At 38.5% G+C, this 144,179-nt stretch overlaps 1 protein-coding gene across 1 annotated transcript; it reads right to left on the minus strand.

Moving 5' to 3' along the window:
• Positions 1 to 37,474: 37,474 nt before the first annotated feature.
• CTH (cystathionine gamma-lyase) lies at positions 37,475 to 87,505 on the minus strand. Its single transcript, XM_053693357.1, has 12 exons — positions 87,247 to 87,505; positions 85,663 to 85,744; positions 82,051 to 82,146; positions 80,463 to 80,572; positions 75,785 to 75,916; positions 72,686 to 72,743; positions 67,663 to 67,740; positions 66,212 to 66,364; positions 58,844 to 58,965; positions 51,808 to 51,860; positions 39,475 to 39,613; positions 37,475 to 39,374 (listed from the first exon to the last, which is right to left on the minus strand). The coding sequence occupies exons 1-12, from the start codon at positions 87,421 to 87,423 to the stop codon at positions 39,348 to 39,350; spliced, it is 1,227 nt and encodes a 408-aa protein (XP_053549332.1). The 5' UTR covers positions 87,424 to 87,505; the 3' UTR covers positions 37,475 to 39,347.
• Between the last annotated feature and the right edge of the window lie 56,674 nt (positions 87,506 to 144,179).

A 144,179-nucleotide genomic window follows, 5' to 3' on the forward strand; every position in this document is an offset into this window, starting at 1 on the left:
TAAAGTTATTCATTTTCCCTGATTAGATATGAGCTTTTAATTATTATAATGTAAATGGATAGTCTAACAGAATGCTAAAAGCACAGATTTGTTAAGAGCATTTTATTATTGCAAAAATGCTCATTAGTAATTATGGGGCAGATCACATTTTCATACACAAATGGAAAGTATTATGGAATCTTAATACCATATGCATTAAAGTGCCATAAAACATGGTTAGATCTGTGCATATCGTAAAAGGGCTAATTAAAGGACCAGTCAACACAGTAGATTTGCATAATCAACAAATGCAAGATAACAAGACAATGCAATGGCACTTAGTCTGAACTTCAAATGAGTAGTAGATTTTTTTCTGACAATTTTAAAAGTTATGTCTTTTTCCACTCCCCCTGTACCATGTCACAGCCATCAGCCAATCACAAATGCATACACATACCATGTGACAGCCATCAGCCATTCACAAATGCATACACACTTATTCTTGCACATGCTCAGTAAGACCTGGTTACTCAAAAAGTTTAAATATAAAAACACTGTGTACATTTTTTTAATGGAAGTAAATTGGAAAGTTTTATAAAATGGCATGCTCTATCTGAATAATGAAAGTTTAATTTTGATTGAGTGTCCCTTTAAGTAAAAAATAGTTTGCATTAAAAAAATTGTTTAAAAATTGCTGGCAAGTATTTTAAAATTATTTTCAAAAATAAGCAAAATTAGTTACATAGCCACGCTGTCTGGAGTAGTCTGATCCACCCCCCTTATCAGAAACACAGGCATTGTATTTTACAGCTGCTTATTTGCTTTTAGGCATGCTCAACCAGATAATGAGTGTGCAGGTCTGTATTCTACCAAATCAAAGGTAGATATATATACAGGCATAGAAGGAAATGTGTGGGGGAGAGTTAGAGCTGTACAATTTGGAAACTTAAAAGAAAGGGTTAATGGTGAGGCACTGCAGTAAAAATTTGCAGGTAAAGTAATAAAATTACATCAAAAAATGAGGGGGCGCCCTACTGGTTCAGTGAATGTAATACTGGTGGCAAGCTGATCACAGGAGACAGGATGTCTTCCAAAGTGTCAAAAACAATTATTGTAAGTGAAAGTAGTATGGTGTATAAATGTGAATATAAACAATAATCCGCAATAGTGAAGTGTCAATTATAAGTAACCCTTGTGGTCACAATATTGCAATATACTAGTGATCACAATATTGCAATATACTAATGGTAACAGTGGTCACATATTAATCCATAAAAAATTATAAAAATCAAACAAGTGTAAAACTACAATACAATTAGTGAAACAATTATAATGTGAAAAATGTTCAAACAATTAATAATAATATACATCACAATGCCTATAGAGAATAAACATGGAGGGCAATAATATTAATAAAGAAATTGCACTTGTAGCAATAAAATATTGTGTAAAGTCTCTTTAGAGGAGAGGAGGCAGCTATCTGTGAAGATCCAGGCCAGGACCCAGGAACAACAATCTAAAGGAACAAAAAAGAACAGAAGCGCCACATGGCCCAATATTGTTTGGTCCAGAACTTGTAGGTCTTAAAATAAGAAAAGAACTTACATTTAGAAAAGCACCTCAATCAGTGCTATAGAGGCAGTCTGGGATCTAATAGGTCACCCAGAGGACCAACTTCCCGCACAGGATGTGATGTCTGTATGGACAGAGAAGGGACACAGGTGCCTATATGGCCTAGTATTGTTGGTGCAAGGTGACAGGATCAGCAAGTAATAAGAATGGTACTCACAATATGGATAGCACCTCCTTTGATGCTATAGGAGCGGGAAGGGATCAATTCAGTCACCCAACAGACTTGTGGCAAGGCATCCAGTGAAGGTAGTAGTACAGAGGGTCCCACAGCTATCCGGATGGTGATTACCTCAGAAAAAAGGCAAAAAATCCCAAAGAAAGAGCAGCAAGTGTTCAAATGCTAAAAATTACTTTTAATAAAAGAATAAAATTACAGGCATGCGTTTCTCAGCCAATGGCTGTTTCATCAGGCTTCATAAAATGTTTACTGAACACTTGCTAAATATACCCTAAATACAAATAAACCAATGAGAAACAGATGGTAATGGGAGGGGTGGCTTAATTGATAGTGCCCTCATAGCCAATCAAATTGCTTAAAATAATACAAAATACAACATAAAATATACAGTTAAAGTTCTCATAGATATCTGTAAATACCAGTTAATGTTATTCATATCAAATCTCATATACCCCAATGCTCAATATCATTATCATTGAAGATTGAAATTAAGAAACTCATAGTATCATACATTGTTTCAAAACATGAATGTCATATTTAACCCAGCCGTTTAAGTTACATACATGAGTAGTTTATACAGACCGAATAAATCCCAATGTTCGTTAATTGATGTAAGTGTAAAATGAATGTTGCAAAGGATCTGCTAAATTATTGCTATGTAACTAAAATTTAGCAACATCGTAGTCAGCGTCCTAAGAATCCTAGTGCGCATGACTGGCCATAGTTTGTCAATCAAATGAAAAGTTGTTCAATGACAGGCTAGGCTGCCGTGTATAGTGTAAACTGATAGGTATACAATAATACAGAGGTGTGGTTATCTAAGCGTCTCAGAACAGGACTATTTCAGTTATGTATCTACCCAATATCAAAGCAAGATTTGAGCAGTGAACATATTCATATTAGAATAGCAGCAGAATTACAAGAGCTGGAAAGAAATACAAATAAATATAAACCATCGTAGCACAAATAATCCTGGTGCAGCTCGGTATTTGTTATATATGTCTTAATAACATCAATAAATGTGATCAGTCGGAGTCTGTTTAATAACTGTTTCATATAACTATAATGTGGCATGAACGTAATAGGCGTCATTAACGCACAGGACTGGCCACGGGTTGTGGATCAGAAAGAGAGCTGTCTGATGATAGGTCAATGTGTCGTAAGTCAATCAAATATAGAGCTGTGTAATGATAGGTTAGAGTACCGAGTGTAGTGGGCTCTGATAGGTATGTGATAATACAGTGGTGTAATTATCTAAGTGTCTTAAGACAGAGATATTTGAGAGATGCCCAATATCGTAACGGGATTAAACAGTAAGAATATTTATGTTAAAATAGCAACAGGTCCATCAGAACTAATAGATAGATTCATACAAGCCATCGCAGTACGAAAAAGCCCAATAAAGATCAGTATTTTATTAAAGTGTTCCTTTAATAAAATTACATATTATTATATTTTGTCTCTATCCCAACTTGTTTTATGTCTCTTTAAATGGACATTAAATACATTTCATGGACCTCTCTCGTATCATGGGTGCTGCCATTATGGAACCTAGGTTACATTGTATCTGAAGGAAAGTTACGGCACATGCGCAAATAGGTAATCACTGGGATGTAGTGAGATAGCTTTGAATATGGCCGCCCCCATGTTTAGAGAGAGCCAGGGAATGACCTCAATGCTATCCTTATAAAATGTATTTAGTTTTTTTATGTCCCTTAAATGTCAAACCACTTAACTTTTTGTGCTTAAATTCATTTAACACAAACAAGCATACAAAAGCACTGATTCTTATGCATGTTTTAGTAATAGCTAAACCCATTTTTTTCTTTAACCCCTTAAGGACCAAGGACATTTTTCAATTTCTTTCCCTTAAGGACCAGGGCTATTTTTACATTTCTGCAGTGTTTGTGTTTAGCTGTAATTTTCCTCTTACTCATTTACTGTACCCACACATATTATATACCGTTTTTCTCGCCACTAAATGGACTTCCTAAAGATACCATTATTTTCATCATATCTTATAATTTATTATTAAAAATATTATAAAATATGTGGAAAAAATGGAAAAAACGCACTTCTTTGACCCCCAAAATCTGTTACACATCTACAACCACCAAAAAACACCCATGCTAAATAGTTTCTAAATTTTGTCCTGAGTTTAGAAATACCCAATGTTAACATGTTCTTTGCTTTTTTTGTAAGTTATAGGGCAATAAGTACAAGTAGCACTTTGCTATTTCCAAACCATTTTTCTTCAAAATTAGTGCTAGTTACATTGGAACACTGATATCTGTCAGGAATCCCTGAATATCCCTTGACATGTATATATTTTTTTTTTTTTTAGAAGACATCCCAAACTCTGTCCATTACCTGTCTGGGTGTTTATACTCATTTGTTGAAAACCTTGATATGGATTGGGAGATAATTCTATATTCAATAATGTTAGTGGCATAGGTGGAGATATAGCTTCACTGGGAAACACACGAAGTAGCAGGCACTGCTCAGTTAGAGTAAAAATAAAAAAAATATTTATTGAAAATGTTAAAAAAGGTGATAATCCAGAGTACAAACATAGGACTGTCTTACGCGTTTCGCGCCCCCTGGTGGCGCTTAATCATAGACTGCAGGTGGATGGAAGAGGAGACCAATTTATGCTATAAGTAGTAATTGATTAACTCCTTGAGACCCACACAAAATGTTAAAAAAAAAACACATATAGTGCAAGTTAAAAGAGCAATGTTGCTCAAAAAATTATGAACACAGTGATGTGATAATGTACAAAATAACAAATATATATATATTCATATACATATTTTGAACTCATACAAATAAACATGGCAAAGAAGACAAAAGTAAATACTTGCAATAATAATGATAATAATTGCAGCAATAAAATAATAACAGCAGAAATAGTATTGAGGAAAATCTGCAGTGAATGCATGCACCATGATGTTAAATAAACAAATTAGTGCATGGAGTATCCGCTATATGAAATATTCTCTGCAAAAATTAATATGTAACAAAATACATCATAAGGGACAAAAAGTGTTTTTAAACACATGAGCCATAAAATATAAAGCGTAAATCTATTTGATAGAAGAGAATAGAGATACAACTTCACTCCTGGGTGTTTCCACCAACATTTATTTATTTATTTATTTATTTATTTATTTATTTATTTATTTATTTATAAAATATTTTACCAGGAAGGATACATTGAGATTTCTCTCGTTTTCAAGTATGTCCTGGGATCACAAAACATTGCCATGCTACAATTAGGGTACAATAAAATACAAAAACAACAATAATAATACACAATATAAGCAAACATTTAACATAGAGCAGGTACAAAATATTTAATCAACCATGACAGGAGCATTCTGTTTTGAGATATGTATAGAGGGATCTCTTAAAGGATTTTAGGCTTGGGGAAGTTTTTAAAGTGTGAGGGAGGTCATTCCATAATTCTGGCGCTCTGTAGGAAAAGGAGGATTGAGCTGCTTTATTTTTGTATTGAGGCAAGTTAAATAATGTGCTGGTACTGGATCAGAGGTAATAGGAGGTGGGAATAGCAGGGGAGAGCATTCTGCTCAGGTAGGGTGGGAGCTTCCAAGAAAGGCTCTTAAAGACAAGGCAGGAAAGATGGAGGGTGCGTCTGGATTCCAGCGACAGCCAGTTAAGTTATTTTAGCATGTCACAATGGTGGGTCCTGTAGTTACATTGTAGCACAAAGCGGCAGAACGAGTTATATAACGTATTTAGTTTATTAAGGTGAGTTTGCGGAGCAGGTGCATATACTATGTCCCCATAATCCAAGATAGGCATCAGCATTTGCTGTACAATCTTTTACTTTACTGTGGGGCTGAGGCAGGATTTGTTTCTGTACAGGGCACCTAGTTTTTGATAGAGTTTAGAGGCAAGTTTTTCTATGTGGAGTCCAAAAGATAGATTGGGGTCTAACAACATACCTAAGTATTTAAAAGAAAATAGAGGAGGACCACCAGAGAGGAGAGGACCACTGCATTGACCGAAGGTAGCGTGGTGGCTGTTTACCCTTTATTTTTTACTTCGCTTATCTATAAACATATAAAAAAAATCAAAGTTATGCATGCTACTCCAATTGGAATATTAGGATTTTTTTAAAAGCAACAATTTATTCTAATAACACAGTTCTGCATGCTTATTTTTCTAAAAATTATGTAAAAAGGGTTTGCATTAAAAAAAATTGTTTAAAAATTGCTGGCAAGTATTTTAAAATATTTTTAAAAATAAGCAAAATTAGTTACATAGCCATGCTGCCTGGAGTAATCTGATCACCCCCCCTTATCAGTGTTTAGTGTTATACACAGGCATTGTATAGATGCAGCCATAGAAGGAATTGTGTGGGAGCGTTAGAGCTGTACAATTCTGAAACTTAAAATAAACGGTTAATGGCGAGGCACTGCAGTATAAATTTGCAGGTTAAGTAATTAAAGTACATATTATTATATTTTGTCTTTATCCCAACTTGTTTTATGTCCCTTTAAGGGTAGCGGTGGGTCCCTGGCAGTGGTCCTCTCCTCTCTGACGGTCCTCCTCTTCTTTCTTCCAATGCGTCTTTATGCTGTCCCTGCGGCACACTAAGCTTTGGATGCCAGTTTCCACTTTATAGGGGTGTCCTGTTATTCTACTGACTGATTTCAAATTCAAATCAGCCAATAGGAGAAAAGCTCCTTCAATTGGTTGATTTGAATTTTATAATAGCCAATCGAATATCAGGACACCCCTATAAAAGAGGGATGACAGTATGAGGACCGCCTAGGTACTTTTTTTATTTTTGAAGTGCTGAAGATTGTAGTGGTTTAGGGGTAATAGTGTATGTTTATTGCACTACGGGTTGTGGTGGTTTAGGGTTTAAGTAGTGTAGTGGGTTTTTTGCGATGGGGGCTGTGGCGGTTCAGTGTAGCCAGTGTTTGCGATGGTGGTTGCTGCAATTTAGGGGTTAATAGAGTAGGGCTGTGCAGGTTAGCGATAGCAGTTCTTTTTTAATTTAACAGAATAATGACTGAACGAATATTAAAGCATTTCATTAATACGTTCATTACTTCTTCTTTAATTACTTCTTCTTTACATTACTTCTTTTAATTCATGCAGGCTGCTGTTGGTGTATTTGTTCTATGTCGAATTAACAAATTAGGAAGCAATACAAATACGAATGCAAAGTCTGAATATGAATGCTCATCTCTAGAAAGCAGGATAAATGTTTCCCATCCAATCATAAGTATGGAACATGCAATCTTTGTAGCGCTAGCGGTAAATTGTTCTTTTTTTTCACTTTCCTAATATGTTCTCAAGCCATGGATTATTGAATAACACAAAGTCCCACCTTACCTTATCAATAATGCATCAAATGTAATCTAGTCATATGTGATTAAACCTCTACAAAAGAGTTATAGTTAATCTTGAGCACCAGGGAATTAAAGGGACACTAAACCCACATTTTTTCCTTCATGATTCAGATATAGAATACAATTTTAAACAACATTCCAATTTACTTCTATTAAACCACTAAGCCTATCTAGATATGCTTTTCAGCAAATGATATCAAGAGAATGAAGCAAAATAGATAATAGAAGTTAATTAGAAAGTTGTTTAAAATTGCATGCTCTTTCTAAATCATGATAGAAAAAAAATGGGGTTTTATGTCCCTTTAAGTTCTTACCATAATCTAAGTTTAGGTTAGTAGGACATAAAAGTTACTTACTGTAAAGCCAGGATTTAAAAAATAATAATTTTGAGCATAAAATATTACTTACCCGTACACAAAGACCACTATTGTTCCACCATTGTTTTCTATTGGCCTTAAATAGCGTGCTTCTTTGCATCATTCCTGTATAGCTTCCGGATTGGCTGTAGGCACATGCCCCGCCCACCAGGGCGTGTACAAAAGTAATGAATAGGAGTGAACATTCAGAGGGCAGGGGAAAGCACCAGAATAAAATTGTTTTTTGTCTCTTTTGAAAGGAACAATGCTGGACATTCTTGGGGGAAAGTATTTTTTTTAAGCATAAAGGGACACTAAACCCAAATATTTTCTTTAATGGTTCAGCTAGAGCATGCAATTTTAAGCAACTTTCTAATTTACTCCTATTATCAATTTTTCTTCTTCTCTCGCTATCTAAAAATGTAAAGCTTAGAAGACGGCCCATTTTTGGTTCAGAACCTGGGTTATGCTTGCTTATTGGTGGCTAAATGTAGCCACCAATAAGCCAGCGCTATCCACGGTACTGAAACTAAAATGGGCAGGCTCGTAAGCTTACATTACAGGTTTATCAAATAAAGATACCAAGAGAACAAAGAAAAATTGATAATAGGAGTAACTTAGAAAGTTGTTTAAAATTGAATGCTCTATCTGAATCACAAAAATGTGGATTAATTATCCCTTTAACTTAAAGGGACACTGAACCCAAATGTTTTCTTTTGTGATTCAGATAGAGCGTGCAATTTTAAGCAACTTTATAATTTACTCCTATTATCAATTTTTCTTCAATCTCTTGCTATCTGTATTTGAAAAAGAAGGCATCTAAGCTTTTTTCTTGGTTCAAAACTCTGGACAGCACTTTTTATTGGTGGATGAATTTATCCACCAATCAGCAAGGACAACCCAGGCTGTTCACCAAAAATGGCCTGGCATCTAAACTTACATTCTTGCATTTCAAATAAAGATACCAAGAGAATGAAGAAAATGTGACAATATGAGTACATTAGAAACTTGCTTAAAATTGCATGCTCTATCTGAATCACACACAAAAAAAATTGGGTTCAGTGTACCTTTAAAGAAAAAAATGTTTCAATGTACTTTTATTATTTTTTTTCTGCATTTCCTGTAGTTTAATCCTGGAAACTTTCCCTAGAGAGACTGAAGTGTATTCTGTGGACACTCCTACATGCTGCACAGTGCTGAGCTGATATGTGCAGGAGCTTGCTAATATCTGTCTCTGATTGGCCACAGGAAATAAAGTAAGATAAACAACATTGAAGCAGCTTGTCAAGAGGCAGGTACAGAGTCTGAAACAAATGAATAGTTTTCTAACAAAATGACCGTTTTAAATGTTTTCAAACCATTTATTTTTTAATCCAGAGCTTTTGTAATGCAGTGAATAATTCCTGATGTATAAACAAAAACTTGAATTAAACGTCCCTTTAATTGCCTAATAAAAAGAGTGGGGCTGCTTTTTTGGCAACAATTTACTGATGGCTGTTTTCTGCTCAGTGTCGTCGGGGGCAACACAAACATGTTTGGAGGGCAGGATTTGACCCTTGGGCTGTAATTTGGGCAGCCTTAATTTAACTTAAAAACATATTTGTCCAGCTCTTTTCCTTAAAAGGACACTCCTAAACTTATGTTTCTTCTCTTCAAAAAAGTAACAAGAGAAACAACGTATCAGCGCTACTGTTATGGATGAATAATAATACTAATGAATTAGGATAATCACAGTGTGATTGTCGGTCTCCCAAAGCTAGAAAATTAAAGAGATAAATCCTTAAAATATATGGTACACTATATCTTAAAGAATCTATGTAGTCCTAAGAATCAATTGGGCTAAGGTGCTATAATGTATAGAATATAACACATTTAAAACATATGAAACCAATAAAAACCAAACTACAGATAAATAAAAAACGAATAAAAACTGTGATTAACAAATGGAGATGAATATTTCTTCAATATATTAGTTCAAAGTCAATTTCCAAATGGCTGAGTCTTTATGGTAAAAAAAGAGATAGATCTTACAATGTGTAGACGGTCCTCACCAAACAATATGGTGTCTGCTGCTCTTCTAAAGGTGTATCATAAAGGAATCCTTCAAGTGGGGCAAAAACTGAAAAACAGGAACAGAAGAGCGCAACCGGACTCAAGTGAAGATAGATTTTAATAGTGCAACACGTTAAAACAATAAAACAGGTATTGTGCGTACCAGATGTGTATAAAGCATAAGCATATAAGACACAGAGCCTTAGAAATATGTCGGTTACCGCTCCACAGGGTCTTTGTCAGTAAAGCCGGGTATTGGGTCCAGTCCTCTGCAAATCCTTCTGTGTGGCGTGTATGCGGCTAATCAGCTGTGAACTGCTGCAGAAGCCGGTTCCGGTTTGTACCGGAAGTCTGTAACTGTCACTGCCGATGCAGTGTCTCAGTGAAAGGAATCCTCGACAGCCGTTTCGCTCCTTGCCGTAGGAGCTTTGTCAAGAGGTTGCTATCCATTACCAGCAAGCTCCACATTATATACACAAGGCTAAAATATCATAGGCTAACAGTGGATATAATTTAGATCCTATGTTGAAGCACAAATTGATTGCTATTTGAAATAATGTAAAATTACAGAGACTTATAATATGCATATTTAAAATACATGATAAAACACGGTTTTAATAAACTTGTTAAAAAAGTATAACAAGAAACCAAGAAAATTTGATAATAGAAGTAAATTGGAAAGTTGTTTAAAATTGTATGTTCTGTCTGAATCATGAAATAAACTTTGGGGTTTTTATATCCCTTTAAGCTAGCAGATCCCAGACCCACCTTGATGCACTTTCCTTTATGTTAAACTAGTTCTCAGGCTTAACTTCTAACTATATTCATCATGAGCCCACAATGAAGATTGGCCCTGGCTTGAGACTTAGCACTTAGACTTGTTTCAGGTATATAACTGCCCTTTATTATATCATGTAGGTCCAAATTCTGTGAACTTGGTTCCTAAAAATCTTTATCTATGTGAACATTCTACATTCATGGCTATAAAAAGACACTTCTCATTAATTTTGTTGATTTATTGCCCACATGCAATAGTTAACAACTTCCACTTTTTTTTGTCCTTTTATTCATGATTTTAGTAATTCACTGCTCCTTTATTTCAGCATAGTGTGTCATTTTCAGTTTAATATTAGCCGAGGCACAGATAAATCTGCCATCTTCATCAGCCTCCTACCCTTGGCAAGCACAGAAATCATGATTATTAACTAATTCTGTTTGCCAGAGAGACAGAGGTCACCAAAAAAAACAAAAAAAAACAGAAGAGATTAAAATGCAAAGTAAAAGAATATTTTCTGCAAATCATTTATGTCATAATTTTGATGGGCTGTAAATGTTAGTAAATAACATTGCTGTGCAGAAATTTCACCACTAGCATTAAGGCAATGATTTATTTGTAGAACCTGTGCACTCTTCAGTATGACAGGGTTTAGTTGTTATTGACAAGTAAGAATTGATACCCTTGCTGGCTGCCATAGTGCCACTTCACTTGTGCCTATTAAGCTTGTTTTTATCAATATTTAATAAAGCAGCAGCGAGCTTGGATCTGATCCTTAAACTTCTGGCAGTAAACTGTGTAGTACAGCAAATATTAAACTAGATTAAGCTGCAATATATTGGAAAAGGCAACAAGAAAATATTTCATGTAATGGGTAGTGATTAATATAAAAAGCATAGAAAATGAAAGAATACAAATCCCAATTAATCTGAAAGTACTGAAGTCAAGGCTGTAAAGGGAAATTTGATTTCATGGGCATAATTCGCTCCTGCTCCTTTGCATTAGTCTCAACTGATGCTCAGAGACATTTTATGTATAGAATCTGGGGTTGGAGCTGGTTGGTCCATAGCTGGAGATGAAGCAACTTGGGGTATAATTAGGGTGGGGCAGTCAGGTATTCCACTGATGGGCTTTAGAGGACATTGGGTTTGGTTGGTAAGTTAGGTGGTACAAGGTTTTATCTTGTGCGGAGTGGAAACAGCAGACAGCGTAAATTTTAGCCGGACGAGTCCGGGGCCCTGTAGTGTACAGTACTAGCCAAAGGTTTTGAGAATGACACAAATATTAATTGTTACAAAGTCTGCTGCCCCCGTTTTTATGATGGCAATTTGCATATACTCCAGAATGTTATGAAGAGTGATTAGATAAATTGCAATTAAATGCAGAGTCCCTCTTTGCCATCAAAATTAACTTTATCACCCTAAAAACATTTCCACTGCATTTCAGCGCTGCCACAAAAAGACCAGCTCACATCATATCAGTGATTCTATTGTTAACACAGGTGCCAGTGTTGACGAGGACAAGGCTGGAGACCATTCTGTCATGCTGATTGAGCTATAATAACAGACTGGAAGCTTTAAAAGGAGGGTGGTGCTTGAAATAATTGCTCTTCCTTTGTTAACCATGGTTACCTGCAAGGAAACGTGCAGTCATCATTGATTTTCACGAAAAGGGATTCACAGGCAAGGATATTGCTGCTATTAAGATTGCACCTAAAACAACCATTTATTGGATCATCAAGAACTTCAAGGTTTAATTGTTGTGAAGAAGGCTTCAGGGCACCCAAGAAAGTCCAGCAAGTGCCAGGACCATCTCCTAAAGTTGATTCAGCTGCAGGATTGGGGCACCACCAGTGCAGGGTGCATCTGCACGCACAGTGAGGCGAAGACTTTTGAAGGATGGCCTGGTGTCAAGTAGGGCAGCAAAGAAGCCACTTCTCTACAGGGAAAACATCAGGGACAGACTGATATTCTGCAAAAGGTACAGGGATTGGACTGTTGAGGACTGGGGTAAAGTAATTTTCTCTGATGAATCCCCTTTTTGATTGTTTCAGGCATCCGAAAAAACATTGTCTGGAGAAGAAAATGTGAGCGCTACCATCAGTCCTGTGTCATGCCAACAGAAAAGCATCCTTAGACCATTCATGTGTGGGGTTGCTTTTCAGCCAAGGGAGTGGGCTCACTCACAATTTTGTCTAAGAACACAGCCATGAATAAAGAATGGTACAAAACATCCTCCAAGAGCAACTTCTCCCAACCATCCAGGAACAGTTTGGTGATGAACAATGCCTTTTACAGCATGATGGAGCAGCTTTCCATAAGGCAAAAGTGATAACTAAGTGGCTTGGGGAACAAAACATCAACATTTTTGGTCCATGGCCAGGAAACTCCCCAGACCTTAATCCCATTGAAAACTTGTGGTCAATCCTCAAGAGGTGGGTGAACAAAAAAAAAACACACATTAAGACAAACTCCAAGCATTGATTATGCAAGAATGGGCTGCCATCAGTCAGGATGTGGTCCAGAAGTTGATTGACAGCATGTCATGGCAAATTGCAGAGGTCTTGAAAAAGAAGGGTTAACACTGCAAATATTGACTCTTTGCATAAACTTAATTGTCAATAAAAGCCTTTTACACTTCTAAAATGCTTGTAATTATACTTCAGTATACCATAGTAACATCTGACAAAAAGATCTAATAACGCTGAATCAGCAGACTTTGTGAACATTAATATTTGTTTAATTCTCAAAACTTTTGGCCAGGACTGTATATATATATATATATATATATATATATATATATATATATATATATATATATGTATGTGTATATATATATATGTGTATATATGTATGTGTATACAGTATATATAAAATGCATTGGCATAAGTGTGGGAAGAAAATACCGCAGTGCCCAGGTCCAGTCCAATCTGCTCCTTATCCCACGCTGTCCTCCGCTGAACTGCCGCTATATGTGCACACGCACATGTGCACTGGCAGTGACTGGCACTCTGACAGGCCTGTCTGGTATTTCTTATGTGTTGAGCGGCAGGCATGTCACAGCTTGCAGTGGGGGCATTTCAGGTCTTGGCCCACCAGGAGGTCTGTCAAGGCCCAGTACTGGTCTGTGGCCTGGCTGTTGAGAAACCAGGCGTTAGAGCATCTAACTTTAAGGCTATCAGCCCTAGACTACTGTGTGTTTAATAGATATGTGCCCTGCAGATTGCAGAAGAAGGTGGCCCCTTGTAGCTTTAGGTTCTTTTCAGAGCTAAAATTATTCTTATAAAAGTGCAACACACTAAATCCAGATCTTACTGTGTTGCACTTTCATAAAAATAATTTTCGTCTCTAAAAAGAGCCAAAAGCCACATGGGGCCACTTCTTCCGTATAGGGCAGTGAACGAACTACCAAATGCACATATCTAGTGTTTAACCCCGCAAAGGGTCCAATCAGTTCTAATTCCACATCGGAGTTGTATGACTAGTGCTGCTGCGTTTTCTGCAAGGAACCAGCAGTGCTTTGCGAGTCCCAAGCAGTATTTCTACTGTATATTTAACCCCTTTTGCTGGTTGCTGGGGTTAAACACACAGCTGTCTAGGGTCGATAGATTAGAATATTTACTTTTTTTTACTACAATGGCCCTTTAACTCATTTAAATTTAACAAATCTGAGTGCAGCTTTTTGTACATGGAAAAGAATAAAACTGCATTAAATTATAAACTAATTGTGTATTATGCACATAAAATGACATACAACCAATAGCAATAATGATCCTTGCAAGCAACGTCCAGCAGACTATATGAAGGATAACAATCATACGATTAGAAAGAGTCTGTAACTTGATATTGATATGTATAAGGTTTTTTTGCTGCAAAAGAGAGCTGACCTCTAACCTCTTTTTTGATAACATATTTACTATAGAACCCTCAATCAAATATGTTAAGTAGTAAGTGCTTTGGATAGGGAATCGTATCCCACCAGGAAAAGAGTAATGAAAACTCTGTAGTATAAATTCTGCAAGTACCACTTTATCCAAGTCATCAAATTCCTGCGCTTTACACCAATACAATTCTACAGTATCCAGTAGTAAGGTAAGGTATCTGTGTACTGGTTTACATAAGTGTAAAAACAAAAAGCTCATTGTGTTTTATTATTGGTTGCATATAACTATGTGTTTAACCTCTGCTCCTGAGCAGCAATACACTACTGGGAGCTAGATGAACACATCCCATGAGCCAATGACAAGAGGCATATGAATACAGCCACCAATCCCATTCTAGCTCCCAGTAATGCATTTCAGCAGGTTTGAAAGCAAATGCTCTATCGGAACCATCAAGGGTCAATTTTGACTTTCATGGTCTTTTAAAGAGAAGGAATAAATGGACATAGATGCAGTATCAATCAAAGTAATTCCACTGCCAGTGATGGAGTCTTCTTTGAAGAATTCACCACCTACTTCCAGTGGCACTGGCCTATAACGGTGGGTGGGATGAAATTTCCTCTCAATAGAGTGCAGTATTTAACAGGAAATTAAATATTATTTGATGTTGTGTTAAATCTATGCTTTGTCCTATGTTCTCTAGAGATGCCAAAAAGCAAATGCTGCAAATCAAATAGCTGGTTCAGGCAATTTGCAGCATTTTTAAAACATAAGTTACAGATTTAGTTTTTTTGGTCTCTCTAGGGAGTATGAGACAAACAAAAATGTAAAAAAAAAATGGTTATTTGGTCATCTATAAAACAGAATGTTTCAAACATATTTCAGTCATTTGTTTATTAGATGTTCCTGTGCTGAATAAAACCAAAGATCATTAGAGTCCAAGGACCCATGTGTAAACAATCACTTTGTATTAGCTTCACATTTTAACCCTTTGGCTGCTAAGCCATTTCCCACCTGTGTGCTAAGCTGGTTTTGAGCTTTTTTTTGCAGCTCACATTTAGAAGTAAAGTTTGTGTGAATAAACTATACAAACTATATATTGTTTTTTTCTCAGCAGACCTAGCAGATTCCAAATATACCATTATTATATGTGTATGTCTCAACAGGTTTTAAAAATAAAGCATAAAATATGAAAAAAAAGTGTATTTTTTTACTCCACACTCAATAGAAATTAGTTTGTAATTTTATTTTTCTAAACTCTATCATCAAAACCTGTGTTGCTAAATATTTGCAGTTGGTAACCTGTCTAAAATAAGCAAAAATTGAGAAGATTTCACTGTGTGTTTCTACTGTTTTATTGCCGACCTGTCAATTTGATAGACCTTAAAGGATTACTGTTTTTTACTTTTTTCGTTACTCAATAGTCCCATATTTTGTATAATTATCATCTATTAAAAGCTACTAACCTATATTTTGTATAAAACGAAGCTTACAAACCTTATATTTTAACTAAATATTACCCGGCCATGACGTCACCTTTCCCAGCCCATCGTTTTCGGCATAGTGTGTATATGAAATGATTGACCAATAACATTTCGCTCCTATGCATATCATTACCAGCATAACCCTTCCTAATAAGCCTGCGCGTCAATTCAGCTAAATCGCGCATGCGCATTTGTAATTGTAGAAGCCGAAGTTACCCACATCTCTGTTAGTTTTACGCTTGCGCATTGGAGGGAAAATCTATTGAATCGGTTATCCAGACTTTCTACGTATTAGATAACATTGACACGTCTTATATCTAGCTAAATATTGTACGGCTGTTTACAATTAAAAAGAACTAAAGCAGTAACTTTTTTTGTTCAGTTTATATGTAAACAAGCTGTCACTAAGCACCCACACTATACTACACTGTTCTACCCCCTATACCGGCGCCCCCGGAGCCAACCGCAACTAAATAAAGTTACTAACCCCTAAACCGCCGCTCCTAGACCCCGCCGCAACTCTTATAAATGTATTAACCCCTAAACCGCCGCTCCCGGAGCCCACCGCCACCTACATTATACCTAGTAACCCCTATCCTGCCCCCCCCCATACCGCTGCAACTAAATAAATGTATTACCCCCTATACCGCCGCTCCCGGAGCCCACCGCCACTATAATAAATATGTTAACCCCTATACCGCCGCTCCCGGAGCCCACCACCACTATAATAAATATGTTAACCCCTATACCGCCGCTCCCGGAGCCCACCGCCACTATAATAAATATGTTAACCCCTATACCGCCGCTCCCGGAGCCCACCGCAAGCTACATTATACATATTAACCCCTAATCTGCCCCCCCCTACACCGTCACCACCTATAATACATTTATTAACCCCTATCCTGCCCCCCCTACACCGCCGCCACTGTAATAAAATGATTAACCCCTAAACCTAAGTCTAACACTAACCCTAACACCCCCCTAACTTAAATATTAATTAAATAAATCTAAATAAATGTAACTCTTATTAGCTAAATGAATCCTATTTAAAACTAAATACTTACCTTTAAAATAAACCCTAATATAGCTACAATATAAATAATAATTATATTGTAGCTATCTTAGGATTTATTTTTATTTTACAGGCAAATTACAATTTATTTTAACTAGGTACAATAGCTATTAAATAGTTATTAACTATTTAATAGCTTACCTAGCTAAAATAAAGAAAAATTTACCTGTAAAATAAATCCTAACCTAAGTTACAATTACACCTAACACTACACTATCATTTAATAAATGAATCCTATTTAAAACTAAATACTTACCTGTAAAATAAACCCTAAGATAGCTACAATGTAATTAATAATTACATTGTAGCTATTTTAGGATTTATATTTATTTTACAGGTAACTTTGTATTTATTTTAGCTAGTTACAATAGTTATTAAATAGTTATTAACTATTTAATAACTACCTAGCTAAAAGAAATACAAAATTACCTGTAAAATAAATCCTAACCTAAGTTACAATTCAACCTAACACTACACTATCATTAAATTAATTAATTAAATTAATTACCTACAAATAAATACAATTAAATTCAATTAAATAAACTAACTAAAGTACAAAAAATAAAAAAAAGCTAAGTTACAAAAAATAAAAAAATAAGTTACAAACATTTAACAAATATTACAACAATTTTAAGCTACTTACACCTAATCTAAGCCCCCTAACCCCAGGGGGGTTTGGGTTAGATTAGGGGTATGTGGGTGGTGGGTTTTAATGTGTGGGGGGGGTTGTATTTTTCTTTTACAGGCAAAAGAGCTGAATTCTTTGGGGCATGCCCCCACAAAAGGCCCTTTTAAGGGCTGGTAAGGTAAAGGAGCTTTGAACTTTTTTAATGTAGAATAGGGTAGGGCATTTTTTTATTTTGGGGGGCTTTGTTATTTTATTAGGGGGCTTAGATTAGGTGTAAGTAGCTTAAAATTGTTGTAATATTTGTTAAATGTTTGTAACTTATTTTTTTATTTTTTGTAACTTAGCTTTTTTTATTTTTTGTACTTTAGTTAGTTTATTTAATTGAATTTAATTGTAGTTATTTGTAGGTAATTAATTTAATTAATTAATTTAATGATAGTGTAGTGTTAGGTTGAATTGTAACTTAGGTTAGGATTTATTTTACAGGTAATTTTGTATTTCTTTTAGCTAGGTAGTTATTAAATAGTTAATAACTATTTAATAACTATTCTAACTAGCTAAAATAAATACAAAGTTACCTGTAAAATAAATAGAAATTCTAAAATAGCTACAATGTAATTATTAATTACATTGTAGCTATCTTAGGGTTTATTTTACAGGTAAGCATTTAGTTTTAAATAGGATTCATTTATTAAATGATAGTGTAGTGTTAGGTGTAATTGTAACTTAGGTTAGGATTTATTTTACAGGTAAATTTCTCTTTATTTTAGCTAGGTAAGCTATTAAATAGTTAATAACTATTTAATAGCTATTGTACCTAGTTAAAATAAATTGAAATTTGCCTGTAAAATAAAAATAAATCCTAAGATAGCTACAATATAATTATTATTTATATTGTAGCTATATTAGGGTTTATTTTAAAGGTAAGTATTTAGTTTTAAATGGGATTCAATTAGCTAATAAGAGTTACATTTATTTAGATTTATTTAATTAATATTTAAGTTAGGGGGGTGTTAGGGTTAGTGTTAGACTTAGGTTTAGGGGTTAATCATTTTATTACAGTGGCGGCGGTGTAGGGGGGGCAGGATAGGGGTTAATACATTTATTATAGGTGGCGACGGTGTAGAGGGGGCAGATTAGGGGTTAATATGTATAATGTAGCTTGCGGTGGGCTCTGGGAGCGGTGGTATAGGGGTTAACATATTTATTATAGTGGCGGTGGACTCCGGGAGCGGCGGTTTAGGGGGTAATACATTTATTTAGTTGCGGCGGTGTAGGGGGGGGCAGATTAGGGGTTAATATGTATAATGTAGCTTGCGGTGGGCTCCGGGAGCGGCAGTATAGGGGTTAACATATTTATTATAGTGGCGGTGGGCTCCGGGAGCGGCGGTTTAGGGGTAATACATTTATTTAGTTGCGGCGGTGTAGGGGGGGCAGATTAGGGGTGTTTAGACTCGGGGTACATGTTAGGGTGTTAGGTGTAGACATTTCCCATAAGAATCAATGGGATGTCTGGCAACAGCGAACCTGAACTTTCGCTATGGTCAGACTCCCATTGATTCCTATGGGATCCGCTGCCTCCAGGGCGGCGGATTGAAAACCAGGTACGCTGGGCCGGAAAAGTGCTGAGCGTACCTGCTAGTTTTCATTTTAAGTATAGTTTGCTCGTTTACTCTAGGGCGATTCTGGAAGCGATCATAAGCTATGTATTTACGTGATGTGCGCAGCTCACTCGACTGCTGCTGATAGATTCTACTTGCCTTATTCTACTGCAGATGGTGACGTTTCCTGTGACGCTGCGGTAACTCGCGCATGCGCATTAGTTCAGAAAACCCGCCATCTTACAACTGCAGTTGTCAGCACGGATTGGTAATCCGTAACGGCTGACATACAAGTAGGTTGGGAAACAATTAATATTTCTAAGTAAATTATTGGCCAAAGGGTACATATTTAATAAATGAAGTACATTAGAAAATAAGAGTTTTAAAACTATACTACGATTTTATTTGCATATAATTTCTGACTACAGTGTCCCTTTAACAAAAAGCATCTTTAAATTTAATGTATTGTTGCCAGCAATTAGACAGCTCTAGCTGCCTGGGAAGTTAAGATATCACAAATCTGAAGTGTGCAACAAATAAGCGAATATCACACTTAAAAAAAAAAAAAAAAAAAATTAAACAAAGTGACAAGTTCATTTACTGTATGTCTTACGCACTCCAAATTTGTGCTAGCAATACATGCAGCCCCTCATTTGATGCACCAAGGGGTGTACTTTCCAAAACTGTGTACCTTGTATACTGTATCTTAAATTCCCAGGTGGCTACAGCTGTCTTATTGTAGATATCACCACTAAATGTTTAAAGACAATTTTTAAATAACATTTTCAAGGTTGCCATATTTGCAGTTAAACAGCTCTAGCCACCTGGAAAGTTACATTAGGGTACATAAAGTACCAATTTGTAGAAAGTACACCCCCTGATGCATCAAATGAGGGGCTATATTTACTTCTAGCACAAAAGTAAAGTGCTCAAATATTCATGGAACATGGTGCACTACTTTGCTTAGAAAATATTTTTTTCTAATCAAAGTGACATGTTCATTTATGTCTTATGCACTCCTAATTTGTGCTAGCAATACATGCATGATGCAGCCCCTCATTTGGTGCGTCAAGGGGTGTACTATCCATAACTGTGTACCTTGTATACTGTAACTTAAATTCCCTATAGCTGTTAAACTGCATGGCTACTTTTAAACACTTTAAATGTATAGGGGTTATATCTGCAATTAAACAGTTTTATCTACCTCATTAATTGACTAACCTAATTCTAAATTATTTTATTTTATGTTTAAAATACAACTCTTTTGCATTACCCACACAAGCATTACAGGCACTCGCACTGGTTGAATTAGCTCATGAATACCCATGTGAGCAGTATAGCCACGTCAAGGCTTCAACTCTTGCTACTGACCATTCACACACCTTTCATGTCTGATTCATTTACAGATGCACACAACATACTTCCCATACATCAAGACTTTCATCCCTACTACTGACCATACACACACCTTCCGTATCTTCATTCACTCACAGAAACAAACCCCTACCACTGGCCAGTCACACACCTTTCATATCTCCATTCATACACAAGTTTGCCCTTTTGCTAGGGGCAACTCAATCACTGGGCTGGTCAGGCGTAAGCCTCAACCAGGGCACTGGGATGGTCAGACGTAAGCCTCAACCAGGGCACTGGGATGGTCAGACGTAAGCCTCAACCAGGGCACTGGGATGGTCAGACGTAAGCCTCAACTAGGGCACTGGGTTGGTCAGGCCTAAGCCTCAACTAGGGCACTGGGTTGGTTAGGCGTAAGTCTCAACTAGGGCACTGGGTTGGTCAGGCATAAGCCTCAACTAGGGCACTGGGCTGGTCAGGGGTAAGCCTCAACCAGGGCACTGGGCTGGTCAGGCATAAGCCTCAACCAGGGCACTGGGTTGGTCAGGCATAAGCCCCAACCAGGGTAGTGGGCTGGTCAGGTGTAAGCCTCAACCAGGGCACTGGGCTGGTCAGGCGTAAGCCTCAACCAGGGCACTGGGCTGGTCAGGCGTAAGCCTCAACCAGGGCACTGGGCTGGTCAGGCGTAAGCCTCAACCAGGGCACTGGGCTGTTCAGGCGTAAGCCTCAACCAGGGCACTGGGCTGGTCAGGCGTAAGCCTCAACCAGGGCACTGGGCTGGTCAGGCGTAAGCCTCAACCAGGGCACTGGGCTGGTCAGGCGTAAGCCTCAACCAGGGCACTGGGCTGGTCAAGCGTAAGCCTCAACCAGGGCACTGGGCTGGTCAGGCGTAAGCCTCAACCAGGGCACTGGGCTAGTCAGGCGTAAGCCTCATCCAGGGCACTGGGCTGGTCAGGCGTAAGCCTCAACCAGGGCACTGGGTTGGTCAAGCGTAAGCCTCAACCAGGGCACTGAGCTGGTTAGGCGTAAGCCTCAACCAGGCCATGTATCTGCATTTGAGAATCTTGAGCCTCCTTGGGTTGTGAGGGTATGCAGCTGGTATGTTTCCATAGTATGATAAATACGGAAGCATTCTGGCATGCCTAGCCCTGGTTTAGAAGTGCAGTATGGACAGTAGTAACGTCCATGCTGACTGCACACTCTACACCTTCTACTAGGGAAAGTTTTTTTTCTCAGTAGCCGGTATATACAAAGCAAAGCAAAGTGACGGCCATGTAACCTTTCATTCTCCTCACTTGGCCCAGCTACTGGAATATCTTCTGATGATGAGAGAAGGCTTTTAATAACAGATTCCTGAAATTTCAGGAAACACAGCCCTCTTCCTTGGATAGCCTGATACAGGACAAACGCATTAAGCATTGACAATTGTATCAAGTGGACTGCCAGTTTCTCGTACCATGTATATGCTTTGCTAGAAGCAGCGTATGGTTCAAGCATCTGGTCAGTCTTATCTACCCCTCCCATATGCCGATTGTATTCCAGGACACATATGGGTTTTATAGTTGGCGTGTTCTGCCCCCTGACATAGACAGGTGATTTGCTCTCATTATGTATAGTTGTGAGAAGATGCACATCCTTTTTGTCTTTGAATTTCACAGCTAGCAGCTCATCAGAGTGCAAAGCTGTGCTCTCTCCTCTCTTTTTCTTTCTGAACATGTGAGTCAGAAAGTCTTTGGCAATTGGCATGGATTGTGCCACATGCAACAGTGCCCTTGCTATATAGCAATTTAAATAATGGCACAGCAGTGTAAAAGTTATCCACATATACATGGTATATTATTAAATATTGGGTGGAGTAAGTCCCACATTATTTTTTCACTGGCAGCAAGGGAGGAGGGACAGTCAGGGGGTGCTAGAGGGACAGTCAGGGGGTGCCAGTGTATACCCTTAAACGAATGGGGTATCCACTAGAGCTCTCGCACAGCTTATACAGCTTGATCCCATAGCGAGCTCTCTTAGAAGGAATGAATTGTTTAAAAACAATACGTCCCTTATATAAGATCAAGGATTCATCAACCAATATGTTCTGGCCTGGAGTATAGTACTCTTAAAATCTTGCCAAATGGTCAAGAACAGGTCTTATTTTAAACAATCGGTCATGTTCTGGGTTGTCCCGTGGCAGAGCATTTGCATTATTATTATAATGCAAAAACTTGAGCAGTAACATATACCTGTCCCTGCTCATCGTAGCAGGGAAGATATGGTCATCTGAGTAGATTGCTTTTACCAATATGAGGCTATGCTTGGCTTTTGCACAATCCCCATTAGCAGAGTGAGGCCCCAGAATTTCATCATCTCTTGCTATTGGTCGCAGTTCACTGATGTGCTCTGGCATGGCGGCTCAATTCTGCACCAGTATTTTTAAAAAATTGCTCAGCATTCAGATTTGTCTGCTGAACAATAAATTCTAAGAACTCCTCATCCATAAAAAACTGAAAGTAGTTGATGGGTTCAAAATTTGCAGTGCCCACCAAGAGGCCAGAATTGCCAGTAAATGGAGGCAACACTGGTTCGGCTGAACCATATTAGGGAAGGTCCAGTTGTAAGAGACACTAAACACCTGTTGAAGTTATTAAATGGTTATGTTTGGGAGAAAGGTACTTCATTTGTAACTATAGACGTTGTATCCCTTTACTCATGTATTCCACATGAGTTGGGGATCGCTGCGGTTAAAAATATGTTACTAAAATACTCAAAGTATGCTGATGAACTTGTCAATTTCATCTTAGAGGCCATAACCTTTCTGCTTAACCATAACTATTTTTTATTTAATGGAGAATTTTTTGTTCAAATGAGGGGGACCGCGATGGGGGCAAAATTTGCCCCATCGTATGCCAACCTCTATCTAGCAGATTTTAAAGAGAGGGCAATATTTGGCAATGCAAATACATATAGGCATAACATCAAATTCTACACACGTTATATTAATGATATGCTACACTTTTGGAAAGGTGATGACAACAGCTTTACATGACTTTGTAGGACAACTAAATGATAACAGAGGAAATTTAAAATTTATGTTCAGTTCCTCTGAAGTTTATACACCATATTTAGATGTCAAACTGAGTCATGACAAGGGTTTAGTTGTATTTATTATTGTTTATGTATTTATTGTATACCATATGAGTTTGACCTTCTATCATATATTACACTAGGTGTTTCAATGTACTAGGTGTAATACATATACTAGTAAAACTCTACTTTCAATTATCATTTTTATTTTCCCTAAGAACACCAAGTGTCCCTTAAACATCCCCCAGAGCCACACATATATATGATCTTTTTATATATTTTATCAATTTGCATCAATTTATTTATATCAAATAAAACAACTTTGTTCTAGAAACGTTCTGAGTCCTAGTGATATTTTTTTTTTTTTTTCAAAAAGTCCTTATATATTTTTAATCAAAAAGTCCTTTTTTTGTCTAAGGGGTATATATCTGAAATAAATAAATACAACACTACATATATATACATTCAATTATCTTTTATTTTTATAGGTTTAAGCATTAATTTGCGCCTCATACTCCGAACCTCTTTTTTCCACACAAACATACCAGATATTACTTGGGGATAATATCATAGGAGTTAAGGTTTACCAAAAACTAGGCAGCGCAGAAAGGTTTTTAAAACACCCTTTCCTTATCTATTACTACTCCCAAATCCCTTTCCTACTCTGTTTGGCTAAGTCTAGTCTCATTTAAATAATACATTGGGGGGAAGTTATCAAGCCGTCTACTTTTCTGCCTTCGCCGGCCCAATACGCCCGCCTAAGCTCGCCTACCTTCGCCGCCGCGGACCTTGAATACGTTCGCCTAAGTTATCAAATAAAGCTGTCAAAAAGCCGCGGGGCGATGAGCAGCAGACTGTGAGAGTTATCACTCATCCGATCTCGCTGCTCTTCGGCTTCTTCCCAGCTTTATTGCTAGCCTGTCACTAAGCACTCACACTAACTACACTGTTCTATCCCTATACCGGCGCCCCCGGAGCCTCCCGCAACTCAATAAAGTTACTAACCCCTAAACCGCCGCTCCTAGACCCTGCCGCAACTCTGATAAATGTATTAACCCCTAAACCGCCGCTCCCGGACACCGCTGCCACCTACATTATACCTAGTAACCCCTATCCTGCCCCCCCTACACCGTCGCCCTCTATAATAAAGTTATTAACCCCTATCCTGCTGATCCCGCACCTCGCCGCAACTAAATAAATAGTTTAACCCCTAAACCGCCGCTCCCTGAACCCGCCGCAACCTATATTAAACCTATTAACCCCTATCCTGCCCCCCCTACACCGTCGTCACCTATAATAAATTTATTAACCCCTATCCTGCCCCCCAATACACCGCCGCCACTGTAATAAAATTATTAACCCCTAAACCTAAGTCTAACCCTAACCCTAACGCCCCCCTAACTTAAATATTAATTAAATAAATCTAAATAATATTTCTATTATTAACTAAATTAATCCTATTTAAAACTAAATACTTACCTTTAAAATAAACCCTAATATAGCTACAATATAAATAATAATTATATTCTAGCTATCTTAGGATTTATTTTTATTTTACAGGCAACTTTCAATTTATTTTAACTAGGTACAATAGCTATTAAATAGTTATTAACTATTTAATAGCTTACCTAGCTAAAATAAACTGAAATTTACCTGTAAAATAAATCCTAACCTAAGTTATAATTACACCTAACACTACACTATACTTTAATAAATTATTACTATTTAAAACTAAATACTTACCTGTAAAATAAACCCTAATATAGCTACAATATAAATAATAATTATATTGTAGCTATTTTAGGATTTATATTTATTTTACAGGTAACTTTGTATTTATTTTAGCTAGTTAGAATAGTTATTAAATAGTTATTAACTATTTAATAACTACCTAGCTAAAAGAAATACAAAATTACCTGTAAAATAAATCCTAACCTAAGTTACAATTAAACCTAATACTACACTATCATTAAATTAATTAAATAAACTACCTACAAATAACTACAATTAAATACAATTACATAAACTAACTAAAGTACAAAAAATAAAAAAAGCTAAGTTACAAAAAATAAAAAAATAAGTTACAAACATTTTAAAAATATTACAACAATTTTAAGCTACTTACACCTAATCTAAGCCCCCTAATAAAATAACAACCCCCCCCCCAAAATAAAAAAATGCCCTACCCTATTCTAAATTAAATAAAGTTCAAAGCTCTTTTACCTTACCAGCCCTTAAAAGGGCCATTTGTGGGGGCATGCCCCAAAAAGTTCAGCTCTTTTGCCTGTAAAAGAAAAATACAACCCCCCCCAACATTAAAACCCACCACCCACATACCCCTAATCTAACCCAAACCCCCCTTACAAAAACCTAACACTAATCCCCTGAAGATCATCCTACCTTGAGTCGTCTTCACTCAGGAAAAATCTGATTGGCTGATGGAATCTGCCAATCAGATTGAGATCGCATTCTATTGGCTGTTCCGATCAGCCAATAGAATGCGAGCTCAATCTGATTGGCTGATTCCATCAGCCAATCAGATTTTTCCTACCTTAATTCCGATTGGCTGATAGAATCCTATCAGCCAATCGGAATTGAGGGGACGCCATCTTGGATGACGTCCCTTAAAGGAGCCTTCATTCGTCGTAGTCCGTCGGTGAAGAAGGAGGTTTCGCGTCGGCGGGAGGAAGATTCAAGACCCGGCTTGCAAGATGACATCGCCCGGATAGAAGACCTCTTCAGCGCCTCTTGGAAGATGACATCGCCCGGATCGAAGACTTCTTCAGCGCCGCCTGGATGATGACTTCATCGGATGGAAGATTTCTTCAGCGCCACTTGGAGGATTAACTTCTTCCGCTCCGGATGTCCACTTCGGTTCCATCGCTGCTCGGCTGAGAGAAGACGACTCAAAGTAGGATGATCTTCAGGGGATTAGTGTTAGGTTTTTGTAAGGGGGGTTTGGGTTAGATTAGGGGTATGTGGGTGGTGGGTTTTAATGTTGGGGGGGTTGTATTTTTCTTTTACAGGCAAAAGAGCTGAACTTTTTGGGGCATGCCCCCACAAATGGCCCTTTTAAGGGCTGGTAAGGTAAAAGAGCTTTGAACTTTATTTAATTTAGAATAGGGTAGGGCATTTTTTTATTTTGGGGGGGTTTGTTATTTTATTAGGGGGCTTAGATTAGGTGTAAGTAGCTTAAAATTGTTGTAATATTTTTAAAATGTTTGTAACTTATTTTTTTATTTTTTGTAACTTAGCTTTTTTTATTTTTTGTACTTTAGTTAGTTTATGTAATAGTATTTAATTGTAGTTATTTGTAGGTAGTTTATTTAATTAATTTAATGATAGTGTAGTATTAGGTTTAATTGTAACTTAGGTTAGGATTTATTTTACAGGTAATTTTGTATTTCTTTTAGCTAGGTAGTTATTAAATAGTTAATAACTTTTAATAACTATTCTAACTAGCTAAAATAAATACAAAGTTACCTGTAAAAGTATAGTGTAGTGTTAGGTGTAATTGTAACTTAGGTTAGGATTTATTTTACAGGTAAATTTCAGTTTATTTTAGCTAGGTAACTATTAAATAGTTAATAACTATTTAATAGCTATTGTACCTAGTTAAAATAAATTGAAAGTTGCCTGTAAAATAAAAATAAATCCTAAGATAGCTACAATATAATTATTATTTATATTGTAGCTATATTAGGGTTTATTTTAAAGGTAAGTATTTAGTTTTAAATAGGATTAATTTAGTTAATAATAAAAATATTATTTAGATTTATTTAATTAATATTTAAGTTAGGGGGGCGTTAGGGTTAGTGTTAGACTTAGGTTTAGGGGTTAATAATTTTATTACAGTGGCGGCGGCGTAGTGGGGGGCAGGATAGGGGTTAATAAATTTATTATAGGTGGCGACGGTGTAGGGGGGCAGATTAGGGGTTAATAAATGTATTATAGGTGGCGACGGTGTAGGGGGGGCAGATTAGGGGTTAATAAATTTATTATAGGTGGCGACGGTGTAGGGGGGGCAGATTAAGGGTTAATAAATTTATTATAGGTGGCGACGGTGTAGGGGGGCAGATTAGGGGTTAATACATTTATTATAGGTGGCGACGGTGTAAGGGGGGGCAGATTAGGGGTTAATAAATTTATTATAGGTGGCGACGGTGTAGGGGGGGCAGATTAGGGGTTAATACATTTATTATAGGTGGCGACGGTGTAGGGGGGGCAGGATAGGGGTTAATACATTTAATATAGGTTGCGGCGGGTTCAGGGAGCGGCGGTTTAGGGGTTAATACATTTATTATAGTTGCGGTGGGCTCCGGGAGCGGCGGTTTAGGGGTTAATATGTATAGAGTAGCTTGCGGTGGGCTCCGGGAGCGGCGGTTTAGGGGGTAATAACTTTATTTAGTTGCGGCGGTGTAGGGGGGGCAGATTAGTGGTGTTTAGACTCGGGGTACATGTTAGGGTGTTAGGTGCAGACAGCTCCCATAGAAATCAATGGGATGTCTGGCAGCAGCGAACTTGTACTTTCGCTATGGTCAGACTCCCATTGATTCCTATGGGATCCGCCGCCTCCAGGGGTGGCGGTTTGAAAACCAGGTACGCTGGGCCGTAAAAGTGCTGAGCGTACCTGCTAGTCATTTGATAACTAGCAAAAGTAGTGAGATTGTGCCGCACTTGTGTGCGGAACATCTGGAGTGATGTAAGAATCGATCTGTGTCGGACTGAGTCCGGCGGATCGAAGTTTACGTCACAAAATTCTACTTTTGCCGGTCTCGAGCCTTTGATAACTAAGGCGAATCAGCCTCGCCACAAATACGCTGCGGAATTCCAGCGTATTTGAGGTTGACGGCTTGATAACTAGGCCCCAATGTCTGCTTAATTTTACTTCCAAAATGTAGAACCTTGCATTTTCCAGTATTAAATTTCATTTTCCATTTACCTGCCCATTCTTCTAATTTGTGTAGATACCCTTGTAAAGCAAGTTCATCCTGCCCTGACCTAATGATCTTACACAACTTTGTAATATCTGCAAAAATAGAGAGGTTGCTATTTAATCCTTGCTCCGAGTCATTAATAAAAATATTTAAAAGAACAGGGCTCAGTACTGATCCCTGGGGATTACACTGATTACCTTTGTCCAATTTGAATATGATCCGTTTAGTACTACTTACTGCTCCCTATCTTTTATCCAGTTATTTATTCATGAGCTAACACTTTCAGTTATTAATTTTGTACATTAATCTCTCATGTGGCACATCAGCTTTATGCCAGTCTTGGGGTACTATGCCTGAGGATGAGTCTTGAAAAATGAAGAGTAAAGGTTTGTCTATAACAGTGCTTAGTTCCCATAAATCCCTTAGGTGTATATATATATATATATATATATATATATATTCACTCATATATACACACAGCAAAGCAGAGCAATAATGACAAGGTGGAAATCAAAGCGATCAGAATGCAACTAGCACAATCATATGCATAAAGTCACAGTAGGGGGGTTTAATACTCCACCAAGACACTTAGGGAAACGGTGATAAGTCCTGTTCATGTATAACTCTTGGTTTCCTGGTGTGCAAGTCTCTTTAAAAGTAGGTACTGCCCCTGTTCTGAAGAGTTGCTGGTAGCACTTTCCACTAAAACTCAAATCTACAAAATAAAATACGAACAGGGCACAACCCTGTCTAGTTTGTAGATCCACTTTGTTTCCCTCTTCCTTAGTTCTTTTAACCTCTGGTGAGGATTATTTCCCCGGGGAACCCAATCTACAATGCAAATTTTCAAATAAGTAGGGTCCTGTTTATATTCAGATATAAATTGATCAAAAGCACTATGAGTTGTAAGGCCATTCTTAATAGTCTCAAGGTGATCATAAAAACGCATCTTGATTTTTCTTATAGTCCTACCAAAGATCAATACATAGACTACAAAAGTGGTGTTGTATGCACCCCTACTGTGGAAACATTTTGTTTTATTCCAATTAGAGATAGTGTCCCCTTTCAGGATATGATTACACAATCAACAATTGGACCAACTACTTCTGTGGGTTCCCGTTTCAGGGATAGCCATTTCCCCAATGTTCCATCCCTCTTTTCTCTAGATTCTAATGGCCTACGTTTCGTAAGGGCAAGGATATTTTTTAAGTTTCTATTTCTTTCATGTAATTGGCAAGAGTCCATGAGCTAGTGACGTATGGGATATACATTCCTACCAGGAGGGGCAAAGTTTCCCAAACCTCAAAATGCCTATAAATACACCCCCCACCACACCCACAATTCAGTTTTACAAACTTTGCCTCCTATGGAGGTGGTGAAGTAAGTTTGTTCTAGATTTCTACGTTGATATGCGCTTCGCAGCATGCTGAAGCCTGGTTTTCCTCTCAGAGTGCAGTGAATGACAGAGGGATGTGAAGGGAGTATTGCCTATTGAATGCTATGGTCATCCTATCGGGGATCTATTTCATAGGTTCTCTGTTATCGGTCGTAGAGATTCTTCTCCTACCTCCCTTTTTAGATCAACGATATACTCTTATATACCATTACCTCTGCTGATTCTCGTTTCAGTACTGGTTTGGCTATCTACTATATGTAGATGAGTGTCTTTTGGTAAGTAAGTCTTATTTTATTTATGACACTCTCAGCTATGGTTTGGCACTTTATATGTAAAGCTCTAAATATATGTTTTATACTTATATTTTCCATGATTCAGGTTAATCAGTATATTTCCTTCTTACAGACTGTCAGCTTAATTTTTGGGAAATGCATTTAAATAAAAAAAATTCTTACCTGAAAATTTTTTCATTTTACTTTTTTTCTAAATTGCGGGCTGTTAGGCTCGCGGGTGCAAAAAATGCTAGAATTTATTGCGTCATTTTTGTTGCAAGACTTTTTTGGCGCGAAAATTACGTTTGTTTGACGTCGATGACGTTATTTCCAGCGTCGTAGTTGACGCCGAGAGTTTTCACGTAGTTGCGTCATCTATGACTCTCGTGTCTGTTACAGACGTTCTTGGCGCCAAAAAAAAAATTTTGTCAGTTGTGGGCGTCATACTTGGAGCCAGATTCTGACATTATATAAGTCTTTATTTCATTCTGCTTCTGGTTTTCAGAGGCTTATTTTGTTTGCATTTTTTTCTCATTCCTGAAACTGTCATTTAAGGAAATTGATATTTTGCTTTATATGTTGTTTTTTTCTCTTACATTTGCAAGATATCTCAAAACTGTTCCTGTATCAGAAAATACTGTTAGATTCCTGATGACTGATATCAGTCCTACCAAAGTAAGGTTCATTTATTTTAGCTATGGTTTGTAATAAGTTATCATGATAAACTTTTTACATGCAGAGTCCATTAGTAGTAATGCATTATCTATTGCTATTCCTTTTACATCTGATGTATAAGATATACCTAGGAATTTATAAGAATATTTTTCTGATTCTATCCTAAAGGCTTTGTCTGCCATCCCGCCTTCTAATAAAATGTATAGGTCTTTTTTAAACTTCTCATTTAGTTGATGAATTTTCAAATGACCGACAACATACTGAATTATCCTTCTCTGATGATGTTTTATCTCATTCAGACTATCCTTCATCAGATATTGACACTAACAAATCTAATTTTTTACTTTTAAATAGAGTACATTTGTTCTTTGTTGAAAAGGTGTTGATTATATTGGATATTGAGAAGACTAGTTCTTTTGATTTTAAAACTAGCTAACATTTTCTGCTTATTAACCTCCTGTGGTTTCTTCAGAGGTTTTTTCCAGTTCCTGATACTAGGGAATGGAATAGGCCTGGGACTTCTTTTATTCCTTCTTTAAGGTTTTTAAATTGTATCCTTTGCCAGCAGTTAGTTTAGAGTTTAGGGAAAGATCCCCAAAGTTAATGGGGCTATCTCTACTCTTGCTAGGCATACTACCATTCCTATATAAAATAGTATTTATTTTTTTTAAATTCCTTCAGATGGGAAACTTGTATCTTATCTAAGGAAAATTATTTTATTTTCAGGTCCTTTTCTTAGGCCTGCAATTTATTTGGCTGATGTTGCAACTGCTTCAACTTTCTGGTTGGATACTTTAGTGCAACAAGTATCGGATTATGATTTGTTTAGCATTGTTAAGTTGATCAACATGCTAATAATTTCATTTGTGTCTTAATTTTTTGATATTTTCACAATTGAGGTTAAATCTATGTCTTTAGCTATTTTAGCTAGAAGAACTTTGTGACTTAAATCTTGGAATGCTATTTTGATTTCTAAGATCCATATTTCTTTTTTTCCAAGGTAATCAATTATTTGGTCCACAATTGGATTCGATTCTTTCAACTGTTACTCTGGGGAAGGGAGTTTTTTTGCTTCAAGATTAAGTTCTAAGAGTAAATCTTAAGCTTATATTAGTTTTTGTTCTTAATAAGGAACGGAATCCTAATTCTTCCTCAAGTATCATGTTTATAATTAGAAGCTTTCTTCAACATGGAATGAATTCAAGCCATTTAAAAGGACAAAGCCAGCTCCCAAATTTGCATGTAGGTGCGGCTCTTATTCCAGCTTAGCTGGTAAGGGGCAGGTTAAGTCTTTTTTAAATTTGTTTGGTTCAATTCGGTCCAAACTTCTTAGATTGGGGTACAGAATAGGATTCAGAGTAAAACCGCCTTTGAGAAGTCTTTTTCTCTCTAGCATATTCCAGCTATTCCAGTAAGGCTCACACTTTCCTGAAGTGTGTTTCAGACCTATATGTATTGGGTTCTAGTTTTTTTGTATTGGGTACTTGTGAAGTGCGGCTGGTCGCCCGTTGGGGTCTCAAGGCGCTGCTCAGACCTGTTGTTTTCTGGGGTATTCATACCAGTTCCATTTCAGGAACCGGGTTTGGGGTTTTGTTCAAAACTATTCATTGTCCCAAAGATAGAAAATCTTTTTGAATTGTCATGTAAGAGTACCATCTTTTAGAATGGTGTTTATATGGTCTATTCTGCTTTTTGGTCAGCAAGGGCATTATTTGTTTACAATAGATACAATAGATGCATATCTTCATATTCTGTTTTCATTCAGATTATTTTCATTTTCTGAGATTCTCTTTTTTAGACAAGCATTACCAATTTGTTGCTTTTCCTTCTGGCCTAGCGACAGCTCTAAGAATCTTTTGAAGGTTCTCAGTGTTTCCTTATTTGGATGATCTTGTGGTACTTGCTCAGTCTTTTCATTCTGCAGAATCTCATATGATTCAACTTTTGTTGTTTCTTTAAAGACATGGTTGGAGGATCTTTTCATCAAAAGCTCCTTGATTCCTCAGACAAGGGTCACCTTTTTTAGGTTTCCAGATAGATTGTGTCAATGTCTTTGTCTCTAACAGACAAGAGATAATTATATTGGGTTCAGCTTGTCGGAACCTTTAGTCTCTATTATTTCCTTCAGTAGCTATATGCATGGAAGTGTTTAGGTCTCATGGCTGCAGCATTGGATTCGATTCCCTTTGCTCATTTTCATATGAAACCTTTCCAGTTTTTTATGCTGAATTAATGGTGCAGGGATTATTCTAGGATATCACTTTTAATATCTTTGAATCCCAATATTCAACTATCTTTGACTTGGTGGTTAGATCACCATCATATAGTTCTACGGGTCTCTTCGGTTCATCCAACCTGGACCATGATCACAACAGATGCGAGTCTTTTAGGTTGGGAAGCTGTCTGGGGATCTCTGTCAGCACAAGGGGTTTGGAAATTTCAAGAGGCGAGATTTCCATTCAATATTTTGGAACTCTGTGCGTTTTCTCAGAGTTCTTCAGTTTTGTCTTCTTTTTGAAGAGAGAGACGTTTATTGGTTTTCAGACAGACAATGTCACAACTGTGGCGTATGTCAATCATCAGGGTGGGACTCTCAGTCCTTAGGCTATGAAAGAAGTATCTCGGATACTTGCTTGGGCTAGATCCAGCTCCTGTCTAATTTCTGCGGTCCATATCCCAGGTATAGACAATTGGGAAGCGGATTATCTCTGTCAATCAAGCTTTACATCCGGGAGAATGGTCTCTTCACCCAGATGTGTTTTTTCAAATTGTTCAGATGTGGGGGCTTCCAAAAATAGATCTGATGGCATCTCATCTAAACAAGAAACTTCCCAGGTACCTATCCAGGTCCGGGGATCCTCAGGCGGAAGCAGTGTATGCTTTGACACTTCCTTGGAGTTATCAACCTGCCTATATTTTTCCGCCTCTGGTTCTTCTTTTAAGAGTGATTTTCAAAATCATCATGGAGCAATCGTTTGTGCTGCTGGTGGCTCCAGCTTGGCCGCTCAGGTTTTGGTATATGGTTCTTGTTCGGATGTCCAGTTGCCAACCTTGGTCACTTCCATTAAGGCCAGACCTTATATCTTAAGGTTCGTTTTTTCCATCAGGAACTCAAATTATTAAATTTGATGGTATGGAAATTAAACGCTTAGTGCTTAGTCATAGAGGTTTCTCTGACTCAGTGATTAATACTATGTTGCAGGCTCATAATTTTGTGTCTAGAAAGATTTATTATTGAGTTTGGAAGACTTACATCTCATGATGCTCTTCTCATAAATTCTCTTGGCATTCTTTTAGAATTCCTAGGATTTTACAGTTTCTTCAGGATGGTTTGGATAAGGGTTTGTCTGCAAGTTCCTTTAAAGGACAAATCTCTGCTCTTTCTGTGCTGTTTCACAGAAAAATTGCTAATCTTCCTGATATTCATTGTTTTGTTCAGGCTTTGGTTTGTATCAAGCCTGTCATTAAGCCAATTTCTCCTCCTTGGAGTCTTAATTTGGTTCTGAGGGCTTTACAGGCTCTTCCGTTTGTGCCTATGCATTATTTGGACTTTAAATTACTTTCATGGAAAGTATTGTTCCTTTTGGCCATCTCTTCTGCTAGAAGAGTTTCTGAATTATCTGCTCTTTCTTGTGAGTCTCCTTTTCTGATTTTTCATCAGGATAAGGCAGTTTTGCTGACTTCATTTAAATTTTTACCTAAAGTTGTGAATTCTAACAACATTAGTAGAGAAATTTTTGTCCCTTCCTTGTGTCCTAATCCTAAGAATTCTTTGGAAAGATCCTTACATTCTTTGGATGTGGTAAGAGCTTTGAAATATTATGTTGAAGCTACTAAGTTTTCAGAAAGACTTCTAGTCTATTTGTTATCTTTTCTGGTTTTAGGAAAGGTCAGAAGGCTTCTGCCATTTCTTTAGCATCTTGGTTAAAGCTTTTGATTCATCATGCTTATTTGGAGTCGGGTTAATCCCCGCCTCAGAGGATTATGGCTCATTCTACTAGGTCTGTTTCTACTTCCTGGGCTTTTAAGAATTAAGCTTCTGTTGATCAGATTTGCAAAGCAACGACTTGGTCTTCTTTGCATACTTTTACTAAATTCTACCATTTTGATGTTTTCTCTTCTTCAGAAGCAGTTTTTTGGTAGAAAAGTACTTCAAGCAGCTGTTTCAGTTTGATTCTTCTGATTATAATTTCAGTTTTTTTCATTATAAAGATTAAAACTTTTGATTTGGGTTGTGGATTAATTTTTCAGCAGAATTGGCTGTCTTTATTTTCACCCCTCCCTCTCTAGTGACTCTTTTGCGTGGAGTTCCACATCTTGGGTATTTGCTATCCCATACGTCACTAGCTCATGGACTCTTGCCAATTACATGAAAGAAAACATAATTTATGTAAGAACTTACCTGATAAATTCATTTCTTTCATATTGGCAAGAGCCCATGAGGCCCACCCTTTTTATGGTGGTTATGATTTTTTTGTAAAAAGCACAATTATTCCAATTCCTTGTTGATGCTTTCACTCCTTTCTTATTACCCCACTTCTTGGCTATTCATTAAACTGAATTGTGGGTGTGGTGGGGGGTGTATTTATAGGCATTTTGAGGTTTGGGAAACTTTGCCCCTCCTGGTAGGAATGTATATCCCATACGCCACTAGCTCATGGACTCTTGCCAATATGAAAGAAATGAATTTATCAGGTAAGTTCTTACATAAATTATGTTTTTTCTTGAAAATCACCTGGGGAGTATCCCCAAACCACCTCTTTTAAGATAGGGTCTGTTTGTAACACACCCCAATGTTTCTTTAAGACTCTTTTGATAAACCTAGCTCCTTCGCTATAGGTTGTTACCATAGTTGGCCTCAGTATTAGACATAACACCAGATCTATAGCCAGATATTTGTGTAGCTCCCTTAGGTACCAAAAGACTTTATCATGCACAATTCACTCCTATGTCTTTCTTTAACCACCCATTTATAATCATATCCTTTATCAATTAATTTTTGCTGTAATATATAAGCTTCTTCCATACAGGTTGCGACGAGCCCTCCAGAACTGCCCAAAGTGAATATTAGATTTCCATTCAGGAAAGTGACCACTCTGAGCAATCAGGAAACGATTCCTAACCGTAGGTTTCCTAAAATTCTTAGCTATAACTGACTGCTTTATCACAGAACAGCACCAAACCCAGAAATTCTTTAGCATCAACTTCAATTTTAATAGTAAAATGAAGGTTATATGTATTGTCATACATACGATTAATGAACTGTAGGTTTCCTTGTTCTTCCCCTTTCCAGATAATGATGATGTTATCCATATATCTGAAATATTTATTAGTTATCTTTAAAGGGGTTATTGTGCCAAACTTTTGATTCTTTAAAAAGGGCCATATAAATATTGGCATATGAGAGAGCCATGGTAGTACCAATGGCCGAACCCTGGATTTATTGATTGAATCTTCCTTCAAAACAAAATAATTATATTTTAAAATATATGTCAAGCTATCCATTAAACATTGAACAATGAATATCAGGTATGTTCCAGCTCTGCTTTATGTGAAATGCTTGTGTAAAGTGTTGTAACATTACAAGTCATCCATAAGTAATCATTGTCCCACTCAAAAATATTGATGACTTTCAATGTGTCTTTAATATAAGACCTTATCTTTTTAACCATGGGTTGTTAATACCAGCTGATAGAAACAAATACATTTCTTGAAATAGAATCAGTCCCTTAAATTATTGGTCTCCCTGGGGGGTTATTGTCAACTTATGTACCTTAGCAATATGATAACAAAAAAATTGTATCTTAGGGTATGGGGTATAAATAAAGTTAAACTCATCATTTAAAATATCCATGCCTCTTGCATTTCTGATCAGGACTAATAAGGTCTTATTGTACTCATTAGTGGGGTCCTTAGGTAGTCTAAAAAATGTATCTTGTGCTTCCCAATAATTCATTGGCCTCCCTCAGATAATCCTCCCAGTTCTGAATGACAATCTGCCTGTCTGATAACAATACTTCTATCTTGTTTGAGCCTTTTTAAATATTTCCTTTCTTCCACCTAGGGGTTATCCCAATAGTTAAATTTACGTTTCCCAGCAAAATGCCATCTGAATTCTTCCATTTCTAGGCGGTTGAAAACTGATAAATTATTTTCCCTACATGTGGACTGGATAAAAAGAATTAGGACGTTTAAGGTCACTATGTTGAATCACTCATCAAACTCTATATGTCCACCCGTAATAAGTATCTTCTGTTATATCCAACTCCCTGTGTGTTCTTAATGCATCTATATCCTCCTTATTTAACTCATATTCCTTTCCCAATGAGAGATCTACTTTTACCCAATTTTTTAGATAATACTGTTTTAATGTTAATTACCATATAAACATTTTGGAGGATGTTTGGGAGCAACCCTTTAATTAATTAGAGGATATCACTAGTGGTCAGGGTAATACTGGACAAATTGTATACACCTTGTTTAGCTTTTTTGCCAATCTCTACACCCTTGCTTGGATCCCACCCTCTATTCTCTCTTGGACGTTTCTTGTATTCTCGCTTTCTTCTACTGTTAGAAATCTCTGCAATTTCTGCCTTCAGTTTCTCTAATTTAAACACACTATTTAATGAAAATATTTATATGTGTGCATATATATATATATATATATATCTCAAACATGTAAGCTGTTGTTAGTGGTTTGTTTTTAAGTTAGAAGTGTTTTTTATTGTGTATTTAACAAGAGGCCTTTGAAGGGCATAGTATCATTTTATTTTTCTTTGTTAATTTTTCTTTTTCTGAACAGAGGAACAATACAAACTGTAACACACAGCTGCTCTAGGGTATATTCAGTGTGCACAATGCCACAACCTCGATATTATACCACGTAGTAATAGGATTTTCTTTAATGCTTTATGTACACCAAAAATCTTTTACAAACAAAATTATCAACTTCTGTTTTAATTTATTTTACAATACCCTCTTTTAGATGCAAAACATTACTTTATGTCCCTTTAAGCTCAGTGACAAATCCACTATGTGAGTACGGTATAAAATATACTGAAAACAGAATGTGTGTTCATGTTTTTAAAAGTAAAAACTTCATGAAATCAATAACCAACCATTCCTTATCACTCAGACATCTCCAGTAGCGATTGCCCATGTCCCACCTGTAAGATTCTAACAAATAAGAGATTTTGGATTTTAAGACACAGCTCTTGTTATTCTGTGGATAACCATTAAAACAACAATGCTAGATTCCCAAAACATAATAGTCAAGTCTTTAGCAAATTTGAGTTCAATTCTATTAGTTGGATTCCGTTTTTGTGCCATAATAATATCTGTACAATCCCTCAAGCTTAAAGTATGAATCCAAGACTTTTCTGCAGCCTTATAATAAATAAAAATATCACCCGGGGATGAAAACATTCTAAATACAGTACATTAACACATTGTTGTAATTCTATCCCTACCGCCACTTGCCTCATTTGGAGAAGCTAATTTGGAGTTACTGGACTAGACAAGGCTCGCCACTGTTATTTTGTTTAGCAAAACTTGCATTGGTTTGCAGTATTCTATCAACTCTCCCATAACCAGATAGGGACAGATATGAAGCACAGTTATGCTTGAGGAGCCTGCAGTGTGCACTCCAATTCTCATAATTTGTAAAGCAGAATTTTCAGAGTTACAAGAAAAGAGGGCAAAAATAATTATGTTTAGAAAAAAAATGCATTATATATTTCCATTATTTACCATTGTGCTTGACGTCCCTTTAACTTTTGAATCACAGTTTGGACCTTATTCTGTTTATGCTATTTTAAATACAAGCATTTTTGTACCCTCTTGAAGTGTGTAAAACACTATGGAAATTACGTACGTGACAATTCCCAACAAAAAAAACCCATAATATTGACGCATGTCAAAAACCTTTTAAGATGCTCAAACTGCTATTATTTTCAGTAGTTTTCTCTGTGTTATTTTGAAGTTGTATTATTTTTCCACCGTTCTGCTGTAGTGGTAAACATATTATTATAGAATAGGATCTTAAGACTAGTCCACTCCAACATAAAATTAAAAAGCAGTCTGAAAACAGTTAATGATGCTTGAAAATACAGATAAATATTGTTTGAAATTTTTAAAAATGTTCCAGAATTATTTTTAAAACTTCAAATATTCAGCAAGTCTTCAAAGGATGATAAAGGTCCCATAGGATTCCACGTATTGCAATTTAGCTCCGCCCACAAGGTTTTATTTTTCAGATTCTGAAGCTGTATTGATATAGGGAGATGGTGGCTTCAAGGCCAAACTGCTTTTCCTTGAAGATAAAGAGAGTCTTCTTCTAATATTGTTGTGTTATTTGGAGTTGAGATGGCTTCCAATTTAAACAGTACTGCCGCTTGTTTGTAAATCCTCATTTCAACCATTTTTAATGATCCGCTTGTGCTCAGGTAGGGATAAAAAACCTTCCAGCTATTGAACAGCTGAAACTGGATGTATACACCGCTGATTAAAAAATATATAATTCAAGGTTCTTAAAAAAAAATAATTAAACTATTCATTGTAAGAGATATCAGACACAGATTTGCTTGAGAGAAAAATTCCTTGATGTTATGTAACCATATTTAGTTGCGATTAATTATGTTCGGGTGCTGTGGAAAGAATTAAAAAAAAAATTTTATAAAGCAAACTACAACATACTGTAAAGTATACTGCAAATTCCAGGAGTATTTTAGAACCAATTTTACTTACTGCTGCTGATAAAGCTTGATCCAAGTCAGCAATTAAATCTTCAATGTCCTCTAGGCCTACAGATAATCGGATGAGGGTGTCACTGATATTTAGCACTGCTCTGTCTTTCTCTGGTACTGATGCATGAGTCATGATTGCTCTAGATAGAAGGGGATTTCAAAATATCAGTGATATGTATAAGGATAGGTAACATTCTTCAAATATGAACAATTCTAACAACCCTGAACGGACCATGGTTGGGCTGTATAAGTCAGCTGTAACAGATGACTTTACAATTAACTTTCTGTTTGGAGAATCTCTAACTATCCCCCCCCCCCCCCCCATGCTGGCTAATTCACTAAAATGTTGTTATTAAGCTGGAGCACTGCCCATAGACTCCAATGTAATTTTTTTATTTGATTCCTCTTGGTTCTTTTTCACATGTCAGTGGGGAGGGTTGTTCTGTATACAATACCTATTTACATTATAGCAGCTGATTCCTGTTCAGGCTGATATTTAGGGCTAGAGAGTGGAGCGCTATTTTGAGATTCGCTCCCGTGTTAACTTCCCTAGATGGAGGCTTTTTGCACTCGTCGGGTTGTGCTCGTATAATGAGTTAAATGTAAAAAAAGTTAGTGCACAATAAAAAACCGACCCATGCAAAAAGTGGAACGTTGAATGTCACAACCGCATTAACTTATTCTCCCACAGACTGCAACGGTGCGGGCAAACAGGAAAAAAAGAAAACATATTAATATACTTTTTACCTCTGTGATCAGCATGTATCTAAGCCACTGCAGCCTGCCCTCTTATCTCAGTTCTTTAGACAGACTTGCATTTTAGCCAATCAGTGCTGACTCAAACAACTCCATGGAAGTGAGGACAATGTTATCTAAATGGCACAAATGAACTAGCACTCTCTAGATGTAAAATAAAATGTAAAAATGCACTGAGATAAGAGGCGGCCTTCAAGGGCTTAGAAATTAGCATATGAGCCTATCTAGGTTTAGCTTTCAACAAAGCAAATTTGATGATAAAAGTAAATTGGAGAGTTTAAAATTGCATGGCCTATCTGAATCATGAGTTTAATTTTGACTAGACTGCCCCTTTAAATTCATATGTAACCATATAGAAAAAGAAAAGGTTTGCAAAAAGCTGCAAATGTGTTCATGACACCCGACACCTCATGACTTTAAACCCTTATAACTTTTTAATGCAATTATTTTTTAATACTTTTTTATCAGTGTTAATATGAGTGTTACTGTACTTTTAAAAGAATTTTTGATTCGTTTTGTGCAACTTTTTTGTCTCACATAACAGTTAACCAGAGTTTTGAGGTCATGCTAACCCCACATGCATTAAATTCGATTGCGCTCAAACTTTTTTACTTTCAACTCGTAATATGCACAATATTTCCGTCACTCTCAAAAAGCCTATAAATACACCTTATCGCTTGTACGCTACACTTAGTGCGCCACTCAATCTAGCCCTTAGTAAGAAATAAATTTAAGTCCCATAACTGTAAAAATCAATGTTATCACTAAAAGTTTATAAACTTCAGAGGGAAAATGAAACCTACTCGCCAGCTTGTAAAGTTTTAATTTTTAAAAAAATATGCTGGTCATGAGGCAAAAGTCGTTTTTCCCCCTCCAAAACAGGGATTTTTTTTAGACCATATATTTAACATAATTTATACTTATCCATTCAATTACTAGTGGGAATTCAACTCCTGGCCACTAGGTGGAGGCAAAGAACACCCCAGCAAAGCTTTAAGTATCCTCCCATTACCCACAATCCCAGTCATTCAGCCAAAGAATTATGGAAAAAGAAGAAGGCACAAAGGGTATAGAGGTGCCTGAGGTTTAGAAATATGACAAAAAGCTGTCTTAAAAATAAGGGCGGGTCGTGGACTCTCCATGCCAGGAACGAAAATAATTTATCAGGTAAGTATAAATTATCTTTTCTTTCCAATGGCATAGAGAGTCCGCGAATCCATTCAATTACTAGTAGGAACCAATACCAAAGCTAGAGTCCACAGAATGGAAGGGAGGGATACACAAGAAAGGTGAACCTAAACAGAAGGCACCACCGCTTGAAGAACTTTCCTCCCATAAGAAGCCTCAGCTGAGGCAAAAACATCAAAGTTAGGAAATTTGGAAAAAGTATGCAATGATGACCAAGTGGCTGCCTTGCAAATCTGTTCCATAGAAGCATAATTTTTAAAGGCCCAAGAGGAAGCGACAGTCCTAGTGGAGTGAGCAGTAATTTTCTCTGGAGGCAGCTGTCTAGCTGTCTCAAAAAGTGAATCAAATAACACTTCTCAACCAGAAGGAGAGAGTAGGAGAAGTGGCCTTTTGACCTCTCCGTTTAGCAGAAAAGACAACAAAAAGGGCAGAAGATTGATGAAAATCTTTCGTAGCCTGTAAATAGAACCTTAAAGCACGCACAACATCCAGACTGTGCAATAACCGCTCCTTCTAAGATGAAGGATTATAACAAAATGAAGGAACAACAATTTCTTGGCTAATATTGCGTTCCGAGACCACCTTAGGTAGAAATCCTAATTTAGTATGGAGAACCGCCTTATCCGCATGAAAAATAAGATAAGGAGAGATAAGGAGCCGAAAGCTCCAAAACTCTAAGGGCAGAGGAAATTGCCAGCAGAAACAAAACTTTCCAGGACAATAACTTGATATCAGCAGAATGCACAGGCTCAAATGGAGCCTGCTGCAGAATTTTAAGAACCAGATTAAGACTCCAAGGAGGAGCAATTGACCTAAACACAGACCTGATTCTAACCAAAGCATGGAAAAAAGATTGCACATCTGGCAAAATTGCCAGACGCTTCTGCAGAAAAATCAACAGAACCGAAATCTGACCCTTTAGGGTACTGACTGAAACCCTTCTCCAGGCCTTTCTGAAGAAAGAACAGCATACGGGGAATTCTCACCTGACTCCAAGAAAAAAAACCTAGATCCGCACCAATGAAAGCATTTACGCCATACCTTATAATAAATCTTGCAAGTAACAGGCTTACAAGCCTGAATCATAGTCTCAATAACTTTCACAGAAAAACTTTGTCTGGAAAAGACTATGGGGCCTAGTTATCAAGCCGTCAACCTTAAATACGCTGGAATTCCGCAGCGTATTTGTGGCGAGGCTGATACGCCTTAGTTATCAAAGGCTCGAGACCGGCAAAAGTAGAATTTTGTGACGTAAGCATCGATCCGCCGGACTCAGTCCGACACAGATCGATTCTTACGTCACTCCAGATGTTCCGCACACAAGTGCGGCACATTCTCACTACTTTTGCTAGTTATCAAAAAACTAGCAGGTACGCTCTGCACTTTTACGGCCCAGTGTACCTGGTTTTCAATCCGCCACCCCTGGAGGCGGCGGATCCCATAGGAATCAATAGGAGTCTGACCATAGCGAAAGTACAAGTTCGCTGCTGACAGACATCCCATTGATTTCTATGGGAGCTGTCTACAACCAACACCCTAACATGTACCCCGAGTCTAAACACCACTAATCTGTCCCCCCTACACCGCCGCAACTAAATAAAGTAATTACCCCCTAAACCGCCGCTCCCGGAGCCCACCGCAAACTACTCTATACATATTAACCCCTAAACCTAAGTCTAACCCGAACGCCCCCCTAACTTAAATATTAATTAAATAAATCTAAATAAATTAACTCTTATTAACTAAATGAATCCTATTTAAAACTAAATACTTACCTTTAAAATAAACCCTAATATAGCTACAATATAAATAATAATTATATTCTAGCTATCTTAGGATTTATATTTATTTTACAGGTACCTTTCAATTTATTTTAACCATGTACAATAACTATTAAATAGTTATTAACTATTTAATAGCTTACCTAGCTAAAATAAAGAGAAATGTACCTGTAACATAAATCCTAACCTAAGTTACAATTACACCTAACACTACACTATACTTTAATAAATTATTCCTATTTAAAACTAAATACTTACCTGTAAAATAAATCCTAAGATAGCTACAATATAATTAATAACTATAATATAATTAATAACTATTTAATAACTACCTAGCTAAAAGAAATACAAAATTACCTGTAAAATAAATCCTAACCTAAGTTACAATTAAACCTAATACTACACTATCATTAAATTAATTAAATAAACTACCTACAAATAACTACAATTAAATACTATTACATAAACTAACTAAAGTACAAAAAATAAAAAAAGCTAAGTTACAAAAAATTAAAAAATAAGTTACAAACATGTTAAAAATATTACAACAATTTTAAGCTACTTACACCTAATCTAAGCCCCCTAATAAAATAACAAACCCCCCCAAAATAAAAAATGCCCTACCCTATTCTAAATTAAATCCTACCTTGTCTTCACTCAGCCGAGCAGCGATGGAACCGAAGTGGACATCCGGAGCGGAAGAAGTTAATCCTCCAAGCGGCGCTGAAGAAATCTTCCATCCGATGAAGTCATCATCCAGGCGGCGCTGAAGAAAAGTCTTCGATCCGGCCGATGTCATCTTCAAAGAGGCGCTGAAGAGGTCTTCTATCCGGGCGAAGTCATCTTCCAAGCGGGGTCTTGAATCTTCCTTCCGCCGACGCGGAACCTCCATCTTCACCGACGGACTACGACGAATGACGGCTCCTTTAAGGGACGTCATCCAAGATGGCGTCCCCTCAATTCCGATTGGCTGATAGGATTCTATCAGCCAATCGGAATTAAGGTAGGAAAATTCTGATTGGCTGATGGAATCAGCCAATCAGATTCAAGTTCAATCCGATTGGCTGATCCAATCAGATTGAGCTCGCATTCTATTGGCTGATCGGAACAGCCAATAGAATGCAAGCTCAATCTGATTGGCTGATTCCATCAGCCAATCAGATTTTTCCTACCTTAATTCCGATTGGCTGATAGAATCCTATCAGCCAATCGGAATTGAGGGGACGCCATCTTGGATGACGTCCCTTAAAGGAGCCTTCATTCGTCGTAGTCCGTCGGTGAAGAAGGAGATTCCGCGTCGGCGGAAGGAAGATTCAAGACCCGGCTTGGAAGATGACATCGCCCGGATAGAAGACCTCTTCAGCGCCTCTTTGAAGATGACATCGGCCGGATCGAAGACTTCTTCAGCGCCGCCTGGATGATGACTTCATCGGATGGAAGATTTCTTCAGCGCCGCTTGGAGGATTAACTTCTTCCGCTCCGGATGTCCACTTCGGTTCCATCGCTGCTCGGCTGAGTGAAGACAAGGTAGGATTTAATTTAGAATAGGGTAGGGCATTTTTTTATTTTGGGGGGGTTTGTTATTTTATTAGGGGGCTTAGATTAGGTGTAAGTAGCTTAAAATTGTTGTAATATTTTTAACATGTTTGTAACTTATTTTTTTATTTTTTGTAACTTAGCTTTTTTTATACTTTAGTTAGTTTATGTAATAGTATTTAATTGTAGTTATTTGTAGGTAGTTTATTTAATTAATTTAATGATAGTGTAGTATTAGGTTTAATTGTAACTTAAGTTAGGATTTATTTTACAGGTAATTTTGTATTTCTTTTAGCTAGGTAGTTATTAAATAGTTAATAACTATTTAATAACTATTCTAACTAGCTAAAATAAATACAAAGTTACCTGTAAAATAAATATTAATCCTAAGATAGCTATAATATAATTATTAATTATATTGTAGCTATCTTAGGATTTATTTTACAGGTAAGTATTTAGTTTTAAATAGGAATAATTTATTAAAGTATAGTGTAGTGTTAGGTGTAATTGTAACTTAGGTTAGGATTTATGTTACAGGTACATTTCTCTTTATTTTAGCTAGGTAAGCTATTAAATAGTTAATAACTATTTAATAGCTATTGTACCTGGTTAAAATAAATTGAAAGGTACCTGTAAAATAAAAATAAATCCTAAGATAGCTAGAATATAATTATTATTTATATTGTAGCTATAATAGGGTTTATTTTAAAGGTAAGTATTTAGTTTTAAATAGGATTCATTTAGTTAATAAGAGTTAATTTATTTAGATTTATTTAATTAATATTTAAGTTAGGGGGGCGTTAGGGTTAGACTTAGGTTTAGGGGTTAATAATTTTATTACAGTGGCGGCGGTGTAGTGGGGGGCAGATTAGGGGTTAATAAATATATTATAGGTGGCGACGGTGTAAGGGGGGCAGATTAGGGGTTATTAAATTTATTATAGGTGGCAACGGTGTAGGGGGGGCAGGATAGGGGTTAATAGGTTTAATATAGGTTACGGCGGGTTCAGGGAGCGGCGGTTTAGGGGTTAAACTATTTATTTAGGTGCGGGATCAGCAGGATAGGGGTTAATAACTTTATAATAGAGGGCGACGGTGTAGGGGGGGCAGGATAGGGGTTACTAGGTATACTGCAGGTGGCAGCGGTGTCCGGGAGCGGCGGTTTAGGGGTTAATACATTTATAAGATTTGAGGCAGGGTCTAGGAGCGGCGGTTTAGGGGTTAATACATTTATAAGAATTGCGGCAGGGTCTAGGAGCGGCGGTTTAGGGGTTAGTAACTTTATTTAGTTGCGGGAGGCTCCGGGGGCGCCGGTATAGGGATAGAACAGTGTAGTTTAGTGTGAGTGCTTAGTGACAGGCTAGCAATAAAGCTGGGAAAAAGCCGAAGGGCAGCGAGATCGGATGAGTGATAACTGTCACAGTCCGCTGCTCATCGCCCCGCAGCTTTTTGACAGCTTTATTTGATAACTTAGGCGTATTTTTTCAGGTCCGCGGCGGCGATGTGAGGCGAGCTTAGGCGGGCGTATTGGGCCGGCGAAGCCAAAAAAGTAGACGGCTTGATAACTACCCCCCTATGCGTTCAATCTCCAAGCAGTCAGCTTCAGAGAGACTAATTTCGGATGGAGGAAGGGACCCTAAAGTAGAAGATCCTTCCATGGAGGAAATGACATCCTCACTAGGTCCGCAAACCAAGTTCTGCGAGGCCATGCTGGAGCTATTAGAATCGCCAAATCCTGCTCCTGTTTGATAAGAGCTATCACCCAAGGAAGGAGGGCAACCGGAGGAAACAGATAAATTAGACCAAAAACCCATGGCACTGCCAGTGCGTCTACAAGAACTGCTTGAGGATCTCTTGATCTTACTCCATATCTTGAAAGCTTGGCGTTTAGGCGAGATGCCATCAGATCCAGCTCCGCAGCTCCCCACTTGAGGGTTAACATCGAGAAAACTTCCGGATGGAGAGCCCATTTCCCTGGATGAAATGTCTGCCTGCTCAAATAATCTGCTTCCCAGTTGTCTACCCCTGGGATATGAATGGCAGAGAGATGAAAATTGTGAGACTCTGCCCACTGAAAATGCGAGTCACCTCCTTCATAGCTAACAAGCTCCGAGTTCCTCCTTGGTCGTTGATATACGCCACAGAAGTGATATTGTCCGATTTAAATCTGATAAACCAGACTAAACTCAGTTGAGGACAAGCTGATAGAGCATTGAAAATTGCTCTCAATTCTAGGATATTTATAGGGTGGGCAGACTCTAAAGTCCCTGAGCTCTTAGACCCCCAAACTGCTCTCCAGCCTATCAGGCTGGCATCCATGGACACAATCTCCCAGGGTCTCAGGAAACAAGTAACCTGAGACAAATGGACCTGGGAGAGCCACCAAGACAGAGACATCCTTGTCTGAGAGTCTAAAACTATCCTCTGAGAGAGGGAGATCAGAGTGGTCTCCGTTCCATTGATTGAGCATACATAACTGTAGAGGTCTCAGATAGAAGCAAGCAAACGGAATAATGTCCATGGATGCCACCATAAGACCAATTACTTCCATGCATAAAGCCACCGATGGACAAACAGAGGACTGAAGAGAACGACAGGCCTCCAGAAGCTTGAATTTTCTGACCTCTGTCAAAAAAATCTTCATAAATACTGAGTCTATGATTGTCCCCAGGAAACATACCCTGGTACTTGGCACCAAGGAACCTTTCCTAGATTCACCTTCCACCCGTGAGAGCAGAGAATAGCTAACAGAATTTGTATGGTATCTTGCTAACTGAAAAGATGGCGCCTGGACCAAGATATTGCCCAGGTAAAGAGCCACTGCAATCCCTAGAGATCTGGCCACAGCCAAAAGAGCCCCTAGAACCTTCGTAAAGATTCGAGCAGTGGTGAGGCCGAAAGGCAGGGCTATAAATTGGAAAAGTTGATCCAAAAAAAGCAAACCTCATGAACTTGAAATGTTCCCTGTGGATAGGCACATGAAGATATGCATCCTTTAGGTCTATAGTGATCATAAACTGACCCTCCTGTCTAGAATGGGTTGAAAAATTCCCTCTTTTTTGGGAACTACAAAAAGATTTGAATAAAATCCCTGACCCTGTTCTGCTAGAGGAACTGGGATAATCACTCCCAGAGAAGACAAATCCCTTACGCAGTTTAAGAAGGCCTATCCCTTTACCTGGTTTACAGATAATCTTGATAATAGGAATCTGTCCCTGGGGGGACAAGACTTGAATCCTATACTGTATCCCTGGTAGACTACATTCACTGCCCAAGCCTGCTGAAAAAAAGAAAGCCTGCCCCCTACCTGATCCAGAACTGGATCGGGGGCGACTCCTTCATGCTGACTTAGCCTCAGCAGGAAGGCTTTCTGGATTGCTTAACTTGTTCTAGGGCTAGCTAGCTTTCCAAGAATTCTTGGCTTGCTCAGATTTAGAAGACGAGGAAGATCTGTCCCTTGAAGTTACGAAAAGAACAAAAATTATAAGTCTGACGACCCTTGGGTCTATTCTTCTTATCCTGTGGTAAAAAAACTCCAGTAACCGTGGAAATGATCTCTGCCAGACCAGGACCAAATAAAGTCTTACCCTTAAAAGGTAGAGACAGAAGCTTGGATTTAGAAGTCACATCCACAGACCAAGACTTTAACCAAAGGGCTCTGCGGGCTAGTATCGCAAAACTAGAAATCTTGGCTTTCCAGCCTAACAACTTGCATACTGGCATCACAGATAAAAGTATTAGCCAGCTTTTGAGCCTTGATCCTATCCTCGATCTCCTCTATAGTAGTCTCCTCTGAAATTAGATCAGACAAAGAGTCACACCAATAAGAGGCTGCACCAGCAACTGTCGCAATACTAGCAACTGCTTGCCACTGCAAACCCTGATGAAGAAATATTTTTCTTAAATAACCCTCCATAGGGTCTCTAAAAGATGAACTATCCCCGAGAGGAATAGTAGTTCTCTTGGCTAAGATGTTTCCTGTGGCTGATTCAGTGCAAGATTAGAGCGCTCTAATCTTGCACTGAATCAGCCACAGGAAACATCTTTTTAAACACTGGAGACGGGTTAAAAAGAACACCCGGCTTCTCCCATTCCTGGGATAAAATGTCAGACATGCGATCTGGAACAGGAAAAACCTCCACAGATTTAGGTTTGACAACAAAAACTCTATTCAGTTTATTAGCCTTTTTAGAAACCTCTGCAACAGTTTTAGAGTCATCCAAAGTAGCTAAAACCTCCTTCAAAAGTAAACGGAGATGCTCCAGTTTAAATCTAAAATTAACCTTCTCGGAATCTATTGTACTAGGAACTGCAGATTCTGAATCAGAGATCTCACCCCCAGAATCTGCAGAGGAATGATCCTCGCTACATAACTGAGAAAGACTAACCAAATCAGTCTTGGCGGAATCAGAACCCATAGAAATGTTCTTAGATTTCCTCTTCCCTTTACCAGAACTAGGTAAAGCACTTAAGGCTGCAGAAACTGCAGAAGTCAACTGCGCAGCAAAATCTTTAGGCAAACAAACACTCCCAGAGACTGACTGAGAGGAACCACAGGGCACTGCATGTGAATCTGTCAAAGACTGGGACATGTTAGCAGAAGGCAGAGACAACCCCTGAACAGCATTATCCTGAGAAAAAGAAGGCTCAGATAAGGAATCCTTAGATATTCAAACCTTATTAAGGCAAGGGGAAGGCAAGACAAAAGACAGAGAAAGCTTGGGATCGGCTTCCATAGTAAATAAACTAAAAAAGGACTTTATTTCCCTTATACTCCAATTTCAATATAATAAATTAGAATACAAGTCTAAGCATTGATAAATAATTATTAAAACCGGCACCTCTATACCCCAGCCATGCTGGAGAGACTCACCCAACCAGTAACCAGAAATCCAATCCACACCAGCAGATAAATCCTGTGAAAACTGCAGATCCTAGAAAGCTACAAACATCAGAGAGAAGCGACAGGTAGGAAAATCTAATGCTAGAAAATCCGGTCTGTCTCCTTGAAAATTCGGTTTCCAAATAGCCAGCTAGAAATCAAATTGATCAGCACTCAGGAAGTAACTGAACAGTCAAATGATCGCAAATTTGAAAGTAAGGTGCGGTCCAACAACTTTTTTAAAGAGATATTACCCAAACTAAATAAAAAGGTAAACTTGTGCAAACAAATCCCCATAGCCAAAATAAATAAAAAGCCTTCACATGACAGAAAAGTGCCCTGAACTGCTGCCCAATAAATCCCCATCCTTTAAAAAGGGATATTCAGTCCCATAAGGATCCACCTTGTTCTCTAAGTATCCTTCTTTTTTTTTTCTTCTTCTTAAAACAAGGAACTCCTAAGTTCTGCATCCTTCTCACCTAGAAGGTAAAAGCACTTACCTGTGGATTCGCTGTATGACAGGTACCGCAAACAAGTGTGACAGAATCCTCACTGACATAGACCTGTAGATAAAGAAAAAACAGAGTAACCAACCCTGGTTTTCTATATAGGGGTAGCAAAAAATGTTGGTAGATAAGCAAAGACCACCTCGCAGTCTTACAACTGCTAAAAGCCATCATTACTCTTACTAAAGAGAATTACATGCACACAGTACCCATTAAAGGATTAACAATTTGATTTCTTCAGACACCTTCTTCACACATAACCTACAATGTTACATAGGCAAAGAATGACTGGGGATTGTGGGTAATGGAAAGATACTTGAAGCTTTGCTGGGGTGTTCTTTGCCTACACCTGGTGGCCAGGAGTTGAATTCCCACTAGTAATTGAATGGATTTGTGGACTCTCCATGCCATTGGAAAGAGATAGGAGTTTCTCCTTCACATACAGAACCCTGCATGGTGAAATAAACATTTCTCAATGTAAAATTTGTATTTCTAAAATTCTTTGAGGGAGCTCGCCATGCTGTCCAGACTTAGAATATCCCGCCTGAGCGGAGAGCTTTAGATCATCGGGCCCTTAGGATCTGATATTCAAAACCTTGTCGGCATAGAAAGAAATCACACAACATCATTGGGATTTTTCTAGATCTTGTATTGTAATGTACAAGTCTCTGTTTTTTTTTTTAAGGGCCTTGCCGTACAGATGAGAATTCTTAGAATATCTCACCTGAACGGCGAGGTTTTGAATATCAGTCCCTTAGTAAGAAGTACCTATAATCAAATTAGCATTACAAGGAAGTGCACAGTTGTTACAGGTATTATTTAATTCACTTTCAAATTATATTTTTCAGACAAAAATAAACAAATCTGTTTAAATGCTGTTCCTTCAAAGGGATGGCACAACACATGTGAGTTGCCAATAACTATGGTTTGCTTAGAAATGGGATCATCCAATCAACTTACACTTTTTAGCCAATGATTTAGCAGCATGACATTTAAATGTAATGTACTTGTAAAAGAACTGGCTTAAAGTCTGGTAAGCTGTGTTCTTCCTCAATTAGACAGTCTAGATGTACAGTATGTTTTTCAGACAACTAGGAAATATACACCAATATTCAGTGCATAAAAATGTTAACTCTATCTGAATAAAACTAAGCAGCATTTCAGACCTCTTCCATAGAGCCAGAAAAGTCTACAATGCTTTTGTTAGCCCAAGAGGTTAAAAGAACATTTGAGAAAGAGTGTGGCCGGACTGTTAGCCGACGGACATTTGGCCGATTCATAATAGTCTGACACACAAGTGGATGTCAGATAACAGTCCTGCCACAAGATAGATAGATTTGATAGATAGATTAGATAGATAAATTAAATAGATAGATTTGATAGATAAATAATTTCCCAGACAGAGAATTACAAGACGTGCGTGCTGGGACCCATAGTTAGGTTCCCAGAAGTGGTTGCGGCGCCCGAGGCTCTGATTAGAACAGAGCACTCTGGAGCATATCCGCCCTCGGCCGAACTCAGAACATGCTTCGGCATTCTGTCCGTCGGCCAAATGTCCGTCGGACAGGAATGCTGTCGGCATTTTGTCAGACCACCGAGAAAGATCTATGTTTTAATGCGACAAATAAAACAGAATACTTTATTTTACATTAAAAAATGCATTTGAAAGTTCCTCTGTATACTTACGGATGCTCAGCCAAACTTTCATATCCTCCAAGACTTTCAGCCAGGGCAAACACCTGAAACGATTAATCAATATATTTTATAATTATGATGATAAAACTAATGAAATAGAAGTTAAAGGTGAACTGTATCAAAACAAAATGTATGCTTAACTGCTAAATTAATGTCTTTCATGATGGTGAGAGTCCATGAGTCATCAAATGTGGGAATATTCCACTCTTGACCATTAGGAGGTGGCAAAAGACACCCCAGCACACTAGAGCATTAAATCCCTTCCACTTCCCAAGATCCTCTATCATACATATAGATGAGGAAAAAATAAAAGCAGGAAAAATAACCAGGGCAAAGAAGTGCAAAACAAGTACTGCCACCACCTGAACAAAATGACAGAGCAGGACTTGTAGACTCTCATCATCATGAAAGAAATTACATTTATCAGGTAAGCATATATTTTGTTTTCTTTCATCAGATGGTGAGAAGCCATACCCAAGCCGTAGAGTCCATGATACCACCGTGAATTTGGGGAACAAACAGTGAAGTCAGGACATTACTATTCAGGAACTATGGACCACAGACCTTTCCTGCCAAAAGCAGCCTCAGAAATAGCATACACATAAAAATGATAAAACGTAGAAAAAGTGTGTAAAGACCAAGTAGCTGCCTTACAAATTTGATGAACAGAATCTTCATTACAAAAGGCCCAAAAAGTAGCAACTACTGCTCTAGTGGAATGAGTAGTAATGAACTCAGGGGGAATTATCCCTGTGACCAAATAAGCAAATTAAGGCTTTAAGCCGAGCTGCTCAAGTAACAGCCGTAGCTTTCTGACCGCTGTGAGGTCCAGAAAAATGAAAAAAAAAAAAAAAGGCTGAAATCTTTTTGTGGCTTCCACATAATATTTCAGGGTTCTTACAACATTCAAGTTGTGGAAAAGACACTCCTGAGCACGCGCTATCCAGGGTGCTGAACAAAAAATGGGCCAGCTCCTATGCTTACATTCCCCTTTTTTCAAATAAAGATAGCAAGAGAACAAATAAAAATTGATCATTAGAAAGTTACTTAAAAGTGCATGCTCTTTCTTAATCATGAAAGAAAACAAATGGGTTTAGTATCCATTTAAGTATTTAATTGCCTGCAACATTTCTCTCTGACCTTTCATTGCCTGGCTGAAAACTCCTTGTCTGCCTCTCTAAACAGGTTACGGAGAGGAGGATTCAGGCCTCAGATCGGTTAGAGGCTCCCTTTTCAAACAGTGAGTAGATATTGCACTTTACTTTCACCTCACTCCTCATCAAGGAGGCAAAATAAAATTACAGTCATAGGAAGTGAGAGGGGTTTAAAGCTCTGGTGTGTTAGGGTGTTTTTGCCTCCTCCTAGTGGTCAGGAGGGGAATATTTCTACACATGACTCGTGGGCTCTCACCATCTGATGAAAAAAATAAAATAAACTACAAACAGAAAGGAGTGCCACTACAAGAGGAATATATCTGCAGCTTATTAATGCAAGTATAGGTAATGTTAAAATTAAATTAACTATAAACCATACATAAGTTACTGTACATATAAATAGTAAAAACAAAAAAAATATCAGAGAATAAAAAGAATATGTCCAATAGTAATTCTAAAATCAACATAAGGATATGCCCAATAAGAATTTGACACATCACAACTCAGTAAAAACAGAGAAACACAAAGAAAGGATCTAAGTACAGCAAATGTGCTCATCAACCTTTAATATTCCACATGAAAACTCATTCCCATTATTCAACCTTACACATATGAGGTTTAATCACAGCATAAAAACATAGTGAGTGCTTCTCACTCACTGAACATGACAGTCTAAACCGACTGTTACTGCTAGTTTGTAGTGTAAAGGATAGATATGGACTTAAGTTCTTTGTATACATCCATTCCCCATGGTATGGGACTAGTGGCAGTGACATACATCTTTGAAAAAGCAAACTACATCAATACCGCTCAGTGGGATTTTTTTAAAAAGGGCAAAATAATTCATATTACGTAGGAATCTTTTTTTTTTGTTCGAAAATAATTATTATCTCCAAACCAGTGGTACGGGTAGAGGGACAAAATGTACCCCAAATTTTGCCAACCTCTATATGGGATAGTGGGAAGATTTATTTATGTTCCACAACAACCTTTATAGGAACAAAATCATACAGTGGCTTAGGTGCATAGATGACATCTTTATTATTTTGTGAGGAACGGAGAGATTGATGATTTAGTGCAATATCAGCTAGATTACGAGTTTTGAGCGCTATAGGGATTTTTTTTAAACAGCTTTATTGTATTTAAATCAGTTTTACACAAGTTAAGAGACGTAGCTCCGGTATGCAGAATACAAAAATAGCTGTGAGTTTTTGAGGAAAACAGTAACAAAGCTTAAAGCTCTTTAATGCAGATCAGCAGCAACCTCCTCTCTTAAATATATGTCTAATATGTGAGGGTTGCCCTCCAAAGCTTCTTTATGTCCACTGGAAAGTTGGATAGTCCATTTAAGAGTCCGTTTGGAGGTTATCTTGTCTTAAGAGGAGGTGTACTGACGGTTAGATAGTGAGTTTCCAACTAATACAATTTAACATTTGAACAAGTAATTAACAACAAGTCCCGGTTTGTCCGCACCCCAATTAATAAATACCATATTACCCATTTTGTTCTTTAACTCTCTTAACCAATGCCATATAACCCATGTTCATTATACATGTCTTTTATTTCTGTTTTGAACATATCTAACCCAGAGCTGTGAAAATTCTGCATAAGAATCCATTTTGTTGTGTTTGAGGTAGTAATATTCTTCTAATTCTATAATTTCGGACACCTTCTGGACCCACATGTCTATAGACAGCGTTACCCTGTTCCTCAAGTTTTTGGCTATCAGGATTTTAATTCCATTAGTCAAGATATTAAATAGGTGGATGTATGGTTTATATCTGGGGGGGGGGGGGGGGTTTATGCAGTAGCCACACCAAGGGGTCGAGTGGCAGTTGGGTTCCTAATATGTTCTCCACCTCTGAGATCACCTCCCTCCAGAGGTTCTGGATTGAGTTACACCACCACCACATATGGGCTGCACCACTGTTTACGTGGCCGCAGCGCCAGCATTTGTTGCTTTGGGTGTGGTATAAGCAATGTATCTTTCTCGGGTGAGGTACCACCTATGTAACAATTTGTAATTAATTTCCAAGATAGAGGATGAAATTGAGGATTTCATTGTGGCTTGAAACATCAATGTACTTGTCTGGGGTAGTATTACAACTCCTAGGTCTTCTTCCCAACTCTCCAGGTAGGGGGGGATGTAACCCGGCAGGGTGTGTGTTAAGATTTTATATATGGTTGATAATGTGTGTCTCAGAGGTGGTTTTTTGACACAAAGGGATTTGAAGTTGGTCAGGGGCCTGACCATATTTCTATAGCCTACATGCTTGGTTATGAAGTGAATAGTTTGTTGGTAGGTAAACCAGTCATGGCACCTTGAGATCAGTTCGGTCTGGGAGAGTAAGGATTCATTGTTGGTTAGTGAGTGAATTGTAAAGTCCCTATTTGTCGTCGGTACCATAGCAAGTTTGGAAAAAGGTCTCACCGTCCCCGTTTTCTATTAAGGAAGTCAGGGATGATGGGACTGACGATATGTAGTGTGTTGTGTTGATGGTATGTTCCCATATCTGAAATGTTTCCCGGCTCATTGGATTATCACACCAGATTTTTTTAAAGAAATTAGGGTCGCTCCAACACAACCTCCCCAAGTGTGGCCTACCCATTGTTAAATGTTCCAGTGGGACCCACCTTTTATGTTCGAAATGGATATTCCAGTCCACTACTCTCTGTAGAAAGATGGCCTGGCGGTAAGCAGCGAGGTTCGGCACTCCTAGGCCCCCTTGTATTTTGGGGGTTTGCATTACTAATTTGTTTATTCAGGGTGGCTTTTTATGCCATATGAAATCGCTAAATGCTTTTTTGTATTGATGGAAGGTATGCTTTAGGCAAAGGGATTGGTAAGGTTTGAAGAAGGTAAAGGATTCTTGGGAACACGTTCATTTTAATAACATCTATATGTCCCAACCACGACAGTTTTTTTGAGCGCCAGGATGACAGGTCTCTCACTATAACGTGTTTCATAGGTAAATAATTTGAGTAGAATATGTCTTCTAATGAGGGCGTAAGGTGAACACCTAGATAGTTCAGGGAATGGGAGCACCATGTGAATGGGGTAACTCTTCGGGTAGCCGTTAGAGGTGGCCCGGACATGTTTATGTTCAGTATTTCAGATTTAGACATTAACAACGAAATTTGACAGGGATTGAAAGTTGTTGAACTCATTTAGGAGGTGCAGGATTGAATTTTCCGGGTCAGTGAGAGTGAAAAGCATGTCGTCTGCGAACAGAGATAACACATACCTCTGCCCATCTATGTTGATACCATTTATCTGAGGATTCTGTCTGATTTTTACCGCTAGGGTTTCGATAACACATGCAAAAAGGAGTGGGGACAGTGGGCACCCCTGTCGTGTCCCATTAGTGATGGGGAAAGGGGAAGAAAGGGCGCCAATAACTAAGATTCTCGCAGTTGGTTGGGAATATAGGGAGAAGATTCTAGTGAGTATCTTTGGCCCCAGTCCCATATAGGTTAGAGTGGCCTTCATGAAATCCCAAGCAACATGGTCAAAGGCCTTCTCCGCGTCTGTTGATAAGAGAACGGAGGGGATGTTTTTAAGTTTTACGTAGTGAATTAAATTTAAGGCCTTGACCGTGTTGTCCTTTGCCTCCCTCCCAGGGATAAAACCGACTTGGTCAAAATGAACGATGTCTGGGAGGATTTTATTCAATCTATGTGCCAGTATTCTTGCGTATAGCTTGATATTGGTATTTAGCAATGATATGGGGCGGTAATTGTAGGGGAGGTCTTGTGGTTTGTTGAGTTTAGGAAGTAGTATTAAGTGTGCTTCTAGTGCCCTAGAGGGGAAGGCCTTATGTTCATCTATGGACTGGAAATAGTTTAGCATATATGGGATCAAAATGTCTTTAAATGTGGTATAGTATTTATGACTGAAGCCGTCATGGCCTAGCGCTTTCCCGGTGGGTAGGTTTTTCAAGGCCAGTCTTAATTCGTTTAATGTAATGGGGTAATTGGATTTTTCTGAGGTATCTATCTATAGTTTGCGCCCTGGCTATGTTGTGGCTCGGGTGGCTGGTATTTGAGTTTTTGATGTTATATCATTTTTGGAAGAATGTTTTAAAGGTATGTGCAATTTGTTTTGTAGAGTTCTGGGGGAGGCTGTTGTCATCCCTAATTTGCATAATATATTTTGTATGTACTTTTTGTTTATTATCTAGCTAAAAGTCTACCCGATTTGTTTCTTCCGTCATAGTGCTTTTGCTGGGTATATAATGTTTGCCTTTTGTGTTCTTTGTTAAGGTGTGAGGCTAGTGTGTCTTTCATGTGTTAGCTCGTTAAGCAGATCTTTATTTGTTGGTGAATTCTTATGTAAGGATTCTAAACGTTGTATATTTAAGATTAGTGAGTTGGTAAGTTCTTCTTTGGATTTGTTTATTTGTGCCTTTATGGCTATTAGTTCTCCCCTGATGACACTCTTGTGGGCTTCCCACAGAGTATGTGGGGTGATCTCGGGATTAGAATTAAACTCAGTATTCTAGAAGTGCTTTTGAGACTCTGGGGGCCACAAGAGGGTCTGCCAGTAGGTGTTCATCTATTCTCCAAATATAATCTTTTAAAGGCTTTGAAGGCCAGGACATCGCGCAGAGAACTGAAGCGTGGTCTGACCACGTTATTGGTGAGATTTTTGCCGATTTAAATAATGAGAGCCCTCCAACATCGGTAAACACATAATCTATTCTAGTATATACCTCGTGAGGATATGAATAAAAAGGTATAATCCCTAAGTTGGGGGTGTAAAGTTCTCCATACATCGAGTGCCACTATACGTTTAATGTGATTTGATTTTTGAAATCCGAGAGGTGGGTGTAGAAGAGTGTTGGGATGAGCAGTCCAGGTCAGGGTCTAAAGCAACGTTGAGGTCATCACACATGATAAGCGTCCCCTTTTGGTGTTCTAATATCAGGTTTGATATTTTTTTCATAAAGGAATGTTGTGCTGTGTTAGGGGCATATAATGAGACCAGGCTTACTGGTCTACCATATAGGATCCCTATTAGGAGGAGATACCTTCCTTCTCTGTCTTTTTCTGCCTGGGACAAAATAGTACAACTCCGGTACCATTTAAAAATAACAAACTTTTGATTGAAGTAAAAAACAACTACGTTACACCACTTCTCTCTTACTACCTCCATGCTTGAGAGTTGCAAGAGAATGACTGGATATGGCAGTTAGGGGAGGAGCTATATAGCAGCTCTGCTGTGGGTGATCCTCTTGCAACTTCCTGTTGGGAAGGAGAATATCCCACAAGTAATGGATGATCCGTGGACTGGATACACCTTACAAGAGAAATGCTAACACTAAAACAGTGATAGCTTTTACTAGAAGCATTTTTGCCAATACATGTAGAGGTATATTCCAAAATCCAAACTTTTGAATTAATATTTTTTTTAAATAAAATGATCAAAAAATAGTTTCTGATGACTCTATGTTTAAAAAAATAAAACTATATTGCCTAAATGACATAAGATAGTTGTTTACACTTGGTTCCATCCCCTCCCCAAACTGTCCCATTTTAAAGATACAAATATTGCAAAATCAAAACCATTTCTGTTCCCAAGCAGTTTAGATAAAGGGTTTTCTACCTGTACATTGCAAATATGTTTCTATTCAAAGATGTAAATCCTCGATGTGCATTTAAATTTTGACCGGAATGTCCCTTTAACTCTGCTCACTTGTCTTTCTACTTAAATGAATCTACAAGTTATAAATCTGCATCTACCCCGTTACAACTCATTGTAGTAATTTCCAGAAATTAACTTTCCATAGTAAAGGAAAACCTTTAGGTGGAAAAATACAATTTAACATAATGTTGAAAACAATGCTACACTGCAATCTATGTACAAATCTTACCTTTAAGCTTTGAAGAAAAATCGTGGCATGTTCAAGGTTTCCTTTAACGTAGAATGTAATCATGCCTGGAACACCAGTGCACTGTCGCCTTGTCAGTTCATACTGTGGATGTGACGGTAATCCTAAAACAAGAAAACTGCAAATGAGGTCACCGCCAAATATAGTGTAAAGACATAAGCAAATTGTAACTGATCTATAGAGAAATGAGATGTAACCACTTAATATAAATAGTGCATTATGAGAGGTGATCTAACAGATTACTTACACTAATGGCCTGCTTTCTTATATTATATTGAATAATGAGAGAGTTAAAGTGATTGTAAATCCGAGCATTTAAAAAAAACTGTTAAGATTTACCATCACTAAAGATAAACTGGACTTTCAGTGATCACTTACCTCGTTAAAATCAGCTCCTCCGGCCACCCACGGCACAGTGCTCTTTACCAATAAGGTAAAACAGAACACTGTCAGATGACTAGCACAGCTATTGGTTTAGAGGTGGAAACGTAACCTCATTGAGAGTAGGGTGCTGTGCTTTGCCGTGAGGGGCCCAGAGGCTCCGACTTTAGAGAGCTGCCGCAGCACAGAAAGGGTGAGTTTAGCACCCTTTATTTATTAGGTGAAAGTCCGTTTTTTTTGTAGTGATGGTAAATCCTAGCATTTTTTAAACGTGAAACACTAGGATTTACCAGTGGAACAAATAAAGGGGACTTTCAGTCATGAAGTATAGAATACTTCATCCTGAATGTTCCTTTATTTGTTTGAAGCGTTCACCGCTCTGAGCATTCCACAGCAGAATGCTATTTTGCTGTGATGGGACGTTTCCACCTCTTAGCCAATAGCCGTGCCAGCTTACTGGCTTGGCAGCAGCTGGCCCACACGGGCACGGCTATTGGCTAAGAGGTACAAACTTCACCTCACAGCAAAATAGCGTTCTGCCGTGGGCTACCTGAGGAGCTCAGTACGGCGAACGCTTCAAACAAATAAAGGAACTTTCAGCATGAAGTATTCTAAACTTCATGACTGAAAGTCCTCTTTATTTGTTCCACTGGTAAATCCTAGTGCTTCACAAACACTAGGATTTACCATCACTAAGTTTTTGCACATGAATCGAAAAGACAGTATTTTGGGAGACATAATTAATCTGTTTTTAAATTCATGGCATGTTCTTCAGAATTTAAAAATTATATTTTTGATGTCTATTTTGAAAAGGGTCCAGAACGTAACTCATTTTTGCTTTATTCTCTTGGAATTCTTTGTTGAAAGCTAAACCTATGTAGCTTCATATGCTAATTTCTAAGCCCTTGAAGCCCGCCTCTTATCTGAATGCATTTTGAGTTTTACAGCTACAGCGCTAGTGCATGTGCTCCATATAGATAACATTGTGCTCAATCCTGTGGATTTATTTATAAGTCAGCACTGATTGACTAAAATGCAAGTCTGTCAAAAGAACTAAAATAAGTTACTCTCTCTCTCCCCCATGTGTCATGCACAACATACATAAAGATTTCACAACATAATATAAAGGCAACAGAACAGGCTTCTTGATAAAAAAAACATAATTTATGTAAGAACTTACCTGATAAATTCATTTCTTTCATATTAACAAGAGTCCATGAGCTAGTGACGTATGGGATATACATTCCTACCAGGAGGGGCAAAGTTTCCCAAACCTTAAAATGCCTATAAATACACCCCTCACCACACCCACAAATCAGTTTAACGAATAGCCAAGAAGTGGGGTGATAAGAAAAAAAGTGCGAAGCATATAAAATAAGGAATTGGAATAATTGTGCTTTATAAAAAAAAATCATAACCACCACAAAAAAGGGTGGGCCTCATGGACTCTTGTTAATATGAAAGAAATGAATTTATCAGGTAAGTTCTTACATAAATTATGTTTTCTTTCATGTAATTAACAAGAGTCCATGAGCTAGTGACGTATGGGATAATGACTACCCAAGATGTGGATCTTTCCACACAAGAGTCACTAGAGAGGGAGGGATAAAATAAAGACAGCCAATTCCTGCTGAAAATAATCCACACCCAAAATAAAGTTTAACAAAAAACATAAGCAGAAGATTCAAACTGAAACCGCTGCCTGAAGAACTTTTCTACCAAAAACTGCTTCAGAAGAAGAAAATACATCAAAATGGTAGAATTTAGTAAAAGTATGCAAAGAGGACCAAGTTGCTGCTTTGCAGATCTGGTCAACCGAAGCTTCATTCCTAAACGCCCAGGAAGTAGATACTGACCTAGTAGAATGAGCTGTAATTCTCTGAGGCGGAATTTTACCCGACTCAACATAGGCAAGATGAATTAAAGATTTCAACCAAGATGCCAAAGAAATGGCAGAAGCTTTCTGGCCTTTCCTAGAACCGGAAAAGATAACAAATAGACTAGAAGTCTTACAGAAAGATTTCGTAGCTTCAACATAATATTTCAAAGCTCTAACAACATCCAAAGAATGCAACGATTTCTCCTTAGAATTCTTAGGATTAGGACATAATGAAGGAACCACAATTTCTCTACTAATGTTGTTGGAATTCACAACTTTAGGTAAAAATTCAAAAGAAGTTCGCAACACCGCCTTATCCTGATGAAGAATCAGAAAAGGAGACTCACAAGAAAGAGCAGATAATTCAGAAACTCTTCTGGCAGAAGAGATGGCCAAAAGGAACAAAACTTTCCAAGAAAGTAATTTAATATCCAATGAATGCATAGGTTCAAATGGAGGAGCTTGAAGAGCCCCCAGAACCAAATTCAAACTCCAAGGAGGAGAAATTGACTTAATGACAGGCTTTATACGAACCAAAGCTTGTACAAAACAATGAATATCAGGAAGAATAGCAATCTTTCTGTGAAAAAGAACAGAAAGAGCAGAGATTTGACCTTTCAAGGAACTTGCGGACAAACCCTTATCTAAACCATCCTGAAGAAATTGTAATATTCTCGGTATTCTAAAAGAATGCCAAGAAAAATGATGAGAAAGACACCAAGAAATATAAGTCTTCCAGACTCTATAATATATCTCTCTGGATACAGATTTACGAGCCTGTAACATAGTATTAATCACAGAGTCAGATAAACCTCTTTGACCAAGAATCAAGCGTTCAATCTCCATACCTTTAAATTTAAGGATTTCAGATCCTGATGGAAAAAAGGACCTTGAGACAAAAGGTCTGGTCTTAACGGAAGAGTCCACGGTTGGCAAGAGGCCATCCGGACAGGATCCGCATACCAAAACCTGTGAGGCCATGCCGGAGCTACCAGCAGAACAAACGAGCATTCCTTCAGAATCTTGGAGATTACTCTTGGAAGAAGAACTAGAGGCGGAAAGATATAGGCAGGATGATACTTCCAAGGAAGTGAAAATGCATCCACTGCCTCCGCCTGAAGATCCCGGGATCTGGACAGATACCTGGGAAGTTTCTTGTTTAGATGAGAAGCCATCAGATCTATTTCTGGAAGTTCCCACATTTGAACAATCTGAAGAAATACCTCTGGGTGAAGAGACCATTCGCCCGGATGCAACGTTTGGCGACTGAGATAATCCGCTTTCCAATTGTCCATACCTGGGATATAAACCGCAGAGATTAGACAGGAGCTGGATTCCGCCCAAACCAAAATTCGAGATACTTCTTTCATAGCCAGAGGACTGTGAGTCCCTCCTTGATGATTGATGTATGCCACAGTTGTGACATTGTCTTATCTAAAAACAATGAACAACTCTCTCTTCAGAAGAGGCCAAGACTGAAGAGCTCTGAAAATTGCACGGAGTTCCAAAATATTGATCGGAAATCTCACCTCCTGAGATTCCCAAACCCCTTGTGCCGTCAGATACCCCCACACAGCTCCCCAACCTGTAAGACTTGTATCTGTTGAGATTATAGTCCAGGTCGGAAGAACAAAGAAGCCCCCTGAACTAAACGATGGTGATCTGTCCACCATGTCAGAGAGTGTCGTAAAATCGGTTTAAAGATATTAATTGAGATATCTTTGAGTAATCCCTGCACCATTGGTTCAGCATACAGAGCTGAAGAGGTCGCATGTGAAAACGAGCAAAGGAGATCGCATCTGATGCGGCAGTCCTAAGACCCAACATTTCCATGCATAAGGCTACCAAAGGGAATGATTGTGACTGAAGGTTTTGACAAGCTGATATCAATGTTAAACTTCTCTTGTCTGACAAGGACAGAGTCATAGACACTGAATTTATCTAGAAACCTAAAAAGGTTACCCTTGTCTGAGGAATCAATGAACTGATTGGTAAATTGATCCTCCAACCATGAACTTGAAGAAACAACACAAGTCGATTCGTATGAGATTCTTCGAAAATGAGAAGACTGAGCAAGTACCAAGATATCGTCCAAATAAGGAAATACCAAAAACCTATTCTCTGATTACAGAAAGAAGGGCACCGAGAACCTTTGAAAAAAATTCTTGGAACTGAGGCTAGGCCAAACAGTAGAGCCACAAAACTGGTAATGCTTGTCTAAAAAGAGAATCTCAGATACTAAAAGTGATCTGGATGAATCGGAATATGCAGATACACATCCTGTAAATCTATTGTAGACATATAATGCCCTTGCTAAACAAAAGGCAGGATAGTCCTACAGTAACCATCTTGAATGTTGGTATCCTAACATAACAATTCAATAATGATAGATCCAGAACTGGTCTGAAGGAATTGACCTTCTTTGGTACAATGAAGAGATAAAATAAAACCCCAGCCCCTGTTCCAGAACTGGAACTGGCATAAATACTCCAGCCAACTCTAGATCTGAAACACATTTCAGAAATGCTGAGCCTTGCTGTGTCAACTGGGACACGGGAAAGAAAAGAATCTCTTAGCAGGAGGCCTTAACTTGAAGCCAATTCTGTACCTTTCTGAAACAATGTTTCTGAAACCAGAGATTAAGAACGGAATTGATCCAAATTTCTTTGAAGAAAACGTAATCTGCCCCATACCAGCTGAGCTGGAATAAGGGCCGCACCTTCATAGATACTTAGGAGCTGGCTATAGGTTTCTATAAGGCTTGGATATATTCCAAACTGGAAATAGTTTCCAAACTGATACCGCTCCTGAGGATGAAGGATCAGGCTTTTGTTCCTTGTTGTGAGGAAAGGAACGAAATGATTATTTACCCTGGAAAGAAAGGGAAAGCAAAGTTGACTTAGAAGACATGTCAGCATTCCAAGTTTAATCCATAAAGCTTTTCTAGCTAAAATAGCTAGAGACATATACCTGACATCAACTCTAATGATATCAAAAGATGGTATCACCAATAAAATTATTAGCATGTTATAGAATAATAATAATGCTATAAAATTATGATCTGTTACTTGTTGCGCTAAAAGCTTCTAACCAAAAAGTTGAAGCTGCAGCAACATCCGCTAAAAAATATAGCAGGTCTAAGAAGATTACCTGAACATAAGTAAGCTTTTCTTAGAAAAGATTCAATTTTCCTATCTAAAGGATCCTTAAATGAAGTACTATCTGCCATAGGAATAGTAGTACATTAGCAGGAGTAGAGACAGCCCCATAACCTTAGGGATTTTTGTCCCAAAAAACTCTAATCTGTCAGATGGCACAGGATATAATTTGCTTAAACGTCTAGAAGGAGTAAATAAATTACCCAAATTATTCCATTCCCTGGAATTACTTCAGAAATAGCATCAGGGAGATAAAACACTTCTGGAATAACTACAGGAGATTTAAAAACCTTATTTAAACGTTTACATTTAGTATCAAGAGGACCTGAATCCTCTATTTCTAATGCAAATAACACTTCTTTAAGCAAAGAACGAATAAATTCCATCTTGAACAAATACAAAGATTTATCAGCATCAACCTCTGAGACAGAAACCTCTGAACCAGAAGAACCATTATCAGTATCAGAATGATGATGTTCATTTAAAAATTCATCTGAAAAAAAGAGAAGTTTTAAAAGACTTTTATGTATACTAGAAGGAGAAATAACAGACATAGCCTTCTTAATGGATTTAAAAAAATAAAATCTCTTATGTTATCAGGAACACTCTGAAAATTAGATGTTGACGGACAGCAACAGGTAATGTAACAGTACTAAAGGAAATTTTATCTGCATTAATAAGTTTGACATGACATGCAATACAAATAACAGCTGGAGAAAACAGATACCAAAAGTGATAGCAGACTTAGCTTGGTAGCTCCAGCACTGTGCAGTGATTTTCCTGTAGTATCTTCTGACTCAGTTGCAACGTGGAACATCTTGCAATATGTAAAAGAAAAAAACAACATATAAAGCAAAATTGATCAAATTCCTTAAATGACAGTTTCAGGAATGGGAAAAAAATGCCAGTGAACAAGCTTCTAGCAACCAGAAGCAATAAATAATGAGACTTAAATAATGTGGAGACAAAAATGACGCCCATATTTTTTAGCGCCAAAAAAGACGCCCACATTATTTGGCGCCTAAATGCTTTTGGCGCCAAAAATGACGCCACATCCGGAACGCCGACATCTTTGACGCAAAATAACGTCAAAAAATGACGCAACTTCCGGCGACACGTATGACACCGGAAACGGAAAAGAATTTTTGCGCCAAAAAAGTCCGCGCCAAGAATGACGCAATAAAATGAAGCATTTTCAGCCCCCGCGAGCCTAACAGCCCACAGGGAAAAAAGTCAAATTTTTGAGGTAAGAAAAAATATGATAATTCAATGCATAATCCCAAATATGAAACTGACTGTCTGGAAATAAGGAAAGTTGAACATTCTGAGTCAAGGCAAATAAATGTTTGAATACATATATTTAGAACTTTATAAATAAAGTGCCCAACCATAGCTTAGAGTGTCACAGAAAATAAGACTTACTTACCCCAGGACACTCATCTACATGTTTGTAGAAAGCCAAACCAGTACTGAAACGAGAATCAGTAGAGGAAATGGTAAATATAAGAGTATATCGTCGATCTGAAAAGGGAGGTAAGAGATGAATCTCTACGACCGATAACAGAGAACCTTATGAAATAGACCCCGTAGAAGGAGATCACTGCATTCAATAGGCAATACTCTCTTCACATCCCTCTGACATTCACTGCATGCTGAGAGGAAAACCGGGCTCCAACTTGCTGCGGAGCGCATATCAACGTAGAATCTAGCACAAACTTACTTCACCACCTCCCTTGGAGGCAAAGTTTGTAAAACTGATTTGTGGGTGTGGTGAGGGGTGTATTTATAGGCATTTTAAGGTTTGGGAAACTTTGCCCCTCCTGGTAGGAATGTATATCCCATACGTCACTAGCTCATGGACTCTTGTTAATTACATGAAAGAAATAAAACACATTTAGGTAACACTTTTTATGCTTGGCTTATAACGCATACCTGGGAATATGACTGCATCTACTCGTGGATCTTTTTCCAGAAACTTTGCTACAGCCAAACCATTTTGAAAATGTTGTTTCATCCTAAGATGTAAAGTCTTCAAACCTCTATTGCACAGGTAGCAATCAAAAGGGGATGGGATAGCCCCAATAGCTAAAAAGTAAAGGGGTACAAACCTTTGTTTAAAAAAATTATACATATATATATATATATATATATACACATACATATATACATACAAACACACATATGCATATAAACATACATACGTACACATATCTCATTGCCTTATTGGTTACCAGCAGTCATGTAGGGGGTGTTAAAACACTACTTTGTTTCTTACTTGCAGCCACTAAAGTAAAATCTCTGCTTCATGTTTTTGTATGTATTTATTTATTGTTACTAGTAAATCATGAGGCTGTAAAAACACTGCCCTGTGTGTGTTACTGGAAATGAAGGAGTCAGATCAATGTGTGTATTACTGGTGGCCAAAGAGATATAACCATCAGTTGTGAAAACTATATATTGTGTGGTGAAGAGGGGGTCTAAAGCAGAGCTTTGGGGCGTGGCCATAGTATAACCCCGCTTATCGCCGTGCCCAGTCACCTACAGGTTGTCTAGTTAGTTTTTTTGTAAAAAAATTTTTTATTGATGACAAAATAGCAATACAATTGAACGAGTCATGAAGTTGCCATCATTACAGCATCAAAACATAAATGACACGAATAACTAAAAAATGTAGAAAAGATAAATAATAATACAAAATATTGACATAACAATCCGCTATGTAGAGTTATACATGTTCATCATTTAAGTCTGCTCTTTTCCAGAAAAGAATGAATTGTCCATATCTATGGTAAGTTTTCTGCAGAGCATTAAGTTCTTCTGTAGGCCAGAGAGGGTTCAAGTACCTGTCTGGGAGGTTCCAGGGAGGGTGAAAGTTAGTATTGGGGATATAGGTGGTGTTGGGAGGAGAGGGAGATAGTAGTGACCTATTTAACAAAATCCATGCTTTCCCAAGTGGGGTTAACAAGTAGTTATTGGAATTCTTGTTTGCTAGATTCCCAATAAAATTTGATATCTAAATATGTTTTCATTGTATTAGGTTTGTAATAGTGGTATGCTTCTAATGTAAGTATTTCCTCCATCTGAGTAACGGTTGTCTAGTTTCTTGTGCAGGGTAGCTGGCAACCCTATGTACAACACTGAAATTAGCCAAAGGTCATTCATGTGAAAAAAAAAAGATTACTTCCAAGAAATGCTTAAAAACAAAATAATCTATTATATAGATATATACTAAATCAGTGTCGATATTTCCCCAGGTACTAATTATTGTGAATAGAGGTAAATAGAGCATATAAAATGGACCATAGCACAAAAGCAGACCTCCCAACTGTCCCTATTTGAGAGTGCATTTTTAGTAAACTATATACACTGGACACAATTATTACCATTTTGAAGGAATTTAAGCCTCTCATAGAGTTTATCACAGTTTACTGATACAAGACCCATGACAACGTCACTGTGACCTGAAACAGAAATAAAAAAAAAAAAACACTTGAGATCAATAATGAGAATTTGATAGCATTACTTACATTCCAGCCAGTAAAAAGTAAAACATATATACTAAAAAATCCTACTTAGAGAAATAAAAGTAGTTAAAGTGATGGTAAACTTGACGTTTTAAAATCAGTTCCGGAATCTAATATTTTAGATGGACTTTAATTGATGCTTTTTATTCTAGCCGTGCTGTTCTAATACCACACGCTCTGGCTGCCCACTTCAAAGCTCATAATTTTTTGTGAACTGTTCTCCAATCAGTGCTCTAGCCATATGGCACTTTTTTTTGTAGCTAGAGCGCAGATTGGAGAAAAGTTCAAACCATTGACGTAGGTGGCTGGAGCAAGGGGTATTAGAAAGGCACACTAGATTAAAAAGTAAGTTAGCGCATCTTTATTAGAAGTGATCTATTAAAGTCCCTGTAAAACAGCGCTTTGATTCCGGACCAGATTTTAAAATATGTAAAGTTTACCATCACTTTAAGAAAGTTACAATGTTACATGTTTTAAAGGATATAATACCCATATGCTAAATCACTTGAAAGTGTAAAAAGCTGACAAGAAAATATCACATGAACCTGTCTATGTAAAAAAAGATAATATTTTATTCCAACATTTCTTCAGCTCACTAGAGTAAGTGCTCTGAGATTCATCAGCATGGTGAGAAAAAAAAGCTAATCAGCTTTATCAATGCTTTATACTACTTGTTGAATCTGTTGGCACTCTACAAATAACCGATAATAATAATACTTGCTTTACTCTGATTTCATCGGATTTCATTGTAAACTTCCTGAAACTGTGGAGGGAAATACATTGACTGTGCCTGCACAATTCCTGGCAAATCCCAGGAGTAGCATCCTGATTGGTTGCTTAAAGGGCCAGTAAACCTAGCAAATAATGTTATATAATTCTGCACATAGTGCAGAATTATATAACATTAGCTTAGCAGCAGGTTTCTAAAGCAAATTGTTAGATAGATATTTAGAAAGAAAACAGAACGCCGCTCCTGGCTCTACTGAGGAGGTCTGTTTTCTTCTCCTAAGCGCATCTGGGCACGCTGTCTAATCACAGCCGGCCCGATCGCGCTATTAAACTCAATGTGGCTCGCTCCCGCTACCAGACCAAGCTACATTGAGTTTAATAGCGCGATCGGGCTGGCTGTGATTAGACAGCGTGCCTGCGATGTGCTTAGCAGAAGAAAACAGACCCGCTCAGTAGAGCCAGGAGCGGCGTTCTGTTTTCTTTGCTAAATATCTAACAATTTCCTTTAGAAACCTGGCGCTAAGCTAACGTGCAGAATTATACAACATTATTTGCTAGGTTTACTGGCCCTTTAAGGTCCCTTTACAGTAGGATGTGGCTACTGAGGAAATTTTGAGGTAAATATCTTCCTTTTTTTACATGTTTGTGGGTTTTTTTTCTAGTCAGCTTCTTACAGATATGCTGCATCACTTTCAAGTGATTTAATATTTGAGTATCACGTACTTTTAAAGGAACGTGAAGCCCAACATTTTTCCTTCATGATTCAGATAGAGAATACAATTTTAAACAATATTTTAATTTACTTCCATTATCTGGTTTGCTTTATTCTTTAAATATCCTTTTGAAATAGCAATGCACATGAGTGAGCCAATCACACGAGGCATCTATGTGCAGCCACCAATCAGCAGCTACTGAGCCTATTTAGATATGATTTTTAACAAAGGATGTCAAGAGAATGAAGCAAATCAGATAATAGACGTAAATTGGAAAGTTGTTTAAAATTGCATGCTCTTTCTAAATCATGAAATAAACTATTTGGATTTCATGTCCCTTTAAGCTTAATAAGCCCATAAATGGTGCATATTCTATTTTTTTAAAGCACCAAAGACAGAGCAGATTATGAGTATAAGTATATTATTAGCAAGCATTACATTTTTATGAAATTTTGTTTGAGAGTGATGGGTCCCATAAGGCACTGGGTGCCAGTTAAAAAACAAACAAAAAAATGGGTGTGCATTCAAAAACTTCACAATGAAACATTCAGCCCTATTTTAAATATTATCAAGCAGAGAGGCAATGTGTAAAAACCATGTGAAATTATTCAAAATCCTATGTAAATGCATAAAGTATGTGAATCTAGTCACCTATGCAATTTTCTACACCTCGGGCAGCTCTATTACCTACAACAGATATGCAAAAGCCACGCAGTTATGGCTCAGTCATGTAAATTTGTGCCAGATCACGCTGTACTATCAGAGCCCCCTGCAACAACTACATAACATAAGGAAACAATTTCCTATATTTCTATACCAAAAATGTGTTTTTCCCCTAAAAAAATAAAAATTTGAATCACAAATTTTCACACAAAGATACAAGTTTTTATATTTTATTTTCCCACAGAAATAAAAGCGTTTACATGGTTTTTACACTTAGGGGGTCGATTATCTAAACCTTGCCAGATCAGACATATTTAACACCGACGCTTGCAGGGGCTGTCCTGTTAGTTAAAAAAAAAAAAAAAGGAACATTCCCTGCGAGAGACAAGATGTCTCATTTTAAAATTAAAGGGACACTGAACCCAAAATTTTTCTTTCGGGATTCAGATAGAGCATGCAATTTTAAGCAACTTTCTAATTTACTCCTATTATCAATTTTTCTTCGTTCTCTTGCTATCTTTATTTGAAAAAGAAGGCATCTAAGCTAAGGAGCCAGCCAATTTTTGGTTTCGAACGCTGGACAGCACTTGATTATTGGTGGGTGAATTTATTCACCAATCAGCAAGAACAACCCAGGTTCTTCACCAAAAATGGGCCGGCATCTAAACTTACATTCTTGCTTTTCAAAGATACCAAGAGAATGAAGAAAAGTTGATAATATAAGTAAATTAGAAAGTTGCTTAAAATTGCATGCTCTATCTGAATCACAAAAGAAAAACGTTGGGTTAAGTGTCTTTTTAATGGAGCTCACTGGAAAGGGAAACTTCGCTGTGTAGGGCGAAGTTAGCAGTGAGCAGGGGGGACACTTTAAAAAATTAAATCCTGCAGCCAATTTAAATCATATTACACTGCTTTCTGCATAAAGCATCTTATAATTGTCTCTATATTCGTATGCATGTGTTTTTCTTTTAGGGCATAAAGTATTAGTGCGAAAATGTTTATAGAATTATGCTGGGATTCAAGAGAATATTTCATACATGCCCATGGAGCACCCATGTTCAGCCCATTTTTACGAAAAAACAATAATTACGCTTTGTATTTTGTACTTATAAATACGATTTTCTATGTGAAACATCCAGTGTACTTAAATTAAAATTTACGCTGGGCATATTTAATACAAATTTATTCCTGTGTAATTTACATACACATTTTATGTTTTTGATAAAATACGATTTTTGGTGAACAATTGTGTTACGATTTTTGATGCATCCTAACAATACAAATTTTTCCTGTATATTTTTGTGTGAATAGTTTAATTATTCGTTTTGAATGATTTTTAAATTACTATTTTCATTGTGCACTTTTGTAATGTATGCATCTACTTCCCATACGAAAATGCAGTATACGCCCCTTAGCGAGACATCCTGTTTTCAGGGTAAAAAGTGGATTTATATAACTTCACCAGCGAAATAGAAGAACTGGCGAGTATTCTTATAGAATCTCACCAGCCCAGAGACCTTTAGATAATCGGGCCCTTAGTGCTGAGTTTTCTATAGAATTAGAAGTCAGTTATTTCTTGCATTTCATATGGAATAATCACAAAAATATACATATGGTTTGACCTATATTGACACGCAATGTGCGCACTATCCCAGTTGATCTTTTTTAATCAAGTTGATTTGTCTTTCATTTATGCTGCAGAACCGGTTTCACTTCACTGCAGACGTCACAATCTTCATAGATAAGTAGTTGGTACAATAATGTTTAATTATTTACAAGAAGATTCAAAAATGTTCACTTGCAATCCCGTATCTGATTAACAAGTCAGTGGGTTTGCATACCTGAAGCAATGACAGCCTCTAACTGACTTGAATGAGGGGTATGTCAAACCAAGAATACAGTATATTGTATTGTGTAAAATATTTATATATATATATATATATATATTTATATATATATATATATATTTATATATATATATATATATATATATATATATATATATATATATATATATATATATATATATATATATATATATATATATATATATATATATATATATATATATATATATATATATATATATAGTGATGTACTGATTGTAGCCCAAGTTATCTTGTCCATTTAAAGGGGAATTAAACTGCTAGATACTACTTTGACAGATTACTACTAGTCATGCAACTGTTTTTCCTTCTATGCCTGTAGCTTTATTTAGAGCCATTGCCTTAACCCTTTGCAAGTGCCGGTGGGTAAATCTTTGCATTTTCATACTGGGTGCTGCCATCTTAAAACTCACCCTGTGACAGAAGTGGTGAACATTCTCAGACCAGTGATGTTGATGGCTTTTTTTTTTAAAGCTTTATTGTGCTCTTACACAATACAGAGTGGGAAGTTTACATATTCAGTTTTTACACATTTTAAAAAAGTTGTATAACAATTATAAAAAGGCAGAAGAATATAGAATAGGGCCACTGCAAAACGTAAAGCTGCCACTCTGTAACATTCACACTAACCTTGAGTGCACAATACAATTGTTGAAAAGCTGCCAATGTGATCAATCTGTGAATATGCATCACTTCTATCACAGGGTGAGGAAATACCTAAGCTCCAAGATGGTGTTGCCCAGTATGAAGATGTGGAGGTTGACCAACCAAACAGTTTCAAATAGATCTGCTGGCACAGGAATAAAAATAACATGGTGAGTAGTAACCATGCTATTGTAGTTGTGGCCAGCAGATTAATGTCCCTTTAATAACAAACATGCAGTCACTTACCATTCATGTATTTGGTTGCAGAGTACATGCAAATGTCTGCCCCAAGAGACAAGGGACGCTGAAAAAGCAAACAAAATAAAGTTATGTTTACTATGTGTCATGCCTGACTGCCGTTACCGTCACTTTAAGACTGCTTCCTCTTCTCCTATCAATTAGGCTGTTTGGGGCATACCTGCCTGATTAATTATCCTCCACCTAATCTCAGGAGACTATTTAAGAAATCTTCAGGCCTAGGTTTGTTGCACTAGCTTTAACGTTTAACCCTTTCATAACAGGGTTATAATAATGTCTACATCGGAACAACGTTTCGATGTAGACAAATTGAAATCCCGCGATCGTGTGATTTCAATTATGGGATCGGGTCAGGAAGGCGTCCATATGATGCTAGGCACGCCCTCCAGACCGCGATCACATAGAGGGGGCGCCCAGTTGGCTTCAGGACAGCCAAACAGCTAGGATGTTGTATTCCGTCCAAACAGCGCTGGTCTTTAGGGCTTTTTGCGGGGCATGCCCCTAAGTAATCAGCTCTTTTGCCTGTAAAAAAAAAAATACAACCCCCCCAACATTAAAACCCACCACCCACATACCCCTACTCTAACCCAAACCCCCCTTAAATAAACCTAACACTACCCCCCTGAAGATCTCCCTACCTTGAGTCGTGTTCACCTAGCCGGGCACCGATGGACCAAAAGAGAAAATTCCGGAGCGGCAGAAGTCTTCATCCTATCCGGGCAGAAGAGGACATCCGGACTGGCAGACATCTTCATCCAAGCGGCATCTTCTATCTTCATCCATCCGACGAGGAGCGGCTCCATCTTCAAGACCTCCGGCGCGGAACATCCTTCTTCACCGACGACTAGACGAATGACGGTTCCTTTAAATGACGTCATCCAAGATGGCGTCCCTCGAATTCTGATTGGCTGATAGGATTCTATCAGCCAATCGGAATTAAGGTAGGAAAAATCTGATTGGCTGATTAAATCAGCCAATCAGATTCAAAGTCAATCGGATTGAACTTGAATCTGATTGGCTGATTTAATAAGCCAATCAGATTTTTCCTACCTTAATTCCGATAGGATTCTATCAGCCAATCGGAATTCGAGGGACGCCATCTTGGATGACGTCATTTAAAGGAACCGTCATTCGTTGTCTAGTCGTCGGTGAAGAAGGATGTTCCGTGCCGTTAGTCTTGAAGATGGAGCCGCTCCTCGTCGGATGGATGAAGATAGAAGATGCCGCTTGGATGAAGATGTCTGCCGGTCCGGATGTCCTCTTCTGCCCGGATAGGATGAAGACTTCTGCCGCTCCGGATGTCCTCTTTTGGTCCATCAGTGCCTGGCTGGGTGAACACGACTCAAGGTAGGAAGATCTTCAGGGGGGTAGTGTTAGGTTTATTTAAGGGGGGTTTGGGTTAGAGTAGGGGTATATGGGTGGTGGGTTTTAATGTTGGGGAGGTTGAATTTTTTTTTTTTACAGGCAAAAGAGCCGATTACTTAGGGGCATGCCCCGCAAAAAGTCCTTTTAAGGGCTGGTAAAAGAGCTGGTTACTTTTTTAATTTAGAATAGGGTAGGGACCTTTATTATTTTGGGGGGCTTTTTTATTTTATTAGGGGGCTTAGAGTAGGTGTAATTAGCCTAATATTCTTGTAATCTTTTTTATTTTTTGTAATTTAGGGTTTGTTTTATTGTAATTTAGTTTAGTTTATTTAATTGTATGTAATTGTAGGTAATTTATTGATAGTGTAGTGTTAAGTTTAATTGTAACTTAGGTTAGGATTTATTTTACAGGTAATTTTGTAATTATTTTAACTAGGTAGCTATTAAATAGTTAATAACTATTTAATAGCTATTGTACCTAGTTAAAATAAATACAAAGTTGCCTGTAAAATAAATATAAATCCTAAAATAGCTACAATATAATTATTCGTTATATTGTAGCTATATTAGGGTTTATTTTACAGGTAAGTATTTAGTTTTAAATAGGAAGACTTTAGTTAAGAGTTCATTTATTTCGTTAGATTAAAATTATATTTAATTTAGGGGTGTGTTAGGGTTAGACTTAGCTTTAGGGGTTAATACATTTATTAGAGTAGCGGCGAGGTCCGGTCGGCAGATTAGGGGTTAATAAGTGTAGTTAGGTGGCGGCGACGTTGGGGGGGCAGATTAGGGGTTAATAAATATTATGTTGGTGTTGGCGATGCTAGGGGCAGCAGATTAGGGGGTACATAGGGATAATGTAGGTTGCGGCGGTGTAAGGAGCGGCAGATTAGGGGTTAATTGTATAATGCAGGTGTCAGCGATAGCGGGGGGCGGCAGATTAGGGGTTAATAAGTGTAAGGTTAGGGGTGTTTAGACTCGGGGTACATGTTAGGGTGTTAAGTGCAGACTTAGAGTGTGTTTCCCCATAGGAAACAATGGGGCTGCGTTGGGAGCTTAACGCTGCTTTTTTGCAGGTGTTAGGTTTTTTTTCATCCCAAACTGCCCCATTGTTTCCTATGGGGGAATCGTGCACGAGCACGTTTTGCCAGCTTAACGCTACCGTAAGCAACGCTGGTATTGAGAGTTGAAGTGGCGGTAAATTAGGCTCAACGCACCCTTTTTGGAGCCTAACGCAGCCCTTCAGACAACTCTAAATACCAGCGTTGTCTTAAGGGTGCGTTGGGGGAAAAAAAGCTGCGTTCGCTACGCGGGTCTTTACCGACAAAACTCTAAATCTAGGCGTTATTGTTTGTGTTCTGTATGGTGTCTTTTCCTTATATTGGGTATTTATGCAAATTAAACTTAATATCTAAGGGTTTAGACTAGTGGGGAAAAAACATATGACTTGTTAAATTACACTGAAATGGATTGTAAAATGAGTGTAAACAGACTAAAAATGGCAGCAGTCCAACAGCTAGGTAGTGAAAGCGCCACATGATGGTTACAAACTTGCTGTAAACAATATTTTAAAATTTAAAAATACTTTTTGGTAGATAAATGTTTTCACCTCCAGAAAAATGTTGTGATAATGTCACACTGAAATCCCTTTAACAGTCAATTATAATTTCTTTTTAACAAGCAGTATATATTTTCCTCTAATGTTTAAACAACAAAACTTACCTGAAAATATGCAGACATGAAAGTGTTATCCACAGCTAAAATTATATCCTTATCCTTGTGAACGAGATCAGCACAGCCCTGAATATCAATAACAGATAACTTGGGGTTCGTTGGGGTTTCAATCCACACAAGCTACAAAAGAAACAGACAGATTAAAAACGGTTGAAGGAAAATCTATAGCAATGAACAAATCATTACTTTTTCCAATGGACATTAAACACTTAAAGGGACAGTAAACCCAATTTTTTTTCTTTCATGATTCAGATCGAGCATGCAATTTTCAGCAACTTTCTAATTTACTCCTATTATCAATTTTTCTTCTTTCTATCTTAATTTAAAAAGCAGGAATGTGATGCATAGGAGCTGGCTCATTTTTGGTTGAGAACCTGGGTTATGCTTGCTTATTGGTGGGTAAATGTCAGCTTTCAATAAGCAAACGCTATCCATGGTGCTGAACCTAAAATAGGCTGGCTGCTAAGATTTACATTCCTGCTTTTAAAATAAAGATAAGAGAGAACAAAGAAAAAAATATAATAGGAGTAAATTAGAAATTTGCTTACAATGTCATGCTCTTTCTGAATCATGAAAGAAAAAATGTGGGTTCAGTATCCCTTTAATAAATACCAGCTAGAAGGACAAAAACTATATTAGTTGTTTAACTATTGGGAATATAAGTATAAAGTTTTAGTGTCCATAAAGTAACAGGCAGAACTATATTGTAACTTGGATATTATTTCTTTCATGATTAACATTCAGAGCATTCAATTTTAACCAACTTTCCAATTTACTTCTATTATCTAATTTGATTTGTTCAACTGATATCCTTTGTTGAATGAGCAGCTATGCACTACTGGAAGTTAGCTGAACAGATCAGGTGAGCCAATGAGAGAAGGCATACATGTTCAGTAACCAATCAGCAGCTAGCTCCCAGTAGTAGCCTACCCAGATATGCCTTTCAACAAAGGATACCAAGAGATCTAAGCAAATTAGATCACAGAAGTAAATTGGAAATTTTAACAGTTTAATTTTGACTTTACTGCCCCTTTTTCATGTCTCTTCAAAAGCACAGAGAAGCTGTTACCCAGGGTTAAGTATCACATTGGAAAAGATGCATATTGAGTCGTTGCTCAAGATGTGCATAGTACAAGCTACCACTAAAACAGAAAAATCATTTTTGCCAATGCATATGTAATGCACCCTTCAGTTTCACATACACATTTGTACATTTCAGTTTTGACTACCATGTCCCTTTAAGGCAGCACAAGAATAAATATACAAGGTATTCGCTCTTGGATTATCACTAAGTTTCTAGAATACTTTCAAATAGAGAAGATTTTCACTGTAAGACTATAGAGCTGTGTTTGGTGTGCATTATAAAGTGGCCCTATAAGCTTTAATGTACTTGTTGCTCATGCGATTATTATTATTTCCTGCATCTACACTTTGGGGTTTTTAGGGACAAAAATGTGCTCTGTTAAAACATATTATTGCACTATTTCTAGAACACACTTGCATGTTTAAAGGGACACTAAACCCACATTTTCTTTCTTTAATAATTCCAATAGAGCATGCAATTTTAAGCAACCTCCAATTTACTCCTATTAATTTTTCTTCGTTCTCTTGCTATCTTTATTTATAAAGCAGGAATGTGATGCATAGGAGCCGGCCCATTTTTGGTTGAGAACCTGGGTTATGCTTGCTTATTGGTGGGTAAATGTAAGCCTCCAATAAGCAAGCGCTATCCATGGTGCTGAACCTAAAATGGGCTGGCTGCTAAGATTTAAATTCCTACTTTTAAAATAAAGATAGCAAGAGAACGAAAAAAAAATTGATAATAGGAGTAAATTTGAAAGTTGCTTAAAATTTGATGCTCTCTGAACCATGAAAGAAAAAATTTGGGTTCAATGTCCCTTTAACCATTTCCAAAAAACTAGTAATATCCAAATAGGCGATACAATGTTGATCCTAAGCTGAACACGACCAATGATTGGCAGCTATGCAAATATGCTACCCCTGGCTAAGTCCCTGTCCTGTGTTCATCTCTAGACCAGTAATACACTGCCAGCTTGGAGCAGACTTTAACCCCTTTGTGAGATTAAACATATAGCTCTGTTTTTGCAATAGTGTAATAAACTCATCTAGCTCATTAGAGGATTTTATGATTGCTCCATTATCTCCCTTTAAAGAGTCATTTGATGTTTACTAGTTATTGAATCAAACACCAGACTAAAATGAAGGGGTATCCTTAAAGGGACAGTACACTGTAAAATTGTTTTTCCATAAATATATTTTCAAAGACTTATTATACCAGCTGTAGAGTATAAAATGTATGAGAAATTGCATTTTCAGGTTTATTTGTGTATATTAAATTGCTGGTTTTTGTGCTTTGAAACCACAGCCTATTAAAATTAGTTGAGCTTGCAGGTAATATCAGATCTCATTATGTTATCACTTTTATGTACACACACTTGCTTCCTTATTTTATACTGTATATGTCTGTAAACCAAAGCTCAATACTTAGAGAGAAAACTAGAAAATGATCATTTATTGGTTATCTCTTCTACACCCCACCAGGAGTGTAATTTCTTCTGCTGGCTGTGTTTACATAGACTGTCAATAGTCTGGACTTAAAGGGACATGAAACCCAAACATTTTCTTTCATGATTCAGATAGATAATAGCATTTTAAACAACTTTCCAATTTACTTCTATTATTTAGTTGTCTTCCTTGACTTGTTATCCTTTGCTAAAAGGTTTATCTAGGCAAACTCCTGAGCAGCAGAGAACCTAGATTCTAGCTGCTGATTGGTGGCTGAATATATATACTGATTGTCATTGGCTTACCCATGTGTTCAGTTAGAAACCATTAGTTCACTGCTGCTCCTTCAATAAATGATACCAAGAGAATAAAAGTAAATTAGAAAGTTGTTTAAAATGGTATTCTCTATCTGAATCAAAGAAAAAATGTGGGTTTAATTTCCCTTTAAGTCCAGAAACTTTCAGTATAGGTGGGGATACAACAGGCTAAAGCAGATATTTCAAATGCCGAAATAAGGGTAAATGAGCTACTTGTAAATAATTCAATACACTCCAGCAGATAAAATGGATCATCGGGAACAAATTAAAGGAGAGAACATTTTTGCTTAAACTGTACCTTTAAAGGACCACTAAACACAGTAGAATAGCAGAGACAATGCAAAAGCATTTAGTAGTAGAATTTGTTTTCTGACACGTCAAAGCTAATTACATTTTCCTTCTGAATGCATCATGCAACAGTCATTAGCCAATCACAAAATGCATATGTGTATATATGGTAAATCTTGCACATGCTCAGTAGAAGCTGGTGCCTCAGAATGTGTGCACATTTAAATCATGGAAGGAAATTGGAAAGTTGTTTAAAAATTGTGTGCTTTATGTGAATCATGAAAGTTGAATTTTGACTGTACTGTCCCTTTAAGCAAATCTCTAGATGAAACAACATGCAAGACTCCTTGGGTGGAAGGGCAGTACAGTGCCTCTTACTGAATCACACAGGAGGTAAAGTGTTTGGTAAGGAACAGACTGTTCCTTTCATTTTGATTAAAGGAACAGTCTGCTTCAGAATTTGTATTGTGTAAAAAGATAGATAATCCCTTTATTACCGATTCCCCTGTTTTCCAAAACCAACACCATTATAATAATACACCTTTTACCTCTGTGATTACCTTGTATCTAAGATTATGCAGACTGCCCCCTTATCTCTTGACAGACTTGCATTTTAGCCAATCAGTGCCCTCTCGTAAGTAACTCCACGGGCATGAGCACAATGTTATCCATATGGCACACATGAACTAATGCCCTCCAGCTGTGAAAAACGCATTCAGATAAGAGGCGGCCTTCAAGAGCTTAGAAATTGGCATATGAGCCAACCTAGGTTTAGCTTTCAACTAAGAATACCAAGAGAACAAAGCAAATTTCATGATAAAAGTAAATTGGAAAGTTGTTTAAAATTACATGCCCTATCTGGATCATGAAAGGTTAATTTTGACTAGACTGTCCCTTTAATTAAAGGATGTGTGGGTCCTTTTCCAGTATATATATATATATATTTTGTATCTTTGGTTGGAAGTTCATACAATGCAGCTCACAACAGCATGATCAGAGTTAAAAGCAAGTTAGGGCCATTGCACTGTAAGATTTTCTTTAATGTGTTCCTAATATTCAATTATTCAAATAGCTCCTTTTCCTTTTATTTTGTCATTTGAAACAGCTGTGTTTGCCAAATGAGAAGCCACCTATGCTGAACATTTCAATAGAGTACGGACTACAGAAAATGTTATGTAAATGAGGAGGCAGCAGAAATCAACCCCCAGTGTATTCCTACAGCAACTTTGAATACAATGACATCTTCGCAGGTCATTGCCTCAGTATTTTGTTCCTTTAAAGTTTGTAATAGAAATCATTATTGAAGATAAAACATAATGCCCATTATAAGTAAGGGATTATTGATTTCACAGAAGTGTTTGCCCCTGTTTACGGTTGGTTTTGTGTGATAGCAAAAGTATGGAGCTTAGCGCCATATTCTCCCAGAATGCTGTGCATTACTGTGCCAACACACGGGGCAGAGTATCTGAAAGAAGAGGCTTAGTTAGAAGTGGCTTTTTTATTTATTTTTATAAAAATAAAACGCACACACTTACCTTGGTATCTGGCGTGATTGCGGCTTCCAAACATTTTAGATCTGAACAATCAACAAAATTCACTTTCAAACCCATTTCAGAGGCAACTCTTCTAAAATACCTGTTAGTGCCTGCAAGATAAAGAACACACTGGATTCTCTTTCACTAAATCACTGTTTAATCACAGTGAACATTAGAGATTGTATCTTAACACAATATTACTATAAATACACAGACATAATTAGTGTATGATATAAACCAGGGCTCGACAAACCCAGGAGTCTGGGAGTCACTGGCTTCTAGAATTTTACCCCAGGCTCCTAATTTGTGGGTTATTCTCCATATATCTATATACAAATCCCACTGTCTGGCTCCTAAATTTTAATCAGAATTGTCAAGCACTGAATAAACTACACATCATATTTAATTGTTTGTTGATAAATCAGCAGGGCATGATTGTAATTTAACATCAAGTTATTGCATACATTACTACAAACACATTAACCAACATACTGCAAAACATTTAATTCAACAATAGTCATTTTAATTGTACTTCGTTACAATTAGAGTTAAAAACAGTATCAATGTGCTAAATATTTACTTTGTTAATATTAAGTACTATATTTGTTCATATGTGTGATCATTAGTACAAACCAATGTGCTTTCTTTCAACACTCACTGGCTGATAGGTACAACTACTCATTTGTAGGAAATATGCTCCTATATTAATTATAATTTAAATTTATAACCACTTTCATGTCAAATTAGGACAATGCCTTCTTAAAAGGGACACTTAAATTAATTTACCATTAATGTGTTTTTAATGACTTGCTATAACAGCTGCACCATATTAAATGATGCCTTTAAATATATTTTTGTATTTGAAATATCTGACTAGTAAAAATGGCAGACCTTATCTCTTTATAAAAAAGGCCTGTACTAGGTACTGACATTTTTAATATGGGTGGTTATTTTAATGAGCAAAAGCAGCTATTTCAATAAAAAAAAAACATAAAGGATCCAATCGGCAGCACTAGTCACACTGGATTGGCAGCAGCTCTGGCATGGTACCAGCAGTGCTCTGCACCTCCCAAGCAATACTTCTACTTTTGCAGGGGTTAAGCACATAGAGGTACAGGGTCGCTAGTCTTAAAATTATATAATCTAACGAATTAGAGTATGTCATTTTTGGACTATAGCGGCCCTTTAATGCTAGGATACTGGAAGATGTTGTCATTGGAGACACAGTGGAAGTGGAAAAATATTTACAGTACAGTTTACAGTGACCCTTTGCACTAAATCTCACCCATGTGAATCACCTCCCTTTTGGTCACTAAATTATCCATCTTCTATATATGCTGAAAAACTAAGATCTAGTGGCTAGGTTGTGTACACATTCTCATGTTATGAAACGTACATTTAGCTACATCTTTAACAAATTATAATGTTATTCTAGGGTGTGTGTCTGTAAGGTCCTGAATATATAATGGGACTTGATGTATAATTGTAATTCAGTTTATCAACAGTATTAAAGCATAAATACTGTAATCATGTATTGTGCACTTAACAGGATAATTAATAACTATAAACATATCTTGCTTACACTAACCTCCATATACATCACTTGTGCAGATAACCTGGTCCCCAGTTTTCAAAAGATGAACAATATTTAATGTTGCAGCCAAGCCAGAAGCATACGCTAAACCTAAAATAAAATTTAAAAAAAAACTCATTTGAAATACTAAAAATAGGCTAATTCATCAAAATTTGCTTTGGAACCTCAACCCTTTGTTCAAAATGTAATCACAATTTGCATAGGCAATTCATTAACAACCCCCTTGAAACGCGTGTTTTGGCAATAATTTCAAACCGTAAAATATATATATATATATATATATATATATATACACACTAGAAATAAAAGAAGAGGCGTATATTGTTGGAGAATTCAGAATCCTGACCTTGACCTTGCTGGATACATGTCAGCTTCTCCAGAGAAGCAGAACAACAATTTTCAGAGTTATATGGACACTAAGGTCAAAATTCAAGTTTTATGATTCAGAGAGAGAGAATTAAGTTTTAAAGAGATTGCACACTTTGATGATAGAAGAAAATTGTGCAGTATTTATATATGTTAACTTTCCGAGGCACCAGCTACTACTGAGCATGTGTAAGACTTCACAGCCTTATTGGCTGATAGCTGTCACATGATACAAGGGGGCAGTAAATTGAAGTAAATTTTGAAATTTGTCAGAAAAAGAAAAAAAAAAGAAAATAAGGGAAATTGGGCAAAATAAAGAATGACAGTAAGATTTTTACTGTAACAAATTTTAAGGGAAATTCAATTTGTAGTTGAAAATGTCTTCAAATAGATATTAAACCAAAGTTGTTATTTTAATTATTCACTTATTTATTTTTTCCTTTTTGCCCTGTAATTTAAATCTAAAATTAAATGTTTTCCCCCACTGCCCCTTATATTGGCTGATGTTACAGGGATATTAAAACAGTGCTCCTTTGGTAAAAAAAAACAAATATGTTAAATTAAAGTAAATATAAAAAGAAAAAGGATTGTGTAAAAACATAAAATAACAATTGTTTTCTTGCACGAAAAAACCCCAACAAAAAAGCATTTAGAAATTCTCAGTGTCGCACCCTTTCCCCAGTGTAATAAGAGTAGAGGATTTCAAAACCTACATTTTGATTCTGTTAGTTCTGGGGCATGAGCAAATCTGACTCCCTGTTATATAATCTAGTCACTACCTAGAAGATTTATGACATCAGGCTAAGATAAAACTTTCTGCAAAGGCCTCATCCCTCCTAGTAGGGCTGTGACAGGAAGCACAAATGTGTATTAGTGTAAAAAAAAAAATTATATATATATATATATATATATATATATATATATATATATATATAATATATATATATATATATATATATATATATATATATATATATTATATATACATAAAAAGGTAAAATCCATTTAAAAAGATAAATAACACATATTGCAATTATTTGTATAAAAGGAACAATATACCCTAGATTTTTCTTTGCATAAATGTTTTGTAGATGATGCATTTACATAGCCCATCTGGGAGTGTTTTTGTAACAATGTATAGTTTTGCTTATTTTTTTTAATAACATTGTGCTGATTTTCAGACTCCAAACTAAGTCCCGAATTATCAGATGTAGACCCAGGGTATACAGATTCTAGTTTGTGTAATCTGTCTTTTCATATGCAGGGAACGAGGAGGGGGGGGGGGGTCTGCTCTTTCTGCGGAAAGTGGGTGCCCCAGCCTAACCTCATTAACAAAGTCTAAAATGGGAACTTCTAAGTAAGTTTTAAAAGGTTTTATACTGGATTTGTAGATCAGTATCTGTGCATATTCTTTATAATAGTATCTATTACATGCAGTTATATGAAAATTGGTGTATACCATCCCTTTATATATAAGCAGTGCTTAGTGTGTTTTTATTAAAACAATGAAACAGGCTGTTTAACATGCCTTTAACTAGCTCCCAGTAATGCATTGCAGCTTCATAACAAAGAATGCTAAGAGAATTAAGCAAATTAGATTAGAGTGAAACTGGAAACTGAACTGACCCTCCTACATACAGGAGCACAATACGTACTTACCTGTACTGCTAACAAAATTACAGTTTTGAATGCTTTAAAAATACTTCATTATGTATGGAGTAACTGAGTTATGGTATAAATATATTAATAAAAAAGCAGTCTCTTTAAAGGGACATAAAAACAAGTTGGAATAGACAAAATATAATATGTACATTAATTACTTCACTTGCAAAGTTATACTGCAGTGCCTCGCTATTAACCCTTTCTTTTTAGTTTCTGAATTGTAAAGCTCTAACTCCCCCCCCACATTTCCTTTTATGGCTGTAACTGTATCTATTGTTGTTTGGGTAGAATAAAAAAGTGAATAGGGGGATTATCTGCTGGAGCATGCCTAGAAGCTGTCAACTCAGATGTAAATACAATGCCTGTGTCTAAACACTGATAAGGGGGGGGGTTGCTTCCCCGGGCAGCTTAGCTATGTAATTCATTTTGCTTATATTTGAAAATACTTCAAGAAAGTTTTAAACAATTTTTTGATGTCAAGCTATTTTTAATTAAATTAGCCCTTTCAGGATATGCTAAGATCTCAACCTGTTCTATGTCCCTTTAAGGGCCATAATTTATCAATCCATTTGACTGGAATCTGCTCTGGCTAAAGAGTGAACCCCTGGGGTGTAGAGATTGCTGAAATGAACCCCCTTGGCTCGAATGGCATCAGTTCAAAGGCAAAAATTGCTGCTAATTCCAAACTGCAAGTGCTCACTCAGGCATAAAACATGACAAGAAATTCAAAGTTTAAATTAATTGCTTACTTAATACAATTACAATGACTTTTACCCTAAAAAAAAAAAAAAAAAAAAAAGATAATTGTCGATAGGCAATAATTTATAAGACTTATTTTTAGCAGTGAAAACATTTGGCATGCACAAAACTAAAAAAAAAATAAAAAAATAAAAAACTTTATTCAGATGTTTGCATGAAACAAAAACAAAAAAATAAATCCCAATTAACTTTTACTATAAAATGTACTTAACACACTTGGTATCCTTTGTGGAAGAGCATACCTAGGTAGGCTCAGAAGTGTTCTGAACACTATATGTTGAAGTGCTTGATACAATGTATAACACTGTTTTAAACACTGCTGTGATGCTATTGCCCAAAACACATTAATTTCATGAGCTTAGGTATGTTCAACTATCGGAATAAGAAGCACTGAAAAATACACACATATATATAAATATATATACAAACATATACACATACATATATATATATATATATATATATATATATATATATATATATATAAAAAATCTTCAGTAGCAGAACTCTTCACAAACAAATAGAAAAACATAGCTTGTTTGTTACTAGTAATCACATATTCACATATAACACCAGAGGCTTTTCAATACCGGTTAGCCCAGGTCATTAACATTACAGGGTAAATGTTATGCAAGACTAAATCTGCCTACATCTAATGAGTTTAACAATGGGCTTTTCCAGAGAAACTGTAGATCAGGGTTTTCTAGTAACACATAGGGAATAATTGAGCTAACAGAAAACATCAGTAATCATTAAAATGCAAAAGAAAACTTTAAATGAGAGAAAAAATTTTTTACTTCTGCACAAAGTATAACTTACAATATTTTGCACCATCCAGTGCAGCAACAGCTTTTTCTAGACAGTTCCTTGTAGGGTTTCCACTGCGACTGTATTCATAACCCTTAAACAGAAAAGGTTAAATTTAAGTGAGATATAGATAGATAGATAGATAGATAGATAGATAGATAGGACACATACCATATACACATTTGAGGTGCAAAAATTGAATTTACAGAGCTACATATTAAGGGTATAGGTGGTAAATTGGTCACGTCTATTTCTAAGTGTATTTGTATTATATTTATAACTGTCAGACAATGCATCAAATGAGAAATTATCCTTGTGTGCAAGAAACTAATCTTTTAATGAAGGTCACAACTGCACATTAACAAATACTTTGTAAACCAAGGGACTCAAAGAATAAAAAGAGAACAAATCAAATTAGGGTTTATAGAACTACAATGAAAGTTGTTTATAATGACAAGTTCTATCTGAATTATGAAAGCTTAAAGGGTCATGAAACCCAAAATTTTTTCTTTCATGATTCAGATCAATCAATTTTGTTTAATTCTTTAGTATCCTTTGAGGAGTGGTCGATGCCACCACTGTGAGCTACTGAACACATCAGTAAGCCAATGATAAGAGGTATAAATGTGCAGCCAACAATCAGCAGCAGTAAGCTTTTCAACAAAGGAATTAAGAGATCAAAGCAATTAGATAATACAAGTAAATTGGAAAGTTATTTTCAAATGGTATGCTCTAACATATAACATGAAAGAAACTTTCTGTGTTTACGTCCCTTTAATATCACATCTAGTAAATAAAATATTGTTGAATAGTTCACTACAACTTACTCTTTGCCTATTGTACCTGTTGATAAAACACAAAGACAAATAATTGAAGCCCTGCCACTGAGTACTTAATATTTAATATACAGCCTTGAGAAAATCTATTCAGATAGAACTATTATAGATAATAGATGTGTGTGTATAGATATATAAATCGATAGATAGGTGTATGTAGATAGATAGATAGATAGATAGAGAGATAGATAGATAGATAGATAGAGAGAGAGACAGAGAGAGAGAGAACAGAGAGAGAGAGAGAGAGACAGAGAGAGAGAGAGAGAGAGAGAGAGAGAGAGATAGGTGTGTGTGTAGATATATATAGGTGTGTGTGTATATATATATAAATAAAACACCTCCTTAAAACTAAAAATGAAGTTTACAGTATAGAAGGTACAGATGTGTAGGAGGGATTTGTGTAGAAATAAAAGAGCAGATGTGTAAAACAGCAATGCTTTGTGGGTGAGTGCCTCTATTGTACACACAATGTGCTTACAAACCATATGTAATAATGACTAAGCAGTTCTATTACACCGAGAGTCCCATGCAATATTGCATCATCTCTAGTAGTATAAGTCTATATATCTGTATATGTGAGTGATGTACCCACGTCTGTATACAGGATATTGTCACGCCAGTGAGTCTGAAACTGAGCGCAAATAAAGCACGAGTGGAAACTCCTGGCACAGTGCCTATAGTTCTCACGCAGTGAATGTGTAGATTATTTTAATTCTCGTTAATTATACTACCCTGTCATTAGTTGGCAGCATTAACTTACCGCATGCTGCCCTGGTGCATGCTGCTTGAAGGTGGTAGAGAGGGAAATAGGTGGCACCACTGCCAAGGAGGTCCACTGCTCGGGCTCCTGCCCCTCGTGTATGGCCTGAGTGGCAAAATGTTTAAATCCCTCCAGGTACCCTTGTGCGGAGTGGCTATTGTGTTGCTGAGACTGCATGATGTGTGCGGGTAGCTGGGTGACACCTGAGAGTGGGATGGCAGCGCTGCTGGAGAAGAGCACAGAGGGACAGCTCTGCCCTTATATTTGTCAGTAGTGCCGGGGCGAAGCTGATTGGTGGAGGCTGGAGGTGGTGTCACATCCCTATAACGTGTTGCAGCTGATGACCAAAAGGGGGAGGGAGCTGAGCCAGTTCTGTCCTGTTGTGTGACGGAAGCTTTTGTTGTAATACAGACATGTGAGGGTTAACCCCCTAGCTGCAAGCGAGTTCGTTACAGTTTCCTTTAAACTGGTGAGTTAATGACATTACCAAACCAAGAATAGAAAGCAGCCTGTTGTGGAAAAACTCCTATGCTCATTCATTATACAATATATTGTTCACTTATCCAATGGTTTTAAATAGGTTATACTTCCTATGGGCTTGTACGCTTTGGAAAACATATAACATAAAAGTATTAAAGTACCCTACACTATCATTATTCTATCTGTATCCTAGCCTAGCTTATTATGTCCTGTTCTTTATCACTATCTTATCATAGCCTTGACTTGCCTCGCCTATCCTCTCATAGCCTATTCTATCCCTATCCTCTCCTTATCCTAGCCTTGACTTGCCTCGCCTATCCTCTCATAGCCTATTCTATCCCTATCCTCTCCTTATCCTAGCCTTGACTTGCCTCGCCTATCCTCTCATAGCCTATTCTATCCCTATCCTCTCCTTATCCTAGCCTTGACTTGCCTCGCCTATCCTCTCATAGCCTATTCTATCCCTATCCTCTCCTTATCCTAGCCTTGACTTGCCTCGACCATCCTCTCATAGCCTATTCTATCCCTATCCTCTCCTTATCCTAGCCTATTCTATCCTATCGTTAATTGTTTCCTCTCTTTATCCTGTCCTAGCCTATCCTATCCTTAATTGTATCCTCTCTTTATCCTGTCCTAGCCTATTCTATCCCTATTCTCTCCTTATCCTAGCCTTGACTTGCCTCGCCTATCCTCTCATAGCCTATTCTATCCCTATCCTCTCCTTATCCTAGCCTTGACTTGCCTCGCCTATCCTCTCATAGCCTATTCTATCCCTATCCTCTCCTTATCCTAGCCTTGACTTGCCTCGACCATCCTCTCATAGCCTATTCTATCCCTAACCTCTCCTTATCCTAGCCTATTCTATCCTATCGTTAATTGTTTCCTCTCTTTATCCTGTTCTAGCATATCCTATCCTTAATTGTATCCTCTCTTTATCCTGTCCTAGCCTATTATATCCCTATCATATCTTTATCCTAGCCTAGCTTATTGTGTCCTATTCCTATCCTTATCCGAGCCTAGCCGCTGTACTCTATCCTTATCCCAGCCTATTCTGTCCTATCCCTATCCTTATCTTCTATCCTAGCCTCATCATATCCTCTCCTTATCCAAACCGTATCTTAGCCTAGCCTAGCCTATCCTATCCTTTCATGTCCTGGCCCAGCCTATTCAATCCTATGCTATCATTTTCCTATCCCCTCCTTATCCTAGCCTAGTGTATTCTATTCTTTCCTCATCATACCCTCTCCTTATCCTATCCTGTCCCAGCCTATTCTATCCCTACCCTTAGCCTATCTTATCCTTTAACCTGTCCTTATTTTATCCATCCTATCCTTCCCCTGTCTTTATACAATCCCACCTTTCCTATAGTATCATCAGTGTTCTTTCCATTGCTGCACACCAGTATAGCTGCACTGGGCTGCACACTATACACCAGAAATGCCAGAAATAGCTAAAATCTTTGTAAACTTTATATTTGTTCCTATGAGCACCAAATATTAAAGAGATATTGTACTTGTACACTGTCAGGCATAAAATAGCATTAATAAATGCTGAATAATATTTTTCTTTTTAAAAAAAAATGTTTACATTTAATTTATGTACTTCCTACTAATGTTTACTGGCTGGTAACTCCCACATTTTCATTGGTGGAGAAGGACACGCCTCTGCAAACCTGACAATTCAGGACATTAAAGGGATACTGAACCCAATTTTTTTCTTTCATGATTCAAATAGAGCATTCAATTTTAAGCAACTTTCTAATTTACTCCTATTATCAATTGTTCTTCATTCTCTTGCTATCTTTATTTGAAAAGCAAAAATGTAAGTTTAGAAGCCGGACCATTTTTGGTTCACAACCTAGGTTGTGCTTGCTGATTGGTGACTAAATGCACCCACTAATAAACAAGTGCTGGTCAGATACTGAAAACAAAAATTGGCTGGCTCCTTAGCTTAGATGCCATATTTTTTAAATAAAGATAGCAAGAGAATGAAGAAAAATTGATAATAGGAGTAAATTGGAAAGTTGCTTCAAATTGCCTGCGCTATCTGAATCGTGAAAGAAAGAAAAAATAGGTTTAGTATCCCTTTAATAAGCAAAGGAAATATGATTATAGAGCCTTTTAAAGTTTAGAACGGGAATATGATTTAACACATTGCATTTTAAGGATAAAATGTTGCTTTATTCTGTTAATACAGCAGGAGTCTCTTTCGTACATGTTTCATATATACACACAAGCATTTCAGGGCTTTCTACAAGACAGTGTTTTATGGGCACATCCTAATCCGCATCGTAATTTGAAAAAATGCTAATAAATTTAATAGCTGCTCATGCTTTGTGTGTCACAGCCTATCAGAAAGCTTGTGAATGAATTAAAGGAACAATAAACTTTTTTCTTTTTAAATTCATAATAAAGTTAGTATTGAAATATTACCACTTGCCTGCATTGTTGTCCCAAGTATTTGCAAACAGAATTTTGGAATTCTATGAAGTGCTTCTGTAAATATTCCCATAGTCGCCACGCACTATTCAGCCTCTTTTTTTTTTACTTTTGAGAAGGTGGGTATACTGCTAGTAAGAAGCAATATCACCTGTCCAAGAGATTTTAAGTGATGGTAAATCAGAGTTTTTTTAAAAAAGCTAGGATTTACCATCACTAAAAATAAACTGTAGTTTTAGTCATCACTTATTAAAAAAAGGGTGCTAAACTCACACTGTCTCTGCCGCGGCAGATCGCTAAAGTCAGAGCCTCCGGCCGCTTAAGAAACAGCGCTCTTTACCAATGAGGTGACGTTTCCACCTCTCAACCAATAGCCGTGCTAACAAACAGAACACTGTCAGATGACTAGCATGGCTATTGGTTGAGAGGTGGAAACATCACCTCATTGGTATAGAGGGCGTGGGCGGCCAGAGGCTCTGACTTTAGCGAGCGGCCGTGGCAGAGACAGGGTGAGTTTAGCACCTTTTTATAATAAGTGATGACTGAATCTACAGTTTATTTTAGTGATGGTAAATACTAGTGTTTTTTTAAATGCTTGGATTTACCATTACTTTAAAGGCATATAAAACCGTGCTCCTTTAGTAAAACCAAATATGCTAAATCAAAGTAAACATAAAAAGAAACCACTTATCAATTCTTACTGTAGTCCCTGCCCTCAGGGAGATAAGAGAACTGATACGTTGGTAGGGGCAGAACTATCGATGGTGCAAGCAATGCCACGGCACCAGGGCCTGAGGGGGCCTACAAGGGTCGTTTTAAGGAGTGAAAGCCGAAGAGCAGTCTGGCAGGAAAGAAACCTTCATAGGCGCGCAAAACAGAAGGTACCAAGTGTGCTGCTGGAGCCTGGGGCCAGCTAGGAGGCATTGGGTTAACACGCTGGTGAGTACAGATCGCTAATCTGATACCTCTTAGTGCAGCCCCATCTCTAACAGCACACAGTACCTCCAGTTTAACGCACCTATGTGTCACTGTATCCACTGGTTGGCGCACTGGGCTAGGGGGCATGGCATCGAAATAGCGTCGGTTTTGGAGTTACTGCTGCAAGAGGAGGTTTTGGTGAATGCTGTATTGCACTGGTTGACAACTATCACGCAGGTATACCTACCATTAGATGAGTGAAGCCCTAACTAAACATTGCAAAGGAGCTGTGTGTTTAATCCGATATCTATCTATCTGTGTGATATATAAAAAGATGTAGAGAGGACAAAGTGCAGGGACGCAATTACCCAGATTTCACTGCTAAGATTTCGATTAAAGAATGAAAGAACATTGTGTTCCATGGTCTGTACAATTCAGTAATTCATTTACACTTCTATAAATCCAATTCATGGACGATTGTATGTTTGCATTATGGTCATATTTTATTGAGTCAGTAATCTGCACAATTGTGCATTTGTCTTCAATTATAAACACACACACAACACATATGCACACGCATACACATACATGCACACGCATATATACACCCTATAGATATATATAGTGTGTTCTGTCATTTTTATACAGTTTTGTGTTTAGCAGTAATTCACTTACAAATGTATACGTAAATCATATACAGTTGTGTGTGTGTGTGTGTTTCTCAGTAATTTCTATGCAGTTGATCATTAATCAGTAATTCCAGGGGCAGAACTACAGGCAGTGCAAGCGGTGGTTAAAAAGACTCTACACTGTGTTTTATTGCCATTTAGGGCAAGTTGTGTAACAACATGAAGGGGCACGTGAGAGCCAAAAAAGTTATGGCCTAGTTACCCCTGACACTTTAGCTTACAAGAACTGCTCAGTACAGTTTTATTTAAGGAATATATTTATTTATTTTTGATTAATATAAATTGTATGATGTGCTCAGTATATAAAGTATATGTGTATAACAAGGGGACATACAAGCATTACATATGGCCAATTAGTAATACTTTTTTTTTTGGGGGGGGGGGGTCAAAAAAATAATAATCTTGCACCGGGGCCCTCTGCCACTGCCCCCCACCCCAGGTTTTAGGCCTTTTTTAGCCATAATATTTTTTGGTGAGGATGTAACGTGACTTTTTTTTCATGGTATTGCCAAAGTTAATATTTAAGTGAACGTGTATGTAGTGCAGTGTGCATGTATGTGTGGGTGTCAGTTACGTGCAGTCAGGGGAGGCATGTCCAAGAAAAAAATATTTTAAATACATAAAAAAAATTCTAATTAGTTCTGCCTCTTTCATTGCGCAACAGTTGCATCATCATACAAGCGCTCTCAGCTCACTAGCTAGTTATGTTTGCCCCTGTGTCACACACCTACACCCCTTAACCAATAAAATTTTAAGGAAATTGAAGCAGTTCTCATGCAGCCTCATGGGGCGGAAGTCACTCTGTGTCTGACCGTCATCAATCTGGCATTGTGAGTCACTAGCACTGAGTGTTGCCCCGCCCACAGACTAAGCCCACCTGCCCACTACCACCTGTCCTGACCTAGTCGTGGTATTTATTTTTGTAAGGGGCTGCTTACTTTCTGTCATAGTGGTTAGAGTCCACGATCCATTACTCTTCCCTACCACTAGGAGGAGGCAAAGTTTCCCAAACCCCTCCCACCTCACAGGTAGTTCAGTCTAACGTATAGCCAAGCAAAATGAGGTAGGAAAAAAAATAAGAGCAAAAAATAAAAGGAGCAGGGAAAAAAAAATGTGCGTAAGAAAAAAAAAAAAAAAACACAGAGAAACCACTAGGTAGGGTCTGACCACATGAAAGAAATCATTTTACCTGGAAAGCATAAATTATGTTTTTTTTTATACAGGTGGTACTCCTGGAAACTAATATCTAAGCTGTACAGTCCACAAGTAATGAGACACAAAGGGTGGGAATTAAACAAATTCACTGAAAAACTAAAGCCACAACCCCACAAGAAGCAAAAACATCAACATGGTAGAATTTAGCAAAAGTATGCAAAGAAGACCAAGTAGCTGCACTGCAAATTTGGTCAACTTGAAGCCTCATTCTTGAAAGCCCAAGAAGTGGCAACTGATCTTGTAGAATGAGCAGTAATCCATTTAGTTGGAGACTGACCTTCCTCCAAGTAAGCCTTATGATGCAACATTTCAACCAAGACGCCAAAGAAACAGCAGAAACTCTGTCCATTCTCAGAACCAGAAAAGTTAACAAACAAACCAGAAGTTTGTCTGAAATCCTTTGTAGCATCAATATAATACTTAAATGCTCTAACAATAGCCACATTATGCAAAGATCTCTCTGAAGCATTCTTGGGATTAGGACAAAAATAAGGGACAAAAATTTCCCTACTGATATTGTCTGAAGACACAACAAGAAATTAAATTGAGCAGCCTTATCCTGATGAAAGATAAGAAAAAGAGGGCCACAAGAAAGAGCAGACAATTCAGCAACTCTTCTAGCAGAAGAGATATCCAAAATAAACAAAACCTTCCAAGAAAGAAGCTTAAAGTGAAGATAAACTTTGGTGAATGAAAGACCGTTTTTAAAAAAATACTATTTAAAACAGGGGCACTTTCATTCATCAAAGTTTACAAAGCAGCCGTTTTGTTAAAAAAATTACCTTTTTTTCTTTTCACTGCTACAGCAGCTTCCCCCACCTAGAAAATGTCTATTCACATGTCAGCAATGACTAATCCGGCTTCCTCCAATCACAGCATGGCCTCAGGCAATGACTACCCTGGGGGGAAAGCTGTGTTTGGAGGAAGCAGGATTAGTCATTACTGACGTGTGAATAGAGGATCTCTATGTGGGGGAAGCTGCTGTAACAGTGAAAAGAAAAAAAGGTAATTTTTTTACTAAAACGGCTGCTTTATAAACTTTGATGAATGAAAGTGCCCCTGTTCACTTTAAGTAGGCTGACCATATTGCCGCTTTAAGAAGGAACACATATGAAAAATACATATGTGAGGGTTCTTATACAAAACCATTTCTTTAAACAGCCCTGAAAACAGCCCTGACATATGTATTTTTCATATGTGTCCCTTTTTAAAGCGGCAATATGGTCAGCCTAACTTTAAGGGACATAAAACAGGTTGAGATCTGTGCATATCATAAAAGGGCTAATTAATGAAAAATAGTTTGCATAAAAATTTTTTTTAAATTTGCTGGAAAGTATTTTAAAATAATTTTCAAAAATAGGCAAAATGAATTACATAACTAAGCTGCCTGGAGCAGCCATCTCCACCCCCCTTATCAGTGTTTAGACACAGGCATTATATTTTAACTGAGTTCACAGCTTCTAGGCATGCTCCAGCAGATAATCCCTATGCACTTTTGCATTCTACCAAAACAACAATAGCTATAGATACAGCCATAGAAGGAAATGTGTGGGGGGAGTTAGAGCTTTACAATTCAGAAGCTAAAAAGAAAGGGGTTAATGGTGAGGCACTGCAGTATAAATTTGCAGGTAAAGTAAAGTACATATTATATTTTGTCTCTATCCCAACTTGTTTTATTTTAATATCCACTTGATTAGCAATCTTCCAATGAAACAAAACTTAAAGAGCAGACAACTGCCTTTTCAGAGAACTGGCAGATAGGACCTTATCCAAACCATCCTGTAAGAAATGCAAAATGTTAAAAATTCTAAAGAATGCCAGGAAAAGCTATGATGGATACACCAAACAATAAAAACCTTCCAATCTTCCTAATCACAGGATTACGAGTCTAGATTAAAGTTTCAATCACAGAAGCTGAGAAACCTCTATGCTTAAAGGGCCACTGTAAGTAAATATTTTCTATGCCTGTTACTAACTAACTACCCCAAATACGCTTTTTATCAATAGCATTTCATTAACATATCTCTACCGTATATCAGAAATCTTGTCTGCAAATTTAATTGTTTTCCAAACCCACTCCGTGGGTATCCTTTGCTCTGTACCAATCCGTTTACAATACCTAGGTTTCAAAATGGAGCTTTAAACACAAAGTTATTGGTCTAAGTATTTTGAACATGCAGTGCTGAAAATAGTGGGCAGGATAACGTGACATCATCGGCGAATAAAAGATATAACTTTTAGAACGTTATGAAACTTCGTTTTGGAGAAAATATAGGTCAGTAGGTTTTAATTAATGTTTATTAACTTTAATATGTTAGTTGTTTAGCTTAAAATTATAACAGAAAGTAATCCTTTAAGAACTAACTGTTCAATCTCCATGCCATCAAACGTAGAGATTTGAGATCCAGAAGGGAAAATGGACCTTGAGATAGATCTGGCCAAAGAAGAAGGGGCCAAGGGGAACATCTGAACCAGATCTGCATACCAAATCCAATTCAGAACCAAACATTTTATTTCCCTGAAAAGAAAGAGATAAAAGTCTAGATTTAGACACCATATCAGCAGGCCATGATTTAAACCATAAAACTCTTCTAGAAAAAACTGCCAAGGACATGTTTTTAACCTTAATCTTTATGTCAAATATCAACATACTTATCTAATAGTAAAGTAGATAGCCAAACCATTACGGAAACATATCAGCAGAGGTTATGGAATAGGAGTATATTGTAGATCCATAAGGCAAAAGACAAGTCCCTGCAACTACTATGGAAGGTTTGTCACAAAATTTCCCATGAGGTAAAAAAGAAAGCCACAAACCATAACCACCCCATATAAATCCTTCTGACAAACACTGTACTCTAAGGGGGAAAACAGGCCTCAACATAGACTGAAAGCCCCTCTCTCTAAAGAATTAAATGCACATCTTCATTCTTCGACCACCTCCAGAGGCAAAGACAAGACTGAGGTACCTATGAGGGGCGGAGGGGTTTTAAAGAGTTCTTGGGGTTAGGGAATCTTTGCCTTCACCTAGCTGTAGGGAAGAGTGATTTCTAGGAGTAATAGATTGGAGACTTTCACCTGTATGAAATATTTTTTTTTCCAATTTATGTCTTATCAAATTTGATTGGTTCCCATAATATTCTTTGTTAAAGAGATACCTAGGTAAGGTGTCTGGAGCACTACATGACAAAAATTAGTGCTGCCATCTAGTGCTTCTTGCAGATGGATAAAATTCTTCCAAAACTACGGCCATAAAGTGCTCCAGACACGTGCATGCTTTTTAGGTTACATCCATGCTTTTCAATAAAAGATACCAAGAGAACAAAGAAAATTTGATAATAGAAGTAAATTAGAAAGTAGTTTAAAATTCAATGCTCTATCTGAATCATGAAAGAATAATTTTGGGTTTCATGTTCCTTTAAAAAGTGTTTTATTTTACCTTTGAACTGTCAGTTTTTAAACCACTAATATATTTAATAAAGTTTGAAATGCCACTACTTCCTTTTACTCATTAACATAGGTGTTAATTAGTATGTGGTTTACCATCTGAATCCTAATGTTCCTTTTAATATTTAAACTGAAGTTTATGACCTTGAATTTCTGAGCATATTGGTAAATGATCACAGCTGGCAAACTCCCCAGATTATGTGCAATATTGTACCTTAACCAGGAGTAAATAAACAGCTGTTACGTTGCCTGCACTAATCATTTAGAATTCAGATCATTTTATACCATTTTTATGAGGATGAGAACAAAACAACATACAATACAAATTAAACAGGTGATGATTTAGCAGGGCAAACTGGGAATAAAAAGGCCAGTAAGTATGTATTAGTTTTGAGGAATATGTTGGTTAACATAATAGAAAGATTTGAAAACACAAATCATGATATCACAGTTCAGCAGTGCAGTTTGTATAAAGCTAAGAAATATTACAAGTAAGATTTACAATATAAACATTTTAAAGAATGACACTGTTGTCCATTTACTCTGCTTGTTGGTCATTAGTCATGTCTGCTCAAGACCATCAGTTTTTCGGTGGCTCTTGAGTGGCACTTTAACTTTGTGTTTAACACCCATTTTCAGGGGTAATACATAATTGTTTTTGTTTGTTTGTTTATTAATGACAATGATTAGACCAGGGTGTAACCATCTTTTCTGATCTCACACAGACTATATACCTAAAAACAATTGGGCACCTTTCTTATTAACACATTTTGTCGGAGAACACCACTCCACAGTGGTTTTCATCACAGAAAATTAAAGGCATAATCGGATTATCATTCACTTATACAAACACACATACTGTATGATACAAACATGATATACACATGCGTGCACAATAGAGTTGCCACCCGTCCCTTAAAATACAGAACACTTATAAGTTACACATGCTGCAGGGTGTGCAGGAAGGAATATGAATAGCGCTGTCCTGAAACACAATACATGTTCCTGCCTGCACACCCTGGAGCATGTGTAACTCATAAGTGTCCAGGAAAACATGGCTGAGGTGGCAACCCTAGTGCACATACACATATAATACACACTCACCCATACACATGATACACACAATACACAAATAAGCAAACACAACACACACATGATACTTACACAATACATACAATACATACATGACACACATAATATACACACACACATGCACACACACATGATGTGCATGATACACATATGTATAAATATGATACACATATATGATACACACATAGATGATACACAAATATATAATACACACACTCTATACACACAAACATACTGTATAATGCACACACATACATGATACACACACAATACCCACACATACCTAACACCACTGGATGCAGCCTGCTTTGTGTTCTGGGATGAGCAGGCTATGCAGGGCATGGATTGCATAGGCGTACTTACTTGACGCCACTGCTAACCTTGTCACTAAATCATCACCCACCATTCATATAAAAACAGACTGCCTGTTGTGTGCACGCGTGGTTACAAGCACTGGCGGTACCTCCCCAGCAGATGCAGCCCACTGGGAAATCTATTCTAACTCTGTGATTTATATTCAGAGGATATGTGTTTACTTACTACATATTGCTTAGAATCTAGCAAACAACAGTCTCCAGGCAATTAAAGTTTTAAACGGTATATAAATGGTACATACATAAGTCTTAACATTTAAATACATGACACTCAATCATTAAAAACAATATATGAAAATGTACTTAAAGGGACAGTTTAGTCAAAAGCAAACTTTCATGATTCAGATAGGGCATGCAATTTTAAACAACTTTTCAATTTACTTTGTTTTCTTGGTTTAAAGCTAAACCTAGGTAGGCTCATGATAATTTCTAAGCCTTTGAAGGCTGCCTCGTATCTCAGTGCATTTAGATTTTTTTTACAGCTTTTACAGCTAGACAGTGCTAGTTCATGTGTGTCATATAGATAACATTATGCTCACTCTAGTGAAGTTATTTATAAGCGAGCACTGATTGACTAAAATGCAATTCTGTCAAAAGAACCAAAATAAGGGGACAGCCTGCAGAGGCTTAGCTACAAGGTAATCAAAGATGTAAAAAGTGTTTTAATATAACAGTGTTGTTTATGGAAAACTGGGGAATGGGTAATAAAGGGATTATCTATCTTTTTAAACAATAAAAATTCTAGAGTAGACTGTCCATTTAAACCTCTAAATGTCAGTTAGTTTCTAAGCCCCTGCATGCTGCCTTTATCTCTTGGCAATTTTTAGCTTGTTACAGCAAGACACTGCTAGTTCATGTGTGCCATATAGAAAGCAATGTGCTCCCTCCCATGGAGTTATTCATGAGTCAGCACTAATTAGATAAAATGCAAGTCTGTAAATAGCACTGAGATAAGGAGGCAGTCTGCAGAGGCTTAGATACAAGGTAATCTCAGAGGTAAAAAGAATATTAATATAACTGTTAGTTGTGCAAAACTGAGGAATGGGTAATAAAGGAATTATCTTTCTTTTTAAACAATAACATTTTTGAAGTAAACTGTTCCTTTAAAGGAATATATTGCTAAAAACTTGGCCTAGGGATTTATCCGGCCCTCTACGTCGCTGGCTGGGGCTGGTATATAGGGAGTGCAAAATTATTAGGCAAATGAGTATTTTGACCACATCATCCTCTTTATGCATGTTGTCTTACTCCAAGCTGTATAGGCTCGAAAGCCTACTACCAATTAAGCATATTAGGTGATGTGCATCTCTGTAATGAGAAGGGGTGTGGTCTAATGACATCAACACCCTATATCAGGTGTGCATAATTATTAGGCAACTTCCTTACCTTTGGCAAAATGGGTCAAAAGAAGGACTTGACAGGCTCAGAAAAGTCAAAAATAGTGAGATATCTTGCAGAGGGATGCAGCACTCTTAAAATTGCAAAGCTTCTGAAGCGTGATCATCCAACAATCAAGCGTTTCATTCAAAATAGTCAACAGGGTCGCAAGAAGCGTGTGGAAAAACCAAGGCGCAAAATAACTGCCCATGAACTGAGAAAAGTCAAGCGTGCAGCTGCCAAGATGCCACTTGCCACCAGTTTGGCCATATTTCAGAGCTGCAACATCACTGGAGTGCCCAAAAGCACAAGGTGTGCAATACTCAGAGACATGGCCAAGGTAAGAAAGGCTGAAAGACGACCACCACTGAACAAGACACACAAGCTGAAACGTCAAGACTGGGCCAAGAAATATCTCAAGACTGATTTTTCTAAGGTTTTATGGACTGATGAAATGAGAGTGAGTCTTGATGGGCCAGATGGATGGGCCCGTGGCTGGATTGGTAAAGGGCAGAGAGCTCCAGTCCGACTCAGACGCCAGCAAGGTGGAGGTGGAGTACTGGTTTGGGCTGGTATCATCAAAGATGAGCTTGTGGGGCCTTTTCGGGTTGAGGATGGAGTCAAGCTCAACTCCCAGTCCTACTGCCAGTTTCTGGAAGACACCTTCTTCAAGCAGTGGTACAGGAAGAAGTCTGCATCCTTCAAGAAAAACATGATTTTCATGCAGGACAATGCTCCATCACACGCGTCCAAGTACTCCACAGCGTGGCTGGCAAGAAAGGGTATAAAAGAAGAAAATCTAATGACATGGCCTGCTGGTTCACCTGATCTGAACCCCATTGAGAACCTGTGGTCCATCATCAAATGTGAGATTTACAAGGAGGGAAAACAGTACACCTCTCTGAACAGTGTCTGGGAGGCTGTGGTTGCTGCTGCATGCAATGTTGATGGTGAACAGATCAAAACACTGACAGAATCCATGGATGGCAGGCTTTTGAGTGTCCTTGCAAAGAAAGGTGGCTATATTGGTCACTGATTTGTTTTTGAATGTCAGAAATGCATATTTGTGAATGTTGAGATGTTATATTGGTTTCACTGGTAAAAATAAATAATTGAAATGGGTATATATTTGTTTTTTGTTAAGTTGCCTAATAATTATGCACAGTAATAGTCACCTGCACACACAGATATCCCCCTGAAATAGCTATAACTAAAAACAAACTAAAAACTACTTCCAAAACTATTCAGCTTTGATATTAATGAGTTTTTTGGGTTCATTGAGAACATGGTTGTTGTTCAATAATAAAATTAATCCTCAAAAATACAACTTGCCTAATAATTCTTCACTCCCTGTATATCTTCTGTTGAAAAGAAAGATGGAGGCTTTAGACAATGTGTGGATCACAGAGAACTCAACAGCATTACTCTCCGTAAATTACAGTTTTCACCAAACTGAATTTAAGGGGAACCTATAATTTAGTATGGATCACAGAGGGGGATGAGTGGAAAACTGCTTTTTTTTGCACAGATTACTGCCATTTTGAGTATCTGGTTATGCGTTTTGGAGTTTTTAATGCTCCAGCCACTTTTCAACATCTTTTGAATGTGTTTAGAGGCTTGCTGGATACTTTCATTGTAACTATCTCAATTATTTTTTTTATAGTTTTTCCCTCTCAGGACTCTCAAGTGGCTCTTGTTTTATCGGTATTACTAAGACTTTGAGTTAATCATTCATTTGCTATAATGGAGAAATATCTGTTTTCAGTATCCTCCGTTGAATTTTGGGCATAGATGTTGTTTACTGGCCATATTAGAATAAACCCTAAAAAAGTTTTGGGAATTTTGGAATAGCCTCTACCCACTAACAAGAAGACGATACAAAGACTTATAGACATTTTATCAGAAATGTTTCTGGTGTCTGTCCTATTACCTGTCTTAAACATAATCAAACCTCAATTTCCTGTAGTGTTTGATAAGCTCAAGCATTTACAGTATTTACTTATTCAGCCTGATGTTTCCAGAACTTTCTACCTGGAGGCAGATGGCTGTAACATTGGCACTATGCTGTCTAGTGTAACTTGAGGACCACTTGCACCCAGTAGCTTTTTTCTCAAAACAGTTAAAGGGACAGTATACTATAAAATTGTTTTTCCATTAATGTGTTTCTGTCAGGTTTTTTCCCTGACTTGTTTGCCATGTGCTGCTGGCAGCCATTTTACTCACCTCTCTTGCTGACTCTGGTGCATACTGTGTGATGCTGCTCATTTCCTGCACTTCCTTTTATGTCCAGACTGGTGTACATCATCCGTGTGAGGCAGGATGCAGTCTCAGAATTGTGATGTCATCACATATTATTTAAAAAGCCTCTGTTCAGTATGCTTTGCCCTTGCGTTGTCTCAGACCTGTTTGTGAGAGCTCCTGTGTATTACCTGGCTGTCTGACGCCCCTCCTGGTTCCTGATCCCTGACTTGTTCCTGACTCTGCTGTTCTCCTTGTTCCTGATTCCGGCTCGTCTGACTACTCACTTTGGCTCCTGACTCGGCTCGTCTGACTACCAGCTCTGGTTTTGATTCCTGGCTTGTTATTTGACTTGTGGACTTTTTATTATTTTTTTGCTATTAATAAAGGTGTGATTATTTTTGCACTTCTCGTCTCAGTTTGATACCTGGCACCCTGACAGTTTCCAATACCTTTTTTACCAGCTGCAGAGTATAAAATGTATGAGATTTGCTTTTTTTTTTTTTTAAAGTGAAAGTAAAGTTAACTCTATCTCACCTTTTAATAACACTTTTCCCCCCTAATTGAATATGAATAGTTTGTAAAATTCTAATTATAAAGTCAGTTTTTGCCGTTTTTACTCACAATTTTTGGTTTGGCGAATTCAACCCATTTTTTTTTCCATCTCTGGTCACGTTTTGCTTCAGCCTATTGAAATTCTGGCAGTTAGGCGGCCGTCAATCTACGTCATCCACCTCCCGGATGATATGCGCATGTGTTCAGAGTTATTTGTTGTACTTGCGATACAAGCGCGCTCCTGTTTCGCGCATGACTATATTTTTATTGAATTGCTGTAATAAGTAATAGGCTTTATTGTTTGTTGAATCCTCGCGAATGTGCTTTGGTGACACGTATAGAGTGCGTGGGACCGCACTCTACGTCATTGTCTTTAAAATAAGGAAATGGCTGAGGAGTCAGGAACAAAATGGTAGGGAAAAATAAAACTTATTTATTATAAAATCCTTTGGGGGAAAAAGTTAGCGATTTAGTAATTTAAAATATGACTAATGCATTAGTGTATACGGATAGGTAAAACTTTACCTTCACTTTGTATATGAATTAGCTGATTTTGTGTGTTTTGAAGCCACAACCTAATAACATGGGATGAGCTTGTAGGTATAATCAGATCTCATTACTTTATCACATTATGTACATATACCTGCTTCTTTATCGTATATCTGTCTTTTAACCAAAGACCAATACTTGGAGAGAAAAATGGAAAGTTAACATTTTATTACCTTATCTCTTCTATACCCCACTGGGAGTGTAATTTCTTCTACTGGCTGTGTTAATACAGCTTGGCCTTGAGGCCAAACACTTTCAGGATGGGTGGGGATACCACAGGCTAAATAAACGACTTCAAATGCCAATACAAGAGTAATACTTGTAAACAATTTAATATACTCCAGCAAGTAAAGTGGATCATTGGGCACAAATTAAAGGGGAGAACATTTTTGAGTAAACTGTCCCTTTAATGTCTGCAAAATGGAATTATGATGTAGGAGACTGGGAGTTACTGGTGATCAAATGTGTCATGGAAGAAAGAAGGCATTTTATGGAGGGTGCAGTCCATCCAAATACAATTTTTACAGATAATTTGTAATATCTTCATTCGGCTAAAAAAAATTCCATCGTAAAGCAGACTAGATGAGATTTATTTTTCCCTATATTTCATTTTGCTATTACACATCTCACAGGATCTATGAAAAAGAAGGCAGACTCTTTATCTAAAATTTGTGAAGTTTCATCTGATTGTTTGGTTGAGCCTGATACTTTTCTCTAGAAAGGACATTTCCTTGCTTCTTGTTTTTTAATTGAGAAGGTCAAGTATTTTCGTGGCACCCTTCCATCTCCCATTTTGGAGATAGATTCCGTAGATGTAAGGGAAATATTTTGTACCTTTCTAGTTGCGGTTGGAGGTTTTACAGTTTTGCCATGATTCTCTTTCTGCTGGTAATGGGGGTATTAAGAAGCCTCAATAGTTGATTGCCAGAACATTCTAGTGAACAGGATTGGTAGTGGCTGTTTGCCAGTTTGCTTTTTTGTGCCAGAATGAAGCTTTTAAATTTAGCTCATGCTAGGCCTCTCCATGTTTTGCCCGTTCCTGAGAGCTTTTGGGTTTATGTATCAATTGATTTTATTGTGGATCTTCCTCTTAATGATGGTCACAACCAGTGTTTCCTCTAAGGCCAGTTTTGTGAGCAGCCCAGCAGTGAAAGTTAATTAGAGCAATTAGCAAGCACTTCACAATGCAGACTGCAAGGTGTGGTTCCCTTATTAAGTGTTTCACTGCTGGGCCTCTCACAAAACTAACCTTAGGGGGAACACTCGTCACAACACTATTTTAGTGGTAGTAAATCATTTCACAGAGATGGCCCATTTTATGCCAGTTATAGGACGTCTTTCTGCTAGCGTTATTGCCACAATATTATTTGGGTTTAGTGTTCATTTATCTCATGATCTATGTTTCAGGATATCATCTACAGACCAGTGGTCAGAAGGAGTGCACAAATAAGACTTTGGAGGAGGTTTTAAAAGACCTTTACTGATGCCAGTCCTGTGTTTGTTAATTATTTGTGAATGTCTTGGTGTTCCTGCTCCTGACCTTGGCTTGTATTTTGGTTTATGCTTCTTGCCACATCCTTGCCTACGTTGTGCTCTATAGATGGACTACCTGGCTACAGACCTTTGGAACAACACTTTGGCAAATCTTTTGGTTTTTACCCTATGTTGTAATGTTTGGGTTCTGTCTACTTATCTGTTAGTGAATGTTAGCCTTATTCCCAACAACTTATCTAATTGTTTCATGCTATGTTTTCATAATTTGATATATATAAGTAATAAGACCTCACCTATATTGGGACCAGTGCTAAACATTTATAAACAAACAAAGGCATCACTCCATCTCTGTCTCATATAAAACACTTAAAACTTTTCAGGGTGCAGAAAAACATAGGAAAAATAGCAGCTTATTGGTAGCAATCAATAGAAAGAATACAAAAAAATCTATCATTTAATAGATAAGGCAACACTCTCAATTTCTTGGAGAGAATCACATACAAAAGTTGTAAATAGAATGTATATTACCCTACTTTGAAAATGAAATGGTATAAAGCAACAGACAAATGTTATAAGTGCAGTTTTCCTGCAGCTGACTTATTTCACAGCCTGTAGAGCTGTCTAAAAATTCAAATGTTTTGGCTAAATAAAAAATAAATTAAACTAGAGGCGGAACAAATCCTTTTTTTCATGGAGAGCCATTAACACAGGTAAATAATACATTTGTGAACACAGCAATTTTGATAGGGAGATCTTTAATATTAAAATATTGGAAGTCTAAAAAGAATCCTAATCTGATAGAATGTATTAACAACATTAAAGGACAACTGAGATTGGAACAATTTGATACTTCCTTTAATGGGCCAGTAAACATACCAAATAATGTTATATAATTCTACACATAGTGCAGAATTATATAACATTAGCTTAGCGCTAGCTTTATATAACAAAGGGCTGCATAGATATTTACCTAAGAAAATTACTTTTATAGAACGCCGCTCCTTGCTCTACTGAGCGGGTCTGTTTTTTTTCAGAAGTGCATTGTGGCATGCTGTCTATTTACAGCCAGCCCGACGCGCCATTAAACTCAATCTAGCTCACTCCCGCTACCAGACCAGAGCAGGAGAGCACTACATTAAGTTTAATGGCGCAGTTGGGCCGGCTGTAAATAAACAGTGTGCCACAATGCACTTCTGAAAAAAACAGACCTTCTTAGTAGAGCAAGGGGCGGCGTTCTGTAAAAGTAATTTTCTTAGGTAAATATATATGCAGCCCTTTATTTTATAATGCTAGCGTTAAGCTAATGTTATATAATTCTGCAGTATGTGCAGAATTGTATCACATTTGGTACGTTTACCGGCCCTTTAAGACAGAAAGCCAAATAAAAACAAAATTTATGCTTACCTGTTAAATGTATTTCTTTCCGGATATGGTGAGTACACAGCGATGTTGGGAATATCACTCCTGGCCAGCAGGAGGCGGCAAAGATCACCACAGCCAAGCTGTTAAGCATCACTCCCCTTCCCACAAACCCCAGTTATTCGACCGAATGAAAATGGAGAAAAAAGGAGTAACACAAAGGTGTAGAGGTGACTGAGGTTTAGTAAAAAATAACTTTCTTAAAATAAAGCGTGGGGCGTGGACCATAAATAAAATGTATCAGGTAAGAATAAATTTTGTTTTCTTTCCTAAGATATGGTGAGTCCACGCGTCATCAATTACTGTTGGGGATCAATACCCAAGCTAGAGGACACAGATGACTAGGGAGAGACAAGACAGGTAGACCTAAACAGAAGGCACCACCGCTTGAAGAACCTTTCTCCCAACAGAAGCCTCAGCCAAGGCAAAAGTATCAAATTTATAAAATTTGGAAAAAGTATGTAAAGAGGACCAAGTTACAGCCTTGCAAATCTGTTCCACAGAAGCTTCATTTTTGAAAGCCCAAGAAGAGGAGACAGCCCTCGTGGAATGAGCTGTAATTATCTCAGGAGGTTGCTATCCAGCAGTCTCATAAGCAAAACTAATCATACTTCTCAACGATAGAGAAAGAAGTAGCAGTAGCTTTCTGACCTTTACATTTTCCAGAGAAACAAACAAACAAACAAGGCAGAAGACTGGCGAAAATCCTTAGTCACCTGTAGATAGAATTTAAGAGCACGCACAACATCCAGGTTGTGCAACAAACGTTCCTTATGAGAAGAAGGATTAGGACATAGAGAAGGAACAAAAATTTCCTGATTAATATTTCTATCCGAAACAACTTTAGGAAGGAAACCTAACTTAGTACAAAGAACCGACTTGTCGGCATGAAAGATAAGGCTCCGAGACTCTCTGAGCAGAAGAGATAGCAATAAGAAACAAAACCTTCCAAGCTAACTTAATATCTATGGAATGCAAAGGCTCAAACGGAGCCTGCTGCAAAACTTTAAGAACAAGGTTCCAAGGAGGAGCAACCGACATAAACACAGGCCTGATTCTGACCAAGGCCTGACAAAAAGATTGCACATCTGGCACATCCGCCAGGCGCTTATGTAACAAAATAGTGAATGCAGAAATCTGGGGCGCGATCCGATATCGATCGCAGTTTGCGGCGCAAGCGAGGGAACCGGCGTCGCCCGCAGTTTCAGCTCGCAACTCGAGCTATCCCATATAGGTCGCCGTCAGATGCTAACGTGCCGTAAGTCTCACAAACCAGCGATGTCCAGAAATCTGCGTAAGTACAAATTTCTGGCGTCGCCAGTGACTTGCGCCACGTTAGAATCTGCCGGCGCCTATAAAACCTGACTAAAGTCTAAAACACCCGCACTGTCTAACACGCCTCCCTAACATAGCCCGCACTGTCTAACACGCCTCCCTAACATAGCCCGCACTGTCTAACACGCCTCCCTAACATAGCCCGCACTGTCTAACACGCCTCCCTAACATAGCCCGCACTGTCTAACCCTCTATCCGCTATCCCCCCTCACTAGCCTAACAATAAAAAAGCTATTAACCCCTAAACCGCCGCTCCCGTACCCCGCCGCCAGCTATATTATATCTATAACCCCCTAAAGTGAGCCCCTAACACCGCCGCCATCTCTATTAAAATGATTAACCCCTAATTTAATCTACCTACCCCGCCGCCAGCTATGTTATCTATATTAACCCTAAGTATATTATAGTTAATATAGGTATTACATTATATATATTAACTATATTAACCCCAATTATATTAGGGTTAATATAGTTAATATAGTTACTATAGTATTTATATTAACTATATTAACTCTATCTAACCCTAACTAAATTTATATTAAATTAATCTAATTCATTTATAAACTAAAATATTCCTATTTAAATCTAAATACTTACCTATAAAATAAACCCTAAGATAGCTACAATATAATTAATAATTACATTGTAGCTATGTTAGGGTTAATATTTATTTTACAGGTAAATTGTTAATTATTTTAACTAGGTATAATAGATATTAAATAGTTATTAACTATTTAATATCTACCTAGTTAAAATAATTACCCAATTACCTGTAAAATAAATCCTAACCTAAGTTACAAATACACCTACACTATCAATAAATTTAATAAACTACTAACATCTATCTAAAAATACAATTAAATTAACTAAACTAAATTACAAAAAAAAACAAACACTAAATTACAAAAAATAAAAAAAAGATTACAAGATATTTAAGCTAATTACACCTATTCTAAGCCCCCTAATAAAATAATAAACCCCCAAAATAAAAAAAATTCCCTGCCCTATTCTAAATTTAACAAATTTCAAAGCTCTTTACCTTACCAGCCCTTAAAAGGGCCTTTTGTGGGGCATGCCCCAAAGAATTCAGCTCTTTTGCATACAACAAATACAATACCCCCCCCCCATTACAACCCACCACCCACATACCCCTATTCTAAACCCACCCAAACCCCCCTTAAAAAAGCCTAACACTACCCCCCTGAAGATCTCCCTACCTTGTCTTCACCACACCGGGCCGAACTCCTGATCCGATCCGGGCGATGTCATCCTCCAAGCGGCAAAGAAGAATTCTTCCTCCGGCGACGTCTTCCTCCAAGCGGCAAAGAAGAATTCTTCCTCCGGCGACGTCTTCCTCCAAGCGGCAGCAAAGTCTTCATTCTTCCGGCGGCATCTTCAATCTTCTTTCTTCGCTCCGCCGCCGCGGAGCATCCATCCCGGCCGACTGCTGAACTTGGAATGAGGTACCTTTAAATGACGTCATCCAAGATGGCGTCCGCCGAATTCCGATTGGCTGATAGGATTCTATCAGCCAATCGGAATTAAGTTAAAAAAATCTGATTGGCTGATTGAATCAGCCAATCAGATTCAAGTTCAATCCGATTGGCTGATCCAATCAGCCAATCAGATTGAGCTCGCATTCTATTGGCTGTTCCGATCAGCCAATAGAATGTGAGCTCAATCTGATTGGCTGATTGGATCAGCCAATCGGATTGAACTTGAATCTGATTGGCTGATTCAATCAGCCAATCAGATTTTTTTAACTTAATTCCGATTGGCTGATAGAATCCTATCAGCCAATCGGAATTCGGCGGACGCCATCTTGGATGACGTCATTTAAAGGTACCTCAGTCCAAGTTCAGCAGTCGGCCGGGATGGATGCTCCGCGGCGGCGGAGCGAAGAAAGAAGATTGAAGATGCCGCCGGAAGAATGAAGACTTTGCTGCCGCTTGGAGGAAGACGTCGCCGGAGGAAGAATTCTTCTTTGCCGCTTGGAGGAAGACGTCGCCGGAGGAAGAATTCTTCTTTGCCGCTTGGAGGATGACATCGCCCGGATCGGATCAGGAGTTCGGCCCGGTGTGGTGAAGACAAGGTAGGGAGATCTTCAGGGGGGTAGTGTTAGGCTTTTTTAAGGGGGGTTTGGGTGGGTTTAGAATAGGGGTATGTGGGTGGTGGGTTGTAATGGGGGGGGGTATCGTATTTGTTGTATGCAAAAGAGCTGAATTCTTTGGGGCATGCCCCACAAAAGGCCCTTTTAAGGGCTGGTAAGGTAAAGAGCTTTGAAATGTGTTAAATTTAGAATAGGGCAGGGAATTTTTTTTATTTTGGGGGTTTATTATTTTATTAGGGGGCTTAGAATAGGTGTAATTAGCTTAAATATCTTGTAATCTTTTTTTTATTTTTTGTAATTTAGTGTTTGTTTGTTTTTGTAATTTAGTTTAGTTAATTTAATTGTATTTTTAGATAGATGTTCGTAGTTTATTAAATTTATTGATAGTGTAGGTGTATTTGTAACTTAGGTTAGGATTTATTTTACAGGTAATTGGGTAATTATTTTAACTAGGTAGATATTAAATAGTTAATAACTATTTAATATCTATTATACCTAGTTAAAATAATTAACAATTTACCTGTAAAATAAATATTAACCCTAACATAGCTACAATGTAATTATTAATTATATTGTAGCTATCTTAGGGTTTATTTTATAGGTAAGTATTTAGATTTAAATAGGAATATTTTAGTTTATAAATGAATTAGATTAATTTAATATAAATTTAGTTAGGGTTAGATAGAGTTAATATAGTTAATATAAATACTATAGTAACTATATTAACTATATTAACCCTAATATAATTGGGGTTAATATAGTTAATATATATAATGTAATACCTATATTAACTATAATATACTTAGGGTTAATATAGATAATATAGCTGGCGGCGGGGTAGGTAGATTAAATTAGGGGTTAATCATTTTAATAGAGATGGCGGCGGTGTAAGGGGCTTACATTAGGGGTTAATAATTTTTATATAGGTGGCGGCGGTGTAAGGGGTCAGATTAGGGGATAGATAAGGTAGATGGCGGCGGTTTTAGAGGCTCACAGTAGGGGGTTAGTTTATGTAGATGGCGGCGGGGTCCGGGAGCGGCGGTTTAGGGGGTAATAACTTTATTAGGGATTTCGGGGGGGGGGGATCGCGGTTGACAGGGAGATAGACATTGCGCATGCGTTAGGTGTTAGGTTTATTTTAGCAGATCGCGGTTGACAGGGAGATAGACATTGCGCATGCGTTAGGTGTTAGGTTTATTTTCTAGTTAGTTTAGGGAGTTACGGGGCTCCAATAGTCAGCGTAAGGCTTATTACGGCTGCTTTTTGTGGCGAGGTGAAAATGGAGTAAGTTTTCTCCATTTTCGCCACGTAAGTCCTTACGCTGCATATTGGATACCAAACTGCGCGGGTTTGGTATACCTGCCTATGGCCCAAAAAACTGCGGGCGACGGCAGAAATATACGGGCGTAACTTCTAGGTTACGCCGTATATGTGATACCAAATCCGCGCAAATATTGGCGTCGCCGGCTTTTGCGGGCGACGCTTTATATCGGATCGACCCCCTGACTCTTCAGGGTACTGAATGACAAACCCTTCTCCAGACCTTCCTGGAGAAAAGACAAAATCCTAGGAATCCTGACCCTACTCCAAGAGTAGCCCTTGGATTCACACCAATAAAGATATTTATGCCATATCTTATGGTAAATCTTTCTAGTAACAGGCTTGCAAGCCTGAATCATGGTCTCAATGACCAACTCAGAAAAACCATGCTATGACAGAACTAAGAGTTCAATCTTCAAGCAGTCAGCTTCAGAAAAATGAGATTTGGATGAAGGAATGGACCCTGAATCAAAAGGTCCTTCCTCAGAGGCAGCCTCCAAGGAGGGAGAGACAACATCTCCACTAGGCCTGCATACCAGATCCTGCGAGGTCACGCAGGGGCTATTAAAATTATCAACGCTCTCTCGTGTTTGATACGAGCAATGACTCATGGAAGGAGAGCAAACGAAGGAAACAGGTATGCCAGCCTGAAATCCCAAGGAACCGCCAGAGCATGTATCAGAGCGGCCTGTGGATCTCTTGACCTTGAACCATATCTTGGAAGCTTGGCATTCTGCAGAGACGCCATCAGATCCAACTCTGGTATCCCCCATTTGAGGGTTAAGCTGGAGAACACCTCCGGAAGGTGTGCCCACTCCCCGGGATGAAAAGTCTGTCTGCTCAGGAAATCCGCTTCACAGTTGTCCACTCCTGGAATGTGGATGGCAGAAAGACAGCAATTGTGAGCTTCCGCCCACTGAACAATCTGAGCCACCTCCTTCATGGCTAAGGAACTCTGAGTTCCTCCCTGGTGATTGATGTAAGCAACTGAGGTTATGTTGTCTGACTGGAACCTGATAAACCAGGCTAAGGACAGCTGAGGCCAAGCCATCAGAGCATTGAAAATCACTCTCAACTCCAATATGTTTATGGGGAGAGCAGACTCCTCTTAAGTCCAAAGTCCCTGTGCCTTTAACGAGTCTCAGACTGCTCCCCAGCCCAACAAGCTGGCGTCCATGGTCACAATCAATCACCCAGGAAGGTCTCCGAAAGCATGTTCCCTGAGACAGATGTTCCTGAGAAAGCCACCACAGGAGAGAGTCTCTTGTCGACTGATTTAAGTCTATCCTCTTAGACTGATCCGCATGATCCCCGTTTCATTGAGCATGCATAACTGCAGAGCTCTCAAATGCAATTGAGCAAAGGGAATGATGTCCATGGAAGCAACCATCAGACAAATTACCTCCATACATTGAGCCACTGATGGTCAAACAGTAGACTGGAGAGATAGGCAAGAGGAAAGAATTTTGGCTTTTATGACCTCCGTCAAAAATATTTTCATCGATAGGGAATCTATTATGGTCCCTAAAAAAACTACCCTTGTAGCTGGAACAAGGGAACTTTTTTCCAGATTCACTTTCCATCCATGGGAACGTAGAAAAGACAACAAGATCTCTGTGTGAGATTTTGCTTGTTGAAAAGATGGTGCCTGAACCAGAATGTCGTCCAGGTAGGGTGCCACTGCAATTCCCTGAGATCGAATCACTGCCAAAAGAGCCCCCAGAACCTTTGAAAAAATTCTGGGAGCTTTGGCAAGGCCAAACGGAAGAGCCACAAACTGAAAGTGTTTGTCCAGAAAGGCAAATCTCAGAAATTTGTGATGATCCCTGTGAATGGGAACATGAAGGTACTCATCCTTCAGGTCTATGGTCGTCATGAACTGACCCTCTTGTACTAAAGGAAGGATAGAACGGATAGTCTCCATCTTGAAGGACGGTACTCTGAGAAACTTTTTTAGACACTTCAGGTCTAGAATAGTTTGGAAAGTTCCCTCTTTTATGGGAACCACAAACTGATTGGCATAGAAACCTAGACCCTGTTCCTGCACTGATACTGGAACTATCACTCCCAGGGAAGAAAGATCCTGTACATATTTCAAGAACGCCTCTCTTTTTATCTGGTCTGCAGATAATCTTGAGAGATGGAACTTGCCCCTGGGAGGGAAGGTCTTTAATTTAAATTTTTAACCCTGAGATACTATGTCCACAGCCCAGAGATCTGGGACATCTTGTATCCATGCTTGATAAAACCGAGAAAGTCTGCCCCCCACCTGATTTGATCCCAGATCGGAGGCAAACCCTTCATGCTGATTTAGACTCAGCTGCGGATTTCCTTGATTGCTTCCCTTTGTTTCAAGACTGACTGGGTTTCCAAGAAGACTTGGACTGTTCCTGCTTGGAAAAAGAAGGGGTAGACTTCCCTCTGAAGTTACGAAAGGAATGAAAATTACTCTGACGCCTTTTGGTCTATTCTTCTTGTGGGAGGAAAGACCCCTTTTCACCTGTTATATCAAAAATGATTTCTGTGAGACCGGGTAAGTAATCGCCAAAAGCTTAGCCTTAGAAGAAATATCGGCTGACCTAGATTTCAGCCACAATGCTCTGCGTGCTAGCACAGCAAAACCAGATATTTTGGCTCCCATAGAAGCATTGGTAAATAAAGGAATTGGCTAGCTTAAGAGCCTTAGTCCTGTCTTGAATCTCCTCTAAGGAAGTCTCCAACTGAAGAGACTCAGACGTTGAACCAATATGCTGCTGCACTGGTTACAGTGACAATACACACTGAAGGTTGCCATTGGAGACCTTGATGAACATACATTTTCTTCAAATAAGCCTCCAGCTTTTTGTCCATTGGATCCTTAAAGGAGCAGCTATCCTCAATAGGAATAGGAATTCTCTTAGCCAGAGTAGAAAACACAATTTATGCTTACCTGATAAATGTATTTCTCTTGTGGTGTATCCAGTCCACGGATCATCCATTACTTGTGGGATATTCTCATTCCCAACAGGAAGTTGCAAGAGGAAACCCACAGCAGAGCTGCAATATAGCTCCTCCCCTAACTGTCATAGCCAGTCATTCGATCGAAAACAAGCCGAGAAAGGAGGAACCATAGGGTGCAGTGGCTACTGTAGTTTAAATTTAAAAATTACCTGCCTTAAAATGACAGGGCGGGCCGTGGACTGGATACACCACAAGAGAAATACATTTATCAGGTAAGCATAAATTGTGTTTTCTCTTGTAAGGTGTATCCAGTCCACGGATCATCCATTACTTGTGGGATACCAATACCAAAGCTAAAGTACACGGATGAAGGGAGGGACAAGGCAGGAACTTAAATGGAAGGAAACACTGCCTGTAAAACCTCTCCCCCAAATATAGCCTCCGAAGAAGCAAAAGTATCAAATTTGCAAAATTTTGAAAAAGTATGAAGCGAAGACCAAGTTGCCGCCTTGCAAATCTGTTCAAAAGAAGCCTAATTTTTAAAGGCCCAAGTGGAAACCACAGCTCTAGTGGAATGAGCTGTAATCCTTTCAGGAGGCTGCTGTCCAGCAGTCTCATAGGCTAAGCGGATTAAGCTTCTTAGCCAAAAAGAAGGAGAGGTTGCCAAAGCCTTTTGATCTCTCCTTTGTCCAGAGAAGACAACAAACCAAGCAGATGTTTGACGAAAATCTTTAGTAGCTTGTAAGTAAAAACTTTAAAGCACGGACCACGTCCAGATTGTGAAACACAAGGATGGAACAACAATCTCTTGATTGATATTCTTGTTAGATACCACCTTAGGTAAAAACCCAGATTTGGTACGCAGGACTACCTTATCCGTATGAAAAATCAGATAAGGAGAATCACATTGTAAGGCAGATAACTCGGAGACTCTACGAGCTGAGGAAATAGCTACCAAAAAAAGGACTTCCCAAGATAAAAGTTTGATATCTATGGAATGAAGAGGTTCAAACGGAACTTCTTGAAGAACCTTAAGAACCAAGCTTAAGCTCCATGGTGGAGCAACCGGTTTAAACACAGGCTTGATTCTAACTAAAGCCTGACAAAATGCCTGAACGTCTGGAACATCTGCCAGACGCTTAACTAGCTGACAATCCTTTTTCCAAACCTTCTTGGAGAAAAGATAATATCCTAGGAATCCTGACCTTACTCCATGAGTAACCCTTGGATTCACACCAATAAAGATATCTACGCCATACCTTATGGTAAATTTTCCTGGTGACAGGCTTTCGTGCCCGTATTAAGGTATCAATAACTGACTCGGAGAAGCCACGTTTTGATAAAATCAAGCGTTCAATCTCTAGGCAGTCAGCCGCAGAGAAATTAGATTTGGATGGTTGGAAGGACCCTGAAGTAGAAGGTCCTGTCTCAGAGGTAGAGACCATGGTGGAAAGGATGACATGTCCACTAGATCTGCATGGTGTGTTAAGCTTTTTAGGGCTTATAGATAGAGAGGGCGCCAAGGGCTAAAGGTATCAGACACCAATATAGTGTAAAAAATTATTTATTTAATAAAAATCAAACTATAAACATAAGAATCAACAAATAAACATAAAATCAACCAATCTAAATAGGGACGTCTCCCTAGGTATTTATAAAATCCTATGTAACGGCTAGTTGCTAAAATGTATTAAATATAAGAGTTCAGATAGACAAAAAATACATGTATGATCTGTAAAATTGCATAAATCAGTCAATAGCTAAAACTCAAGATAGATAAAACAAACACCTTTATGCATAGGTTAAAAAAATTAGAAAAGCATATGCCCAAAGGATACAGCAGATATTCACTGTATGATATAGATTAGCGTGTTATTTTCCAATAGAGGAGATTAGTCCTGTATATGTCCAGTATATTTGAAAACGTAAAGTGCTTAGTGTCAGAGTTATAACATTGTTGAAGCAGTATTTTACTTTACTTTACCGCCTGTGAAGTCTTCAGTCACACCAGGGACCGCTGCGGGAGCCAAGACAGTCTCTCCCGAGTTGCAAACACAGATCTCACACGTGTGTATGAACGGCCGTTTACGGACGGCGTCTGACGTCACGCCTGGTCCGTATTGTTTCTTATGTAGGCTGTATAGTAGCGTACTGATATTCAGTGTAACCAAATTACCTTGTGACTTTGTAGCAGCTTACTAAGAGTGAATAAAGTTCACCCCATCTAGGAACAATATCGCTATTTTTAACCCGGGTTAATTTCTTCACTACAAATTTCTGACAGTGTGGATGAATCTGAATATCCAACTGTACCTGCAAGCTTAAACCTATGAATAGGGGGCTTGTGCATCGAAGAAGCTGAAAAAATCTACAATTTGGTTACACTGAATATCAGTACGCTACTATACAGCCTACATAAGAAACAATACGGACCAGGCGTGACGTCAGACGCCGTCCGTAAACGGCCGTTCATACACACGTGTGAGATCTGTGTTTGCAACTCGGGAGAGACTGTCTTGGCTCCCGCAGCGGTCCCTGGTGTGACTGAAGACTTCACAGGCGGTAAAGTAAAGTAAAATACTGCTTCAACAATGTTATAACTCTGACACTAAGCACTTTACGTTTTCAAATATACTGGACATATACAGGACTAATCTCCTCTATTGGAAAATAACACGCTAATCTATATCATACAGTGAATATCTGCTGTATCCTTTGGGCATATGCTTTTCTAATTTTTTTAACCTATGCATAAAGGTGTTTGTTTTATCTATCTTGAGTTTTAGCTATTGACTGATTTATGCAATTTTACAGATCATACATGTATTTTTTGTCTATCTGAACTCTTATATTTAATACATTTTAGCAACTAGCCGTTACATAGGATTTTATAAATACCTAGGGAGACGTCCCTATTTAGATTGGTTGATTTTATGTTTATTTGTTGATTCTTATGTTTATAGTTTGATTTTTATTAAATAAATAATTTTTTACACTATATTGGTGTCTGATACCTTTAGCCCTTGGCGCCCTCTCTATCTATAAGCCCTAAAAAGCTTAACACACCATTTTTATCACATCTTGACACTTTTTAGGGATAGTGTCTCTTAGAGAGGTGCTTGGTATTAGTTCCTAAGCGCACTTCTAAACTCTCGCTTTCTCTTCACTAGATCTGCATACCAGGTCCTGGGTGGCCACGCAGGTGCTATCAGAATCACTGATGCTCTCTCCTGCTTGATCTTGGCAATCAGTCGAGGGAGCAGAGGAAATGGTGGAAACACCTAAGCCAGGTTGAAAGACCAGGGCGCTGCAAGAGCATCTATCAGTGTCGCCTTGCGATCCCTGGACCTGGATCCATAACACGGAAGCTTGGCGTTCTGGCGAGATGCCATGAGATCCAGTTCTGGTTTGCCCCAACGATGAATCAGTTGTGCAAATACCTCCGGATGGAGTTCCCACTCTCCCGGATGAAAAGTCTGACGACTTAGAAAATCCGCCTCCCAGTGCTCTACACCTGGGATATGGATAGCTGATAGGTGGCAAGAGTGAATCTCTGCCCAGCAAATTATTTTTGAACTTCTAACATCTCTAGGGAACTTCTTGTTCCCCCTTGATGGTTGATGTAAGCTACAGTCGTGATGTTGTCCGACTGAAATCTGATGTACCTCAGAGTTGCTAACTGAGGCCAAGCCTGAAGAGCCTTGAATATCGCTCTTAGTTCCAGAATATTTATTGGAAGGAGAGACTCCTCCTCTCCTGAGTCCACGATCCCTGAGCCTTCAGGGAGTTCCAGACTGCACCCCAACCTAGAAGGCTGGCATTTGTTGTTACAATTGTCCAATCTGGCCTGCGAAAGGTCATACCTTTGGACAGATGGACCCGAGATAGCTACCAGGGAAAAGAATCCCTGGTCTCTTGGTCCAGATTCAGTTGAGGGGACAAATCTGTGTAATCCCCGCTCCACTGACTGAGCATGCATAGTTGCAGCGGTCTGAGATGTAAGCGTGCAAACGACACTATGTCCATTGCCGCTACCATTAAGCCGATTACTTCCATACACTGAGCCACCGAAGGGCGCGGAATGGAATGAAGAACCCGGCAGGAATTTAGAAGCTTTGATAACCTGGACTCCGTCAGGTGAATTTTCATTTCTATAGAATCTATCAGAGTCCCTAGAAAGGAAACTCTTGTGAGTGGGGATAGAGAACTCTTTTCCTCGTTCACTTTCCACCCATGCGACCTCATAAATTCCAGTACTACGTCCATATGAGACTTGGCAATTTGGAAGTTTGACGCCTGTATCAGGATGTCGTCTAAATAAGGGGCTACTGCTATGCCCCGCGGCCTTAGGACCGCCATAAGCGACCCTAGGACCTTTGTAAAGATTCTTGGGGCTGTAGCTAATCCAAAGGGAAGAGCTACAACTGGTAATGCCTGTCTTGAAAGGCAAACCTGAGAAACCGATGATGATCTTTGTGTATTGGAATGTGAAGATAAGCATCCTTTAGATCCACTGTAGTCATATATTGACCCTCCTGGATCAGTGGTAGGATGGTACGAATAGTTTCCATCTTGAACGACGGAACTTTGAGGAATTTGTTTAAGATCTTTAGATCCAAAATTGGTCTGAAGGTTCCCTCTTTTTTGAGAACCACAAACAGATTTGAGTAAAAACCCTGTTCCTGTTCACTCCCATAACTAGGAGGTCTCATACACAGTGTAAGAATGCCTCTCTCTTTATCTGGTGTGCAGATAATTGTGAAAGGTGAAATCTCCCTTTTGGGGGGGAAGCTTTGAAGTCCAGAAGATATCCCTGGGATATAATTTCCAACGCCCAGGGATCCTGAACATCTCTTGCCTGGGCGAAGAGTGAAAGTCTGCCCCCTACTAGATCCGTTACCGGATAGGGGGCCGTTCCTTCATGCTGTCTTAGAGGCAGCAGCAGGCTTTTTTGACCTGCTTACCTTTTTTCCAGGTCTGGTTTGGTCTCCAGACTGTCTTAGATTGAGCAAAAGTTCCCTCTTGTTTATTATTAGAGGAAGTTGATGCCGCACCTGCCTTGAAGTTTTGAAAGGCATGAAAATTAGACTGTTTGGCCCTTGATTTGGACCTGTCCTGAGGAAGGGCATGACCTTTTCCTCCAGTGATATCAGCAATAATCTCCTTCAAACCAGGCCTGAATAGGGTCTGCCCCTTGAAGGGAGTATTAAGTAGCTTAGATTTTGAAGTCACGTCAGCTGACCATGATTTAAGCCATAGCGCTCTGCGCGCCTGTATAGCAAAACCAGAATTCTTAGCCGTTAGTTTAGTCAAATGAACAATGGCATCAGAAATAAAAGAATTGGCTAGCTTAAGTGCTCTAAGTTTGCCAAGTATGTCATCCAATGGAGTCGCTACCTGTAAAGCCTCTTCCAGAGACTCAAACCAGCACGCCGCAGCAGCAGTGACAGGGGCAATAGGATAAAACCTTGTTGAATAAATATTTTCTTAAGGTAACCTTCTAATTTTTTATCCATTGGATCTAAAAAAGCACAACTGTCCTCGACAGGGATAGTAGTACGCTTTGCTAGAGTAGAAACTGCTCCCTCCACCTTAGGGACTGTCTGCCATAAGTCCCGTGTGGTGGCGTCTATTGGAAACATTTTTCTAAAAATAGGAGGGGAAGAGAGAACGGCACACCTGGTCTATCCCATTCCTTATTAATAATTTTTGTAAACCTTTTAGGTATTGGAAAAACATCAGTACACACCGGCACTGCAAGTATTTATCAAGTCTACACAATTTCTCTGGCACTGCAATGGAATCACAGTCATTCAGAGCAGCTAAAACCTCCCTAAGCAACACGCGGAGGTGTACAAGCTTAAATTTAAATGTATTAGAATCAGGTATCTTCCTGAGTCATTAACATCACCCACTGACTGAAGCTCTCTTTCCTCAGCTTCTGCATATTGTGAGGCAGTATCAGACATGGTTCTTAAAGCGTCAGTATGCTCTGCATTTTGTCTCACGCCAAGCTATCTCGCTTACCTCTAAGTTCAGGTAGTCTGGCTAATACCGCTGACAGTGTATTATCCATGACTGCCGCCATGTCTTGTAAAGTAAACGCTATGGGCGCCCTAGATGTACTTGGCGCCATTTGAGCGTGAGTCCCTTAAGCGGGAGTCAAAGGGTCTGACACGTGGGGAAAGTTAGTCGGCATAACTTCCCCCTCGTCAGATTCCTCTGAAAAATGATCTTTATTGCCTAAAATGAAATCAGTACATTTGGTACACATTCTAAGAGGGGGTTCCACCATGGCTTTTAAACATAATGAACAAGGAGTTTCTTCTATGTCAGACATGTTTATACAGACTAGCAATGAGACTAGCAAGCTTGGAAAACACTTTAAATCAAGTTAACAAGCAAATATAAAAAATGGTACTGTGCCTTTAAGAGAAACAAATTTTGTCAGAATTTGAAAAACAGTGAAAAAATGCAGTAAATCAAATTTTTTTTTACAGTGTATGTAATAGACTAGCAGAGCATTGCACCCACTTGCAAATGGATGATTAAACCCTTAGTTCAAAAAACGGATCAAAAAAACAAAATAGACGTTTTTTAACAGTCACAACCAACTGCCACAGCAAGTTGTAGCCCTACCTTCCCCAATAAACGACTTTGGAAAGCCTTTGGGCCCTTTAGAGATGTCCTAAAGCATTCAGAGGGCCTTTGAGGGAATCTGGGTGTCTTAGTTTGTCATTTTAACTGCACAAAAAAACGTTAAAATAGGCCCCTCCCACTCATAGTAACACAGTGGAAAGCCTCAGGAAACTGTTTCTAGGCAAAATTTAAGCCAGCCATGTGGAAAAAACTAGGCCCCAATAAAGTTTTATCACCAAAGTATATATAAAAACAATTGCAAACGTTTTATATTGTAAATATCATAAGGGTATTACCCCTGGGAGTAAGCATGATACCAGTCGTTATTAAATCACTGTATTCAGGCTTAACTTACATTAATCCGGTATCAGCAGCATTTTCTAGTGTTTTCCATCTCTAGAAAAAATTATAACTGCACATACCTGATAGCAGAATAAACTGCACGCCATTCTCTCGCTGAAGTTTTACCTCATCTGTGTAATCCCCTCAGACATATGTGAGAACAGCAATGGATCTTAGTTACAACCTGCTAAGATCATAGAAACCTCAGGCAGATTCTTCTTCTATTTACTGCCTGAGATAAAATAGCACAACTCCGGTACTATTTAAAAATAACAAACTTTTGATTGAAGAAAATAAACTAGCTATATTTAACCCCTCTCTCTTATGACCTCCTTGCTTGTTGAGAGTTGCAAGAAAATGACTGGCTATGACAGTTAGGGGAGGAGTTATATTGCAGCTCTGCTGTGGGTTTCCTCTTGCAACTTCCTGTTGGGAATGAGAATATCCCACAAGTAATGGATGATCCGTGGACTGGATACACCTTACAAGAGAAATGACCCCTTCTACTTTAGGCACCGTTTGCCATGACCCCTTAATAGAGTCAGCAACAGGAAATATCTTTTTAAAGACAGGAGATGGTGAAAAAGGAATCCCCGGCTTCTTCCATTCCTGTGCTATAATCTCCGTAGCACAGTCTGGCACAGGAAACACCTCCACAGAGGAAGGAATAGCAAAGTATTTATTAAGTTTGCTAGATTTCCTAGGGTTGAAAGCGACAGGAGTATCGGAGTCGTCTAAAATAGCCAAAACCTCCTTTAACAGTACAAGGTGGTGTTCAAGCTTAAATCTGAAGGATACAACTTCAGCATCAGATGAAGCAATTATACTGTCCAAATCTGAGATTTCACCCTCAGAGGCTACCGATGTATCCTCCTCATCAGACTTATGAGAAGGAGCAACTAGGGTAGCTGACGCTGGAGCAGAAACCTTACTATCTGAATCTTTATACTTCCTCTTGCGTTTTCTCTGTAGCATGAGAATGGCAGCTAATGCCGCAGATACCGCAGCGGATACCTGGGTAGCAATCTCTGCTTGTAAATAAACTCCTCCAGGAGATTGAGAGGAACAGCAGGGCACTGTATGTGATGCCATAGGGGCTAGGGACGGTTGAGGAGAAAACTGTGGCAGAGCCTGGACAGCATCATCCTGAGAGACATTAGGCTCAGCAAAAAAAAAAAAATTCTTTACATTTTAACGTTCTGTCTACACATGAGGAACAAAATTGCATAGGAGGGAAAACTTGGCCCTCTAGACACAGTAGGCATGAATTCATAAGAACAGCCTCCTGCTCCATGTCAGACATGGCCTCACAAAACAATTTAAATAAACTGTAAATTGTAAATTGAAAAAAGGTGAACTGTCACTTTAAGACAAGCGATATTAATTAAAAAGCTGGAACATAAATTTTTCCCCTCAGAGTGACAATATACCTGCCCCTTCCAATGTCAGGACTTGCTGCTGAAGAACCCTCCTAGTAGAAACAAACTGCCCACACTGCTCCGGTAGTTTAGACTGGAGCGGAAGGAAGAGAACATGTAACCGGAGAAATTATCTGCATAGCACAAAAAGCATTCGTATACCCGCTTAGGCTAGGCTCCACCCACCGGTTACGATGTTGGGGAAGACAGCAGACAAGCCGGAATTACATAGAGCGGTAATCATAACCGCTTGTGTCTAAATATAATGTTATCCACTCCCCGGCTTTAGGAAGGAAACCTTATCCATGCTTGATACCTCCCTCAAACGGAGTCTACTGCAGTGACAAGCCCATAAACAATAAAGACTATTATGTCCTTAATGAAAAATACATAGCCATATTAAAACTGGTTAACTCCTTTATAACCATATGAGGGATTAACCAATAAGTCTCTAAATCACATACATAAATAGTGTCTGCATACTGCCAAATCTAGACTCCCACCAAGGATCTGTTTGTCCCCATAAATTGGCAGGTAATCCTTAGTGCTAGTCTCCCACCCAGAAGACATAAAAGCACTTACCTGCAGTCTCACCGTCCGGCAGTCAGACGGCTCACACAGTGTTAAAGGACGTGGCTCCTTACAGGGACCTGTGAAAAAAGAAACAGAGTAAACCTACTCTGGCTTTTTGTTCTAAGGCAGCAAATATGTTAGGAAAACGCAGCAAGGCCCACCTTACAAGTTCCTAACTGCTTTAAAGCCACCACTACTTTACTGAAGAGATTTACGTGGACTACAGCTATACCCAAAATCTTGCTTGTAGCAAAAGAAATCCCAATTCTTCTTCAGACACCAAAACTTCACCTCCTCCATGAACAGGGGCAAAGAGAATGATTGGGGTTTGTGGGAAGGAGAGTGATACTTAAGATCTTGGCTGTAGTGCTCTTTGCCTCCTCCTGCTGGCCAGGAGTGATATTCCCAACAGTAATTGATGCTGTGGACTCATCATATCTTAGGAAAGAAAAGCAGAGGAAATTCATACAGTCATTGCCTATAGAAGAACAAATTTGGCTAATATATCCTTTTAGGGGTTCAGAGTTCCTGATTTGTGCAATTGAAAGAAACAAATTATGCTTACCTGATCATGTTCTTTTCTTCTGACGGGAGTCCACAGCTGCATTCATTACTTTTGGGAATTCAGAACCTGGCCACCAGGAGGAGGCAAAGACACCCCAGCCAAAGGCTTCAAATACCTCCCCCACTTCATTCCCCATTCATTCTGCCAAGGGAACAAGGAACAGTAGGAGAAATATCAGAGTGAAAAAATTTGTCAGAAGAACAAAAAATGTACTGCCACCTCATAGATAAATCACAGACGGGAGTTGTGGACTCTTCCCATCAGAAGAAAATAAAATGATCAGGTAAGCATAATTTATGTTTTTCTTCTTAAATGGGAAGAGTCCACAGCTGCATTCATTACTTTTGGAAAAAACAATACCCAAGTTAGAGGACACTGATTGCAAACAAAGGGTGGGTACAAAAGGCAGCCCCTTTGAAAGGCACTACAGCCTGACATTACCCGACACCCTAAACAAATTTATAAACAGGCAACTGCACATCAGTTTTATAACCTGCATAACCTGCAAGCTGTGCCAGAGACCACTCAGACCCAGTGTCTGCTGAGCACAAGAGCCTCCAAGGTGCCAGCCCAGCGGTTCTCGACTGCCATGAAAGTACCCTCGACCTAAAGGTCAAGAACCTCTACTCCTGAGAGGGAGAATAGATAACACCATAAGAGATCCTAAGGACCATCCAACACGGGTTCAAACAAACAGAGCAACCCAGGTTGCCACAGTACCATCGCCCAGGGAGACAAACTCCCTAGAAGCACAAGGACCAGAAAAGAAGTCCATACTCAGGATAAAAACGTCACTAAGATGACCCGAGGGCCACCCTCATATCCCTGACACAGCACAATACCACAGAAGGTGCTCCATAAAACCGCAAGTTCCCTGTTGCACCATAGTCAAGTCGATCCCACAGGCTAGACAAGCATAGACAACAGAGACAGGGTAACTATCCCAGCAGCAAACAAAGAGCTCTCCAAGAGAACATCAAGCCACCAGAAACAAGAACTCGCAATGACCAGCCACCAGGCAGCAAAGCTGACCCTAAGCCATCGTGGGACTCAACCCACCAAGTAATGCAGAAAAAACTTGACAACTCCCGACCGGGAAAAACACTGGTCTCCCAGGAGCATCCCCTCACAGCAGCAGATGCCACCAAAGAGAGATGGACATCAAAAGTCCTTCCACCGAAGGGGAGGACAGACTCAAGAAAGAAAAACGGTCAACACTACATAGAGCAAACCGATCCTGACCTTCCCTCCAGGGTAATGGTCCCAGCCCAAAGGCTAGTTAAGACCGAAGACAGGAGTCCCAGACTTCTGGAAGAAAAAGGATAGATCTACGAGGAAGCAAAAACCCCAAGTAGAACTCTTACTGCTACGAAAACCCGGAATACTACAGTGAGTCAGGACAGAACTTCGTGCTCGGGTCCGAGAACCCCTACTCTGCTGTCTTCCATAAAGAGGAATACTTCCCAAGGGAAGAGAATACTCAGACCCCAGCATTCAAATCCAGAATCCAGCAGATAACAGGAGCCTTACCTGGGATCAAACCCACAACCTCTTGCTTCAGGAACGGTGGAGCCAACCATTACTCTATTCCAAGATTCTGAGTACACAAGGGAAAAAAAAACCTACAAGACAAAAAAAACAAGGACCCATAGGTTATCACAGATATTGAGGTATCTCCAAATCAAGGAGAACACAGAAGGGCCCATTACCCACCCTAGGTGAAGAAGAGGGAACTAAGCAATGGAAACCAACCTACCAATAGAGGCGAGACCCTTTGGCCCATATCGCCATCCCAGTGGAAACAACACCTGGAGTCTACAAGGAAGCATCAGATGCCCCAAAAGACCAGTAGGGACCCATCAGAGAGACCTTAAACTTAAGCCTCAAGCAGATCTGAATCTCCCATGAGAGACAGAAACCTCGCCCCCTTCAGAGGGACACGCGGGAACCCAAATCCCAAGGTAAAGCAGAACCTGTCCATGCCCGATACAAGCAAAAGGCATGGTCCTAAAACTAGATTCCTCAAAGAAAGGAATTGATCGAAAGATCTAACCTCTTGAGGAACCCTAAGCAACCTCCTATGAGTAGGAGCGCACCAGCAAGAGTCTGTAGACTTAAGGAACCTAGCAACAGCCTCAAACCGATACATAAAAGAAAGAAAAACGAAGACGGCAAAAAGATTAGTTTCATCCCCAAACATCTAATCAGCTTGCCATCCCGCATCTAAGGCCTCGATCCCTCGGCCCACTAGGACTGGAATTCTCTAGCACCGCCAAAACATGCCTTAAAAGGACACGAAGACGTGCCAGCCTCTAATGGAAGGCAAAATCATCCCTCGCCGGATCAATAAACGACCCCGAGGTTGGGGCTCCTGAAGCCTCAGAGGCCAACGCTTCCCCAGGAGGCTGAACTGAATCAGGCGATCCCATGCCCGACAGGCCCTGGTTAACAGAACAGGGACAGTATCTTGAAAATATTTTACTTGGGAGATACAAATGAGCCAGCACTATAGAAATGGCCACGCGGAACCGTGCTGTAACCTCTGGAGGAAACAAGCCACCTTTCAGAGAAGGAGTAAAGGCTATAGGGATACCTGCTTGCGTAGCAAAGGAAGGTTCTGGGGCACCCGCCTCACGGGACATGGAATCCTCTGAGGCGGATGGCTCAATGCACTCTAAGGTCCCTAATTCGGGAGAAGAGAGTAATCTAGAATGGCAATCGGAACATAACTGATGGGCATGGATAACCCGGGCCATTTCATATTCATCACAAGACGCATTCTCCGTATCGAAGACATCCGTGTCTAAAAAAATCAGAATCCTCCATAATATTGGGATTACAAAAATGACAAACTCTAACTGGCACCCTTTTTACACCCCCAATGGCTGGGGCACTCACCACCTCCTGAGAACCAGACAACCCACGAGCAGACTCTCTCTGTCGCCACACAGTCAGCATACGGAAGTGGAAAACAACGTAACCGCAGCCGGTCATGAGGTACACCGTGCTAGACCCAAAAGGGCACGCAATCTCAAGAGATTGCGCCATTGATGATAAGGCTGTTATTCTCCGAAAAGCCATGAGCCTAATTATTACTACACATGAGCAGATATAACCATATAACAAACATGATTAAAGTCCCCCCTGTTCAATAACCCCCCTCAGGAGATATTAACCCATGATTCATATTTAAGATAAAAGGAGTCCCACTGGGACACTACCTTCTCTCGTTAACATCACATTCACATAATGAAATTAAATTAAACAATCTTACCGGAATCAGCACCGTGGATCAGGAACACGTCCCTTCAAGTGTGACAGATAGTAGCCTTGCTTCTGACATGGACTTGAGTGAATAACGGCAGGCAGCGAAACTCGTCAACGCTGATTGCCAAGGAGCTGTTAATATGAGTCAGGATGGTTTCGCAGAAAAACTCTCCCTGCATCTCCGGACTCTAACCTTTATACATGCTCTCACTGAGAGGCTGACAGAATTACTTAAAACCCATTTTGAAGAGTACTACCCTCCATAAAAGACTGTCTCGAACTTCTGACTCTTCTCTGCCAACCTCCTGTGATGAAAGGCAAAGAATGACTGGAGGATGAGGGAAGTGGGGGAGGTATTTGAAGCCTTTGGCTGGGGTGTCTTTGCCTCCTCCTGGTGGCCAGGTTCTGAATTCCCAAAAGTAACGAATGCAGACTCTTCCCATTTAAGAAGAAAAATGAATACCCCAATATTGTGGCCTTGTACTAAGTGCAAGATAGTTAGGCAGTTTGTTGTAGGTGTTTTTTCTTTTTTTTTGTTCTGCTTTTTTTTTTCTTTTTTTAATATTTCTTTATTGAGAATCTTCCAGTATACATTTATCGATATCACATAAATATGTATCCTATTGACACATGTTCAAGTGTAAAAAACATAATTTATGCTTACCTGATAAATTCCTTTCTTCTGTAGTGTGATCAGTCCACGGGTCATCATTACTTGTGGGATATTAACTGCTCCCCTACAGGAAGTGCAAGAGGATTCACCCAGCAGAGTTGCTATATAGCTCCTCCCCTCTACGTCACCTCCAGTCATTCGACCAAGGACCAACGAGAAAGGAGAAGCCAAGGGTGTAGTGGTGACTGGAGTATAATTTAAAAAATATTTACCTGCCTTAAAAAACAGGGCGGGCCGTGGACTGATCACACTACAGAAGAAAGGAATTTATCAGGTAAGCATAAATTATGTTTTCTTCTGTTAAGTGTGATCAGTCCACGGGTCATCATTACTTGTGGGATACCAATACCAAAGCAAAAGTACACGGATGACGGGAGGGATAGGCAGGCTCTTTATACAGAAGGAACCACTGCCTGAAGAACCTTTCTCCCAAAAATAGCCTCCGAGGAAGCAAAAGTGTCAAATTTGTAAAATTTGGAAAAAGTATGAAGTGAAGACCAAGTTGCAGCCTTGCAAATCTGTTCAACAGAGGCCTCATTCTTAAAGGCCCAAGTGGAAGCCACAGCTCTAGTGGAATGAGCTGTAATTCTTTCAGGAGGCTGCTGTCCAGCAGTCTCATAAGCTAAACGAATTATGCTACGAAGCCAAAAAGAGAGAGAGGTAGCAGAAGCTTTTTGACCTCTCCTCTGACCAGAGTAAACGACAAACAGGGAAGACGTTTGTCGAAAATCTTTAGTTGCCTGTAAATAAAATTTAAGGGCACGAACTACATCCAGATTGTGCAAAAGACGTTCCTTCCTCGAAGAAGGATTTGGGCACAAGGATGGAACAACAATCTCCTGATTGATATTCCTGATAGTGACTACCTTAGGTAAGAACCCAGGCTTAGTACGCAGAACTACCTTATCCGAGTGAAAAATCAAATAAGGAGAATCACAATGTAAGGCTGATAACTCAGAGACTCTTCGAGCCGAGGAAATAGCCATTAAAAATAGAACTTTCCAAGATAACAACTTTATATCAATGGAATGAAGGGGTTCAAACGGAACACCCTGTAAAACGTTAAGAACAAGGTTTAAACTCCATGGTGGAGCCACAGCTTTAAACACAGGTTTAATCCTGGCCAAAGCCTGACAAAAAGCCTGAACGTCTGGAACTTCTGACAGACGCTTGTGTAACAGAATGGACAGAGCTGAGATCTGTCCCTTTAAGGAACTAGCGGATAACCCCTTTTCTAAACCTTCTTGTAGAAAAGACAATATCCTAGGAATCCTAACCTTACTCCAAGAGTAACCTTTGGATTCGCACCAATATAGGTATTTACGCCATATTTTATGGTAAATCTTTCTGGTGACAGGCTTCCTAGCCTGTATTAAGGTATCAATAACTGACTCAGAAAAACCACGCTTTGATAAGATCAAGCGTTCAATTTCCAAGCAGTCAGCTTCAGAGAAGTTAGATTTTGATGTTTGAAAGGACCCTGAATCAGAAGGTCCTGTTTCAGAGGTAACGACCAAGGTGGACAGAATGACATGTCCACCAGATCTGTATACCAAGTCCTGCGTGGCCATGCAGGCGCTATTAGAATCACTGATGCTTTCTCCTGTTTGATTCTGGCAATCAATCGAGGAAGCATCGGGAAAGGTGGAAACACATAAGCCATCCTGAAGGTCCATGGTGCTGTCAAGGCATCTATCAGGACCGCTCCCGGATCCCTGGATCTGGACCCGTAGCGCGGAAGCTTGGCGTTCTGTCGAGACGCCATGAGATCTATCTCTGGTTTGCCCCAACGTGGAAGTATTTGGGCAAAGACCTCTGGATGAAGTTCCCACTCCCCCGGATGAAAAGTCTGACGACTTAAGAAATCCGCCTCCCAGTTCTCCACTCCCGGGATGTGGATTGCAGACAGGTGGCAAGAGTGAGACTCTGCCCAGCGAATTATCTTCGATACTTCCATCATTGCTAGGGAGCTTCTTGTCCCTCCCTGATGGTTGATATAAGCTACAGTCGTGATGTTGTCCGACTGGAACCTGATGAACCCCCGAGTTGCTAACTGGGGCCAAGCCAGAAGAGCATTGAGGACTGCTCTCAATTCCAGAATGTTTATTGGAAGAAGACTCTCCTCCTGATTCCATAGTCCCTGAGCCTTCAGAGAATTCCAGACAGCGCCCCAACCTAGTAGGCTGGCGTCTGTTGTTACAATTGACCAGTCTGGCCTGCTGAATGGCATTCCCCTGGACAGATGTGGCCGATAAAGCCACCATAGAAGAGAATTTCTGGTCTCTTGAATGGAATGAAGGACACGGCATGCATTTTGAAGTTTTGTTAACCTGTCCTCTGTCAGGTAAATCTTCATTTCTACAGAATCTATCAGAGTCCCCAGGAAGGGAACTCTTGTGAGTGGAAAGAGAGAACTTTTCTCTTCGTTCACTTTCCATCCATGCGACCTTAGAAATGCCAGTACTATCTCTGTATGAGATTTGGCAGTTTGAAAGCTTGAAGCTTGTATCAGTATGTCGTCTAAGTACGGAGCTACTGAAATTCCTCGCGGTCTTAGTACCGCCAGAAGAGTGCCCAGAACCTTTGTGAAGATTCTTGGAGCCGTAGCCAGTCCGAATGGAAGAGCTACAAACTGGTAATGCCTGTCTAAAAAGGCAAACCTTAGATACCGGTAATGACTTCTGTGAATCGGTATGTGAAGGTAAGCATCCTTTAAATCCACTGTGGTCAAGTACTGACCCTCTTGGATCATGGGCAAAATTGTTCGAATAGTTTCCATCTTGAACGATGGAACTCTTAGGAATTTGTTTAGGATCTTTAAATCCAAGATTGGCCTGAAGGTTCCCTCTTTTTGGGAACTACAAACAGATTTGAGTAAAACCCTTGTCCTTGTTCCAACCGCGGAACTGGATGGATCACTCCCATTAATAAAAGATCTTGTACGCAGCGTAGAAACGCTTCCTTCTTTGTTAGGTTTGTTGACAACCTTGACAGATGAAATCTCCCTCTTGGGGGAGCGGATTTGAAGTCCAGAAGGTATCCCTGAGATATGATCTCTAACGCCCAGGGATCCTGAACATCTCTTGCCCAAGCCTGGGCGAAGAGGGAAAGTCTGCCCCCCACTAGATCCGGTCCCGGATCGGGGGCCCTCAATTCATGCTGTCTTAGGGGCAGCAGCAGGTTTTCTGGCCTGTTTGCCCCTGTTCCAGGACTGGTTAGGTTTCCAGCCTTGTCTGTAGCGAGCAACAGCTCCTTCCTGTTTTGGTGCAGAGGAAGTTGATGCTGCTCCTGCTTTGAAATTACGAAAGGAACGAAAATTGGACTGTCTAGCCTTGGCTTTGGCCTTGTCCTGAGGCAGGGCATGACCTTTACCTCCTGTAATGTCATCAATAATCTCTTTCAAGCCGGGCCCGAATAAGGTCTGCCCTTTGAAAGGAATATTAAGCAATTTAGATTTAGACGTAACATCAGCTGACCAGGATTTTAGCCACAGAGCTCTGCGTGCCTGAATGGCGAATCCTGAATTTTTAGCCGCAAGTTTAGTTAAATGTACTACGGCATCTGAAATAAATGAAATAGCTAACTTAAGGAATTTAAGTTTGTGTGTGATGTCATCTAGTGTGGATGATTGAAGTGTCTCTTCCAGAGACTCAAACCAAAATGCTGCTGCAGCCGTGACAGGCGCAATACATGCAAGAGGTTGCAATATAAACCCTTGTTGAACAAACATTTTCTTAAGGTAACCCTCTAATTTTTTATCCATTGGATCTGAAAAAGCACAGCTATCCTCCACTGGGATAGTGGTACGCTTAGCTAAAGTAGAAACTGCTCCCTCCACCTTAGGGACCATTTGCCATAAGTCCCGTGTGGCGGCGTCTATTGGAAACATTTTTCTGACTATAGGAGGGGGTGAGAAAGGCACACCGGGTCTATCCCACTCCTTAGTAACAATGTCAGTAAGTCTCTTAGGTATAGGAAAAACGTCAGTACTCGTCGGTACCGCAAAATATTTATCCAACCTACACATTTTTTCTGGGATTGCAACTGTGTTACAATCATTCAGAGCCGCTAATACCTCCCCCCTAGTAACACACGGAGGTTCTCAAGCTTAAATTTAAAATTTGAAATGTCTGAGTCCAGTTTATTTGGATCAGAACCGTCACCCACAGAATGAAGCTCTCCGTCTTCACGTTCTGCAAACTGTGACGCAGTATCAGACATGGCCCTTGCATTATCAGCGCACTCTGTTCTCATCCCAGAGTGATCACGTTTACCTCTTAGTTCTGGTAGTTTAGCCAAAACTTCAGTCATAACAGTAGCCATATCTTGTAATGTGATTTGTAATGGCCGCCCAGATGCACTCGGCGCTACAATATCACGCACCTCCTGAGCGGGAGATGCAGGTACTGACACGTGAGGCGAGTTAGTCGGCATAACTCTCCCCTCGTTGTTTGGTGAAATATGTTCAATTTGTACAGATTGACTATTTTTTAAAGTAGCATCAATACATTTAGTACATAAATTTCTATTGGGCTCCACTTTGGCATTAACACATATAGCACAGAGATATTCCTCTGAATCAGACATGTTTAACACACTAGCAAATAAACAGCAACTTGGAAATACTTTTCAAAGTAATTTACAAATAATATGAAAACGAACTGTGCCTTTAAAGGGACAGTCAACACTTACTTTAACATGTTTTTATATTGAAAATAACAAAACGGAGGTCCGCCTACACTATACCCCTCCTGCCTTGCCGCCTTGCTTCTGTCCTAATCAGCGGCGCTAACTACTCTAATACCCGGTAAATATGGATGCCGGACTCCCCCCACCATTACGTAGCTACCTTCTTCTTCAACTGATAAGCAAATCAGAATCCAGTCCTCGGACTGAAATTGCACGCGCTTGCAATTTCTTTCCGATGCCTGGATTCTGATTTGCTTATCAGTTGAAGAAGAAGGCAGCTACGTAATGGTGGGGGGAGTCCGGCATCCATATTTACCGGGTATTAGAGTAGTTAGCGCCGCTGATTAGGACAGAAGCAAGGCGGCAAGGCAGGAGGGGTATAGTGTAGGCGGACCTCCGTTTTGTTATTTTCAATATAAAAACATGTTAAAGTAAGTGTTGACTGTCCCTTTAAGAAGCACAGAAAATATTATAACAGATAAAATAATTAAGTTATAGCATCAATCTTTGTCAGAATATACAGTTTTAGCAAAGGATTGTTCCCCTCAGCAAATGATAACTAACCCAGGCAGCAGAAAAAAATACACAAATAAACGTTTTTTATATCACAGTCAATACAATCAGCACAGCTCTGCTGTGAATGATTACTTCCCTCAAAAAAGACTCTTGAGATCCCTGAACTCTGTAGAGATGAACCGGATCATGCAGGAAGAAAATGAACCTCTGACTGAGTTTTTCTGATGCATAGTGAAAGCACCAAAATGGCCCCTCCCCCACACACATAACAGTGAGAGGGATCAGTGAACTGCTCTAATTTAAATCAAAACTATTGCCAAGTGGAAAAAAAGTGCCCAAAACATTTTTTCACCCAGTACCTCAGAGAAAAAAACGTTTTTACATGCCAGCAAAAAAACGTTTTACCTCAATAATTAATTGTCATTTAAAACCTATTGCAAGTCCCTGCAAAATAGGTTAAGTCTATGTATACAGTTTAAAAGCCAGAGAAGTACCATTTCCCAGAAAACTGAAGTGTAAAATATACATACATGACAGCCTGATATCAGCTACATCTACTGCATTCAAGGCTGAGTTTACATTATAACGGTATGGCAGGATTTTCTCATCAATTCCATGTCAGAAAATAATAAACTGCTACATACCTCTTTGCAGATTAATCTGCCTGCTGTCCCCTGATCTGAAGTTTACCTCTCCTCAGATAGCCGAGAAACAGCAATATGATCTTAACTACTCCGGCTAAAATCATAGAAAAACTCAGGTAGATTCTTCTTCAAATTCTACCAGAGAAGGAATAACACACTCCGGTGCTATTATAAAATAACAAACTTTTGATTGAAGATATAAAAACTAAATATATCACCATAGTCCTCTCACACATCCTATCTAGTCATTGGGTGCAAGAGAATGACTGGAGGTGACGTAGAGGGGAGGAGCTATATAGCAACTCTGCTGGGTGAATCCTCTTGCACTTCCTGTAGGGGAGCAGTTAATATCCCACAAGTAATGATGACCCGTGGACTGATCACACTTAACAGAAGAAAAATACATTAACCTTACAACTTTCATAACACAAATTCAATTAGATAAGAGAGTATATCACAAGGTTATTCTAAATATTTGTCCCTACTCTTCGCTTTATTGAACATTCTTGGGAAAACTCCGTCACTGTGGGTGTGTGAATAGAAAAGAATGTACACAATACTACCTATCATCCTATGACTACCTCATAGTTAAGCAAACTGTACATAACCTAAAACTCAACCTAACCTAAACTACCTTAATTTAAGCAGTAACTGACAGTTGATTAACTTTCTCTAAAAGGAATAGCCATTCAGTGACCGTGTGTTAATAAGTTACAGTACCTTTATGTTTTCATATACACAAATATTGATGTTCGGATTTCTTCCAGTATTGATCCAACAGTATGAGAGGATGAGTGGTCTACATTTATGTCTTAATTACTGATGTTATTAATAGACCCTCTATAAGAGTCCCAGAAAAATGTAATATCATTATATAACTGTAAGCGATTATTTTTGAAGAAAAAGTATCTCTCCAGCTTAATAAGGCTTTGTACTTTATCTCTCCATGTCCCTATCGACTGGGTTTCACTAGATTTCCATTTGGAGGCAATCAATATTTTAGCTGAGCTAAACAAAATCTGAGCCAGATTCTTTTTTATTACACACTGGATTTCATTATATGTATTGAATAAGCAAACCTTTGGAGACTGTGGAAAGTCGCTGGAGAGGACAATGTTAGCTTCTTTTAAAATTAATTTCCAGAAGTCTTGAATGATGTGGCAGGACCACCAAACATGACCCATATCTCCTACACCAAGGTTGCATCTCCAACACCTATCAGAAGCTTTATGGAACATGTGTTTAAGTCTATGTGGGGTGAGGTACCACCTTAACATAATTTTATAATTGGTTTCCAACTTTTGGGTGGAGTGTGCAGAGTAAGCTGTGTTATAAAAAATAGTTGACCATTCTTTGGTGCTAAACTGAACTCCCAATTCCCTTTCCCAAGCTCTAGTATAATTATGTGGTCTTAGAGAGGTCGATTTCAGTAGTAAATTGTATAGTTGTGAAATGAGACCTCTATGAGGGAAATTTGTATAGTACATTTTTTCATATGTGGTAAGGGGTCTTAGAAAATTTTCTCTTTCTTTATTGGTATTGATGTAATGATTAATCTGATGGTATCTCAACCATGCTGTCAAGAGGCCCCCTCCCAGACATTCTCTCTCAGTTTTAGGTTTTATTTTATTTTGATGTGTTAATGCGGCTAACGGTATACTTCCATTAATGGTCAGATCATTGCCTTGAGTGAGTAATTTCTCGAAAGGGAGATCTGGGTTTGACACTAGGGGGGTTAATGGGGAAAATCTGCTTGAAATCTCCTTGTTGTGTGAGCTTATCAACTTCCAATCTGCAAATGTATTGGTAAGAGTTTGTAGCTCTTCTCCGTGCGTGAAATATGGAGTGTTGGGTAAACAGCAAGCTCCCCCCAATTGCTGATTTCCTGATATATCATGTTCAATTTGTATCCAGTGTTTAAGATGTACCTCATTAAATCTACACCATTCTATAATCCTTTGTAAAGATATCGATCTTTTATATAATATGAGATTTGGAACCCCCAATCCTCCTTGGTCTTTTGGTGTATACATAGTTGACTTGTTTATCCATGAGGGTTTATTCCTCCAGATATACTTGTTTATTACTCTTTGCAATTTGTTAATATATAGCTCAGTGTGTGGAAGCGGTAGTGTCTGAAGTATATACAATATCTTAGGTAGCAAAACCATTTTAGTACTATGTATCCTACCCAACCACAATGTATTTTTTGAGTGCCAAGTGGATGTCAACCTAGTAATATCTGCTGTGAGCTTTGTATAATTGGATGAATGTATATTATCGACCCTAGGTGTTATATTAACACCCAAGTATTTGATAGATTTAGTTTGAATTTTAAAATTGCAACTTTTCCTAATTTCAGTCAATATGGCATGGGGGATGTTAATAGAGAGAATATCTGATTTCATCATATTTACCAAAAAATTTGAAACCTTCCCATATTCTGTCAATTCTTTTTGAACATTTGCAATAGATTCCATAGGTGAGGTCAATGACATAAGAATATCGTCCACGAACATGGATAATTTATAACATCTACTTTTAATCATGATTCCCTTAAAGGGACACTGTAGCCAAAAAAATATTTAGTGATTCAGATAGAGCATGCAATTTTAAGCAACTTTATAATTTACTCCTATTATCAAATTGTCTTCATTTTCTTGGTATGTTTATTTGAAAAGCAAGAATGTAAGTTTAGATGCTGGCCCATTTTAGGTGAACAACCTTTAAACAAATGCTGTCCATGGTTCTGAACCCACAATTTGCTTGCTCCTTAGCTGAGATGCCTTCTTTTCAAATAAAGATTGCAAGAGAATGAAGAAAAATTGATAATAGAAGTAAATTAGAAAGTTGCTTACAATTACATGCTCTATCTGAATCATGAAAGAAAAAATTTGGGTTCAGTGTCCCTTTAATAGAGTCATTCTGTCGTATCCTGGAAGCTAGGGCCTCCAGAGACAAGACAAAAAGGAGAGGGGATAATGGGCAACCCTGCCTAGTACCGTTTCTAATTTCAAATTGCTCCGACAGAGTGCCATTGATACGTATTTGTGCCAAAGGGAAAGCATACAAAGCCATGACTTGTTTTATATATAAGGGTGGGAAGTTAAATTTGTTCAAAATGGCTTATAGGAAGGTCCAATCCAGCCTATCAAACGCTTTTTTCGGCGTCCGTTAATAGTAATATTGTTGGGATATTGTGTTTATTCACATAATCTATAAAGTCTAGTATCTTAGTCGTGTTATCTTTTGCTTCCCTCCTCGGCACAAAGCCCACCTGGTCAGGGGAGATTAATTTGGGCAAGAATTTATTCACCCTAGTGGCTAGAATTTTGGTGTATATCTTTAAGTCGAGGTTAAGAAGGGATTATGGGCTTAAAGTTTGCAGGTTGGTCATTTTTCTTCCCTGGTTTGGGCAGGACTGTAATATAAGCTTGAAGCATGGTGTCTGGAAATATGCCCATGTCCTCAATTTGGTGGAATACTTTTAACATGTGTGGGATTAGTAGATTTTGATATAGTTTGTAATATAGACCTGAGTACCCATCTGGGCCAGGATCTTTGTCAGTTTTAAGTGTTTTGAGTACTTCCACTAATTCTGATTTTAGGATTGGTGAGCTCAGTGACTATCTTCTTCTGATAGTGGCGTTATTTGGACCTCATCTAAGTATTGAGTGCATTGTGGGGAGTGCTGATCTTGTGTTTTATTAGGAAATAAATTATATAGAGTGTTGAAATAGTTTTTAAAAGTTTCCGCTATTTTTTTGGTGTCTTCTACTATTTTACCATTTGTTGTTTTATCGAGTGAATATAGCTTTTAGATTGTTTGGTCTTGAGATCTTTTGCTAAAAGTCGTCCCGGTTTATTTGCTTCTGCATAGTACTTTTGTTTTAGCTTAAGGGCAGTCGATTGTGCTTTAATGTGTAGATGAGTCAACATTTTGTCACTATAAAAGTTGAGCTGCTCGTGTATTTTATTATCAGCTGGGTGTAGCTTGTGCAGGAATTCTAAGTGAGAGAGTTCTTTAGATATGTGGGTGTATTCTTCACTCAGGATTTTATTTCTAGCCCTAGCTTTTATTAAAACTCCCCTTATATAGCTTTTATGGGCTTCCCAGACTATAGTAGGGGCCATGTCTTCTTGCGCATTATTTTTAAAGTATTCCTTTAATTCCTCCTCAATTAATTTATTGGTCTTAGGGTCCATCATAAGCGAATTCTCCAGCCTCCAACTGAAATCTCTAATTGGTGCCGATGGCCAGTTAATATTGCATCTCACCATGGAGTGGTCAGACTACGCAGTGTGTAAAATAGATACCTCCACTACTTGGGATAACGTAAGATGGTCTACCAGAATGTGATCTATCCTGAAGTATGTTTTATTTGAGGCCGAGAAAAATGTATAATCTCTCTTATTTGGGTTAAATACTCTCCACGGGTCATGTAGACCAAAGATCTTTATAAAGTTCCATACAGTTTTAAGGGATTTCGTGGAGATGTGTATGTTACTATTAGAGCTATCAAGTTTGGGGAGTAATGGTATGTTGAAATCACCCACTATTATCAATTGACCTACTAGTATGTCTTGGATTAGATCAATTGCAAATAGTTCAAGCAGCACCTCCACTTGTACAAAATACTCAATTTTATTGTACCAAGGCACACAAAATCATGACGTTTCGGGCTCAAATACCCTTAATCATATGACTTAAACATACTAAACACCTCTCTTAAATACCCTCTACCACAGGTGTTGCTCATTATAACATTCAGTGTCAGAGAATTTTAACTCTTAAGTGTAAATGCCACCTAGTGGTCAGTATAAAGAATAACATATAATATACTTTAGAAAAAAAGTCTAACCGTGCTACATACATGCAATGAAGTATACAAGAACACTTTTTTACAGAAGTTTTTTTACAGAAAAACAATTTTTTTTACAGAAAAACCTCTTATAGAGTAGTTACAGATCCGGAGGAAAGGATTTCTTCTTCTCAATAATCACATTTGGAAAAGTAGAATCTAAAAAAAAAATTTCAAAAAGCAATTTAGAGAAAAAAAATTTTTACAGAAAAATCTAGAGAAAAATGTTAAGATCCATTTCACGATTCATACCCTTTGGGAACATACAGTCTAATCTATAGATCCACATAGATTCTCTTTTCTTTAAAATTAATTCTCTATTACCACCTCTACGAGGGATAGGAACATGATCAATTATTTGAAACTTTAATTGAGCAATTGAGTGACCTTTTGATAGAAAATGACTAGAGACTGGGGCATTTAGATCTTTACATCTTATATTTGATTTATGTTGGATAATCCTATCCCTTACTCTCTGGGTAGTCTCGCCAATGTAGATCCACCCACACGGGCATTTGTTAAGATAAATCACATAACAAGAATTGCATGTAAGAAAAGCATTAATTTTATATACTTTGCCTGTGTGTGGATGTACAAAGGTAGAACCTTTTACCATGTTGTTACAATTCACACAGCCTAAACAAGGGTAACAACCCAGATTTTTTTCGGTGATGTAGCTCTGCTTCAATTTTTTACTGCCTATATCAGCCCTCACCAATCTATCTTTAATACTAGAGCTTTTCCTGTAAGCAGACATTGGACTATTAGAAAATGATTGTACACCTGGATGGCATTCTCTCAACATAAACCAATCCTTTTTATCTTTGAACTTTGATTACTATATTCAAAAAATACAAAAGCTCTAGTATTAAAGATAGATTGGTGAGGGCTGATATAGGCAGTAAAAAATTGAAGCAGAGCTACATCACCGAAAAAAATCTCTAAATTGCTTTTTGAAAACATTTTTTTAGATTCTACTTTTCCAAATGTGATTATTGAGAAGAAGAAATCCTTTCCTCCGGATCTGTAACTACTCTATAAGAGGTTTTTCTGTAAAAAAATTCCGTAAAAAAGTGTTCTTGTATACTTCATTGCATTTATGTAGCACGGTTAGACTTTTTTTCTAAAGTATATTATATGTTATTCTTTATACTGACCACTAGGTGGCATTTACACTTAAGAGTTAAAATTCTCTGACACTGAATGTTATAATGAGCAACACCTGTGGTAGAGGGTATTTAAGAGAGGTGTTTAGTATGTTTAAGTCATATGATTAAGGGTATTTGAGCCCGAAACGTCATGATTTTGTGTGCCTTGGTACAATAAAATTGAATATTTTGTACAAGTGGAGGTGCTGCTTGAACTTTTTGCAATTGATCTATCTGTTTGGAGCTTTGGCAGGAGCTCTTCAAGCCTGCACTCCTACCACCAGTGCTGGTAGATAATATTTTGCTTTATGTCTTGGATTAGAGGGATAATGGACCTAAAAAAACTAGCCTGTTTCTGGTTTGGGGCATACACGTTTATAATTGTGGTTGGTTTGTTAAATAACAAGCCGCTGATTACTAGAAATCTCCCTTCTTTATCTTTACTTTGATTTATCAACTTAAGTGGAATAGACTTGTGGATTAAAATGCTTACCCCATTAATTTTTTTTCTTCGGATGAGCAGTGTAGCGGGTAATTATTGTGGAAGTGTTTTATTACCTCTCTTGAAATGTGTTTCTTGTAAACCCACAATTTCACCCTGTTTATTATATCCCTAATTGCCAGCACTAGGGAGGCCAGAACACGCATAAAGGAGCACCTAGCGGACATCAGGGCAGATGTACTCACCACCCCACTTGGAAATAATTTTTCAGGGGTACATTCAAAGGAGATCTCAACCTTCACTTGGAACATCATTGAACAAATACCACCATTAAAGGGGGGACAGGATAGAAACTGTAAGTTGGGGGAGAGGGAGGTCTTCTGGATCTTCAAGCTCAAAACTAGGGCTCCAGAAGGCCTCAACTCGGAGTTTGACCTCATCAACTTTTGGTGAACATTAATGGTTCTATACATAAGTTATACCCCCGATAATCCTTTGACCCCCCTGGGTGGCGTGCAGGTGGTCAGTGACTGCGTTGGCATACTCCATCATCTTGACTCTGGGTCCCGGTCTCCCTCGTGTGGTTTTGGGATACTAGGGTATCCTCAAGATACACCCCATTTAGTCTATATGTCATTAGATTAATTAGGGTTAATATTCATTGTTTGGAGATTAGCATTAGAAACATTAGTATCGCCTATTGAGTCCCCAGTTGTAGTGACACTGTCATGTAGGGTCTGTTTTAAACCATTGGTTTATTTATTTATCTCTATGTAATTTACTGCACTAGCCCTGTTAAATTTCTTTATCGAGCTAGCTCCAACAAGGGCATGTGGGGCATACAGGGATCCAAGCCACTGTTATGTCTATAGACTATATGGTATATGACTTAAGTGTATATCTAACAATTTTCTCTTCATAGCTATGCACACTAGATTATGGCAATATGTTACGCCCAATGTCTAATTCTTTGTACTTAATTTATGCAGGTGTTCCTGATTTGTCCTATCAGGCTTGCAATCCGAGGGAAATCTAGTGGCCATTGTATTCCATTCAATCTGCATCTGTTCACACTGTGCTCATTTTAGCCTCTGAGAGTACGGTAGCAAACACTCTAACGTAACGTTATGAATGGATCACCTGGTGCATGTCTATGTTCTTTTTCTCTTATTCTTTTTCCGTTTAAATTATTGTACACAACGTTAACATTCCGCTTGATTTCTGGCTGTAATTTTTGCTGTAAATGTTAATGTAATATTGTAATGTTGCAGACTGCTTTATTTTTATTTTCATTTATTTTGATTGGTTGCTAGGAGCTGACGTAGTTTAGAGCGATGCATTGGTCAGGATAAGGGTATGTACCCACTGACCAATGGGAACTAGGGCTGGTAGTTTTATAGTGCACAGTGTACTATTTTAAAGCAGGTAATGAGTAAGGCTACACGCTGAAACGTGTTTACCTGATAAGTTCCAGCCCTTTTATCCTGGGGTGTACACCCCCTCCACATTTTTTGTGATTACTTGTATATATGACTTCACTCATGTTGCGCTACGGCGCTAATTTGAAATAGTTTTCTCTTGTAAGAGGTATCGAGTCCACAGATTCATCCTTACTTGTGGGATACCAATACCAAAGCTTTAGAACACGGATGAAGGGAGGAACAAGACAGGGACCTTAACCCCTTAACGACGCATGTCATACAGGGTACGTCTTACACAAGCTGGTCTTTAAAGACCAGCGACGTACCCTGTACGTCGTTAAGGGTTTCAAGCAACTGGAAGCGATCCTGATCACTTCCAGCCGCTTTCAAGGTATTGCAGTGATGCCTCAATATTGAGGAATCACTGCAATACCTTTTTAAGCACACCGATGCAGAGAGAGAGCCACTCTGTGGCCCTCTCTGCATCGGCCAGTGATGGTGCAGATCGTGGGTGGCCCATCACTGGGGAACTTCCTTCCGGCTGTTTTGAGATCAAAGATTGGTCTGAAAGTTCCCTCTTTCTTGGGAACCACAAACAGGTTTGAATAAAACCCTAGCCCCTGTTCCTCCTTTAGGACTGGGCGAATCACCCCCATGGTATGTAGGTCTTCTACACAGCGTAAGAACGCCTCTCTCTTTGTCTGGTTTACAGACAATCGAGAAATGTGAAATCTCCCCCTTGGAAGGGAGCCCTTGAATTCCAGAATGTATCCATGGGACACAATTTCTAAAGCCCAGGGATCCAGAACATCTCTCGCCCAAGCCTGAGCGAAGAGAGAGAGTCTGCCCCCTACTAGATCCGGTCCCGGATCGGGGGCTACCCCTTCATGCTGTCTTGGAGGCAGCTGCAGGCTTCTTGGCCTGTTTACCCTTGTTCCAAGCCTGGTTAGGTCTCCAGACTGACTTGGATTGGGCAAAATTCCCCTCTTGCTTTGGAGCAGAGGAAGCTGAAGCGGGACCACTCTTAAAGTTCCGAAAGGAACGAAAATTATTTTGTTTGGCCCTCATCTTATTTAATCTATCCTGAGGGAGGGCATGACCCTTCCCTCCAGTGATGTCTGAAATAATCTTCTTCAGTTTAGGCCCGAATAGGGTCTTACCCTTGAAAGGAATGTTCAAAAGTTTAGATTTAGATGACACATCAGCAGACCAGGACTTAAGCCATAACGCCCTGCGTGCTAAAATGGCAAAACCTGAATTCTTTGCCGCTAATTTAGCCAGTTGAAAAGCGGCATCTGTAATAAAAGAATTAGCCAACTTAAGTGCCTTAATTCTGTCCATAATTTCCTCTAATGGAGTCTCCATTTGAAGAGCCTCTTCTACAGCCTCAAACCAGAAAGCAGCTGCAGTCGTTACAGGAACAATGCATGCAATAGGTTGGAGAGAAAAACCTTGATGAACAAAAAATTTCTTCAGGAGACCCTCTAATTTTTTTATCCATAGGATCTTTGAAAGCACAACTGTCCTAGATAGGTATAGTTGTACGCTTAGACAGAGTAGAAATAGCTCCCTCCACCTTAGGAACTGTCTGCCATGAGTCCCTTATGGTATCAGATATGGGAAACATTTTCTTAAAAACAGGAGGGGGAGTGAACGGAATACCTGGTCTATCCCACTCCTTAGCAATAATATTCACAATCCTCTTAGGGACTGGAAAAACATCAGTGTAAACAGGAACCTCTAAGTATCTATCCATTTTACACAATTTCTCTGGGACCACTATAGGGTCACAATCATCTAGAGTTGCTAATACCTCCCTAAGCAATAAGCGGAGGTGTTCAAGCTTAAATTTAAAGGCCGTCATAACAGAATCTGTCTGAGGAAGCGTCTTTCCTGAATCAGAAATTTCTCCCTCAGATAACAAATCCCTCGCCCCTTCAGAGCTTTGTGAAGGTATATCAAAAACGGCTACTAAAGCGTGAGACAGCTCAGCATTTTTCCTTAACCCAGAGCTGTTCCCGCTTTCCTTGTAAACCAGGCAGTTTGGACAAAACCTCAGTGAGGGTTGTATTCATAACTGTGGCCATGTCTTGTAAAGTAAATGAATGTGATGCACATGAGGTACTTGGCGTCACTTGTGCGGGCGTTACTGGTTGTGACACTTGGGGAGAGCTAGATGGCGAACCCTCATTTACTTCTGACTGAGAATCATTTATTGCTCTATTTTTAAGTGCTAATATATGTTCTTTATAATTAATAGACATATCAGTACATTTGGGACACATTCTAAGAGGGGGTTCCACAATGGCATCCAAACATATTGAACAAGGATTTTCCTTGGTATCAGACATGTTAAACAGGCTAGTAATGTAACAAGCAAGCTTGGAAAACACTGTAATCAAAGTAAATAACACTTAGAAATAAAACGGTACTGTGCCTTTAAGAGAAAAAAAGCTGCACTAGTTCTGCAAAACAGTGTAAAAAAGCAGTAAACTTAACAAAATTTTTACAGTATTATCTTACAGCCTTAGTAACTTTGCACAACTATGCAAATAAACAATTAACCCTCTAATGGCAAAACCGGATTGAAAAAACGTCAAAACCGGTAAAAACAAAAAAACTTTCAGCACCTTGCCACAGCTCTGCTGTGGCGCCTACCTGTCCCTTCAGAACGCTTTGTGGGGAAAAAAACTCCTTTACAGCCCTCAAACACAGCAGGAGCAGTTGGATGACTCTTAAGGAAAAGAAACTGCGCAACTGAGGCGCGAAAATATGCCCCTCCCACCTCACAATGTTTTGAGGCCTATTAGAAAAACACCCGAGTCTCTCTTAATTAACCATGGGGGTTAAAAAGCCACAAAGACCCCTTCAGTCCCTTCAAAAAACATAATTGCATCATTTACTTGAACAAAAAATGTTTTTTTTGGTTTTTTTTTAACAGTGTCACCAGTAACAAATGAGCCCTTCAAGCAAGCTGAAATTTCTATCCAAGTGTCTGAAATACAGCTTACCCTTTCCCCATGGGGATATTGCCAACCCTTTCTAGAATAAACAGTCTGTCTAGAAAAACAGACTGAACATACCTCATATGCAGCTTAGCATGCAAACCGTTCCCCCGACTGAAGTTTTCCTGTACTCTTCAGCCCTCGTGAGAACAGCAGTGGATCTTAGTTACAAAGTGCTAAGATCATAAACCTCCTTGCAGAAATATTCATCTCTTTTTCTGACAAAGAGTAAATAGTACACACCGGCACCATTTAAAATAAACTTTTGCTTGAGAAATAAAAAACTAACATTTTTGTCACCACACTCGCTCTGCACTTCCTAGTTACTTAGAGTAGGCAAAGAGAATGACTGAGGGGTGGAGCTAAGGGGGGAGCTATATAGGCAGCTCTGCTGTGGGTGCTCTCTTTGCCACTTCCTGTAGAGGAGGAGAATATCCCACAAGTAAGGATAAATCTGTGGACTTGATACATCTTACAAGAGAAAGTATATTAATATAAACGTGTTGGTTATGGGGAATGGGTAATAAAGGGATTATCTTTTAAAACAATAACAATTCTGTGGAGCTTCTAAGTACATTTTTAAAAGGTTTTATACTGGATTTTAATATCAGTATCTGTGCATATTCTTCTTTATATTAGTGTCTACTACATGCAGTTATAAGACAATTGGTGTATTCTGTCCCTTTAAGATCAGGTTTAATAAACTTGCAAATTCATCCATCCCTTTTTAGCCTTAATC

This window comes from Bombina bombina, chromosome 10 (assembly GCF_027579735.1).
Source record: "Bombina bombina isolate aBomBom1 chromosome 10, aBomBom1.pri, whole genome shotgun sequence".
NCBI classification, from domain to species: domain Eukaryota; kingdom Metazoa; phylum Chordata; class Amphibia; order Anura; family Bombinatoridae; genus Bombina; species Bombina bombina.

Coding starts and splice junctions, on each gene's coding strand:
- CTH (XM_053693357.1), bottom strand. CDS start 87,423: ATGCAGTCTCAGCAACACAATAGCCACTCCGCACAAGGGTACCTGGAG. Junction 72,744..75,784: donor TCATGTCTGCATATTTTCAG/GTAAGTTTTGTT, acceptor TTGCTTTTTCAG/CGTCCCTTGTCTCTTGGGGC. Junction 58,966..66,211: donor AGATGCAGTCATATTCCCAG/GTATGCGTTATA, acceptor TTCTTGTTTTAG/GATTACCGTCACATCCACAG.